Source organism: Notothenia rossii, assembly GCF_949606895.1.
Source record: "Notothenia rossii genome assembly, chromosome: 7".
Classification (NCBI taxonomy): Eukaryota; Metazoa; Chordata; class Actinopteri; order Perciformes; family Nototheniidae; genus Notothenia; species Notothenia rossii.
The window spans coordinates 33,410,549-33,548,016 of record NC_136905.1 but is presented as its reverse complement, the minus strand read 5'-3'; the positions used below and the strand labels follow the sequence as shown (position 1 = coordinate 33,548,016).

The window sequence follows — 137,468 nt, the reverse complement described above, 5'->3', positions numbered from 1 at the left end:
GGATGCTGGCTTGGTAGTCGCGTACTTCCAAGTCACTTCCTTCAGAAACAAAGCCAGTATACTTCCAAGCCACGGCTTCGGAAAACTAAGAAGAATGGAACAGACTAACAAGTGTGCCACTCTCTCTAACGGTTTCAACATAAACTTTACCGAAAATAAATACCTCACGATGTCTATCTAATTATGAACTTGCTTTAATTTCACGGAACACATTTTTGGTTATAACAAACAAATGTAACAAAGTAACATATTTACCAACACATGTTCTACGCCACTACATACTTACAACGGTTTCAACATGAACTGTACCGAAAATGAATGCCTCACGATGTCTATCTAATTATGAACTTGCTTTACTTTCACGGAACACATTTTTGGTGATAACAAACAAATGTAACAAAGTAACATATTTACCAACACATGTTCTGCGCCACTACATACTTACATTTAAATGTGTGTTGCGTCGGTTCAGCCATTCTCCGCAAGGGTTTTTGAAATTGATCCGTGCGCAAAGCATTGTGGGGATTTTAAGGACGCGAAGTCTACCCATGTGCAGCCTCGAAATTTTGCGGCCTCGGTGGAATTCCAAGTATGCTGGATATTGGAACCATAGATATATATAAACATGTTTAAGATGTGAATATAAACATATACAAATAAACATGTGTTTATATATATCTATGATCCGTCCCCTTGCCCGATCTGTACTGCGCATGTGCAAGATGGTCCGCCATATTGGAGAACTCCAGACGGCAACCCAGGAAGGACACTTGAGACAGTGGCTTTTAGCAAAGCTCAAAAATAAAACAAGAGAGAGATGAGTTATTGTTATTACAACGTGACTTCACAATTATTAAACAACTCTTTTTATTGGGTTCTTTTATTTGGGGTTAAGTACATTGTCAGAATAAGTGGGAAATTGATTTAACTTCTGTTAGACAGCTATCATACTGAATAAATATTTACTGTGAATGTATGCAAAAATGTATGGCATATGGCTGTCTAACATAAGTTAAATCCATTTCTCACTTATTCTGACAATGTACTTAACCCCAAATAAAAGAACGCCATAAAAAGAGTTATTAAATAGTGAAGTCACGTTGTAATCAGTGGCGGCCGGCCCAGCGCTAGGGGCGCCGCCCCACCTCTTCCCACATTAAAAATTAAAATTAAAACAATTAAAATTAAAAAATATATATATCTTTTTAAATATATTTTTTTAATTTTAATTTTTAATGAACAAGTTAAATATTATATAATTGGTATCAGTAAAATGTATAATCTACAATAAAATCTCGTTTAAAATGGTGTTACGATGTCTAAAGTTACTGATAAGTCACATGTTTCCTGCCTGGCCTTGGCCGGGTATCATTACCCTCTCTCGTCTGGGCCAAGCGGCAAACTCTGGGGAACAACCGGGACGCCAATACGGAAGTGCAACACACTGCAGTTCATACATGGGCCGATAGGGACTGACTGCAGAAAGGAGCAATTTCCATAGACCCCCATGTTAAAATGCCCAACTTTACAGCAGAAAAAAACATGTTTCTACCCATGGATGCAATAAATATTATTATCGATATAGTGAGATTCCACCTTCATGATTATGAATCTGTGAGTGAATTGTTTTCTAACACTACCCTTTTATTTATATTAGGTTTTAAAGTTTTTTTGCATAAATTAGGGCGTGGTCACTTTGATGGACATGTACATGCCTCACTGTCAGCTAACAGCAACTTGTCCACTCTGCTAGGCTACAACCATAGAGGCTACAACGTTAGTTAGTCATAGTACTGTACTTGACCCTTTAGCTTTAGCCGTGTTCGTGGTGATTGTGCCTTTTAGGGAATATTGTTACAAATACCAGACAATTAAAATGTTGTGCTGTGCGCTTGAATGTACTAACAGAACTTCCAAGAAGTCTAAAATGATAATATTATACATGTCCCGTTCACAGGTGTTTGTGTGCTTGGTAGCTTAGCTTGTTACTTATTAGCCAGCTAAGGACGTAACCCTTTATACATACATATACATTTTAGTTTATGATTCAGCCTTGGGTACGACTTTTATAGTCTATGGCAGGGGTGGGGAACCTTTTTCGTCTCAAGGGACATTTCAATTTTTACAATATCCTTCGAGTGCCGTACAAGTTATTGACTTCCGCTTAAAAATACTAAAATCAAAGCCCATTCATTTCACCTTTCTTTCATGCTGTGTAAAGAAAAAGCAACCTTTTAATCCAGATATCTTACCTTGACTCGCGTATGCATTCATATGCACAGTTGTACATGACCACCAAAACAAAAAAGATATGGACACAAGATGTGTGCAAATGTATTTAGTTTCCTATCCATGTGGACATGATTTGAGTTGTGGGGGACCTAACCTCCTCTAGGGGGGTCCGGGGGCATGCTCCCCCCGGGATTTTTTTTTTAAATGTTGAAGTCAAAAGCATCAATCTGGTGCACTTTGAGAGCAACATTAAGAGATCTATGGATACATCTCTCAATATCCATATGAAACAGAACTGTAAGCATATTTATTTTTCTTTATGGATATTTTACAAATCACTCGTTTCAAACTGTATTCTTGTTTATTAATAACAACCTTTTTTACTGTCATATAGTATTTTATACCGGTTTACTTTATTCTCTTATTTTTTTTATAACTATAATGATAATATAAAGATGTGCCTTTACCTCACTGGTTGTAGAAAAAGCTTCTTATATTTGTTAGCATAGCTAGCTAACCAGATGCTAATAACAACAAAGTTATTGACTGTATGATCAGTGTGACAGATGGACAGATCGCGACTGGGCTTACAACTAAAGACACAGCCACGCAAAAACTGCGGCATATGTATGGCTCCTTAATCCTTATGGGTACTGTTGGAGATTTGGAGGATGTAAAAAGGATGAAAAAACTGAAAAAACTGCTTCCATTTCATATAGAGTAATAAAACATGTTTAAGCTAATTTCTCCACAATGTTTGTAGCCATTTAGTACCCACACATGAAAGAATAAGAACAGAGGTATAGTTGAACAGTAATCATGTAGCACATATATTTACTGCAATGAAAACACACACACATTTGCCCTAAGCATGTGTAACGCACACTCTTCTTTTATGAGGGAAACATTCCAGAGTTTTGGAGCTATCCCCAAATTAGGATGTCCCCTGCTTGCATCCCTCTCTAAACACAAAGACTTCACCTCAATATATTGGGGAGGGAAAATATACTTTGTCCCTTCAAATTTAACACACATGAATATATATAAGGTGACATTAAAATGAATATACCAGATTTAACTTTCCTGCCATAACACGTTACTTTAATCCTTCAAATAATTCAAATAATCCTTCAATTCCCCCTTTTTGGTCTCACCTCACGAGACCAACACACATAAGACATTTGAAACAAAACTACTGTCATTCTTTGATACTGTGTCTGTCCCCCTTCATTAAACCTTTGGGAACAGAAAACAACCTCCAATGACAGTGAAGAAACTATCAGAGTGAGAGCCTGAGTGCCAGAAAGCAGCATCCTTGCGTGTTGTTGAATCATCAGGGCCCCCCCTCAGCGGAATACGCCAACAAGGGCAGCTGATAGGGAGGGGGAGATGCGGCCTTTCCTTCAAAGGTGGAACTGATGAATCTGATCAGAGAGAAGTAGACTCTTCTGCTGCCTCGAAAAGTCCCCCAGCCCGCTGACGCCTCCTTCCAAGTCGTCTGCTGTAGGGATGTCCGCGTTGACGATAGCCAGGTCCATCCTGATGTCTTCCAAGGTCCTAGCCGGAGTGTTCCTCGCCGCACACTGGCTCCAGTAGTACCAGATGTCCCCCTTTGCTCCTCGGCGGACGGCATGAGATGTCCTCTGGGTCACTCTGTAGAGGCCGGAGAACCTGGGGTTGAGCCACGTAGGCCTGACGACCTTCAGCCAGACGAACTCCGCTGTGTCGGCCTCCTGCTCCTCGGGTCCCCCTTTTGGCGCCAGCAACCTGTGTGGAGAAATCTGATACCCACCCCTCAAGTCTACGCTCAGTGCTTCTGGGCCCTCAGGTGTTTGACCCACCACTGGTAGGCCACTTCAGAATTCTAATACTTGGCCTGTGTCAACAAAATAAACCCCAACATCTTCAGGTGAACTAAATAACATATCTCAATAGCTCTGAATTCCTGACAAGCATCTGTGTTATTATAAATGAAATCCTTGAGATCCCATTTAAAATCTAAATATAATATGAACTGCTAATGTCTCTGGTAATGGAACACACTAATGTTATGGATTAAAAACAACTAAAATCATGATACTGACAAAGTGAATAATTTCCAGGCGAGACTGCTTCTACCTGTCACTGCTTGGATATTATCAAGCTGAAAAATGAATACAGAAATCCAACATACTGTCATCAAATGTCTTTCTATTATGACTTTAAATTAAATGTACATCCCCATAATGATCTAAACAGTCTATGGCTTTTACTTCTTTACCAGGCTATTTACAAGATGTTGTCTAAATTAAATTCTATCTCATTACATTACTATGTTTTAACTTAGCTGTAATATGTTCTTTCTACAGTTCAAACCTCAGTTACTTTAATACCTGTTGAAATATTACAAAATTGTTTTCATTATCACAGTTCACCTTCTCATTCTCATCCTGGAATTACCTCTCTCAGTAGCCCCTTGGCCACTGATTCTGCATCTGTGTTACCTGTTATAACTCAATCAACATTAGAAACATGTCAACATTAATCAAACAGTATCTTATCCCCAGATATGGAGCAGGTTAAATCTAAAACTGTCAATCAATGGTCAGATTGAACATCTGAGTTGGGGCGGCAGGTTTCTTCCAGTCCCTAAATGAAAATATCCCACACTCCCCCTTTTTACACATGTATACATGTGTAACAAAATCCTGTATGGGAAAAAAACCTTCAGGTAACCAGTGGTTTTAAGAAAATACCAAACATCATTCACAAAATTATATCCATCATCTTTCACAGTAAACACTCCAGGGAAAATAAGTGTTCATTTCCAGCTGGCAGTCCTAAAAGAAACAGAATCTTTAGATTTTAGTTTGAGTTTTACATTTGCAAACCGCCAACTCCTGTGGGAATTAGAAACGGGTCACATGTGCGTTTTTCCAAATGTGTGGAATTGTAGGAAACCTGTGTTTCCCATGGAGCTCCAAAATAATGTATTAGTCCAAAGACATGCTCGGTTAGTTATTGTTTTAGAATCATGCAGTTACACTGATCACATGCAGAAATTCCTTCACACTCACACTGTCAGGTTGTAAAGTCAAGTTTGGTCAGCCCCAGAGTCAGTCATTGATAGTGCTTTTCTCAAGTCACACTGTCAGTCAGGGTCAAAGGTCATTTGTTCTCAGTTTCATTGGCCATGTGTCGTGCTCTGCAGAGACTTTGATATTTCAGCATAGGCCAGTATCCTTTGTCTACAAAAATCAGTCATATATGGAGCGCCATCATTTATCAATTCACGATTACCACCTTAAGTCAGATATCTCTAACTTGTCATCGGGACGGCTGCTTCCCACATTTCCTGCAACTTGGTACAAAACTCACTTCATAATAGTACTACTACTACTGCAATTTATTTACAACTAAGTAGTATTAAAATGTCTAAGAAATCTAATTCAGAAACTTGTGTACATAACTATTATCTTAAGTCAACACATTACTAGGATCTGTGTAGCTCTGCATTTCATAGCTCATTATACTCATTTATCTTCAATTCTAGTCTACTTAAAAACAATGTTAAACTCTTTAGCAGTGTGTGGAACCTTGGGTGTCCGAACATGCAACCATCACCCTTTACTTTACCAAGGAATAAAAACAGTTTCCATCCTAAAGCCCTCCTATGGTGATAACTATGCCACAATGGTGAAATCAATATTGTAACAAATGAGATCACTACTTTATTCACACATGAATAAAAATCTCTTGAAGAATGATTTATTAATATGATGGAAAGATTGAAGAATATGGTTCTACACTGTGCTACTCCAAAACACCCCCTGCTTAAAGTGTAGTGCATATTTCCCTCATGTCTCCCCCTTTAACCCTCAGTGTGTTTTTAGGATGATTTTCTCATTTTACCTTAATAGTTTCCTCTTTACTGCTATTTTGAATTTATCAATCGATTAATTCATGGTTAATACCTCTTTTTATCTTTACTTATTTATCAAGTCAATTCAAGTTCTTTAAATGTGGTGTCTTCTATGTGCGTTTTGTGAATAAGTGTGTTTATGTGTAAACTCAGTCATTCCCGTTTTCCTTTTCTCCTCCCCTGGTTGTCTCAAGCCGTGACCCCGACCTCCTCACTTCAAATCGACTATGCCAACTCCTCTGATTCTGTCTTCTCTTCAGTCCATCAGCTCTTGAATCCATCCGCTGTAACTGTTTTAGGCAGCCTTTGGCCCTGTCACATCTGCAGCCCACATCATGCCACTGTTCTTTGCACTGCTTTGCATTTCATCTCCTCCTTTACAGTCTCTCTGCTGCTTTATGGAGGGTGGATTCTGCTCTCATGTCCCCCACTCTGCTCCTGTGCCAAATCTCGTGGCTCAGCTTCATGCCCTGTCTGAGGGACTGATGAGAGTATTTCTGTATGTCAGCAAGCGGTTTGGTTCTGGATGCCTCAGGTGGAGACGGTTCAGCTCCGGTTCTCTGTCTGTTTGATGGAGAAGGATGAGCCTCCTTTTGGGTTAGGTCTTTTGTCTGCTTGGAGGGACGGGGTCGTAGCCTTTCTAACTCAGAGGGGGAGTCCAGGTCCCGGGACGCATTATCCATAAGAAATCTAGCACACTGAGATTGAATCAATCCAATCCTTTCCACTCTGTCTCTTTCTAATCATACTATCTGTCTTAGTTGCTAAATGCCATCTAAACAACACCATTAATGTCTACTAATGATATTACAAGAACTCCCTCTAAAAATTGTTACATCCATTGTTACATATCTACCCAACCTGACTCTTTCAGGAAACCATTTTCTTCCATAAATTGAAATACCTGTTTCAAGCATCACATATTTCACACACTACGAAAGAACATCTCCATACTTTCTCCAATATTTTAAATCCCACTGTTACTTAGAACAATAGTAAACCTGCAGAGCACACTGATCAGATCACAGTAATATACTTTGACTCAAGTGTAGGCCTATGTCTACTTTCCATTTTACTTATTACTTTTGGTGAATATTTATTTATATTGTCTAAATTCCTTGTCTATGATGTGCAAAAAGTTAGAGTATAAAAGTGTGTTTTTCTCAATGTATTTACACTCCACGGATTCTTGAGTTTACTCATCTCCTGGTGTTGTCGTTCCTAAACATTTTAGCAAACACAAAACTCCCACTACAACATTTATAGATAAATTGATCTAGCAAAATGAACTCTTTTCTAATTCAAAATGTGACAAAAGAACAATGATTTGTCTTTCAGAAGATGGTGGTCTAACAGAATGACTCTTGACCTCATGGGGTCAAATAGATTTAGCCATGAGGCAACTGACTTTAAAATGAACTGGGACAAAGAAACCACATGCATGTGGGTACATTATAGTTAAGACAAATACCATGAAATTCACAACGCAATGCAACGGTATCAATCAGTTCTCAAAGACTATATTTAAATAACAGCAAATCATTGTTTATTAATTTCAATATATCTACCACTTCAAATCACACCTTGATCTGTTCATTTTCTATGTATTTCCTTCCAACTTCAGATCACTAGAGAAAAAAGCAAGCAGACACACTCCGGGCTGCTGCTGTTGCTCTCGAGAGGAAAAAGGGTGGGGGGAACTCTCACAGACAAATACTGACACCCCCTTCTCTTTCCCCTGCTGTAGCTCTCAGCCTCCTTTGGAAAAGGGGGGCTTCTTTCAACAATTAACACTTCTGCTATCCTTTTATTCAATTTTTCTGCTTGAACCCACTGTCCTCGTAAGCTCTTAACTCACGCTCCTCTCGTTAAAATTCTCCCTTCATTATGACTTCGTATCTATTCATCTGACTTAGGCTGTTTCTGTTACCAGTAAATATTCACAGACTTCATATCTATTGATCTGACTTACTGTCTTTGGTACCAGTAAATATTCACAGAATTTTTTTTCCCCGTACAGTCTATTCAGCTTTTATTGTCCGATGTTTATTCCAACAAGTTTAGCAAGCCTCTCAGCGCGCTTCAACACCGTCTTTCAACGATGTGACGCTGACGTAACCCAGGCTTACAGGACTCTTTATCGTGACGTTTGGCTTTATAGATTCAACCCCATAGAACAAAGGATTAATGAGGTCCGGTCACTTCAAAATTGGTTTTCGAAGGTTGCGTTACTCTCCTTTGGATTTTACTTATAACTCAACTTCGATTCCTATGAACCTAAGAATTGTTATTCAGATTCGTCTCCTGGATGCCGTCTGAAAACGGTCACTGGACGTCCCCCAACGAGTCTTCAGCCGTCTCCTTTCTGAAAAAAGTACGGGGCCTTTCACCTTCGTCTTACATACCTCATTGATTCACTTTTATGTTATATAACTTTCCTACCTATCTAAAATATGTATTTGTATATTCCACCGCAACAACTATGACACCGGAATATGTCTCTGACAACTCTAAAATTTAGTTTAGCCAATTACAGACCTTCGATAGAAAAAGGCTTGTCTGCTCACCTTTCAATTGTAGGATCCTCGTTTTAGTTGTCAGAGATTATTCTAGGCCTCTTCTCCGGACCATTCGTCCGCTTGCCGCTGGTGGTCTCTTCCCCGAAAACACCCCACTCAGACACGTCGGGGTCACCACTTATTGGAGATTTGGAGGATGTTTAAAACCAACCTCGTCTCCGCGTGTCGTTTGATAAGCTGGGTAAATTCGTAAAAAGGAAGGGATTAAGAAACACCAGAATGCAAGTGAAACAATAATCTTGTTTTAATGATACAAGGTAACGATACAAATACAAAGGAATCACGAAGCACTCTGCAGAGTACTCCGGGCTCAGGTTCTACCACGTGTGAGACAGGTCTCAGGCCGGCCGGTCAAAAACAAGAGCGCGAACCAAAGGAAAACACAGGCTTTCATACTAAAACACAGGAGGAGGTGTACGTGCTTTCCCCCAGAGGTCATCTTATTGGCAGAGACCAACACATGGCCTGTCGCACCCAATCAGTGCGACACAGCAGAAGAAACCCGGAAACAAAAAGTCTCTTTCAGTTTGACGAAGACCAGACACCTTTTGGTGTCTGGTACGAACCTGCTCTAAACAACAAGTTTCCTTATCTTATTTCACATCTTGTAGCCAGCACACACACATCCCCTTTATGGCCCTTTGTCCCCGAGTCCATCTTCCCGCCTCAGGTTACCACACACAAGTTAAAAGTATGTTTTAACATATAGTTGTTATAGTTGGCTAAATATACGTAATACATGTAAATCACTTTCATATAAATAATAACGAGGAACACATTACCTGTGCTCTTAAGTAGTATTAGAGATGCTTTTCAAATAGTCAAACTTCACACAGGCCTAATATAGAGAACACACTCATTTGTCCTACAGCCCTTCCATTTGTTTGAGCTATCGTTCACATCTTTACTTCAAATAAAAGGTTTCACATTGCATATTTCCAGCTTCCTTTACACATACTGTTATTATTAATACCAAGTAATTAACCACACACGTCTATTGAAAACAAGTAGATTTCCCTGATAATTGACATGCTGAAAATGCTCTCTCGTCCCTATCATAAAAAACTGCTTCCATTTCATATAGAGTAATAAAACATGTTTAAGCTAATTTCTCCACAATGTTTGTAGCCATTTAGTACCCACACATGAAAGAATAAGAACAGAGGTATAGTTGAACAGTAATCATGTAGCACATATATTTACTGCAATGAAAACACACACACATTTGCCCTAAGCATGTGTAACGCACACTCTTCTTTTATGAGGGAAACATTCCAGAGTTTTGGAGCTATCCCCAAATTAGGATGTCCCCTGCTTGCATCCCTCTCTAAACACAAAGACTTCACCTCAATATATTGGGGAGGGAAAATATACTTTGTCCCTTCAAATTTAACACACATGAATATATATAAGGTGACATTAAAATGAATATACCAGATTTAACTTTCCTGCCATAACACGTTACTTTAATCCTTCAAATAATTCAAATAATCCTTCAGTACTGCAATTTCTGGAAGTGCCGGAGTGGCGTTCTGGTGCTCTCTCTCAGAACTGCACCCCTATCAGACGAGACGGACGAGACATATACCACGTGATGACACGTTAGGCTCGTGATGTGTTCAAGGACCCTGACCTTGGCTAGGAAAAACAGGCACTCACTTGTTTCATTCTTTTGCGGTCTAGATTTTTCCATTTTTTTTCTTTTTTGCGTGTGTTTATAAATTACCTCGAGGGCCGTACAAAATTGTCTCGCGGGCCGTATACGGCCCGGGGGCCGGAGTTTCCCACCCCTGGTCTATGGCTATGACGCCCATAATGCTAAACGGGAGCAAATGTTAATAGGGGACCCAATTATCCATTGGTGGCCGCCGGAGCTAACGGAGCCGCAGGGGGCTAGCTCCAGCCGGCGTCCCGGAGCTAGCCCACTGCGGCTCCGTTAGGTCCGGGCGGTGGAGTCCGTCGTTATAACTGGATATCAAGGAATGCAGCGAAACGCAGACTTGGTTCGCCTGCTGTAGTATTAGCTAAATAAATGATGTTGAACAAGGCTTATTAAGCTGAACATCGCCACAATTGTTCTGCTATGTATCGGTACTTCTTTTCTTAACGTGTGAATGACAAGCATTAAGAATAACAAAATATAGCTAAATCTCTTGCAGATTGTCTCATTTGATTATGAATGTAACGTTTATATAGGGGAACTACACTGTTAGCAGTAACTTGGTATGCATGTATTTCATGTTAGCTTAGCTTCTTAGCCTGAGCTAGCTCTGTTTACTTCCAGTTCGGAGGCAGCAGGTCCCGCCTCGGCTCTGCCTCTTTGCCCTTATTTGGAGCAGGCGGGATTAGACTCTGACGTCGCTGTCAAGCCCTTAGTGGCCGACTCCGCCTACTAAGGGCTTCTCTGCAACTCTGCAGAATCCTATGGTTGACGTCAAGGACACTACGTCCATTTATATATACAGTCTATGGTCTGGGCGCTAAGAGAGGAGCCCTCAACCAGTGCAGCAGCAGCCACTATCAGCTGACTGTTGCTATCTGTACATTTCAGCCAATCAGCGTCGTCAAATCTGATGATCACCGGGCGCCAATGTCAGCGCCCGGTGCAGGGTTGTGGCTAGAAAGGATCCGTCTTGTGTAAAACTCTTGCGAGAGTTTGCGAGTCACGTGGCTGAATGTTTACGTTTGACAGGCAGCCTTTCATTTACGATCGTTAACATCAGTGGGCCACAGCAAACGATGATGAGAAGCTAAACTATCTATTAATTATGTCAATTACAGGGAGTGTGATTGTAACTGTGTGTGTGACTAGCTGGATGCAAAGAGGTAAACACTGTCTTTTTTTTCCCATGCTCGCTCTTCAAACAGCCGGGGATAGATACTGTGCCCGTGCTAAATAAACACACACACACACACACACACATATTATTGTAGTTGAGTTTTGACAGCATCCATCCAACTAGATGTTTTGCCTTAATGGTCTGTTTTCTAATATGTCTGTGTTTCTGAACCACGTCTGTGTCTGCATATAATGCTCGTATTTAGTCTCCTCAGGTCAATCAACATGGAACCAGTAATCACTAACTTTGTTTCCCCCGGCCCCTTATTGGAGAACACCCAGCTAGTAACCTAGCAAACAAGCTTCAGCTTGCGGCAGTCAGAAACTCATGTATCTTCGAATCTACTTACAAATTAATATGAGGAAGTGTCAGTTCAACCGTATTTGGTTAGAAAACATCTAATTTAGTGCTTGGTTGAAACCAGTGGAGGGAAACGTGTTTGAAGCCCACCGCACCATTTGCAAAACAAATAAGCGTTTGTTTAGCTAATGTAGCGTTAGCTAGTGGAGCGTTAGCTAGTGCAGCAGCTCCCGCAACAACACCGGGGGACCTCCGGGCGACATTTGGGTCTACGTCAACCCTAAAAGCGGAGGTGCTGTAGACGCTAAATACCGTAGTTAATCACCAATCATACAACAGCAACGATGAAATAGTGTAGCCAATTTAATTTAAGGGGTGATTTCTCAAAATGTTCCCTGTGTGGTTTATTCACCATTACAATAGCCCCACCTAAAATAAGTTCCACCAGCCGCCAATGGTTGTAATAACAATAACTCAAGTTTTCTCTTGAGTTTTATTTTTCAGCTTTGCCAAAAGCCACTGTGTCAAGTGTCCTTCCTGGGTTGCCGTCCGGAGTTCTCCAATATGGCGGACCATCTCGAACATGCGCAGTACAGATCGGGCAGGGGGACGGATCGGTTAGTGACCAAAATAACCATTTCTCTCAAATATTGTTCACAAATCTGAAAAAATCTGTGATAGTGAGCACTTCTCCTTTGCCGAGATAATCCATCCCAACTCACAGGTGTGGCATATCAAGATGCTGATTAGACAGCATGATTATTGCACAGGTGTGCCTTAGGCTGGCCACAATAAAAGGCCACTCTGAAACGTGCAGTTTTGCTTTATTGGGGGGGTCTGGGGGGTCCGAAAACCAGTCAGTATTTGGTGTGAGGGTTAGGGTTAGTGTTAGTGTAACGATGAGACGCCATTACTAGAGCTCACGTGGACATCTGGATATAATCATTGTACTGTGTGGGGTATATTGACGACAACTTCCCTGTTCCCCATGTATGTTGTTGCTGATTGTGTGCACCTGGTGCCCTGTGTTGTCTCCTCCCCCCTCACCGGTGTCTAATTGCTCCCCCCCCCACCTGTGTCGTGTTGTGCTAATTAGTGTATAGGTATTTAGGCTCTGTTTTCCCTGTCTGTGTAGAGGCTGGGAGTGTGTTTGAGATCTTTGTGGCTGCAGGATGTGTTCACGGAGAACAGCAGGATTGAGGCTGTGAAGTTTGTGCACATTATTTTAATAAATGCCCACGTCGGGTTATATTTTTGGACGTTCTGCCTCTGCATCCCTGCTTGGTCGGGCCGCTCAACGGTCAGTCTCACAAATGGTGTCAGAAGTGGGATTCGACCAAGTGAGGAGATAAAATTGACGAGAGGAAAGAAGAGGGGCCAAAGAGAGGAACCACGGCTGTTGGTGGGTATGCCTGGAACTGACCAGGGGGCCACGGCTGCTGAAGCAGCAGGAGACGAGAGACAAGCAGGAGGAGACGAGAGACAAGCAGGAGGAGACGAGAGACAAGTAGCAGGAGACGAGAGACAAGCAGGAGGAGACGAGAGACAAGCAGCAGGAGACGAGAGACAAGCAGGAGGAGACGAGACACAAGCAGCAGGAGACGCGAGACAAGCAGGAGGAGCAGCGTTTGCAGGCCGAGGAGGCGGACCTGGACCCACGAGGAGTCGACAGAATCTGGGTCATGCTAGAGGCAGACCAACGCCTTACAACAGGCCAAAACAGCTTCCGGATGAGTGGCAGCACGACATGTTTGACAACGTTTGAAAGTGTGTCCATAGCCTCAGGGGAGGGATATATTAGGTCGATAGCCTCAGGGGAGGGATCTATTATGTCCGTTGTAGTCCAACACACGTCTCACAGGGTGGTCCCTGCAACCCTATGACTTTACTGTCCAGTATCGGGCCGGGAAAGCCAACTTGGTGGCAGACTGTCTACCCCGGGTACATGAGAATTGAGATACTGTGCGCTTTAGGAGAAGAGGTGGGGAATGTAACGACGAGACGCCGTTACTATAGCTCACGTGGACATCTGGATATAATCATTGTACTGTGTGGGGTATATTGATGACAACTTCCCTGTTCCCCATGTATGTTGTTGCTGATTGTGTGCACCTGGTGCCCTGTGTTGTCTCCTCCCCCCTCACCGGTGTCTAATTGCTCCCCCCCCACCTGTGTCGTGTTGTGCTAATTAGTGTATAGGTATTTAGGCTCTGTTTTCCCTGTCTGTGTAGAGGCTGGGAGTGTGTGTGAGTTATTTGTGGCTGCAGGATGTGTTCACGGAGAACAGCAGGATTGAGGCTGTGAACTTTGTGCACATTATTTTAATAAATGCCCACGTCGGGTTATATTTTTGGACATTCTGCCTCTGCATTCTTGCTTGGTCGGGCCGCTCAACGGTCAGTCTCACAGTTAGGGTTAGGGTTAGGGTAATGTTGTGAACCGAGTGGCCTGTGTTCATCGTCCATAACATACACATGCCCATACCATAACCCCACCACCACCATGGGCCACTCGATTCACAACCAGATACTGACTGGTTTTCGGACCCCCCCAGACCCCCCCAATAAAGCAAAAATGCACGTTTCAAAGTGGCCTTTTATTGTGGCCAGCCTAAGGCACACCTGTGCAATAATCATGCTGTCTAATCAGCATCTTGATATGCCACACCTGTGAGGTGGGATGGATTATCTCGGCAAAGGAGAAGTGCTCACTATTACGATTTGTGAACAATATTTGAGAGAAATGGTTAATTTATGTATATAGAAAATGTTTTAGATCTTTGAGTTCATCTCATGAAAAATGGGAGCAAAAACAAAAGTGTTGCATTTATATTTTTGTTCAGTGTAGTTAACATTGCAGGAAAGCAATATATTAGACGTTAAGTACTTTGTCAGGCTTAATATTTATCTTTTGATACCCCCAAAGCTTTTTTCTTATTTAAAAGAAGACCTTAATCTAAAGTATTATTTAATGTTTAAATAAAGTTTAATTCGTTTTTCTGTTTTGCACCTCCTCCTATCTTTGTACATCCTGCACTAAACTGTTTTATTGTAGAGATCACTAGTATCTTCTTGATTTTTTATATTCTATATTTATATCATTGACCTTCTACTTTCCCCCTATGAAATTATGTACTCTTAATATTTTTTTCATCAAATATAACACATAAAAACAATAATTCAATAACGTGCTTTAACCACTAGGCGGTGCACACAAGGTACACACACACAGCCATAATGACTTTGTATTATTAGTAGGGCCGGGACTTTAACGCGTTAATTAAGATTAATTAATTACACAAAAATGAACGCGTTAAAAAAATTAACGCATTTTAATTGCACTTATTTTTGCACCGCGGAACGTTTCTCACTGGATGAGTTTCAGGGGTACCGATTATACTGGAGCACCAACTAACGTTCATGACTTCAGACAACAACAAACCACAGTGAACAACAGTCAAACATGAACGAAGAAGCTGATGAGACCGCTTTGGTTGGCCCCGTGGATTGGACATTTTGTTTAAAAAAACGGACGGATGGAAGCGTCAATCAGAGCACGGTTGTTTGCGAATTATGCAAAAAGGAATTTGCATATCACCGCAGCACATCAATCCTCAAGTATCACCTCAATGCAAAACATATAGCAGCTAGCGTGGAAGCTAGCGTGGACGTTAGCCCGACTCGGAGTACAAGGACCCACACCCAATTCGCGTTGATCAAACAGTGGCCTATGCAACAGAGAGATTTTATCAGGATATTGGAAGAATAGGAGGGATTGAGGTCAATCACTGGCACTTTTTTATTTTATTTTAAATGGTACACTTTATGTTGAACTATTTATTACGTTGTTGGTGCAACTGGCACTTTACGTTGAACTGTTTATTGTTTTGGCCAAGGTTATTGAGAGAGTTGGACTGAAATTGATTAGATTTTTTAAATCAACTGTTGGTAAATCAACAAAGTCTGTTATGGCCTCTGAAGCAACAGAGAGATGTTTTCTAATAGTCGGGGTTTCCAATGTTCTGAATGTACTTGAAAGTATTGTGTTTTACTTAAAAAACAAAGTGTTATAGTTTACAGAAGGTCTACCTACCTATAGGCTACCTGAATCTCTGAAATGTACTATATTCCTAAATATGCTATTGCTACACTTTATGGCAAAAATTTGACTTTTCTGTTGGTCTTGGTTAAGTACCACCTTGAAAAAAAATAAACAATGTTTTGTTGCTTAAGCTTATGTATTCAGTCATTATTCAATGGTATACTAAAATCCATGTGAAAAAAATTGCTTCTCACTGTTCTCAGGTCAAATATTTATATGTGATTAAAAATGCGATTAATTTCGATTAATTAATTACAAAGCCTCTAATTAATTAGATTAATTTTTTTAATCGAGTCCCGGCCCTAATTATTAGTGTAGGACATGTACAACATTTGAAGATGCGTAGTTTTATTCATGCTTTCACATAATTTTACAGCATATTGCTATATTATTTCAGACTCAGTATTTACATTCTTATATTGAAAGAAAATCAGTAATACCTTTAAAAACTACAAGTCCTTTTATATCAGCTGTGCACCGTCATGGTGTAAATATAACCTATCTACGAATTAGGTCAAATGTAAAAGTCAGCCGAATTAGTGTTGATATTGCGAGAAGACGTATTGTGTGAAGAGAAATTGAAGATGTTGTTTAATTGTTGATATATTTATGATTCACGTCAAGTATTCAGTTTCGGCGGCATTTCTTCCAGTTTTTCCAAAGGTCTTCTCATCAGGGCTCTATAAATAAAGAACTACGGCAGATCTGGAATATGTAATGCAGCCGAACCGTGTATTACAATGCCGTTATGTGATGACTTTCAAAGACAAAAAAAGCAAAAACACTCGGAATAAAGTATTGTTTTCTTTAAAAAAAAAAAGGTTTTTCGGATTTGATATGGCATGAACACCATATCCCTACATTGCGGCTAAAACTTCCAATCAACGAGCTTAAACAAAACCATAGCTGAGGATCTTGGGTAATCATTTCAGTGGCTATGTGTCGCAATGATGCTACGTCTGTTTCCGGTTATTTTTATTTTGAAATTCAGTTCCTGACGGACGCCAAAAAAGTCAGAGATTATGGAATCAAACAAATAAATAAAAACAAGGATAATTGTGTGTTATTGGTGAGTAAATAACAGTGTGTTATTTAGAAAAGAATAAAAAATTAGAAGGAAAAAAAGAATTTTAAAAATACAGATTTCAGTATTCTGAGCCCCATTTATTTTCCTCACAAACGACAAAAAAAGTCAGACATTATACGATTTAAAATAAAAACAATAATCGTGGCTTGATAGTGAGTAAGAACATGTTTTTATGAACCCCACAGCTTCCGGTCTTCCATGACCCGAACGGACAAAAAGACGTGCTGCAGGCACGAAACATACTACCAATAGAAATATATTGCTTATAAAATCGTTCTGTGTGACACGAAAAAAAGGGGAAAATCGTGTTGGTGAACACGAATAAATATATTAAATGTCGTGACTACACAACACGTTCTCACTCCCAACCCGTCACACGTTGACGGACGGTCAGGGCCCCTCCCCGTCACTCTATTACGGACAGGGTACCCCTTAAGAGTCAGTTTTCAACAGGCAGGGCGTCCCATAGACCTCCCATAGCGTTGATATAGACGCCATGAGAACGCTCCCCGACGTTCGGTTGTTATTGTCAATATTAATATAATAATAATTTTTTAATACTCACACTCGATTTCGCAGATTTTCTTGTTGCCCCAGCTGGCACTCTCAGATTAGCTCACAGTTCAAAATGGTCTCCTACTTTATGGTAGCAGGATAGTGATCCCGACATCGCTCAGAGCTGACATGCTCACCAAGCTGCATGAAGGTCACATGGGCATAACCAAATACAGAGAAAGAGCCAAACAGTCTGTGTGGTGGCCAGGACTCAGCAAGGAGTTCACAAAAGTGATAGAGAACTGTGACACATGTAGCCAGGAGAGAACAAACCTCAGAGAGGCATTGATGCCTCCTGAGTTCCCACAGAGACCATGGTCAGTGGGAGCAGATCTGTTTCAATTAGACAACAAACATTATTTGGTAATTGTTGACTATTTTTCATGATTTTTTGAAGTGGCAAAATTAACTTCCACAACATCAGAGGCAGTCATAACACACTTCAAGTCTATCTTTGCACGACATGGGGTGCCAGAGATAGTGCGCTCAGACAATGGACCATAGTTTGCATCCAGGCCGTTCAGGAAGTTTGCCCATGACTGGAACTTCAGTCATGTGACATCCAGTCCCCACTTCCCTCAGAGCAATGGAGAAGCGGAGCGAGCTGTGAAGACAATGAAAGGTCTCCTTAAGAAATCAAGTGATCCATATCTTGCCCTCATGGCTATACCGTGCTACTCCTCTGGCAAATGGATACAGCCCCACATAGCTTCTCATGGAGAGGAAGATAAGGACACTCGTTCCTGTCATTCCATCACAGCTCAACCCAGGATGTGCTGATATGATATGGTTGAAATTTACAGAACAAAGTTACAGACAAAAACAGAGACAAAACTATGATCACAGACAGAGAGCACATGATGTGCTGCACCTGCAACCCGGCGAACATGTGTGGATCAAAGAAACTCATGAGAAGGGCACAGTGGTGTCAACAGCAGGCACACAGGTCTGTATACATCGTTGAGACACCCAGGGGCACCGTCCGAAGAAACAGATACCTCTCTTCAACCCCTGAGGGTCCTCGATTATCTGATAACAGCACACCTGTAAACACCACTACTGAGGCACTCCTGCAACACCAGAAGTCCAGCATGACTCGAGTCAGCAAAGCACAGTGTGTGAGAGACGTTTTCCTGCCAGAGTCAGGGCGCCTCCTGCACATCTAAAAGACTTTGTGCGTTCATGGCCAGGAAACTGAGTGGTCAACGGGGCAGAATAATCCCCACACACAGCTGGAGTGTTTAGTCCACCCCATCCCTCCATAGTTAAAACTAAATAAATGAATAAAAAGAAGTACAGCAGTTGAATGTTTTTTGCACTAATGTTAAGACCTAGAAAAAGCCTTTAGTGTATTGTATATTGTATATTGTAATCATAGTAAAAAACTATGATTTATTTGAAGATTTTCAGTCTGGCTTTAGAACACAACATAGCACAGAGACAGCTCTGGTTAAAGTCACAAATGACATTCTAATAGCCTCTGACAAGGGACTTGTCTCTATTCTTGTCTTGCTCGATCTTAGTGCTGCATTTGATACTATCGACCATGATATCCTATTGCAAAGACTAGAGCACTTAGTTGGCATACAGGGAACTGCTTTAGGCTGGTTTAGGTCCTATCTATCTGAACGCTCTCAGTTTGTGCGTGTCAACGATGAATCTTCCATGCAAACCAAAGTTAGCCATGGAGTGCCACAGGGCTCAGTGCTTGGACCTATTTTGTTCACCCTATATATGCTTCCGTTAGGCAATATTATAAGGAATCATTCTGTAAACTTTCATTGTTATGCGGATGATACTCAACTATATTTATCAATCAAGCCTGATGAAATCAATCATCTAAATAAAATTCAAGACTGCCTCAAGGACTTAAAAACGTGGATGACCTTACATTTTTTGATGTTAAACACGACCAAAACTGAAGTTATTGTACTTGGCCCGAAGAATCTACGAAACAAATTATCTAAAGATATACTAACTATGGATGGCATTAATTTGGCCTCCAGTGAGACTGTAAGGAATCTTGGTGTTATATTTGATCAGGATTTATCCTTTAACACCCACATAAAATCAATTTCAAGGACCGCCTACTTCCATCTACGTAACATTGCAAAAATCAGGCATATCTTGCCTCAAAACGATGCAGAGAAACTAGTCCATGCATTTGTTACTTCAAGGCTGGATTATTGTAACTCCTTATTATCAGGGTGTACCAAGAAGTCAGTCAAGTCGCTTCAGCTGATTCAAAATGCTGCAGCTCGTGTACTAACCAGAGTTAGGAAAAGGGACCACATTACTCCTGTTCTGGCTGCCTTACACTGGCTCCCTATAGAACACAGGATAGAATTTAAAATTCTTCTTCTCACCTACAAAGCCCTTAATGGGCAGGCGCCATCTTACCTTAAAGAACTCATTATACCCTATTGTCCTACTAGGGCATTGCGTTCCAAGAATGCAGGGTTGTTGGTTGTTCCTAGAGTCTCTAAAAGTACAATGGGAGCCAGAGCCTTTTCTTATCAAGCTCCACTTTTGTGGAATCAGCTTCCAGTTTGTGTTCGGACGGCAGACACCCTATCCGTTTTTAAGAGTGCGCTTAAGACCTTCCTTTTTGATAAAGCTTATAGTTAGGGCTGATTAGATTCAGCCCCTAGTTTTGCTGATATAGGCTTAGTTTGTCGGGGGACATCTTACTTCTTCCTTCTCTCTGTCTATACCTGTGTACTCTCATGTTCCGATTAACCCAGCTTCCCCAAATGTCTTTCTTTTTGGTGTCTATATACGCCGGGATCCGGAGTGATGGATGATCCTGCGGTCCTGTGTCATGGATTGCGAGTCCTGGATCTTGAGTCGTGGCTGTGGTCCTGGATCATAAGTCCTGGATGGATATACTCGTGGCTTCATCTTCCTATTATACACACATGCATTTCCAAACATTTGGACTACCTATGTTGCAAATGTATTATCTTTTCAATTTATACACGGCATCTATTGCACGTCTGTCCGTCCTGGGAGAGGGATCCCTCCTCTGTTGCTCTCCCTGAGGTTTCTCCCATTTTCCCCTTTAAACTGTGGGTTTTCTCTGGAAGTTTTTCCTTGTACGATGTGAGGGTCTAAGGACAGAGGGTGTCATATTGTCATACTGATATTCTGTACAAACTGTGAAGTCCACTGAGACAAATGTAACATTTGTGATATTGGGCTATATAAATAAACATTGATTGATTGATTGATTGATTGATAGTGTCTTACTCTTTAATAATATCCATCTTGGTAAAATTGAGATGTAATACATGTATTGTTCATTAGAATGAATACAAATTAAGAAATGGTTAATATTTTCAGCTTCAGAGGCTTGTGTTGTCCATACACGTCCTCTCCACAGGTATTTAGAAAGGGGGATGTATATCAGGCATAATAGGGTAGGAACCTTTATGATGTAACGTGTGTTGTGCATCAGTGATTAATAAACGAGAGCAAGTCAACCTACACGGTTGTCCAATCCTTTCCTATACAAGAGCCTCTATAAGTTATAGTGAACACTTATAACAATAGAACATGTTCTAGAGCCGAACCTGCTGGGACATCACTGACACAGGAGGACATGTTTACAGGAGCCCAAGGAATGAGAAGGGCATTACACATTTGAGAATAGGACAATCAGGACTAAATCAAACACTCCACAGAATAGGCACTGGACTATGTACACACTGCATTAAACCAGAAACTGTCAAACGTGTTTTAATATTGCAACTGATGACAAGAGAAGAAGGTTAAGGTTAAACTGATGAGAAACTCAGCTTGACTTTGAGAAATTGGCTAGGGAGGTCATCAGAGCAAGCATTCAGTAAAACATTTGTTTAAGTGCAAGTGAGCAAATAAAAGTATAAAGATAATTTAGTATTGTTTTTAATTGTTTTTTCCCCGGGCAACGTACCACTCCACACCCCAGTCCACACGGTGGCAGTAATGCTCCTATCGTTGGTTGCCAACCGCCAATAAACTTCAGAGAAGGACGTTAAAAGATGGCGCCTTGAAACTGCTTTTGAAACAGAAGAGGAGATCAAAACAAACCTATTTCTTACTCTGAATATTGAGCTCATTGCAGCGACCGTGAGTAGATTTTCAGTTTAGCGAAAAGCACTGCAAGTTAAGGTGTTGAAATGTCAGTATTCACCGTGTGACACTTTCACATCAACTTACCTGAGACCCAGCGTCTGTGTAATATATAAATAGCTGTGACACCGTTATCACAAATTGTCCATATGTGTTTGAAAGCTCTGATAATGTTCCTCCAGACGTGGGAGAAGTACTCAGATCTTATACTTGTGTGTATTGAGTGTATGAATAGATACTCTGTTACAAGTACTGCATTCAAAATGTCACTCAAGTAAAAGTACAAAAGTAATATCGTCAAAATATACTAAAAGTACCCAAAGTAAAAGTAGTCATTGTGCAGATTGGTCCATTTCAGAATAGAAATCTTATAATAATAATAATTATATGTTTTGATTATAATTATAGATGCATTAAAGTGTTATCAAAGCTGTTAAAGGTGTAGCTAGTTTTAATGGCTTTGTATGGCAGATACTAATGTAGTGCTGGAGGACTGCAGACATGTCTCCTCTGACAAGTTTCAGACTGGTTTTCCCCTGACCAGCAGCAGCTTCGAAGACCAACCGATAATATTCACTCCCTACAATGACAGGAATCCTGACCAACTTCTCCTTTTTCTATATGGTTCCACAAGTTCACTGCTTTATGCTCTCCTAAAGTAAACAGCAGTGCAGCAGCTTTGACTTAATGATATACACACTCAAAACATTCATAATATTTGAAGGAGGTTTATGACATGGCTCAAAAAGTATTTGTTCCCAGTTTTCAGTTCCTGGCACTTTTCTATACTTCTGAAACAATTATGTAGAGGTGTAATTACAAGCCATTCCAAATTAAAATAAAAGTAACGTGTGTTTGTGTGTATAGTCCGCAGCCATGCTGACCTGTGCCTTCTGTGGGGAAGAGATGATGTTGCAGGAGGACATGAAGACACATCTCCTTCTCAGCCACATGGAGAATGCCTCTCGCTGCCCGCTCTGCTCCCTGTCAGGAGTGTCCTACGACGAGCTGAGCTTCCACATCAGCTCTGCACATCCAGAGACGCAGCTCGGAGCGCAGGACCCCCCCCACATCACACCCCCTGCAGGCCGCTCTGCTGCAGCTAACACTCAGAGCCACAAAAGCCCTCCCTCCTGCTGGGCTCAGGACAGCTGTGATACAGATGCTGAGGCAACACACTGTACTGACACTATAGACTGCCATAAACAAGACATTTCATCCAAGAGTCAGGCTTCATCAACTGGGGAGACCGCAACAATTCAGAGCCCTAGAAGAAGGCAAAAGGCTGTGGCGCTCTCTAATAAGAACAATAAGGGATTTAAATCTGAGCACAGCAAAGCCAAACAGAAGCGGCTGTCTTCAAAGAGAGAGGGTGATTCAACTTTTCGAAACTTTATTTGCTAAACTTTAAAGTCACAAATCAACTTGAATTGTCCTGTCTTTGTTTCAGAGGGGCTGTTCTCGTGCCCCATGTGTCCTCAGGTGTGCAACAGCTGTGAGATGCTGCAGGAGCATGTAGAGCTCCACCTGCAGGAGCAGCACTCAGCTGGAGGTAACTTTAGACTAGTGCCCTTTTCCACCAAACCGGTTCCAGGGCCGGCCCCACTCGACCAAGAACCAATACGTCACGCTTACGTCGGAGGGGGGCGAGATTAACCTGAGCAATAACAGTTCATTTTTATTTTAAAAAATACTTTATAAAGTCAGGCAACACTAACTGGACTTAGTGTGAGGCAGGCTCTGTGCTGCCATATAGATCACTCTGAAACTCTGAGAGCTCACTGGGAAGAGACCAGTTTTACATTCAGAAAGACATTTTTTCAATAAAAAATATAAAAAATTCAATTTACCGGACAAATGGGAAATACGTCAAATATTAGCTGTATTTATTATTGAGCTTAAAAACAATTGATAAAGGAAGACATTAGCTAGCATGTAGATTTATATTTGATCAAAATCCTTATTTTGAAATTCAAGCGTACATAACCGCGGAGCACTGTCAGGGGTGTAGTGCTATTTGTCTCGAAGTGCACCTCGTTTTGAAGGATATGTAACCGCTGTGGATTAACTCTCTCCAGCCAGAATCAGAACAACAGGACATTTGGTAGTAATAAAAGTAAAGCTAAGCGTAAGTAAGTAAACGTCCGATAAACCAGAGTGGATCAGAGCTGTAATCTAATTTATTTTTGTATTGCATTTGCTGTTGTATAACTAAACAATGTGACGGACGATAAACAGTTAATATTCATTAAATACCTTCAGTTCAAAGACATCCTATGATTGTACATGATGTATCTTTTACTCATGACTTCTTGTTTGTGCAGGGTCAGCACAGGAGGCGTGTTCGCCAGCCATAACATCACCATCAGCCCTCCGTCTCTCAGGTGTGTGTCCTCCCCTCTGTCTATTTTCAGCTCACATGGCACAGTATTTCTACCAGCTGCAACAGTGAGGCTGGTTTAGATTTCTCCTTGTGAGTGTGTGTGACTGTGGTGATTTTTTTTGCCTACCACTAAAACCTTATTAGATCCATTCACAAAATGTTAAGCAACTTCCAAGATTTGGCGTGACAAAACTTTGCTGGTGTGTAGCTGAGATCATGACGAAGGCTGAGTTGGAGTAAGGGCAGAGTTGGGATCGTTACTTACAAAATGTATGCCATTACTAGTTACCTGTAAAAAAAAAAAGAACTTAACCTGAGAATCAAAATATAAAAGTAATGTAACCTCATTCAATTCCGTTGCTTTTGAAGTACCACAATATTAAACGCAACACAAATACAGTGGGGCACAAAAGTATTTAGTCAGCCACCAATTGTGCAAGTTCTCCCACTTAAAAAGATGAAAGAGGCCTGTAATTTTCATCCCAGGTAAACCTCAACTATGAGAGACAAAATGAGAAAAAAAATGTGTTTTTTTGGGAGAGAAACACTACAGGAAAGGGAAAGAGGAGAAGAGAAAAGCAAAATTGGGCTTCTTTAATTTGATAATGGATGTCTCGGTTGTATAAATAAAGTTTTTGATATCTGGACTTACATGGTGTGCCATTCTTTTGGCAGGAGAGAAGAGATTTGAGTGCCCTCTGTGCTCTGTGGTCTGCATGGACAGCTCCTCACTGCAGGAACATGTGGAGCTACATTTAGAGCATGGAGCTGCTGTGAGCTCAGCAGGTGGGCGTTCATCTCTCCCTGCTACACCAGTCCCAGACTTCCCTCTATTGCACTTTTAAAAGTAATTGTCTTCCTCGGTCCCGTCTGATGTGGTTCCCCCTCCTCTTCTTCTTCTCTCAGCCGCTGCTCACAGCCCTGGCTCGGACCTGTGGCTGGCCCGGGAGCTGCAGCGGGAGGACGAGGCCCGGCAGGAGAGAGAGGGCTTCAAGAAGCTGCAGGTCTGGATACTGTGCTTCAGCAAATCACTGCTGCATTTGTGCCGTATTGTTTTTAGTACATTTTTGACTTTCAAATGTAAATTGGAGACTTCCAGCATCAATTTGATAGTCAACATTTATATTGGGTCTAAGTAAAGAGCTTTTTCAACATTAAAGCATGGAGACATGTCATAGTAGAGACACAACATTCAAATGTGAAGCTGAAAAGGAGCAGGATGTTTCTTCTTTAAACTATAGATGGACTAATGATCCCTGCTCAGTGTTTGTGTGTCAGTTTATCTTTAGAATTGTATAAACACCCACGGACATCTCTAATTCCAATTTAAGAATGTTTTAATATATATGTTCACAAGTTGAAACTGCAGCACTTCAATGTGCACAGGAGTGCTCATTCAGCAGGACAAGAACACAGTGGTCAAATGATCCAAACGGGGAGAATACTTTGTTACTGTTGGTGAGAAGTCTTTTGGAGTCGAAATATCATCTGTCTTTGGATGCTAGAATTATTTTAGTTTTTAAAAGCCATGAGTACACTTTAAGCACCTCGATGAGCTGGAGAAATAATCATTTGTTGTTAGACGGGAAGCACAAAACACTCGACCCACAGCACATTACCTCATCTATATTTTAAATTCCAAATTGCTCCTAGCTTTTGATTCAGTCATTACATTTCATTTTGACAGCATGTGATAGTCATTTCAGCTAAATCCTTCCATGTGAGTGTGGTGGGATTCAGATTAAATGAGAACAAAAACAAATCCTTTTTTTAATCGGAGTTGATTCTCTATGTATGTTAGGATAAGGGTTTAGGATTTACGATTTCTAAGAAATGATATACCAAATTGAGATGAAAACTCCAGGCAGCATATCTCATTGATACTAGGAGGTAATGCACACAAGTGTTTCAGCCCCTGTCCATAACACAGTTATGTCGAAGCTTTTACTTTCCACTCTGAGGTTTACGTTTTATTTTACGGCTGTGGTTTACTGCCTTGTCAAACACACTTGATGTGAAGTTTATAATTGTAATACTTTTGAACAACCTAAGGAGTGGTGCAGTAATGAGCTAGTTCTGTAGGCTGACCTGTACGTTAGCATCACAAGGGCTCCCTTGACAAAAGCAATTGGATTTTTCCATTGGATTTATGTATAATGTAAAAAAATAAGCTTTGCCAACACATGTTTATGATACTTAACACATTTGTCTTTATGACACATAGAAGCTTTGGATATTCACCAGTGAGGTACTGACTTTATTTTATGCAGTAGATCAAAAAGTGAAAATCTCTTATGTTTTTGTTAATCACAGACCTTATTTCAGGCTAAAATATGTTTTTAAAAATGCCAACTAGCGATGATTGATCCGAAGGTTGTAAAATACTAACTAATTTCCGGGTTTTAGGACTCATTCCTGACCCACTCTATATGGCATCGTTGACCATTTACTTTCAAACACAAAAACTAACGATTTAGTAAGAACTTACTGGAGCTGAGGTAAACCTTTCATAATGAAGGCACCTCCTGCTAGTCATTGAAGGATCAATAGCTCTGCTTCCACAGCCAGCTTCATATTTCCCCTCTCTTGATGTCCTTGTTTTGTGTGTATATCTGACGCTTGTGTTCTGGTGCTTGTGGTGCAGAAGCAGTTTGGTCTGGACGGAGGAGGGGGCTACAGCCGACAGATGGAGAGGAGCATGGAGAAGGCTGTGGCCAGGGGGCTTCTGGGCCCTGCAGAGTTCCACTGCAAGAGAGCTGAGATGATGGAGTCTCTGGCCTCAGGGCTGGATGATGGCAAGACCAGAACTCAGGGTACGTGTTAAGTTCTTCCGGGTTGTGGCCTGTATTCAGTGTTTTGCCCAAACTTGAGAGGCTGGAGGGCAACAGAGGACGCTTGAACAACTCAGATTCTTTCTTTTGTCTTTAAGACACTTTTCATCAGATTGAAAACCTTCTAACACAGAGGACACATACATTTTAGCACACATGCAAACAAAATCACAAACATTTTGTATGCCTCATTGCATTATTTCTAATAATAATAATAATTCACTCAAATTCCATGTATTATAATTCAAATGATAAATTGTGAGTTATTCTACAAAACATCATTAACTTAAATGAATTAATAAGAACGTCTCTTTCTCTACCCTTGAAACCAAGCAACCCAGAAAACCCTATTCTTGTGGTACTGCTGCCTTATTAGGCCCATATTGAGCGGAGCATATTAAGACCAAAACTCATGTACAACAACTTCCTTACTTGCAACAAATAAGCACTAATTAGAGGGTTATTGAGGAAAAACTCTCAACTAATGGCTTATTACTTGTAGAATACGGTCATGTAGAATAAGGCATTAATAAGTGTGTTATAATGACTAATAAAGAGCCAATATACTGCTAATATGCATGTTAACAACTAGTTGATGGTGAATGTGTGTACATTAATATAAAGTGTTACAAATAATTATTTATCCGTCCGTGTTTCTCAGATATTATTATCTTTCTTTCAATATTGACTTTCGTCTCGACAGTATGTGTGTGCATGTTTGACTCTGCCTGTTGGTTTTATGTAAACTCAAGATAATGTCTCTGTAAGTAGCATTCTCCCTTATTGGAAGTACTTATTTTGGGTTACGGTGAGGTTGTTGCATGGACGTGAGGGAGACCTGTAGGCTCTTCATTTGGATATAAACCACTGCTTCTCTTGTCATTCCTTGAATTTGTCTAAAGATTTCTTGCAGACAGAAAAGCCTTAATCTCGTCAGCTCTTCAGTTAAATAGTTTTCCTGGCTGTGAATGGAAGTAGGGTTTCCAGTCCAGTGAGTCTGAAATTATTCTTAAGATTTGCGAAAATTGTGTTAAGGGAAAAGCCTTTTCTAAAGAGGTACTAAACTGTTCTGCAACAACAGTGTCTTATTTACTTAATTCATGATACAAATGTGTTGCTTTCACGCAAAAACACTAAAACAGCATTGTATTTGCATTGAACTGTGTCTTTTTGATTAGTATTATCAACAATTAACATTGAAAAAACATGAAAAACACTGGTTTATCTGTTTTCAGCTGTATCAAGTGAGAATCAGGGCTTGTTTTTTACTCATTTTGTGTATTTTCAACTTTCTTCTTGTGCACTTCGCTCGGTCTGCCTAGGTGTGCTCAGAGCGTTATCTGAATATTACCAGACTGAAGCCAGAGACTGTGTCCATGTGTGGCTGAGTGCTGACACGGACCACTTCTGCTCCTCAGCGGGGGACACGGGCTGGGGCTGCGGCTACAGGAACATCCAGATGCTCCTCTCCTCTCTGCACACCATCGATGCATATGCTCCCCTCCTGCAAGGTGCACACTCACTCTGCTCAATATCTGACTAGACATCAAAACTTCTTTGTTTTACAAGTCATGATGTTGTGAATGTTCCCTGTAGACGAAAGTAGAGTTGAACATATAAAGGCCGCTTGCCTGTGAGTATGACAGGACAGAATTAGCTCTGTGGAAATTGACTTAATTTAAGACAAAAGGTAAACAGTGTTGGATTTGCACATCATATCTTATTCAAAGAGAAGCAGATCTCTAATATAGCCTGTTTCAAACAAATGGCTGATCAGTGCAGTTCAGCTATATATTGTGAAGGAGCAGTGTATTGAGTTTCAACCTGCTACATTTATATAATGATAACCCTAACATTTGTCAGGAATACAGGAGTCTCCATCATAATGTAACTAGACTCATATTGTGTTATTTCAGATGAATTTCTTTGATATCCTTTATTTCCTTCCTGTTTGGTGGATGTGATAAATACTATGTTGCATATGAGCTTTGGTCACTGTGGCGATGGAGAAGAAAGCAGACAGACATCAATCAGTCATCATGCTGCGGCCAGTTATTTTATCACATTTAATGCTGGACAAAAGACAGAAATAGTGTGCTCAACATTTTCGGTTCAGTATAAAGTCATAGCGCAAAAAAAATCATTTGTCTCAGTTACAAAATGTGTATCAGTAACTTAGTTAAAATGTTTTTAATTGATATTAAGTAATTGCAAAGTCCTTCCTGCAACACTATCACCAATAGTATTATAATTATAGACTGTACTGTTGGAGGGGGGCCTAAGGGCTGTACCTCAGAGATACAGGGACACGGGGCCCTGCCGGCCCCCTTCCTAGAACCGCCCATAAATCAAAAACATTTATCATTTTGGATATCTGATCACATTTTACACTCAGGGGAAGGTGAGCTTTGGTGATGTGTAAATCATGAGATTTTTTGGCTTGTGTAACCATTAACCAATCAGCAACCAAGGTAAGCCCCCTTATCGTTTTAACCAAATACCTCTCAGAGGGGCGTGGGGAGTGGCTCCTTATTTTCATCTAAAGTAACAGACAGAGAATCAGCACTTTTGACACAGAAGGGATTATGGGATGCTGCAATGATCTGTTTGGTATTTGGAGCCAAACATTTCAGAGACATGTTTGTATATATCTGAGACCCATAATATATTGATGAAAAACCATATAATAGGGGACCTTTAAAACACTTTCATCAGGGTTATTTGCTGCCTGTACATGTCAGTTAGTACTTTGTACTTGACACTAGGCCTGTCGCGATAATCGATAAATTGACTTATCGTGCGATAAATAAAAATGGACTCGATAACTTTTCTGAGCTCGATAAATTGCCGTTTACATAAAGATGTGACCAGCATTTTAGCCTGGAGCGCTGTGGCTGCCAGGCGCGCTGTGAGGGGCGGGGCTGACACACAGCCAGGTCAGGACACTCCGCGTGCACGTGCAGCAGCGTAGCAGCCAAATTCATAATATAGCGACAAGCGGGAGACAACGTGTGACTTACTCGCGGAGAATTTAAAGTGAAATGGAATTGGTTACAAAACCTTACTACACATCTCGATTCTCCGGTGTGGCAGTATTTTGGATTCAAACCAAATCAACGAGGCGAACCTACGGACTTGAATGAGCCGGGCGGTGTGTCGCATTGGTTTAAAAAAGGTAGCGACAAAAGCAGGCAATACCACGCATTTTAAACCACCTAAAACACAACCACCCCATTCCGTTTTCCCAGCTGGGAGCAAACACGGCAGCTGGAGATGGAGAGCCCCCGCCCGACAATGCAAACATGTTGGTGTTCCTTGCTCGAAAACTTAGAAAAACAGATTTGGATATGGCCTGTTGAGGCATCTGGGTCTTTGACAGTGGACTGTACACTTGACTGTTGTTTTAAGGAGTTTTTTTTTGCTTGTGAGATAATGTGTGCTCATATTTATTTATTTATTTATTTATAAAGCTCTCTCTCTCATATATATATATATATATGAGAGAGAGAGAGCTCTGTTTTCCAGCCTGACTATTTAATTTATTGTTTTGGTTGTGTGATTTAATTAATTTTTTATAATTTAATTAATTTGTTTTATTTATGAATTTATATATTTTAATATTATTTCACATTTCATTTGCAATGTTGAATGTTCAATAAAAAGTTATGTTTGAAAGGATGTACTAGAATTATTATTATATATTATCATTATGTCTAAAATGGTCTTAAAACGGTGCCGACAATATTATCGTTTATCGAAATAATTTCCAGAAAAATTTATCGTCCAACACAATTCATTATCGTGACAGGCCTACTTGACACTCCTTCTCCTCCAGAGAAGGCGGTGCCTAGTATCCCTCGAGTGCAGAGTATGATCGAGGAGGCTTGGAAAGAAGGGCTGGATCCGCACGGCGCGTCCCACTTCAACCAGCGGCTGCAGGGAACACGAGCCTGGATCGGAGCCACGGAGATCTATGCCCTTCTCACCTCTCTAGGAATCAGGTGAGCCCCACGCTGTCTAATCAGGGTGTAACATCACAAAACATCAGGCTGCAACATGTAACCAGGGCTCGACATTAAGGACTGCCCGATGGCCCGGGGCCATCTAGTATTTAGCTCGGGCAATGAAGCCTCACCTGCTGGTTGCCCGATCGGGAAATCTATTATGCCAGTATCATGCAGCTCGCGGATCCAGTAATGAGTGACCCGACAGTAAAACTAAACATATCTATAACTAGTTTAGGTAGTTTGAGAGGTAATTAAAATAGCTACGAGTGATATTCTAACCTGAAGTGTGTGTTTTGTCCGCTCACCGCTGCATGTGATCATGCAGAGCTGCGTGTCGACTCGTCAGCAGCAGCGGATCTCTCTCTCACGTCAGATTAGACTTCACTCTCGTTTATGTCCATATCGATCAGATCCAGCTAGTTCTAGCTAATGATATGACTACCTGCTTATTAAAAGAATCCTAAACAATAAGTGTCGCTATGCAACCGGGTGAGGCCACAAAGTATAGCGCAGCATTATGCATTTGTTTACATGCCCACCAGAACCCCGAGGCATTACCAACAGATCAACGCACAATCAACCCAGACAGGACATCTTTCTCCACATTACGTGTTAGACATTAGAATTGACTATTATTGTCTGTCACATACTCTTCTTGTCTGTCACATAAGTGGCGAAACTGAAACGGTATTGCGCTAAAGGGAAATTATTTTGACCGAAGAGATTTAGATTTGCCGGCTAGCGGGAACTCCGACGTCACCATGTTGTGTGCTTCGCGGATGCGCTCGGCTCCTCCCGACTGCTGCTCGGGTCTGCTCGGTCAGCTTCCGGATGAGGAAGCATTCATTCGACCAATTTACAGTAGATAACATTACAAACATCTTTAACAGGGGCCATAATAGTGTAAATAATGTTTGTTTTGGCAGTTATAACTGAATGTAATGTTTTCTACTTTTTTACATCTGGGAAGGCATTTGCCTTCATCAGATGGAAAGTGTCTTGACCAACAACTTAATATATTATTTCTTATAGCTATGCAGGGCATGCAAGCGAGCAAAGAAGAGCAAAAAAACAAGTGAAATTAAGAATAAAATTGAAATTGTACAATATAATATTGTGGTGGTTCATCTTATAATTCAGTCTAGAGAATGCACCGGACAGCATCTACAGTAAGACCTGGAAAAATCTAAATGTTCTAGGGGGAGGCCCCCCAAACCCTTCGTGCCATTTCGTCCGCGCGCATTTTTCAGGGCAATCTCTATTGGGCTCAGGGCCATCTGTAAATTAGCTTAGATGGCCCACAGGGCCATCTCCCAAAATCCTTAATGTCATGCACTGATGTAACACTAGAAAATTCAGAGAAATGTTGACTGTGTGACTGAAAAGCACGTCCCGATGCTAACATTACCCCCGCTGAATAAGTATTAATAGTACTAGTTGCATTCTAAAGGTAAAGAATATCCATTCATTTTAGCTCACTTTTAGCTGACTATTTGAACTGTTTATCTATGACATGTTTGGATTCTTGTACCACATACCTGCATCGTTTCTGAACATCTTTAGATTACCACTGGATTTAGTTAACGACCGACAGGTGTGCAATGACTTGGTTGAAAACTTGAAATGTTAAACTGGAAGAGTACAAAAAATAGTGAAGAAGCTTAATATAATATAAAAGAAAAGGTTTAAAAAAGGTATAAACTACAAAATGTATAGCCTCAATGTCCTGAAATAGCTGAATGATTTAATAGTTGAATGGTTTCTGTAGCAGAAAGTAGGCTGAAGGAGTTAGATATTAAATGTAAGTAGTAGTGAATTAATGTGTATTAAGAAGAGAAAAGAAAGTAAAAACACTCCAGTCTGTGTGTCAGTGTTTGTCTCTGTGCTGGAGCACCTAATCATAACACAGGGTTTCCCACACATAGGGCCTTTCTTATTCCTCTGATTTCCCCTCCTCGAATCCTCAAATCCTCGGTCCTCCGGTAGTGACCCGGAAATGGTTTTCGGCGCGCCAAGGACATCTCATTTCTCTAAATGCACATCGAGGATCGAGCATCGTGGAGGCTCTCTGGAGGAGCTATAATCGAGGATACACTGATGGTTCCTCCGCGGATGCATTTCCGGCAACAGTGATGTTTCAAAGAGTCGTGACGCATGGCCGGACTTATCTCAGCCAATGACAGCTCTGCATGCATCCCCTGGATATTATTTTATTAACTGCTATCATCGTGACGCGATGTTTACAGTGAGAACAGCTGTGAGGTCCGTGCAGAAAGCAGAGCAGTGTGTAAAATATATATCACTCAGTATAACAGGCCTACTCTCTTTATTTGCTTTACTTTAGTAGATATCTACAAACAAAGAGTCAATATTTGTCTAAAACCATTTAGTGCTTCACATAATAAAATAAACAATGGCTGTAGCCTGATATTATCAAAATTAAATGAATAAAATAAAATAAATATGATCAAGTTCAATCACATCACCAGGCCCACCTTTTTCCCCCTCAAAAACATTGCCCGTCTCCGCCCATCACTCTCCTCCTCTACTGCTGAAACCCTGATTCATGCATTCATCACATCACGACTCGACTACTGCAATAGCATCCTCTAGTGCAGGGGTATTCAACTAAAATTCAACGAGGTCCAGTTAGAGAAAATGTCCCCATGTAAAGGTCCAGAACATCAAAATGTCTAAGTTGCTTTATGAATTAGTGTGACATATATTGAAGTAGCCTGTAGCTTTATCAACGTCTGCATGTAATCAACAACTGACTGCTAATAAAATAAAGAAAGTACAATTTAAAAAAAAAAAACAATATTTATTGTCAATTAACATTGAACTATACAGATATACAGTAAATACTGTGGATATGTGTAATGTTCCTCTCGGGCTACATTTAAAAAGAAAATGGAGAAAATGAATAAAATAGCTTTTGAAAATATGTGCATCTTAAAGTGCTTAATTTTAGATAAATAAAATAAAGTGTAGCAACAGCTTGAGTTTCCCTTTTTCTTTGTTAACTGTTTCACATCATGACTTAACAGTTTCAGACGATTATAGAACAATATCAGTCTTTACACATCATAACAATTGAACAGTTTTAAAGTTTCCCTTTCTTTCCCTCTTATATTGCAGTCACTCAATTTTTTTTAATTCAGTGCGAGAATTGAGCTGGAGCTTGTCCTGCCAGGAGTTTAAATCTGGGCTGAAATGGTGTCAGGGCCATTCTCATACACATGCAGGTGCTCATTGGTTAGCCTTAGGTCCGGGTCCGCCTGATGCAGACCCCTGCTATACGGCATACCATCCAACCTCCTCAATAAACTCCAACATATCCAGAACTCTGCTGCCCGCCTCCTCACCCACACCCGCTCCCGAGACCATATCACTCCCGTCCTCCAGAACCTCCACTGGCTCCCCGTCCGTCAAAGAATCAACTTCAAAGTCCTCCTCATTACTTATAAAGCCCTCAACAATCAGCCCCCCCCCCCCCCCCCCCCCCCCCCCCCTACCTCACAGACCTGCTGCACCACCACACCCCTTCCCGCTGCCTCCGCTCATCAGAAGCCAAACTCCTATCCATCCCCACCGGCATCAAGCACCGGACCTGGGGGGACAGAGCCTTCTCCGTCGCTGCACCCTCCCTCTGGAACTCACAACCCATCAGAGACTGCACTGGCCTCGCCACCTTTAAAAAAATCACAAAAACTCACCTCTTCAATTAGGAGCTGTATGTGTGTGTGTGTGTGTGTATGTGTATATATATATATATATATATATATATATATATATATATATATATATATATATATTACGTATATATATATGTATTACGTATATATATATGTATTACGTATATATGTGTGTGTGTATGTCCGCATCTGTAGCCGGTTATTGTCTCATTATACCGCACTGTGAATGAATTAAAAGTAAATATATAAGTCATCATGACATGAACACAGTTCTCTCCATCAGACAGATTGCTGTGCCTCCTGTCATCATTGATGGACGTCTCTTTTTTTTTTTTATGTATTGTGAACGCAACGCTGCGCAAATGTGGGTCTGCCTCACACAGGGTGACTGGCTGTCTACATGATGTGGCCTGCCGACATGGCCACTGTCATACAGATCATAAATCAAAGCCCTTGATTGGTCTCTGTGGGTCATTCAAGCTCGGGATAACCTCATCTCAGGTGAGGTTAAGGACTCTGAATGTTTAGATAGTTAACTTAGTCTAAGTTCTCAGTAGGTCTCAAACGGTTTGGTCCCCATTTATGTAAACACATATTTCCATTTGAGGGGGTAGTGATTAGTAAAATATGCATGAATACAATTTTTTTTTAAAGTTAACTAGGTGAAAAAAGTAGGGCTGTCAAACGATTACAATTTCAGATTAATCAAAGATTAGAAATGAATTAATCATGATTAATGACCATTCGAACTATGTCCAAAATATGCCATTTCTTTATGTAGGCTATATTGTTGTGGGAATGGAAAGATAAATGAAAGAAGGCGGATATATCCATTTAACATACAGTATGTATGTATGTACAGTGGGGCAAAAAGGTATTTAGTCAGCCACCAATTGTGCAAGTTCTCCCACTTAAAAAGATGAGAGCGGCCTGTAATTGTCATCCTAGGTATACCTCAACTATGAGAGACAAAATGAGAAGAAAAAAAATCCAGAAAATCACATTGTCTGATTTTTAAAGAATTTATTTGCAAATTATGGTGGAAAATAAGCATTTGGTCAATAACAAAAGTTCATCTCAATACTTTGTTATATAACCTTTGTTGGCAATGACAGAGGTCAAACGTTTTCTGTAAGTCTTCACAAGGTTTTCACACACTGTTGCTGGTATTTTGGCCCATTCCTCCATGCAGATCTCCTCTAGAGCAGTGATGTTTTGGGGCTGTCGCTGGGCAACACGGACTTTCAACTCCCTCCAAAGATTTTCTATGGGGTTGAGATCTGGAGACTGGCTAGGCCACTCCAGGACCTTGAAATGCTTCTTAAGAAGCCACTCCTTCGTTGCCCGGGCGGTGTGTTTGGGATCATTGTCATGGTGAAAGACCCAGCCACGTTTCATCTTCAATGCCCTTGCTGATGGAAGGAGGTTGTCACTCAAAATCTCACGATACATGGCCCCATTCATTCTTTCCTTTACACGGATCAGTCGTCCTGGTCCCTTTGCAGAAAAACAGTCCCAAAGCATGATGTTTCCACCCCCATGTTTCACAGTAGGTATGGTGTTCTTTGGATGCAACTCAGCCTTCTTTCTCCTCCAAACACGTCTAGTTGAGTTTTTACCAAAAAGTTATATTTTGGTTTCATCTGACCATATGACATTCTCCCAATCCTCTTCTGGATCATCTAAATGCTCTCTAGCAAACTTCAGACGGGCCTGGACATGTACTGGCTTAAGCAGGGGGACACGTCTGGCACTGCAGGATTTGAGTCCCTGGCGACGTAGTGTTTTACTGATGGTAGCCTTTGTTACTTTGGTCCCAGCTCTCTGCAGGTCATTGATTAGGTCCCCCCGTGTAGTTCTGGGATTTTTGCTCACCGTTCTTGTGATCATTTTGACCCCACGGGGTGAGATCTTGCGTGGAGCCCCAGATCGAGGGAGATTATCAGTGGTCTTGTATGTCTTCCATTTTCTAATAATTGCTCCCACAGTTGATTTCTTCACACCAAGCTGCTTACCTATTGCAGATTCAGTCTTCCCAGTCTGGTGCAGGTCTACAATTTTGTTTCTGGTGTCCTTTGACAGCTCTTTGGTCTTGGCCGTAGTGGAGTTTGGAGTGTGACTGTTTGAGGTTGTGGACAGGTGTCTTTTATACTGATAACGAGTTCAAACAGGTGCCATTAATACAGTTAACAAGTGGAGGACAGAGGAGGCTCTTAAAGAAGAAGTTACAGGTCTGTGAGAGCCAGAGATCTTGTTTGTTTGTAGGTGTCCAAATACTTATTTAACAGAGGAATTTACCAATTAATTCATTAAAAATCCTACAATGTGATTTCCTGGATTCTTTCACCCCATTCTGTCTCTCATAGTTGAAGTGTACCTAGGATGAAAATGACAGGCCTCTCATCTTTTTAAGTGGGAGAACTTGCACAATTGGTGGCTGACTAAATACTTTTTTGCCCCAATGTATGTATGTATGTATGTTTATTATAACATTGTTCTGTGTGTCAAAATGAAAGACAGCCCACACACCTATCAATCATCAAACCGTGGGGTCTTATTTCATTACGTGTTGATTTCTATCAACACGTAATGTTGTATCGATGTATTGTGTATCACAACTGGACCTTCTGTAGACACACACACCCCCCCTCCGTTTGTTGTATCTGAGTGTTCCAGGGTATTCTCTGAATACCTTGAAGGCCCTGACGGTTCGCCACTGATAGAGATGTACTACAGCAAAAGTATTCTCCGTCAGGACTTCCTGAAACAACACCACGCCGTTATCTTGATTCTGATTGACCAGAAGACATTACCAAAGATGTTCTATTGAGAAGACGATCACTACGTGACAAAAGTTTTCAAAACTGTTTCTAGTCTTCGGTATTTCCAAGTGGCTACTGAAATCAATCTTACTAACTGCTGTCTGTTCAATTTACTTGGCGCGAGTTGGCGGAATTTATTTTGCTTACTTTAACATCATCTTTAATGGTGGGGCTAAGGTGGGGCTAAGCCATTTCTTGGTATGGCTGTAGCCTACCCCAGCGCTGCCACTGGTGGGATGTATGGGGCGGGCCATTCTGCACATGCGTTAAATGCGTTAAATATTTTAACGCAATTAATTAAAAAAACGAATTACCGCCGTTAACGCGATAATTTTGACAGCATTAGAAAAAAAATAAAGTTTTTAAAAAGATACTTTTAAAACTTGTTGAGAGCTAAAACTAGTCTTTGCTGCTGCCTCAAAGAGGAGCAGGGGGGAGAGGAGGGAGACAGGAGAGGCTGATTCAGGAGCACAGACATACTTACAGACATTTACCAAAAATAAATAAATTAACAAGTTTCAGTGTTTTTTCATATTGGATATGTTATTGGTTATGGCCATGATTTTATGATTATTGAAATTTATACAGTTCTGTTTCATATAGGTGTTTCCATAGATCTAGTCTCTTTATTTCCCCCTCAAAATGCACCAGATTGATGCATTTAACTCTGAGATTTAAAAAAAAAATCTTACCGGGGGAGCATGCCCCCCGACCCCCCTAGAGGATTTGAGGTCCACCCCAACTTAAAATTACATGGATAGGTTCCTAAATACATTCACCATTTTTTAAAAATAGTAACCCATGTCCATATGTTTATGTGTGGGTAGTAGATGTATACTATAGGGCTATCACTATGGGCCCTGCCTGTACCTTTTCACTCTGCCATCGCGTGAAGGGTCTGCTAACAAGCGACCAACAGAAAGGTTAAAGTTAATCCAACTCCAGAAACTTCCGGCCGGGGACTTCGGGTGGCAGTATACACCGTGAAGTGGTTTGCGGCCAAAGCAGAAGAAGTGAAGTCATCGGCTTCATTTGCGTAATCTTCCCTCAGGGAACTTATTCCGGTGTGAACGTGATCGGCCCTTAGTTCCATGGGGGTACTAAGTGCTGGGAACTAAGTGCTGGGAACTAAGTACGGCAAAGTACTTGGTGTGAAAGCGGCTATCGTCCCCACTGCCTGGAAATGGCCCTGTCACCTCTCCCACCTCTACTCAGACCCCATTTACACGCATACGAAACGCAAACGAACGGAATACGATATCAAAAAAGTCTCAGGAGCGCTGGAGACTAGGGGTTTCACAACTACCAATATTTACTAGTCGACACGTTTTTCAAAATAGCAGTCGACTAGTCGTAACGTCATAATAAAGACACGCAAAGAGAGGTGTACAACTGTATTTTATATTGGAACTCATACAGTAACATTAAACACTGCATTTTAATTTGTGTTACATGGCTGAGTAAATAACAAACAGTAACTGGACTCACCAAAATCGACAGCAAAAAACTCTTGTTTACATAAATGCCACGTAAATCCAGTGCGCAACAGCGCAACACTTTATTCGCTGTCCTCCACGATAACGTCCACCTTTCCATATTTTTGGTTTGGTTTGAACACCAACGCATCGACATGTGAGGGAAGGAGGCTTAACCGCTTTCGGGTGACACTGTTGCCTGCCAGGGAAAAAACCCTCTCACTCTGGGTGCTTGGCTGGAATAGCCAGGTAGCTCCTCGAAAGCGGGGGAAGCGGTGCACGTTTTCTGCCCACCACTCCAGTGGATTATCCATTGCGGGGATATGCGGTGTCCGCTGGCAGTAATCCCGTAGGTCATCATCCGCATCACTGTTGACCCGTGTTTTTTTTGCTGTTCGTTTGCCTCTGTTCAGTGCTGACGCCGGTCCGTTGCTCACTGGTGCTAGCATTACTGCTAGTGCTAGCTGTCGGCAGCGGGTGTTTCATCTTCAGATGGTTGCGCATAGCAGATGCATTTGTATTGTACTTCAGTACAGCTGTACAAAACTGACACTTCACTGTGGAGTTGGTTACATCTTCGTTGAAGTACTGCCATACATAAGAATGTCGGACGTGTTTTGCAGCATTTTGCAGCACCTCGTTTACCTCCATTTTTTTCACGACTAGTTGACTCGGGCCTACAGCGCCGACTAGTGGTAAAGGTAGTCGACTAGTCGATTAGTTGGTGAAACCCCTACTGGAGACGCTGTAGTACATATGCCGGGCCTGTAAGTGGCGCTGTACTTTCGCCGCAAAATACACCAAAAGCAGCGAAGAAGACCCCCGAGCATGGTTGCCCTTCTGTTTATGCCCCGCGGTGGATTTAGCAACATGTAGTTCATGTACCTCAAGTGAAGGAGTTCAAGTATCTCGGGGTCTTGTTCTTGAGTGAGGGAACAATGGAGCGTGAGATGGGCCAGAGAATCGGAGCAGCGGGAGCGGTACTGCAGTCGCTTCACCGCGCCGTTGTGACGAAAAAAGAGCTGAGCCAGATGGCAAAGCTCTCTGTCTACCAGGCCATTTTCGTTCCTACCGTCACCTATGGTCATGAAGGATGGGTCATGACCGAAAGAACGAGATCGCGGATACAAGCGGCCGAGATGGGTTTTCTCCGCAGGGTGGCTGGCGTCTCCCTTAGGGATAAGGTGAGAAGTTCAGTCATCGGGGAGGAACTCGGAGTTGAACCGCTCCTCCTCCGCATCAAAAGGAGCCAGTTGAGGTGGTTCGAGTCATCATTACCTATGTCCGAGTCCGAGTCACCTAAGAAGAGTCCAAGTCAAGTCCGAGTTACAAGTCTTCATGTATTAACCTTCGTGGATATATGTGTTGAAATGTAGCTGCTCCTCTACATGGCTTTTATCCTGTCATGTTATACTAATCTGTCTATTGAACTGCTGTGAAGCGAGTTTGGCTACAATTCTTGTAATAGGTGCTATACGAATATAAAGCTTATTATTATTGTAAATATTAATATATTATTATATATATATATATATATATATATATTGTAAATATGTCTAACTATATTTAAAATGAGTTACATTTTAGACAAGTGATTATATTTGTATACCAATATTTTTCTATGGTAAAGTTTTCGTTTTGCACTTTTATTTTGAAAGTAATAAGATCGGGACTCTTATTTTGAAGGAACTTTTACCGAATGGTTTACTAATAAAGATTTAGCCCCAGAAAGCACATGGCTACTGAGCATGTCATTCTGCATGTTAAGTAGCCATGTGCTTTCGTGTTATCGGCTGAATCTTTATTTATTGATTAGATCACGTTACTCTGGTGTTCAAGACAGCCTATATGTCTGAACTCGATCCTTAGAGTAATGTGTTACGGAGCCTTCTCTTCAATATTGTTTCCACATAACGAGCATTTTGCCCTGCTCTTTTCCAATGTGGAAGCAGAATGTGTGAAAGCATACAGCACAATGCGGGGTGTGTCTCTAGACATCTCTAGACTGGAATAGCGGGGCCCAGTCCGTGAACTCGCCTCACAGGTGCACATGCCAGGATGGGAGGACATCAGACTCCAGAGAAAACTTGCTCGAGTCCAAGTCAGAGCGTCAATGTATAACTCGAGTCCGAGTCTTCATGGGGGGAAAAATTCAAGAGTCAGAGTCCAAGTCAGAGCGTCAATTTACAAGTCGAGTCCGAGTCATCGTGGGGGGGAACATTCCCGGGTCCAAGTCAGAGCGTCAATGTACAAGTCGAGTCCGAGTCATCGTGGGGAGTTGGGGAGTTGCATGTTCTCTCCATAAACGATACATGCCCGAGGTGGGACTCTCAGGCGTTGCCCTTTGGGAAAATGTGGCATTCCTGCCCGGGGTCCTTCCACAGACCCACTTCAATCAGTCTGCCCAGCTGGCACGCTTTGACATTCAGGAGTACGGCACGTCAAAGTTGCTGTGCCCTGGGGGTGCCCAAAGGGCGTATTTCAAGGCTACTGCCTGTATACGGCAGTAGGAGCAACTCTTGATTTTGCCCTGGCAGCACTAAAGGAGGTTATGCCCTCTAACCAGTGGCTGCCCCACTGGGTTGTCGATACCATCTCACAGGCTTACGGGGCCAGTGGCCGCCCCCTGCCATCGGGCTGAGATGCCACTCTACAAGGAGAATCTCAACATCTTGGGCTGCCCTGAGGGTGGTGCCCCTGGAGACCATCTGCGCCGCGACGTTGTGGGCGTCTTCTGGCACTGTTAGAGCCATTGTCTGTGTTGACAATGAGTGTATTATTTTCTTATTAATTTAGATCTTAATATATTCTTTCCATTTATGTATTTTCTCGAATGAAATATTCTGAGAAAAACTTTGATTTACTGCGAGCCACACCTGTGATATAAGGAAGGGGTGGGACTGAGCGTGAGGAGGAAATTGTCTCCAGCAATGAACGGGGAATCGGAACAGTCTTTGACCTCACGTTATACTGATAATTTTGTTTATTTTGTTTGTTTAAATATATGGAAGCAAATAAATCGGCCAAGGAAGGCAAACAAATTAGCGCGTACAGAGCTTTATTGGATGGTTTTAACGTGTGAGTCAAGAAGCGGATCCCTGTTGACGTGGCACAGTTTTTAGATATCACACAAGAATGGGCCACGACATAGTCAAAGACTCCGGACCGCTGGAATAACTGATGTTAAAGACGCATCGCTGACTGGAATCCCGGCTTGGATATTTGTTAATGGAAGAAGGATACTCCGCGGACAGAGCGGAAGGATTGCGCAACGATCAGCTGTTGAGCCATGCGGAGGGCTGCGAGTAAATAAAAGACGGATAAAGAACAGTGAGTAGAGGACTAATATTAGGAATGAGATGAAGTCTTAAGCCAGAAAAAAGATATTAAAGATGATCGGGATGTGGATATATGCTGGATGCCTGCCAAGATAAAGAAACGGAGCAGAGAGAAATGTTTGTGACGACGCAATATTTGGATTAAAGTGCGGATTGAACGATCAAAAATAATTGATAAAGTGTGATCCTAAGGACAAGGAAATGATGTCATGATGGCTGAAGAACCTGATAAAATAGACAATGAGTTAAAAACTTTCAGTGCGAAGCGCAGAGGGAAACTGGGCGCGAGCACACGCAAACTGAATGAACTCAGACCACTGCTTGCTGATAGTGGAAATAGTGAAAGGGTGTTACGAGGTGTGGAACAATTAAAAGTGACTCTGGATGAATTTAAAGATGCTCATGCTGCTGTCCAAATGCTTTTACCTTCTGAAATAAAGGAAAATTAGAAGTTGGACTGGTATGAGCCCAAAATGGAAACATTTGAGAATTTCCTAAAGGAAGTGGTTTCATGGAGCACTTTTCCACCAGACCCTCAGATGCTTATTAATCCTCATGATAGTATCTCCAATGTATCCGATGAGTCTAGGATATCAAAATGTTCAAAACAAACAAGACAATCTGCAACTTCGATAGCCTCAGCTCATCTTAAAGTAACCACGGAGAAAGCTGCATTACAAGCACGGATGTCCACATTAAAACAGAAACAGGCATTGGAAATTAAGAAGAACAGATTACAAGCTGAATTGGAGAGAATGGAACTGGAGGAGCATATAGCTGAATCTGTAGCCAAATTAAAGGTGTTTGACAGTTTCTATGTGGGCCCTGAAAGACATTCTACAGTACAGAAAAGAGATGGAATGAATGAATATTTGACAAGCCACATTGCTAAAACATCACTTCACGGCTAACCCAGAGCTCAAATACTTGCACTTGCATTAGAAACCTCTGAACCAGCTCCATTGTTGAGCCCGAGAACATCAGAGCCACCAGCTCCATTGTTGGGCCCGAGAACATCAGAGCCACCAGCTCCATTGTTGGACCCGAGAACATCAGAGCCACCAAGGAGTGAAAGTTCTGAGGAATCAGACTCTAGTAGTCATAGTAAAGATTTGATAACTGTGATCCAGAGGCAAAATGATATTGCAGATTTACTAATATTACATCAGAAACAATCCTCACTTCCCTCCAGACAAATACCTGTATTTGATGGTGACCCTTTAAGTTTCCAAACATCCATGTGAGCATTTAAACATGGCATTGAGAATAAGACTAGTTGTGATGATGATAGACTTTATTACCTTGGACAATACACTAGTGGCCAACCTAGGGAACTGGTGAGGAGCTGCTTTCACATGGAACCAGAGAGAGGTTATGCTGAGGCAAGAAGACTTCTGAAAGTTCACTTTGGAGATGGATTGAAAATTGCAAATGCCTACATGGGGAAAGCCCTCAACTGGAGCATGATTAAACCTGATGATGGAAAAGCATTACATGCCTATGCCCTTTACCTGAGAGGATGCTGCAATGCTATGAAGGAACTAAAAAGCATGGAAGAACTGGATCTTGTATCTACTTTAAAGCTCATTGTGTCAAAACTGCCATACAAGCTGAAGGAAAAGTGGAGAAATACAGCATTCGAGCTTCTGGAACGAAACCAAAGAAGGGCCACATTCTCTGATCTTGTTGGGTTTATGGAAAAGCAAGCCAGCATTCTGAAAGATCCCCTCTTTGGTGATATTCATGATGTTATGCCATCCCAGAGAGCCATCCCAAAGGCTACTACATTCTACTCCAAACAGCAAATCAACCAACGAGGTAAAAGTGGTAGCTTTGCCATGGCAATAGAAACTAGGAACTGTAACACTGCAAGTCCAAAAAGCTATCAACGACCTGAAAGCCTGGTTACAGATAGGTGGGATGGTAATTGTTGCATTTGCAAGAAAGGCAAGCACTCGCTGAATGAATGTGAAATGTTAAAGCTGCAACCACGTGATGTAAAGGTGCAACTATTGAAGGAAAAAGGCATATGCTTTGGATGTCTAACCAGGGGACACATGAGCAAAGCGTGTACGAAAAGGAGTACATGCCTACACTGCCAAGGAAGGCACCCTAGCATTCTTCACATCGATAAACCAACAGAGAATGAAAACGACCACATGACCAATTGGACTAAACGATCAGTCAGTGGAACTCCTGTCGTTCTGGATAAAGAAGAGGACATCGGGGCTGGAAAAGATGGCAAACTGTCAATAGTACGAGTACAAATAAAAGTTTCCAAAGGCAGCAAAACTATACAAACATATGCCTTTCTTGATCCTGGCAGCACATCAACCTTTTGCACAGAAAATCTGATGCGATGGCTGAATACAACAGGACGGAAGACTACAGTTCTCCTGCAAACAATGGATCAAAAGAAACCTGTGGATAGCTATGAAATAACTGGACTACAAGTGGGTGATTTGGATGGGAATAACTTTATTGATCTACAGAAGACATACACACAAACAAAGATACCAGTGACAAAGAGGAACCTTTTCTCTCAAAAGGATCTCAGCAGGAAATACAACTACAAGAAATTGATGCGGACGTGGAACTCTTAATCGGAGTAGATGTCCCAAAGGCAATGGAGCCCTGGCAAATCATAAATAGCCAAGGTAATGCTCCTTATGCTGTAAGAACTCTCTTAGGATGGGTCGTCAATGGACCGCTTACTTCAACTACAGCTGCGGACACATTTGGAAGACCAGTGGCATCAGTAAACCGCATCTCAATTGAACAACTGGAAAAGCTTCTTGTAAATCAGTATCATCATGATTTCCCAGAGAGAGAATATGAGGGAAAACTTAAAATGTCAGCTGAAGAAAGTAATTTCATGCAGCTGGTATCAAGTGCAGCTACTCTGAAAGATAATCACTATTATCTACCTTTGCCACTTCGTAATAGTGATGTCATCATGCCCAATAATCACCATATAGCTGAGCAAACAGCACATTACCTTGCTAGGAAATTCAAGAAGAATGCTGCTTATGCTGAAGATTACAAGGTTTTCATGGAAGATGTAATCACCAAAGGCTATGCGGAGAAGGTGCCTACATGGAACCCCACCATGTGGTGTACCACAAGCGAAAAAAGACACTAAGAGTAGTATTTGATTGTACATCTTCATACAAAGGAACATCACTCAACAATGAACTCTTACAAGGACCTGACCTAACCAACTCACTTCTTGGCGCTCTGCTGAGGTTTCGCCAGGAACAGTTTGCCATCATGGCAGATATTGAAGGGACGTTCCACCAAGTTCGAGTTCACGAAAAGGACACAAACTTGTTGAGATTTCTATGGTGGCCAAATGGTGACACAAGCCAAAGTTTAGAGCAATACCGAATGAAAGTTCATTTGTTTGGTGCCATCTCTTCACCAAGCTGTGCCAATTTTGCCCTGCAAAAGACAGCAGAAGACAATAAGAACAAGAATGATGCAATTGCAGTTGACACCATTAAATCAAACTTTTATGTTGATGACTGCCTGAAATCTGTTGCAAAAGAAGAGCAAGCTATTATCCTCACTAAGAATCTGAGTGAACTATGTGCTAAAGGAGGTTTCAAACTAACAAAATGGATTAGCAATAGCCGTGCTGTCCTGGCTGCTATACCAGATTAACACAAAGCCAAACAGATCAAGGAACTGGACCTGGATAGAGAGAAGCTACCTGTGGAAAGGGCTCTTGGAATGTACTGGAATATTGAAGACGACACATTTGGATTCCAAATTGCAATAAAAAACAGGACCCTTACCCGACGAGCTGTGCTCTCTACTGTCAGTTCAGTATATGACCCGTTAGGTCTTGCTAACCCCTTTGTACTAAAGGCAAAACAAGTTCTCCAAGGTCTTTGTCAGGCTAAGTGTGGATGGGATATAACAATCCCTGATCAATTCTCCAAACCATATGAAAAATGGCTGACTGAGTTGGAACAATTAAAACATTTGCAGGTTAGCAGATCCTTCAAACCTGAGGATTTTGGCCAAGTGGAAACCATACAGTTGCATCACTGTAGTGATGCCAGTGAGCAAGGATACGGCACTGCAAGTTATCTCAAATGTGTCAACAGCTTGGGGGAAGTTCATGTTGCTTTAGTGATGGGAAAGGCTAGAGTAACCCCTCTCAAAAAGATGACTATACCCAGACTGGAGCTTACAGCAGCCACCCTAGCTGCAAGGATGGATCGGATGTTATGCTCAGCGCTACAGCTAAACCTCCAAGAATCCATCTTTTGGAAAGACAGCCAGTCTGTACTTAAATATATCTGCAATCAAACCAAGCGATTCCACACTTTTGTAGCTAATCGGATTGCAGTTATTCACGACATGTCAAATGAGACTCAGTGGAGATATGTGGACTCCAAACGAAATCCGGTCGATGATGCTTCCCGGGGGCTAAACATTGAAGCCTTCCTAAAGTCTAAAAGATGGCTACATGGACCCGAATTCCTGCAAGAGGAGGAGTCTCAGTGGCCAGGGAACCCAGCAAAATGTCACAAAGCTCTCTTTCTCCAGATGATCCTGAAGTGAAAAGGAATGTAACTGTAAATGTGATGAGTATTGAGGGGAAAAGTCCCACAAGTGAACTAATTGAGCACTACTCAGATTGGAACAGCCTGAAAAAAGCTGTAGCTTGGATCCTGAAATGGAAAAGATTGCTCTTGGAGATCACTCAAAGAAGGAAGGTGACAAACCCTGGATTGCTGCTCGAAGCTGGAGATTAAGTGGACTACTGGCTGAAGCTAGAAAAATCAATTTAACATTTTTTTTATGAACTCAAGATGAATCTCATCTATGAACTCTGACAAGAAGAAAATTAATATTTGTTTTGAATATTGGCTCTATTTATTATTTGTTGTAATTGCTATATTCTATGCAATTAGGGGCTGGAATATTAGAGCCATTTTCTGTGTTGACAATGAGTGTATTATTTTCTTATTAATTTAGATCTTAATATATTCTTTCCATTTATGTATTTTTCTCGAATGAAATATTCGGAGAAAAACTTGTCTCCAGCAATGAAAGGGGAATCGGAACAGTCTTTGACCTCACGTTATACTGATAATTTTGTTTATTTTGTTTGTTTAAATATATGGAAGCAAATAAATCGGCCAAGTAAGGCAAAGAAATCAGCGCCTACAGAGCTTTATTTGGATGGTTTTTAACGTGTGAGTCAAGAAGCGGATCCCTGTTGACGTGGCACAGTTTTTAGATATCCCACAAGAATGGGCCACGACAGGCACATTCTCCAGTTGTCATCAGGTCAATGTCGCCACTCCCCATTCTTTGGGCGTGTTCCTTTTGCCGAGCTCCGCTGCTTCCAGTGGTGAGCAAGGGCTTGGATTCTTCATGACATTGTTGGTATAAGTCATCCAGTGCTTAAAGCACCGCCTCTGGCGGTCAGTATGGACGAAATAGAACGATAGTTACGGCTGTAACTACGGTTCTATGAGTCCCGGATGACCGCCAGAGTTTTCTGTCACTCAGAATTCTTGTGTGCTCGCGAGAAGATTCTGGGAACAAATCCTCTGACGACACCGGCTGATATAGCCGGTGTCACGTGGGTCACAGGTGACTTTGTTGTTATTGGTACTCAAGCTGCGCATGCGCGCGATGGACATATCCAGTGCTTAAAGCGCCGCCTCTGGTGGTCATCCGGGACTCATAGAACCGTAGTTACAGCCGTAACTATCGATTTGAAGTTTCCTCCCATTGAGTTTCATCTTAAAAAAAAGAGTTTAAAAAAACTGAATATTTCAAAAAGTATAAAATATTTTGAAAAAGTTGAAAGTTTCCCATCATGTGCTGAAAAGGCTGAATATTTTTGATATTTAAATGGTTTCTGTAGCTGAAAGTAGGCTGAAGTTATTCGACGGCAAAATATTGGTTGAAATAATAAGAAGATGATTAAAGATTTGAAGAACTCTAATGCGAATGCTAATAAGTATGTTGAATACTAGACTATGTGTGGCTCCGCCGGTCACACAGAATTATGAGTCAAAATTAGGGAAACAAACCCTATTTGGAGTGCAGCTCTTTTGTCAATGCTTTTAGCTTGTAAGCCTAACAATGATGTAGCCACACCTATCACCTATGTACCAGCTTTATTACCATGTAGGTTAACACATACAAGGAATTTGTATTGGTGCGTACGATGCATACATCTAGGGGTACAAGTGACTGGAATATCGGTGAAATTCAAGAAAAGCAGACACAAAGCCTTTTTCTTAGAATCTTCATTAAGCTGGACAGTCATACTAAATGTCACACTCAGTAAGACTTTGTGCTGTTTGTGTTTTCAGTGCCCGCATCATCGACTTCCACCAGCCCACAGGCCCTGATAACAGTCACCCCCAGCTGTTTGACTGGGTGAAGCAGTATTTCCAGTCCAGCAGGAGCGGCAGACTGCCCCCCCGACTCATCCAAACCTCCATGCCCCCGCTCTACCTGCAGCACCAAGGTACACAGAAACACCTGCCATCACCACCATATATTCAGGGAAAGAGATCACTGAATGTGTCAAAAAGAAGCCTAATAAATAAGGTTTGTCGATGTGGAGAAAATAAAATCACAATATTTCTCATCAAATACTTCTTTCAATATTACGACAATATAGAGTGGTGCAGGAATGAGTTGATATTAGTTATATTATACAGTGCATCCGGAAAGTATTCATACTCCTTAACCTTTTTCACAATTTGTTATGTTACAGCCTTATTTCTAAATGGATTAAATTCATTTTTGTTCTCAATGTCCCTCACACAATACCCCATAATGATAAAGCGAAAACGTTTTTAAAGAATTTTTTGCAAATGTGTTAAAAATAATAAAATGAAATATCAGTATTCACACCCTTTGCTTTGACACTGAGAATTGAGCTCAGGCGCATCCCGTTTCCACTGATCATCCTTGAGATGTTTCTATAACTTGACTGGAGTCCATCTGTGGTCAATTAAATAGATTGGACATGACTTGGAAATGAACACAGCTGTCTATATGAGGTCCCACAGTTGACAGTGCACATCAGAGCACAAACCATGTCATGAGGTCCAAGGAATTGCCTGTGGACCTCAGAGACAGGGTTGTATCAAGGCACAGATCTGGGGAAGGGTACAGAAAAATGTCTGCAGCATTGAACGTCCCAACGAGCACAGTAGTCTCCATTATTTGCAAATGGAAGATGTTTGAAACCACCAGGGCTCTTCCTAGAGCTTGCTGCCCAAACCAAACAATGGGGGAGAAGTGCCTTAGTCAGAGAGTTGACCAAGAACCCGATGGTCACTCTGACAGAGCTCCAGTGTTCCTCTGTGGAGATGGGAGAACCTTCCAGAAGGACAACCATCTGTGCAGCACTCCACCAATCAGGCCTTTATGTTAGAGTAGCCAGAAGGAAGCCAAAGGCACATGAAAGCCCCCATGGAGCACCTAGAGGACTCTCAGACCATGTGTCTGGTCTGAAGAAACCAAAATGGATCTCTTTGGCCTGAATGCCAAGCATGATGTCTGGAGGAACCCAGGCACCGCTCATCACCTGGCCAACACCATCCCTACAGTGAAGCATCATGCTGTGGGGATGTTTTTCAGCAACAGGAACTGGGAGTCAGGATCAAGGGAAAGATGAATGCAGCAATGTACAGGGAGATCCTTGATGGAAACCTGCTCCAGAGCGCTCTGGACCTCAGACTGGGGTGAAGGTTCACCTTTCAACAGGACAACTTTCAATAGCATTTTTACAAAAAAAAGCCCAGGCGAGCCTAACATATGAAAATATGGCTTAGACCTCAGAGAGTTAAACTTGGGCCTGCGACCATAGTTTTACTGTATTTGTTGTTTTGAAAATCCACAGCGGAGGTTTATGTCGTACTACATGCGGTGTATTTTGCATATCTCTCAGTAGCCAACAATCTGTGAGTCTGTTGGCTCGGACATAAACTCTGTAATAAATGTAGTCTACATTTCATAAGAGGTGTAAAACCTGTGAGCATATTAAATCACATTTGAACTAAATGCTTATATAATCTGTAGTTGTATTTGTATTGTTGATTTATTGTGTGAACGAGGCGATGTAGAGAAGGTTAAGCTGTCATTATTAGGCTGTTATGTACTGTTGGAGTGGTAAGCAGGCCTATTGTTTTGAATATTTGTCGAGTTAGGTGGTCCGTGAGTGTTTTTTTTATTGGTTAAGTGGTCCTCAAAAAAATTGATTAAAAAAATTGATTTTTTTTTTTTTTTTTTTTTTTTATCATCTCGCGACCCCCACTTTGGGAACCCCTGGAGCAAAGGGTGTGAATACTTATGTGATATTTGAGTGTTTTAATTTTTTATTCATTAGCAAAAATAATTTTAAAACTTTTTTCACTTTGTCATTATGGGGTATTGTGTCCCAAATGTTGAGAAAACTAATGAATTTAATCCATTTTGAAATATGGCTGTAACATAACAAAATGTGGAAAAAGTGAAGGGGTATGAATACTTTCCGGATGCACTGTATATGTTAATAATATTTCATCACTTCTGGTTCCCTCGTCTCTAAGTCGATTTTTCTTTTAATTTGTGTGTGGTCAGAAGCATGTTTTTCACGTTTATTGTACAACATAAAATATGTCTGATAATACCCCACTCGTGAATTTCCGAAGCTTATATGTGTCTTTAAAAACAGCCGTTGCGACCATTTGACCCTTCCAAACGTCACCATGTTGAACATTATCCGCCTTTAGCTTAACCGTGGTGATGTGCATTGTGCACCCATGTGACCGTGATGTAGTTTTTGTTTATGGCATTGGCTTTTTACTTCTGCAATAGCATTTAAGATTTAAAAAACACAGAATGGTGGACTCTAAATATTTGGAGATTTTCCTTCTGAACCAAACGTGTTGAGTATCATAAACATGTTGTCAACTTTTGTGGAGGGAGCCCTTGCAATGCTAACAGGTCGGCCTACAGAAATACATCATCACTGCACCGCTCTACTGTACGGTTGACTAAACATATATATAATACAGTGAACATTTTATCAAAAGTTCCTAAAATGAAATATTTTGGATGCTGAATTCTCAGGAAATAATCTGCTCAAAATGCTTCCGAATCACTTGCTTCACACAAACATCCTTGGGGTAAACCTGTGTGATGCTACCTGATGCCTAAGCTGCAGAGCCAGAAGAGGCTTTATATCAAATGTAAACAATACTGTGCGCCTCCCCCCTCTCTTTGACACTGGTCTGAGGTCGTCCCTCACAGCTGTGACCTGTCTACCCCTGCAGGCCACAGCCGCTCCATCGTGGGTCTGGAGCAGAGGAGGAACGGCAGCCTGAGCCTGCTGCTCCTGGACCCCGCCTCCCCAGCATCAGACACCAGGAGGCTACTGAGCAGAGACACCGTGCCCACAGCCCTGAAACAACTCCGGAAGCCCCCCCGCAGCCTGAAGCACACACAGTACCAGCTGGTCGCGGTGCAGGGGGGGCTGTCTGCAGAGGAGAAACAGGTGTGTGTGTGTGTGTGTGTGTGTGTGTGTGTGTGTGTGTGTGTGTGTGTGTGTGTGTGTGTGTGTGTGTGTGTGTGTGTGTGTGTGTGTGTGTGTGTGTGTGTGTGTGTGTGTGTGTGTGTGTGTGTGTGTGTGTGTGTGTGTGTGTGTGTGTGTGTGTGTGTGTGTGTGTGTGTTCTAAATGTTTCCACTTCTCGTTCCTCCGCTTGTGAAATCGATCTCAGTGCATCATCTTTAAGTAAAACCCCAACTCTAAATGCTCATAGAGGAGGAGTTATGAGTGTATATTCTCTATTTCACCATATGTGTAGCAAATCATAATGTGCTATTTTGTATTTTATACAAACACGTGTGGTGCCTTACATAATGCAATGTTAGACGATATAATATATTCTATATTATAGCTATAATTTCTCGGTCTGATATTATATTATCTGTTTTTAAGGACAGTGTTTCCTGTTGTGTGTAGGGGCGTTGATGGGGGGGGGGGGGGGGGTGTGTGTACGTGTACAGGTACAGTTTTCCCTGCTTGCTTTTTATGATTCTAAATACAACTTTTGCCCCATAATTCAATTACCCATGGTAGCAATCCCTAGAGAGAGGTGAGGGACATTCGATATGATAGTGATGATATGTGACAGCTCTTATTAATTGTTTGATAATGAAATAGTTTGGGATTATTTACAAAATATACCAAAGTCACATTATGGTACCTGCCTGCTCCTGTAGCCTGATATTGTCAGATAAAGCCACGTTGTGAATTAAATTAAAAGTAAATGTGTTGGAAATAAATCGGTATTAAAACAATGGAAATCTGATGCAGCTGTGCCTCCCGTCATATTTATTTGATGTTGCTTTTTAAATGACCACTCAAAGGAAAGGAATTCCCATATCTTACACCCGTGGCCTCGACTCTTCGAGTCACTTCCCCTCCCTGTAATTCTCATGGCCGTCTGAGATGTGAGGGGAGGAGTCGAGGAAGTTCAAACTGGGACATGAGAAAGGGCCTCTCTCTCTCTCTGCCCCAGTCCCCCAGGCCATTGTCTTTTGGTAATCCAACAATCATGATTGCTGCTATGAACAATAATTGGCATTTGAATCTAAACGTGTGTGTATCTCAGTGTGTTGATCTCTGTCTGTTGATCTCTTCGCAGAGGCGCATCGTGAGCTCCAGAACATTATGTGCAGAAAGGATCCCATGAGAGGAAGACACTTTATCTCTTGTTTTTACTGTGAATAAACATGTGATTTCTCACTTCAGGAACTATTTATTTAGTTGTTTTTCTAATAAACATTGTTTTGAAAAAACTCTGTTCTCCATGCTGTTCAGTTATTCACAGTGAACGTGTGTTTATGGAGTAGCAGCTAACACATCCCAAATCTAAAGCACTTCTAGGAAATGATCACAGTTTAATAAGGTCAAAGGTTAACCTCGAGGGGAAGCTGATACGTTTAATGAGTCCTTGTCACTCCATTCTTAGATGACACTTACACACTCTATCAAGGATACAGTCTGAGGGAATCGAATGAAAGTAAAAAGTGTAACGACCAATCCACTCCACGAAGACAGGATACAAAAAAGGTAACTGTATTCCCTTACAGTTATATAAAAAATACGTAATCAGATTAATTACATTTCCGAACGTTGGGGATTACTAGCAGGATTACATTGGTACTAAGGACACAGGCTTGGGGAGTAACAGATTAGATGTAATGAAACCAGGATATAAAAGCAAGGGAACCAAATTCTCTTATGGCACATTTCCACTGCAGCGGGGTAGCCCCGTTTAAGCGTCCTCGCTCAGGCCTCGGGCTGGCCGTCCGAGGCCGTGGCGCATTTCCATTACAGTTTAGGACCTGGGGTAGCAACGCAGTGTAGGCGGGGCGATCGGCTTTTTTTTGGCCAATGAGATGTAGGAACGTCGTCACCTCCTCGTGTGCTTTTCTTTCATGTTGCCATTTTTGTAGCTCCTCCGTTTACAAAAATGCTGTGTATAAAAATGCTGTTAGCTCGCGACGCTAGGATGATGTCGCGCGCGATCTTGTGACGATTCTCTCTGACCAATCAGCAGTCGAGAGTGTTGACGTCACTAGTTCAGCCTGATAGAACCACGATTTTATGGGGCTGGAAAAAGAGGGGAAAAGTTCCCACTTGCTACGCTATAAGGCCAAAAAAAGGCCACCAAAAACTGGCCTGGCCGCTTGAGGACTATTTAAGGATGCTTAAACGGGGCTACCCGCTGCAGTGGAAATGCGCCATTACAGTTGCTTTAAATTAAATGTGTTCCCAGATTACTGTTATATTTCTAAAAATGAAAAGCAAGATTACAATGTTAGTCAAATATTTTTTAAAAAGCATATAGTGTTTGTTGTAAAAGGATCAGATGTTATCTCTTCTCTGTAAGCTGTACTGTTCTAGGCTAATACTTTCAGTGTGAATCTATACGCCTACTGCCTGAATCTGCTTTATGGTTTTCATAACCTAGTTGTTCTTGTTTTAATTCAGTGGGTGAACCTATATGTTCATAATATAGTGTGTGTGAGCTTTTTCTGTGGTCAGCTCAGATTGTATTTCTGCTTTTTTTAAACTGTAGTATGTGCTCATGTGTTTCATTGTTGGTGTATAGTCTGCTGACTGAATATGCAGAATGAATGGCAGGTTTCCCTATGAATAAAATCTCTGAGCAGAGGACACATTTGACATACTAAATATATTTTCTAAGGTGATATTGTTCTGTTGTCTTACATAATACACTTACGTAAACACATCTTATTGATATTTATTTTCTATTGTTTGCATTGCATTTGATACTGAGGGAATGAAAAGTAATCTGGTAACAATACCTTTTTATTTTGACCCTCTGATTAGGTTACTAATTACATTTTGCACAGGTAACTAGGATACAGGACACCTCAGCTTCTGTGATCTTACAGTAGTGGACTAAGACAACAGAACAGTTGATAGTGGATTTATTTTATGGTTAGGTATCACTTCCCGCCCCTCCCCCTTACTGCACAGCCTCCACACTGTTTGATTGAGTGTCACTTGGATCACTACCAGTGCTCCTTATGTAACAACAGAACCTTGTTTTGACGTTGCGCAAGCTGCTTGAGGATTGTTTGCTGTTGGGCGGCTCTAGAATGTGCTGTTCCCCACACCGGGGGGGAGAAGGGGAAGCTCTCTGTTCCTCCCGGTGTGAAGTAGGGGGTTGCGTCGGGTCAGGTTTCAGGACAGTTTGTTGATGAGACGCATTTCCTGGTGTTGGCAGACACCGGAGCATCGGCAGCAGAGCAGGTATGCTATGTGGATCACTTTATGTGCATTTCTTCTTTTAGCCTTTCTCTGATTCTATGGGGCCCTTGGGAGCCACTTTAAAATAGATAGATTTTCTCAACAGTATTTTTTTATTGGTAGAGCATCTTCTTCTGCAGATGTAATAAAAGTCAGGAATTATCAAATCAAAGCTAAATAGGAGAGTATAAATGAAAGAGTTAATATGTATCCATGGAGCATCAAATCAAAAAGAACTGCTGTTTTTAGACATTTCAAATAAGAAAGGGGTCTGAACACGTGTTTTTTGTCTTGCTTTATAGCTATGATGGCAGTAGAGACTTGTGAGTATGAGCTTGTGCCACACAGAGGCTTCACTCTGATCAGCGGCACTCATGATCCAGACGATGTGGACCAGATCCAAGACCTGGAGATCAGAGACTCCGATGTGTTTGTGGTCACATACCCAAAGTCAGGTGAGAGGGGTGTGTGTCCTGAAGAGAGGGGGTCACCTCAAGTCAGTGTGCTTAGTCAAATCAGAGAAGTATTAGCATTAAAATATACTTAAAGTACCAAAAGTAAAATCACTCATGATGCAGATTTCAGAATAATATATATGATATGTTTTATAATGATTGATCATTAAAGTGTTATCAAAGCTGGTAAAGGGGCAGCTATAGTTGTAATGACTTTGTATACTGCAGGGTAGCTTGTGAATTTACTCCAGGTGGAACTAAAGTCTGATTTCATTATTATTCAATGTAAATACTGCTATATTTTAAAATATTTTTGTTGTTATTATAGTTTTCTTAAAATAGTTTTCTATCAGTGCTTTTCATTTTTGTTTTACTTTAATTTGATTTAAGAGTTGATTATATTTCACATCATTAATCCAAATCAGCAAAGTAACTATATTGCATAAATGTAGTGGAGTAAAATTACACAATTTTCCTCTGAATTGTATTCGAGTAGAATTACACAGTAGCATAAAATCAAAAAAGTCAAGTTAAGTACAAGTCCCTCAAAATTGCACTAATGTGCAGTCCTTGAGTACATCTACTTAGTTACTTTACACCACTGGTATGTACACATGAATCTCCGTCTTTTTGTGTGCTGCGAATAGATTGGGGCGTCAAACGATCAGTTAGAGCAGAGTGTACTCTGAAAACAGTCCCTGGACAGAGCTCACTCTCTCTCTGTGCGATGTGTGTGTCAGGGACCATCTGGATGCAGCAGATCTTGCTGCTCCTCGAAGCTAAGGGAGACCTGGCAGCCATCAGCGGGCTCAGCAGCTCCTCCAACGCTGATCTCATCCCCTGGATTGAGGTGAATGGCAGCAGGCAGACGTTCATCACGGCGCCCTCCCCCAGGATGAGGGTCACCCACCTGCAGTACCAGTTCATGCCTTCCGCTCTGAGCCAGAAGAAGGGCAAGGTCAGCTCTCTCACATGTGTTACACAAATCTTTATGTCCCCATATTTAGTATTTATAAGCAGGGGGTAAACTGGGCCTGGGCTGTCCGGGGTTCACATAGGCCAAATCGTACCCCATCAGCCTCTAATACCTTAAACAATGTAAATGTTTACAAACAAATGCAATTCAAATACGTGCTCGTCTCCTTAAAAACACAGCTGAATATCAAATGCTCCCTTCACTAACAGTCAGACAGCAGCCAGTGTTAGAGATTGTTTCATTCATCTCTACACTGAAAAAACTGAAATGTTGACTTAAATTGAATGTATTATGTCGACGGATTTTACATAACTGTATAAGGTTAGTTAGAAGCAATAATATTAAGTTTAAATTACAAATCTTAGATGAAACATAATATTATTGCTTTCAACTAACCTAGCACTTACACCGGTTAATAATCATGATATGATCATGATCTCAATATGAATTAAGGTCAAACATTAATATCATTTTAGCCATCATCGTGCAGGATAATGTGTTCTCACACATGTTGTTTCTTCTCACTTTTCTTTGGAATGATTGCAAGGAAAGGGTCATTTAACATTTATTTTTAAAGTAACGGAAATATTTAGATATTTGAATAGGTGTGTGTATGTTGCAAAATAAGATGTAAATGTACAGTTTGATGTAACTATTAGAAAACTGTCTTTTGTATGTTCCCCGACATAACAAGACGCAATTGAGACAGTTTCATTCCACCGGCCATAAGACCATTAAACATGAGCTCTGTAAAGTGCCTCCAGAAACATTCATCTGTTTGCATCTTGCTATTTATTTATATATATATCATGTTCCATTTAGGTGTATATAGACTCTTCTTGCATAATTTATATTTTAGTTTATTTACTTGCACATCTTGCAACGTTCTCCTGCACTACTTTATTTATATTCTGTTATTTATTTCATTATTTTTATTGGTTTAATTTATTTTATGTCCTATATATATTCATTTTTGCAATGTTAGAGGAGCCTGTGACTTAAGTTGTTCATTGCCAAATATACACTGTAGCTACTTTGCACATGAAAATAAGGTCTTTCTTGCATTTCGGAAATTTAACCCCAGTTTATACAAACATGTACTAACACACTACAATGTGGTATGGGACACTCATTTGTATTACAGTTATTTGTATTATTTAAGTAATTTTTCCTGTTGAAGGTGATCTACGTGGCAAGAAATCCCAAAGACGTCCTTGTATCTTACTTCTACTTCCATAAACTCGCAAACATGTTGGAAACCCCGAAGGATTTCGATGACTTCTTCGAGAAATTCATGAGAGGAGATGGTGAGTTGTCTTCAGTTGCCAAATAATGTCAGAGAATGTTGCCTGTGGTATTTTGTGAGCAGCTCATGATGCATGTCTGCATTGTGGTGGTAACTTTGTGCATTATTCATTGCAGTGTTTGGGAGCAGCTGGTTTGAGCACGTTAAGACTTGGTACTCGCATAAGGATGATATGAACATGTTGTTCATCACTTATGAAGAAATGATTCAAGTAGGACCTGAAATCATTGAATCATGTCCATAAGCATCAATCGTTATAAGCAACAATCATTACACATGTTGTAGGCTTTTGTTTAGAAGGATCAGATACAAAAAAGTGCATTTCCTTTCATGTTGGTCCAGGACCTGCATTCAGCAGTGCAGAGGATCTCTGTGTTCCTGGAGAAAGAGCTGAATCCTGAGCAGCTGGCCAACGTGGTGAAACACAGTACCTTCAACAACATGAAGAAGATCCCTAAGGCCAACTACGAGCAGGTTCCAGATGACCTGTTCAGCCACCACAAGGGAAGATTCATGAGGAAAGGTAAGAGTGTGTACGGCGGAAGGTGCAGGTAGCAGATGACCTGAGCAGCAAAGAATATAGGGCACACTGGACAGGTGACTTGAGCTTTAAGATTTTGGAAGATGTAGATAAGTAGATCACTGATTCCTTTTGTTAGGTGTCAATCTCTGATACTAACCTTTGTATCCCGCAGGATATAGCTTGTGGATTTACTTATTTAAGTGTTGATTATATTTCACATCATTAATCAAAATCTGTAAAGTAACTAAAGGTAGGCTACTAACTTAACTTAGTGGAGTAGAAGTATAAAGTAGCATAAAATGGAAATACTGAAGTAAAATATTAGAATCTTAAAAGTGTAGCTAAGAACAGTAGCCTACTTGAGTAAATGTACTTAGTTTCTTCCCACCACTGCGCATCAGCACTTTTCTATCTACCATTATCCTTCAGTTGTGTTTGTGTCCATGAGATAAAAGTGAGTCCAATATTTATCTCTGTTCTGTTCTCTGCCCACTCTGTGTTCACTACAAAGAACACCTCTTAATAAAGTAATAATCGGATCCTTTGGGATGCTTGGTACACATGGGTCAGCAGGGGGTCCATGAGAATTCCTGGTGTCTACAGACATCTATCATCCCCATCCTCTGTGGCACATGCTAAGTTAATTGCCAGTGTGGGAGGTTCAACATACAGTTCACTGAATTCACCCACTGCACCACCCAGACCCAGTCTCAGGCATTTCGTGTTATAGTCACGAAATTAATTGAATCTATTGATTCGTGTTCACCAACACGATTTTCGTATCACACAGAACGATTTTAAAAGCAATGTATTTCTATTGGTAGTATGTTTCGTGCTTGCACACGTCTTTTTGTCCGGTCGTGTCTTGGAATACCAGAAGCTGTGGGGTTCATAAAAACATTTTCTTACTCAATATCTTACGTCCTAAGCCTACCCTATCCCTTTTATTTTAAATTGTATAATGTCTGAGTTTTTTCGCCGTCCGCGAGGAAAATAAATGGGGCTCAATAGAACTACCAATAGAAATACATTGCTTCTAAAATCGTTCTGTGTCAGAATACTGAAATCTGTATTTTTTGTAATCAGTTTTTCCTTCTAATTTGTTATTATTTACGTTGCTTTTAAAATCGTTCTGTGCGACACGAATCAAGAGATTAATTTCGTGACTATAACACAGAGGTGTCAAAGTCAAGGCCCGCGGGCGAATTATCTTGGCCCCCGGGATGATATTTGATTAGTATTAGAACCGGCCCGCAGGCCACAGCCGCCTGCTTGTGTTTTGCACGCACCAAGACTACATTTCCCACAATGCAACGGTAGCCCGCGAACTCACTGCAGCGCCGCAAGTGGGCCTCGGCTTCGTTAGTCATCAGCATTCAGGGCAGATGTCAACTTTCAGCAACCCCGCTCCCCAATAATGGCTAAACGGAAGGTGGACGGTGAGAACAGGGGGTTTAAAGCCAGGTGGGAGGCAGAGTACATGTTCACGGAGGTAAAAGGCAAAGCTGTGTGTCTTCTGTGTGGAGAAAGTGTGGCCGTAATGAAAGAATATAATCTAAGAAGGCACCATGAAACGTCTAAGAAACACAAAGACAAAGACAAGAATATGGACATGGAACAAAGGCTACAGAAGGTGGAAGAATTAAAACGAGGTCTTAAGTCCCGGCAGGCTCTGTTCACAAAAGCCAAATCACAAAGCGAGGCTGCTGTCAAGGCTAGTTTTATTGTGGCAGAAGAAGTTGCAAAATCAGCCCGGCCCTTTACAGAGGGAGAGTTTATCAAAAACTGTATGCTTAAAGTTTGTGACACGGTGTGCCCAGACAAAAGGCAGCTATTTTCAAACGTGAGCCTGAGCAGAAACACCGTTGCTGAACGTGTAGACCAGCTTTCCACCAATCTAAAAGAACAGCTTGTGGAAAAGGGAAAAGATTTCATCGCATATTCACTTGCTGCGGATGAGAGCACCGACACAAGTGACATTGCTCAGCTGTCAATTTTCATTCGTGGAGTTGACTCCAGCCTGGGCATAACAGAAGAGTTTTTGGCATTACGTCCTATGCATGGCACAACTACAGGACAAGATCTGTATGAAGAGGTATCCAGATGTGTAAATGAGATGGGGCTGCCTTGGGGAAAACTCGTGGGATTGACAACAGACGGAGCACCCGCGATGTGTGGACATAGGAGTGGATTGGTGGCAAGAATACGTGAGAGGATGCGGGACGAAAACGTCACAGGTGAGCTGACAGCTTATCACTGCGTAATACACCAGGAGTCGTTATGTGGCAAAGCCTTGAAAATGGATCATGTAATGAGCATCATAACGCGTGCAGTTAACTTCATTAGGGCCAAAGGTTTAAATCACCGCCAGTTCAAGGCATTTCTGGGCGAGTTAGATACAGAGTATGGTGACTTGCTCTATCACACGGCTGTGCGATGGCTAAGCCAAGGAAAAGTGCTGCAAAGATGTTTCGAGCTGCATGAGGAGATCTGTCTGTTCATGGAAAGCAAAGGGAAAGACACAACAGAGCTCCGAGATGAAACATTTATGTGTGAAATGGCGTTTCTGTGCGACATCACAAGCCATCTGAATGCGATGAACCTGCAGCTGCAGGGACGGGGGCGTGTCATCTCTGATATGTACAGTACAGTGAAGGCGTTTAAAACCAAGCTGATCCTGTGGGAGACACAGATGCGGAAAGAAAACTTGAGCCACTTTCCCAGCTGCCAGACAATGAAAGAGAAGCTCTCTACCGCTGTGTTCCCGAGTGCACAGTTTGCTGATAAACTCAACATACTTGCCGCCGACTTCCGACGCCGATTTGCTGACTTTGAAGCTCAAAAAAGCAGGTTTGAACTGCTCGCCAATCCTTTTGGAGTTGACGTGGAAAGCGCACCAACAAACCTGCAAATGGAGTTGATTGAGCTCCAGTGCAATGACACACTGAGGGAAAAATATGAGAGAGTGGGTGCTGCTGAGTTTGCACGTTTCATCCCCGACACATTGCCTCAGCTGCGCATCCAAGCTGCTCAGACGCTCTCTATGTTTGGCAGCACATACCTGTGTGAACAAATGTTCTCTTTGATGAAGCTAAACAAAACGTCACACAGGAGCCGTCTTACTGATACACACCTTGAGTCAATCCTGAGGATTTCCTCAGCTCAGAGCCTGACCCCGAACATTGATGAACTTGTACAAAAGATGGGACACCACCAAGTATCAGGCTCAGCCTCAGACAAGTGAGCATCACAGAGCATTAACTTATTTTTAGTTTTTAATTCAGTTAAATTTTTATTTATTTTTATTTTTTGTTTCTACAAGACATGATTTTTCTTTGAAAGAAGTATTGTTTTGTCTGTGTGCCATAGATTTTTGTATTTTATTTATTTATATTTATTTTTCAGTTAATGGATTGCAGATAAGAGCCATGAGAAAGAATACAACTGATTTTATTTTTATTTTTTTATTTTCTCATTTTACTATTTGAAAGCATGGGAGCAGCACAATATTGCATTTTCAGTTTATAATGCATGCAATTTCATTTATGCATTTATCTCGATATTAAGGAGCATATTTTATTTTTGAAGGACATTAACTTTTTTGCTGTTTGCCTGTTGAAAATGTTTTCCCTTTAAATAAATGACAGAGCCATAAGAAAATATTGCTTCATTCATTTAATCATTAAATAATATACGATGCACTGTGTTAGGTCTTGGTTCAATAGGTTATGTGCAATCATTTTAATATGTTTTAATAAAAATTGAACCAGTCCGGCCCTCGGCTTGTAGCAAATTTGTTTTTTTGGCCCTCTGATGCATTTGACTTTGACACCCCTGCTATAACATGATATGCCGTGAGACTGTGCAACCACACACCGTGCAAATATTCTGAAGCTGACCTTTTTCCCTTGCTGTTGGCTTATTATGTTAGGGGAAATGTGACTTGTCTACCTTGAAATGCAGGAAACAACTAAATTGTTAAGTAAACTAAAGCTAACTGAAGCAGCTGTAGCACTAACTAAAGCAGCTGAGGCACTATGGCAGATGTAGCATTAGCTAAAGCAGATGTAGTACTACCTACTAACTATAGCAGTTGTAGCATTAGCTAAAGCAGATGTAGTACTACCTACTAACTATAGCAGTTGTAGCATTAGCTAAAGAAGATGTAGCGCTAACAATAGCAGTTGTAGCATTAGCTAAAGCAGATGTAGCCCTAACTATAGCAGCTATAGTGGCATTTTCTTTGCAGGGTTGGCAACCCGCAGCTCTTGAGCCTCTTGTGGCTTCCTAAAGCTTTGACAAAAATAACATGGAAATAAATAAGGGCCATTTTATTTAACTTTTTTGTGCAGTGGACAATATTTTGAAAGGAACATATTTTATCTTGGAGTATGAGGAGATACTGTGACACTGAAATACATTTTTCTAAATGTTTGGTCAACTTATATTTATATATTTGCATCCTTCTATGTCCTGGTGCTTTTCCCTCAGGGTGGCTAATCCTGTTACTGACCCCTGGCTAAACATAGATAAATCCCCCCACAAAAGTCCCCTAAGAAAAAGAGTTTAAATATGTGTGTTTAGAATCCTTTTCCCTAACTGCCAGCAATAAGAATTTAAAGAGAATGTGAGAGATAGCAAACCACAAAAAATGAAATATATTGAAAACATTCCAGAACAAGGACACAGCATTTGCTGCTTCTTAACCCTCCTGTTATCCTCAGATTTACTTTACATCCTTTATCCTCTGGGGTCAATTTGACCCCAGTAGTTTAAAACTCAACGATCATATTCCACATTTTAACCAAAATGTATGTCTCTGGTGCTTTAGGTATCTTAGTTGACTACCTAAATAACCATTTAAATAAAAAACATTACCCCAACCTTCCCCCCTACAGACCCCTTTATATGTTTGTGTGATGTGTTATGTTTAACATTGCTGCCTTCTTGGCCAGGTCAGCATTGAAAATGAGATTTTATCTCAATGCTTTTTTATCTGGTTAAATAAAGGTTAAATAAAATAAAATTATACATCCAGAATTCCTATTATGTGACTATAGAAAAATATATAAATCACCATAAAATCTCACTGATTGAAATAAAATGTTAAAGTCAGATCTTTTTGATGTTGTTAAAGGACCAATAACTAAAGCAGAGGGTAGTTTTGTTTTACAATGATACATTTGATTGTAATAGTCACCTCAATATCATCCTACACAATCAAGACAAATATGTTTAAACTACTAAAACAGCCTGTGGTCAATTTGACCCCAAGGAACACCGATACGTACAAAGTGCGTACAGGACATTTAAAAAATATCTTCATGTTCATTTTATGTTTACCCATTAGTCCGCACTAAATTAGGAAAAGTCATGAAATATTAAGCAAAAAAATATGTGAACCATTTTTTTAGATATGTTAAACATAGAAAGGGGTCAAATTGACCCCAATGATAACAGGAGGGTTAATTTATAACTTTTTCCTGTTCCTTTTTCGATTATCTATAAATCCATAAATGCAACAAACTATAGTTGTATACATTATATACATCATAACTGTACAACAAAACTTGTTATTAAATATGTTTTGTGTCTCCAGACAAATGTTATTTTGTGGCAAAATGGCTTTTCTAATAGAAAGGGTTGTCGACCACTGTAGACAAGATGGGTTGAAGTAGAGACAACACAAAACAAAAAAATTAAGTACTTCAGGAAAAGCCTAATTATCGAGACTAAATATCCATGGCAGTGAGTGTGTATGACTACAACCTTCTACTTCATGTTGTAAACATTAGGCACCATCGGTGACTGGAAGCATCACTTCACTGTGGCCCAGAGCGAGAGGTTCGACCAGGTCTTCCAAAGAGAGATGAAGGACACCCCTCTACGTTTTATCTGGGACATTTAGTGATCAAGTTGCAGCTTGATGAACACTATGTTAGCTATCTCATTCCTTCAGTCTCTGTACATGTTAGCCTGGGATAACACTACAGTTTCCGAAGCATACTCATCCCGGCAGCTTTTAGTTTACATGCATTTCAGAACGATTTTTAAATCTATGAAAAGCTTCATTTCAATACAGTGGTCCACTATATAAAAAGATATACTACTGTATAATATATTAGTGGATTTAATTTTCTTCTGATCATCCAGTAGATGTTGTGAAGTCTTTCGTCACATAAATCATTGTTTGACGGTTGTCATATTTGTGCAATGTATGAACATGGAAGAACTACCAGGTGGATTACATAAAGTATACGTCTATTTCCTTTCTAATGATTCACATTGATTTAGGCATACTTGCAATAATATTTTATATATACATACGCATGTAGATATATATGCAAATAAACAGTTCCAGCACTAGATTATATTTTTTTAATTATTGTACTTTAAGGAAACTTGTATCACTGTTTGTCAACACAATAAACACAGATGCTTTTGAAAAGTGTCTTATTTTCCTTCTTTGGTGTATGGACTCTAATAACCCTCCACTGTAAATCCTCATCATGCTGCTCCATCACTGAGTGCTTACGCGTCGTATAACAGTGTGTCTGAAGTGAAGCATTGTGTGAGTTTCAGCTAAACAGTGTCTATGTGACGGACAGCACGAGTAAGTTCCACTGTGAGATGCCCACATGTTATATGGGGGGGATTATGTGTTACTCTCTTTATATATACAGTCTATGGTTACTCTACAGGTTATTGATACTTTGTGTATTTGTTACATGTAACTTAAGCAATACTATTATCCTTGACTCAAGTAATTAGAGTTAAAACAATGATCAGTAGTAGTTGTATAATGTTGAGTACATATATTAACTAAAGTATTTTATGGAAAAACATAGTGTACTGTTTTGAAGTATTTTAATGGTTTGCTGCTCCCCCATTAAAGAGGGAAACATTGTATCTGTATTTATCCACCTCTTTTTAATTATCATGCTAATAAAGTATACTGATATATTCTTGCCTCCCCAGGGCAGACGGAATGCTTTAGTGCCATCGGCAGGGTCGAACAGAGCCAGGACACAGGTTTATTTTGTCAATTTTATTGTTGGGGCATAGAAATTAAAAATGTATGTGTTTCTGTTTCTGAGGAATTCCTCTGCAGCTACTGTTAGAGTCTTTGAAAGGTAATTGTGATGTTAGACACATCAGATCATATTCCCGAGGAGCAGTCTGTTCTGACCGTCAGTCTGTCCTCTCCTGCTTTAGTCCTCATCACTCCCCATGGCTAAAGGGTCAAAGTCTGGGTCGTCCTCATCCAGGTCCAAGTCCTCGATGTCCTGGAATAGGGACTCATCCACCTCCACGTTGTTTCCGGCTGCAGAGGGAGGGAGCAGGTTTGAGTTTGAATAGAACATTAAAGATTAGAGTTATTAAAGGGGCCCTATAATGCTAATTTTAATGTTCATATTTGTATTTTGTGCCTCTACTGTGACATGTGTACTAGGCTTGGGCGGTATGACGGTATTACGGGATACCAGGGTATTTCGAAATACCGTCGGTATGATTTTCAATACCGTGACGTCACAGACTGTGCGCCAAATCACAGATGCGTTTCATTCTATTACACTGACACGGAGTTTTGATAGGGACGACATTGGTTGTAATGCACAGCACGCGCCAGCAGAGGGCAGGGGAGGGCAGTCCGTCTTTCCCGCTCTCCGAGCTCAGCACAGAGCTGAGCTGAGCAAGATGGCGGCAGCATTTGCCGGCCCCGAACTCGGACAACTAGTAAAAAAGAAAAATGCCTCTGCGCCTGTTTGGGACTATTTTGGGTTTACTCGTCGCCAGTGACTTCATCCAGCACAACGAGAGACAGAGGCACTTCTTTGGGAATGTTTAAGACGGGGTGAGTGAGTGTTGACATTTTTTAATCCTATGCAACTGGTTGATGGTTTTGTAGTGGAGGTCGGACAGTTTTAAAAACGAAAGCATTAACGTGCTAAACATTCACGCGAGTAATCCAATTAATCAAATGGAAATAAGGTTTTTAACACATGCACAGAATAATATTGCCAAACTAGTTAGTGAATATAGCTAACTTTATTCAATAAGTCAAGTATTTACTCCCGGAAAATGTTTATGTATAATGATATATTGTTAACTTAGCTAACAATGGAAACAACGTCGGACATCTACAAACACGTCCTGTATCCGATCTCAAAATGTGCCATTTGCACAATGTGTCATGTATGCAGCCCTTGTTTTGCACTTGCGCGCATGTCGCGGCACTTTGCAAGCGTCTACCGGCTCGGGCTGCATTTTACACCGAACATATAATATACCGTTCGAAACATCTATTTGCCGCCAAACGCCACCTCGCTCAAGTCGACCCAAGTCATACCGTCATATACCGTATACCACGGTATGATGTCAGCAAGGTATGACGGTATGAAAAAAATGATACCGCCCAAGCCTAATGTGTACATGCTTAAATGTTCAGGTCACAGTGTGTGGGAGAGAAAGTCCTTCTGAAGATAACTTTGGGATTTGAGCCTTTGCAGACCAATTACATGCACAAAAACCTATAGAACACAATACAGGAAAGGGAAAGCTCCAAAAAGTATGCTAGGGCCCTTTATCATATTCAGGGCTCTATAGCCCCACAAGTCTCCAACATGTTTTGACCATATAATTACACCTGATTCAATTGAATAACAATATCAGTTTAAACACTCACTGTCTTCAAGGAACTGAATGTCCGATGTGTCCAGGTTGTGGTCTGTCTCAAACAGCTGTTTACCTGGGGAGGGACACATTTTCTTTAGTATTTCATAGAGCCTTGATGGAGAAATGTTGAGTAAAAGACTCATTGTTTACCAGAGAGTTTGATCTTTCCCGCCTGCTCCTCTTCTTTCTGTCTTTTACTCCTCAGCTCGGCCATCTCCAGCTCAAACTTGCCTCTCCACGCCAGGAAGTTCTCGATTGTTACTACGGTGCCCTGGAAGGCCACCTGATAAACACACATTTATCATTATATTCAACTTCAAATGCGAGACTGAACTTCTTAATACTGCTGCGGGCTCAAAGAGGGGAAAATAGCCACAGTGTGGATTCAGAGCTCAGCAAAGTCTCTGGCTTTAGACCAGATCTGTACATCTAACTGAACGACTTGACTCACGATATTTAAGAATGATCGTATTGCATCCTTCTATAATGTATATAGTATCCTATGTGATTATATTTTGGTAGTGATTTGGAATATTACAGGGTTTTCAAACTTATTCTATTTATTTTGTGCATTCCTCGGATACTTATATTACTGCTGCTGATTTGTATATATTTACAGTTTATATTTATTTCTTCCTATTCTTACACATGTGAAATGCTTCGTAAACATGCTGCCATAACTAAACAATTTCCCAATTTGGGATCAATAAAGTATATCTAATGTAAAACTTATCACGTGTATGTGAAATGTTCCCACCTTCTCTGCCTCCTCTTCCTCTTCATCTATCCGTCGCTTCTCCTCCTCACGTCTGTTTTTCATCAAATCCACTATTTCGTTGAGTTTGTCCTGAACGGCTGTGACCAGCGTGAAGATCATCACCATGCCCAGGTTTTCATCTGCCTGTAGAGCAACCACACACACTTAGTCCTCGTGTCCATGGTAACAGACAGAGCCAAAAAACAAATGTAGGGAAACCTTGTAAACTGTTTATGATTTTTATCATCAGAGCGCTGCTAGTTTGTGACATTAAAGTTTATTTATTGTCCAAAGGATCCAAAATAACTACTCATTTTAAACAGATATCTTGGCTTTATTCAAAAAATAATTTAATAAATATAAAATAATAAATCAAAACTGCAAGCAGAAATGAACAGGTCCTGGCACTCCAAACACAATGGGGTTAGGGCAAAATGCTGCTTGATGCAGCCGTGCTTTGCCCTGACCGTTGGAGACCTGGGCTGCGGTCGAATAATAATAATAATAAATTATATTTCTATAGCGCTTTTCTTGAACCCAAACATGCTTTACATTTGGGAGGGAGGGTAGACAAACAAAACAAAAACAAAAAAAATAGTCAGTTTAGGCTTAGGAACCTTCCTAACGGAGTGAAATTACCCGGAAGTCCCTCAGTGGCAGCCATGATAAGAGCCGTTCAAATTCTCTAGATGATAGGAAAGGAGGTTTCAAACTTCCTTTATAACCTCCTTTAGCTTAGGAACCACTGGACCTCCCTTTACGAAAGGAGAGGAGAAAATGCTGCCCCACAATGCCTTGCGGCCACAACATTTACCGTGACACAACATTGGGCCGTTCACGGAAACAACCGATTATGACCAAGAAATGATATCATGAAAGTTACGGTACTTATGTGGTAAGTTGCCAAAGTGCTTTGTTTTGAACGTTCAACACTTTTCATACAATCGTACGTATTGGGATTCATGTGGATAAATACTGTGAAGCCTAAGTTTCACTTTCCTTTTTTATTTAAATTCCAACTTTGGTCATGAAGAATATGTTTCTCTGTTGTCCACATTCATAAAGCATAAAGAAACAGCATCAGAGCACGGTACAGAGTCTCTAGATTAGTTTACAGTAGTCCCTCCTTCTTATTATACATCCATGTTGTAGTCCGCTATAGAAAACTGTAGTTTCCATAGTTTCCCCACAGCAGCAGACGCACATTTATGACGTCCGCTGGCGCATCATAAACACGTTGGATAGTGAAAGTGCAGTCGGATTCTCAAAGCACTGTAGTCTCTTCTCCTAAATCCTTTTGAATTCTCCTATCCACTATCCCTTAAACCCGTGACGTTTCACTCAGAGGTCAAGGAATAGTGGATAGGAATAGACGATAGGAGCTGATTTTTGGAAAACTCGACTGCAACCCTGGACATTATTTTTGCATGGAGTGTTCTACGCATAATTTGACAAATTACACATCTTGAACCCTCTCTCGCGTCCACCATGTGGCGCAAGAGAACACACGCTCAACAAACATGTGCAGACCACACTTGTAATTTGCATGTAAATTGAATGGTGTTGACTAGGGTTGCGGTGGAATTGTCCAAAAATTAGCTCCTATCGTCTTTTCCTAACCACGATTCCTGGACCTCTGTGTGAAGTTCAAGGGGTTAAGGAATAGTGGATAGGAGAATTCAAAAGGACTTAGGAAAAGGCGACCGGGTTTCAGGAGAATCCCACTGCACTTACACTATCCAACGTATTTACGACTAGCCAGCGGTTGTTATTAATGTGTGTCTGCTGTGGGGAACTACAGTTTTCTGTACAGAGGACTACTGTAAGAGCATCTATATACTTTGCACCGTGCTCTTATGGTGTTGGTTAATGCAGGCTTTATGAATGTGCAGTCCAGCCCGAGATGGTTAAAATTAGTTTTAGCCATGCTATCTGAGTGTAGCATCTGTTGTTATTATTTTGCACGTCTGAGGCTATTCCACATTTAAATAAATTAAATTTATTTTCTGAAATAGATTTAACAGCCCCCACAGTGAAATCCTCCTGGCGCCCGGCTGCATCCATCTCCGGAACGTAACATAAATGTAAAAAATGCACCTGGATTTAAAATCTATGAGGTTATGTCATGGATCTAATCGATAAAGTCAATATGTCGTTGCAGCCCTTGAAATATGACAAATTCTAATTTTCTTTTTCAGCTGGTGGGCGTGTTAGTGTTTGATTGACAGCAGCAGAGTGTTTCTTTTAGTTTTTGTTTACCATGGTAATGAATTTGTTTTACTGGTATTGTCATCAACTACTATATTTGAGGTATGGATCCTTTAAATATATGGAACAAACTGATATAAATGAAGTAGATATGGACCGACCTGCTGCTGCAGTAAGGTGAAGATCTCTCCCATGTCGCTGTCCTCCAGGTTCTCCTGGTCGTGGATCTCCCACAACGGGGGCTCATCTGGATATTTCTCTACATATGTGAACTTTAATGTTGCTTCCACGGCTGCAAGAACAAAACAGACGGCTCATTTTATTAAAGTTTGCTTCATTTCAACTTTCAAACTCACTTTTAATAGGGTGTTTGTTTACGATATAGCTTTGATATGCTATTTCATTCAATATTGCTTAATTTCATTGTGCACAAGGTGAGATTTCCTAACAGTGTTAAACACATGTGTGGAATGGATAATAATTTGCAACCATAGATGAAGACATTTACTCACTTTCACCGTTTTCCGCTGCATCTGACGTTACATTGATGGTGAAGCTGATAGGCTTCTCTGAAAGAACTACAAACACACATGTATTAGTATCAGATGCTATTCAATAAAGAGGTTTAATTTAACACACCATGTGATAATTCCTAATCTGACAGCAGAGAGCAATCTGTCTTAAAACATAATGCTTGAAGGAGTGTCATTACAACATCAACATGTTTTGATGCCTTATTACATACTGCTGCATCAGTTTTACAGAGTGGCATTATGTTTGTGCAGCTGGTGGAGTGAGTCGTTTTCAATGTATTCAGTCTTTTCATTGTTCCAAACCTTGGAGCCACTTAAAAGGAGTCCGAAGATAAAGAGAATCATAGTGGTAGTAAGATGGTCACTGGGAAAAAGTACAACAACATTTGAAATTCTGAATGTATTTTAATTGTTTTGACTTTTCTAATGTTATCTTTTACGGGTAAATATTGGATAATTATACATCTTTGAGCATTAAGAAATAATGAAATTGAACAATCTGAGAAGTAAATTAATCAGAAACAGGTTTCTTGCCAAGTAGATGTTCACATACGAGGAATTTGTCTTGGTGTATATGGTGCACTGCATACATAAACACTTAAAGATAGATTGTAAGACAACGACCACAAAATAAAACTATTAATAAAAACCCAAACTATTATAACATTAAAATATAGATTTACATGAAAAAATAGATACCAAAAAGTATAATATGACAAAATATGTTAGTATTATCATTGTATCACTTGAATAGGAAATGTAATGTTTTAACAAAGAGGTAGGGATCTACTGGTTTAATATTTAACAATCATTTTTATTTTATAATCGTATCATATTTATATATTTGATGTGAAGTGTTGATCCCGTTTAATCAATTGCACTATTAGTAACCATTTCAGGCAATTAGAAAATAGCAAAAACTAAATAAGGAATGTATAGGGTTATATAGGTCGTTATCTAAAATGTTGAAGCAGTGACCAACATATATATACATATATGCATTAAACAGGTTAGAGTTACTACAACTGAATGTAGTTCGGAGAAACGCCACCTCACTGTCCATAGTCATGTTCTCAGCTTGTCCTTCACTGCTGCATTTCTGGCATATAGCTGCAGTACCGTTACAACAACAATACATATAAAGTTGTACCACTTTGTGCCCCAGAAATAGTTACATTTGTTGGATGTATGTTTCAGTCAATTATGTCGTGAGTCATTGCTAGACTAGGAGCTAACTCTGTCAATCGCTTCTCTGTTTAATGATGTTTCATGAATTAAAGTCAAACCTGTGTAAGAGTCTGGGTATATAGACTCTATAGCTTCCAGTTCATTCCTTTGCTCTTCTGCGTAGTCCGTCATTTTCACGTTATCTAGAGGTTAGACAGAACATCCCACTTTGCTCATCTGAGGCTAACCATGGAGGCTAACAGGCTAACTGCTGCTGCGTGTTGCTCATCGATCATATCGGGATTCAGACTCTTTGGTCTGACAATATAACTAACACTTCTTTAGCTGTTTCAAACCCATCAAACATCGTTTAACTTTTAAAAACGTGCCCAAAATACACGTTGGCGCTATAACTGTACGCATTTCTGCTTTATTTAGGAATTATTCACCAGTTTCATATCACACACTGATCGTATCCATTGTTCTGGTCTGCAGCCCACAGGCGGAATCCATGGATTTTTTTCAACAAACTTTATTGAGTTCAACAAGTGCAATTCACCAAAAGAGAAGAAAGATAATGATGACACTTCTCCGTACAACTTTAAGATTGAGGCTTTGATGTATGTTTGAACTTTATGAGTGAATCTATTTATTAATTATAACTTAGGAGCTCATCAGTTGAGATTCCAGCCAAACATAGGTCTGACACAAGAGACAGACAATCACAACTGGAGCCAACCATTAAGCTAAACATCAATTAAATACTATTAGACCCTACATGGTGCAACAATGTTACCTTCAGCAGAAGATGAGCTCCAGGGATTATTCAAGTTTCAACTCGTCTGTCCCAACAGTTGACAACAGACCATTGGGTTGTAGCAGGGTTTGGCTCTACTAATAGTCTAGATCGGTTCATTTGGAAATACAGATGGAGTCCTAGATCTGACATGAGACTAGAATGGGAGCGTATAGTTTACAAATGAACAGAGTAAACAGTCAGCACCAGTCATAAGAGGAAACGTGTTCATACCGCAGGTTGGAATGTTTAAACAAATGCAGAGACATATAGTAAACTGCTACAGAGACAACACTAAGCTCACATACATGCCATGATTTTAGTAGGCAAGAAAAGAGGAAATTGCAAAGTAATGTAAACAATACAGGATATAATAAGACACTTTACAAATGTTTCATGGTTGGAAATACGTGTTTGTATTAATGCTACAAAAGGTTAGGATATAATAAAGCGAGGTTAGTACCATCCTTGTTATAAAGAGTTTTACAGTTGTATAATAATTATATAAATATGTTTGTAAACAACTGGCTGCAAAACGACCCCATCGACCTCAACTGAACCAAACTAACAGAGTGTGTTCAGTAGGGTGTGTGCAGCGTGTATAACACAGTCTTGCCCTGCTGTCAGTATTTATTACTGTAAGTGCTGCTAGTCCCATCCACTGCATGGGGCACTTCCCATATAAAGTCTGAGGGGGGATGGCTGAGTAAGCGCTAGTTTTTAGCCCTGAAATGAAACTGTAGTATGTGCTGCTCATGTGTTTCAATCAATCAATCAATGTGTATTTATATAGCCCAATATCACAAATGTTACATTTGTCTGAGTGGACTTCACAGTTTGTACAGAATATCAGTATGGCAATACGACACCCTCTGTCCTTAGACCCTCACATCGTACAAGGAAAAACTTCCAGAGAAAACCCACAGTTTAAAGGGAAAAATTACAGAAACCTCAGGGAGAGCAACAGAGGAGGGATCCCTCTCCCAGGACGGACAGCCCTGCAATAGATGCCATGTGTAAATCGAAAAGATAATGCATTTTACAGCGTAGGTAGACCAAATGTTTGGAAATGCATGTGTCTATAGTAAGAAGATGAGTCCACGAGGATATCCATCCAGGACTCATGATCCAGGACCACAGCAACAGGATCAGCCATGACTCCGGATCCCAGCGTAGATAGACACCAAAAAGAAATTTGGGGAAGCTGGGTTATTCGGAACATGATAGTACACGTACAAACAGAGAGAAGGAAGAAGTAAGGTGTCCCCCGACAAACTAAGCCTATAGCAGCAAAACTAGGGGCTGAATCTAATCAGCCCTAACTATAAGCTTTATCAAAAAGGAAGGTCTTAAGCGCACTCTTAAAAACGGATAGGGTGTCTGCCGCCCGAACACAAACTGGAAGCTGATTCCACAAATGTGGAGCTTGATAAGAAAAGGGTCTGGCTCCCATTGTACTTTTAGAGACTCTAAGAACAACCAACAACCCTGCATTCTTGGAACGCAATGCCCTAGTAGGACAGTAGGGTATAATGAGTTCTTTAAGGTAAGATGGCGCCTGCCCATTAAGGGCTTTGTAGGCGAGAAGAAGAATTTTAAATGATATCCTGTGTTCTATAGGGAGCCAGTGTAAGGCAGCCAAAACAGGAGTAATGTGGTCCCTTTTCCTAACTCTGGTTAGTACACGAGCTGCAGCATTTTGAATCAGCTGAATTGACTTAACTGACTTCTTGGTACACCCTGATAATAAAGAGTTACAATAATCCAGCCTTGAAATAACAAATGCATGGACTAGTTTCTCTGCATCGTTTTGAGGCAAGATATGCCTGATTTTTGCAATGTTACATAGATGAAAGAAGGCGGTCTTTGAGATTGATTTAATGTGGGAGTTAAAGGATAAATCCTGATCAAATATAACACCAAGATTCCTTACAGTCTCACTGGAGGCCAAATGAATGCCATCCATAGTTAGTATATCTTTAGATAATTTGTTTCGTAGATTCTTTGGGCCGAGTAAAATAACTTCAGTTTTGGCCGTGTTTAACATCAAAAAGTTTAAAGTCATCCACGCTTTTAAGTCATTGACGCAGTCTTGAATTTTGTTTTATTGTTGATGTATAGGCTACTGACTGAATATGCTGAATGAAAGGCAGGTTTTTCTGTAAATAGTATACAATCATTTTTTATACTAAATATCTTGGTTAATTATTTTCTAAGGTTACATTATTCTGTTGTCTTACATACACAAAACATATTTTCTCACGTATTTATTTGCATTGCATTTGATATTGAGGTATTAAAAAAGTGACAGAAAGTTGCATTACTTTTATATTGCGATGCTCCGATTAGGTTACTGATTGTATATTTTTACAGGTAACTAGTAGTTGTAACAGAAGACATAAATAAATTTAAAAAACTCCCAACCCTGCCAGGACATGACCTCAGTGTTTTCCGATGTTCCTGTAAGTGTGTTTATTAGATTGAAATAGAACACCTCACATGCATGCAGTGTGAAATAGCCAGGGACTATACGATAGTGGTTATGCCCTTCATGTGTTTAGAGAAGATATAGTACCATTGCAATTTGGTCACATTGTTTTGTGCAACAGAGTAAGTGGCAGCATTGTCAGTGAGGAGGAAGCTTTTCCTGAGTCAGACCACACATACAACATACTGAGAGTTAAATACAAACAGTGGTTATTAGCTAACAGTGTCCCCACAGTCAGTGCATTTCTATTCCATGCTCAACGTCCAACACAGGTCTCTTCTCTGGCGTGAAGTCCCTGTCTGTCCTCTCCACGTAGCGCTGCAGGGTGCTGTAATACTGCTCGCTCCTGGAGAAAGTATGCAGTGCAGAGATCTCCTCCCAGGCCCTGTGATTGGGGAAAGGGAACGGAGCAGGGTCGTTGTTCCCGAAGAAGCTATGCAGGTTTCTCTCGGCCAGTTTGTTTGCGTAATCCGCAGCAAAGGTATCGAAGCACTCCTTCTCTTTCTCCACATAGCGTTTCCAGAATGTGAGCTGCAGGTAGCTGACTTTGGAGCGACAGTTTGTGTAGCAGGTACCCAGAAGGCCCACGAATGCAGCAATTATGATGATGCACCAACCGAGGATCTGTAGACAGAGATAAAAAATGCACACTTAACACTATGAAATCAATACAAAATACATGACAAATAGTTCCACTTCTAACATCACCTTAGATTGTGTCTCTTCTGTGACAATTTTCCATGCTTTAATTTTCAAAAAGGTCTTTATTTTTCTCATACTGCCTGTGCTGCAGCCCCTCTTTTCACCCTCTGTCTGAAACCAGAGCCCGGTCTGCTATGATTGGTGATTGGTCTGTTGTGATTGGTCTGTTGTGATTGGTCAACCGCTTAAAGGTGTCCCGTCCCTTAGCCTTTCACATACAATGTGTTGGAGTGCTAGCTAATGGAATCACGAATGTAACATAGTGAAATCACTATGTTACGGAAGTAAAAAAAGGAGTCCAATGGAGGCGTTTCAGTGAGGGGGGGGCTGGTATGTGGGAGAGAAACCCCCTACAATAATGAATACATTTGAAACATTCCCTATGTATATAACCAACATGTCAATACGTTTTTGTAGTGTATTGGTCTTTTGTAGAGATTGTTCATTTGTTCTTTATATAATCTATTGTGTATTGCTTGGAGGGGGGGGGGGGCACCAAATCATAATCTCAGCTAGGGCACCGAAATGTCTAGATAACAAATTGTCCTTCACTGCAAACATCGCTGCTACAACCCGCTGCTGCAGATACACGCTTTACAACATCAGGAGGATACGTCCCCAGCTGACCCAGACATCAGCGCAGATTCTGGTCCAGGCTCTCGTCATCTCACGCCTAGACTACTGCAACTCCCTCCTGGCTGGTCTACCTGCATGTGCCATCCGACCTCTGCAGCTCATCCAGAATGCAGCGGCTCGTCTGGTCTTCAACCTTCCCAAATTCTCCCACACCACACCGCTCCTCCGCTCCCTTCACTGGCTTCCAGTAACTGCTAGAATCCACTTCAAGACACTGGTACTTGCGTACCATGCTGTGAATGGATCTGGCCCTTCCTACATCCAGGACATGGTTAAACCGTACACCCCAGCACGTGCACTCCGCTCTGCATCAGCCAAACAGCTCGCTGCACCCGCACTGCGAGGGGGACCCAAGTTCCCGTCAGCAAAAACACGTGGGTTTGCTATCCTGGCTCCAAAATGGTGGAATGAGCTCCCCATTGAAATCAGGACAGCAGATAGCTTACACATCTTCCGACGCAAACTGAAAACTCATCTCTTTAGACTCCACTTCGAGCGATAGAATTACTAACAAAGCACTTATATACTAATAAAGGGCTGGCTTTCTAAATGCCAGTTGAGTAGCACTTGAAATGTTTGGCTCTATGAAACCTGATGTACTTATATGATTCTGTTTTCTTAAAGGTTGTATCTTCCTGGTCGAATGCACTTATTGTAAGTCGCTTTGGATAAAAGCGTCAGCTAAATGCAATGTAATGTAATGTAATGTAATGTCTCAACATCTGCTTCCAGTTTGAGCCTCACGCATCAGCTTCCCCTATCGGCCTCCCCTATGATGTCATAGCAATATCATCATCAGGGTGATCTCTGTAGGGGCTACAGCCAGTGTATTGAGCTTGATTCAGGCAGCTACTGGCAGCCAGTGAAGGGAGCGGAGTTGGTGTAGTTTGGGAGAAACTGTGGGAAAACGAGTTGCTGCAGAGGTCCGATGGTCCTTGCAGGTAGACCAGCCAGGCGGGAGTTGCAGTAGTCAAGTTATGTGTGTGTGTGTGTGTGTGTGTGTGTTTCTCACCTGTGACTGGGCTCGGAACATGAGCAGCAGCTCCATCCGCTCATCAGCAGTAAGTTTGGAGCGGTCGCAGGGCACCCGGGCCAGCTCCTCCCGACACTTCAGAGTCTTGTTTTTACAGAACAGATCCACCACCAGGTTATCGTCCAGACCGCTGACAGCACACTCATAAAAGGTCCCATTTAGCAGGGCCACACAGAGCCACATAATAGGAGCCACACAGGCTCCACTGAAGATATTCATAAAAACCCTGAGTGAGCCAAAGCAGTTCCCCCGGGGGCACAACTTCATGGGGTTCAGGCAGCAGCCGGTATACAGCCTCCACAGCCTGCTGCTGAAGAAGAGACCTAAAATCAGCAGCACGCCAGCCGGGCCCAACAGGAAAGTCAGCCCATAGGCAAAGTTCTGATCATGGTTGCACGGACACTGAAAGGAAACCATGGAGAAAACACGCTCCCCGCCTATAGTCAACAGAGCCATGAAGCTGTAGCCAATGGTGGCCTTCTGGTTCATGAAGAACCGCAGGACGGTCTGGAAGTTATCCATGGTGTCAGCGGGAATGGAACACTCCACGAGATGTGGACAGTGTGAAAGAGTTGTTATTTCCTTTCTCAGCTGAAGACAAGCCTGTCCCTGCCCCTCCCTTTGGCTGCCTCTCTCCAGACTCCTCCTTCAGCCCTACAGTATTTCACTTTACTCACCACATACCTCTTCTCCAAAGGGAAGTCCCTGCTTTACTGTCACTAAAAACAAAGGCACAGCCCCAGTTGTACAGTTACAGCTTCACTCTACTTCTCCTTCTCTGTTCATGTATACATTCCTCTTTAAACGCTTCCCTCAACAGCTCTAAGTCCTGCTGTTCTCGTTTTATAACCACCTGTCTGTGTCGCGTGACAGTGACGGGAATGCAGCCTGAAGCAAAACAGAAATTAACACACACCAGAGGAACTGTTTCCACTCACTTTAATACAAAGCAGTCAATCATTCGTATACAAAGGAAATGAAGGGCAACTTGATTTGTTTCTCTTCAAGCACACACAAACAAACCTCAGTTCCACTGAGAGCAGAGCGCATTCAACAAGCATGAAATCAACCAATTGTATGAGGGATGACAAAATGTGCACAGGGGGAAAGTATAGCCTACACGCAGAAAGTCATACTGAATAAGAGCATATCCATGCTTTTGAATGTTTCCATCTAGAACATACCATACGTTGCAGAGGCAGAGCAGCAGTCAGCATCAGTGCACAGAGGAAGGGATCACATCCTCTTGGTGGTTTCCATTAGAGAGACTAAATCCCTGTGAGTGCTTCACAGGAAAACCCTTCCACATCATTATCTGCTGCCATTACAGCAACACTAGTCTGTACAATGCCTGATGCTTATATGCTGATTGGGTGCATGTGGAGGCGTGTGGTGCAGTGAATAGTGCCTTGATGTTGGGATCAGTGTTCAACAGGTTCAATTCCCACTGCAGTCAGCATGTCGTTGTGTCCCTTCAGACACTTCACCCCAAATTGCTCCTGTGGGGATTGTCCACAGTATTGAGTATGTAAGTCGCTTTGGATAAAAGCGTCTAACAAGTGACATGATGTAATGTATGTAACATGCATTTTTGTTAAAGGGGCTCTATTACGCTCACTTTCAGGTTCATATGTATTTTGTTCCTCTACTGTGACATGTCTCCATGCTTTCATGTTCAAAGAGCTCTTTATTGTTCTCATACTTCCTGTGCTGCAGCACCTTTTTACCCTCTGTCTGAAACCAGAGCCCAGTCTGCTCTGATTGGTTAGCTGGCCAGCTCTGTTGGGATTGGTCAATGTGTTGGAGCACTTGCCAATATAAGCACAAATGTTACATAGTGATGTCACTATGTAACGTAAGTAAACAAGTAGTCCAATGAAGGCATTTCAGGCAGGGGGGAGGGGGCGAGGGGGCGAGGAGGGACTGTTTGGGAGAAAAACTCCATCTAGATCACAGGGATTTTACCATTAACATGCACAGAAACCTATGTAACTACAGGAAAGGTAAAACCCCACATGGGTCTCTTTAAATTGACTGCATTTAAATAGACTTTCCACTCTTTGTGACCCATTTCAGCACTTTTACATAATGTAGCTTTAACCCATTCAGATTCATACAGAGGCAGAGGCTGCCACACACACACACACACACACACACACACACACACACACACACACACACACACACACACACACACACACACACACACACACACACACACACACACACACACACACACACACACACACACACACACACACACACACACACACACACACACACACACACACACACACACCGCTGGCCTTAAGTGGACTTCAGGGGCTAGGGATTGAGCCATCGACATAATGATTGGTAGATGCCCACTTCCCAGCCACGTGCTTATTCTGCAAGCGAAGAACAGGAAGTGGTCCAGTGGTGAGGTTGACACATTTCCTGTTCTATAAAGCTCACACAAATCTATTGCTTTACACTCTGCCTGACTGTGCTGCTGTTCATGTTTCATTGGTGTCATGTATCTATATTTCTACATCTATAGCATATTCCTTTATTGAGTTTGACTTAAAACCAGGTGTCCTTATTGTTCTCAACAATTTGGGTTTTTTATAAATGTGGATGAAACATTCACATTCCCTGATGATGATGATGATGATGATGATGATGATGATGATGATGATGATGATGGAGATGTTGATGATGACTATTAGAGCATATTCTTTGGCACTATAAACTATAAGCAGTTCACTGACATCATGTTCAGCAGGATCCCTCAGCTGGTGTAACCCTGCAGATGGGCTTTGGTGCTGAAAATGTTTGTTACTACGCCATCCTGACATCGTCTACAAAACTAAGAGCAGCTGGGATGTTGTCAGCAGTCCCGCTGGACTTGACCGAAGCGATCTTCATCAAGTCATTGTCACAACTTTCCTCCACATAGCGGTGAATGGTGCTGTAGTAATGGTCTTTGGTGCTGAACTTGTAGAGCGATGAGATCTTCTTCCAGGCCCTGTTGGAAGGTGTGCTGATGTTTTCAGGCGGTTGTTGGTTGAAGAAGCTCTTCAGGTTCCTCTCAGCGAGCTCTTTGGCATGTTTAGAGCTGTATGAATCCATCAGGTTGCTCTCCTCTTGAACATACGTTCTCCAAAACTTGAGCTGCAGGTAGCTGATGGGGGATGTGCACCGAGCCATGCAGATCATTAGCAGGTTGGACAACATGATGGAGGCGATCAGCAGCCATCCCAGAATCTATGACCACAGGATGGAATAATAGATAGCTATAAAATCACTTTGTACCCATTAAAAGCTGAAAGAAAATAAAGTAATAACAAAAACGTTGTTTTATGCAACTTTGTAAGCCCTACGTACCTGTATCCGGGGCCGAAATCGCGTCATTTGAAGGAAAAAACTTCTAAGGAACCTTCATATTGAATAAACTTTGAATGTTTTATATCCATATAACGGGAAAAAACTAATTTAAGTGATTTTTCCCAAAAAAACTCTAAATGCTAACACTGACCCTCTGAATTAGCCCCGAGCGAAAAATGCTAACCTATTACTTCACCGGAAATTAATCCTAGCACCCTTATTACTTATCCTAGCTGCACATCGAACACATCGCTTATGATCGTAAGGAGACACAGAATTTATTGGTACCCACCCCAACACTCAAAGATTACAAATTCGCGGAGAAAATAACAAAAACCTACATCAAAACATGTCGCGCTAGGTAGCCAAAAAAGCTAACATGGCTTACCTTGGTCTTTGTCTGGTCAAAACTGGTCTTCAATGGCATTAAAACGATAAAAACGATGGTGTGGTTAATCCATAGGTTAATCCAATGTGTCTGTGTCCCCTTTGAAATGTTCTGATAATCCATATGCAATAAAACTGCTTTTCCGTTTCAAGATATCAGAGCAGGGATATTCCTACGCTCTGCAGAAGATTGCATGCACAAAGACGCTACTTTTTTTTTTTAACATGAGAGTCTATGGGACGATTTCCCTTCAATTATATTGGCCCTAATGGTCAGGAAGAGATGTCACATGTCAACATCGAGCAAGGGGGGCCAGAGATACGGAAAATCCACCCAAATGGCCCAAGAAGAGTGTTTTTTTTGCTAAATCTGTCTAAAAAAGGTCAAATATCATTTTTTTTGTATCAATCTTGATACAAGGTACTTATTATCTGTTGTACTTCGGATTCCTAAAGCTTTTAGTCTACTAACCCATCATCCAAGGTTAGTTTTCACCATAAGTACAAAATATTCTTTGGACGGACACTATAATTTACAGTTTTTTACCATGTTCAATCTGAATTTTCTTTAAAATAAAAAACATCTATATTGATTCTGACTATTCTACATCCAACTCACAGGTTTATCATTACTTTGAGAAAAAAGATTATTAATTTAACCCTTTTAGAAGGGAAGATTTGGTCATTTGTTCTGGGAATGTCATGTTCGAGCCTGAAACCTGAAAAACAGGCTTGGGGGCTAACAGGTTAATGGCCCAGCAAGATTGGTCTTCATGTTATACTAATATAAGGGACTGTTTAGGGTGACCAGACTTCCTCGTTTTCCGGGGACAGTCCCCGTTTGTATTGGCCTGTCCCCGGTTGAAACTGTCCCCGGAAATGTCCCCGTTTTTTTAATATACGTTAAAAACACATAGTAAGGTTAAATAAAACGTTTCATGTCAGGAAACACTGGGTAAACAGACTGTGGTCAAGCCAGCCCCCACTTCGGAAAACACAGTCAAGCCAGCCCGCACGTTGTTTTTGGGTGAGCGAATATCCTATGCATTACGGTAGAGGCCTGTAAAAACTGCCTTCAAAATAAAAGCGTTTACTCGGTCAATAATAAATATACCTAAAAAACACACCAAACATATTCATATATACTGGAGCTTAAATTAAGAAATACGTACTATATAATGTGATCAATAATAATTTAAAACAAACTACGTATAACTGCCACATTATAACTGAGTGAATGTAACATGTAAGTAGGCCTATACAGTTATGAAGACATATCTGACATTTCCACTGGGTGACTATTTAAAATGTATGCGGTTTAAAATCTCAAATTAGATCTATTGTCCATCTATATTTTGATTATTATTTTATGGAAACCGTCCATAATGAAAGAGTCATTCGAAGTCAATCCAATACTTATTTCACTTCAGGGTGATAGCAGGAGACCCCATCTAGTCAATCAGAGAAAATCAGGACAATCTGATGTAGAATTTCAAAATAAAATACTTTTGAAATCTCATATATGGGCTATCGTGTTTCTGTTTTTATACAAGAATAAATAAAAAAAACTATCCAGTATCAAAGACTTATTTCACTTCACGGTGATAGCAGGACACCCAATCTAATCACTCACAGAATCTGGACAATCTGTACAGTTTCAAAATAAAAGACTTTGAAGTATCATGAGCTATCGTCGTTCAAATGTTCGAATTAGCCTACATTGAACCAGAATTGTCCCCCTTTTTTCTTTAACAGTGAAGAAAATTGGATATGTTAATGATATTTTGACCGCAAAACTCAAAATGTCCCCGGTTTTAATTTTGAAAATCTGGTCACCTTAGCATCGGTCAGCCATATGATTTCACTTGCATACCTACGCTTGTGATTTGAAAACATTACTTTTGCACACAATAGGAAGGGCACCGTTTTTGAGGGTAAACCTATTGTAAAGTTGAAAAATAAAAAAATTAACGTCAGTGCATTTTGAATCATTAAAAATGACGTTACATTTTTAAACAGAAAGCCTTGAAAAGAGCTATTTCTGCGTCAAATCTCGAAAGGTCAGATACCCATCTGCCAGCACAGCATCAGAATATTGTTTTTCAGGTGGCATTTCATCCATTCTTCTTTTTGTAACTTTATTTACTTTATATTGCAGTTGTCCTTGGTACGCATATGGCACGCACTTTAAATCAAGTGATGCTGTCTACTCTTCAGGCAACTTGATTTAGACTTGATTTCACTTCATCACAGTGTAGGCTACTTGCTATACGATGTGTGGAGGTGTGCACTGACCTGGGAATCGGCTCTGAGAGTGACCAGGACCCGCTGCCGGTCCTCCTTCGGCCCCAGGCAGGGCAAGCTGCTCAGCTCCAGCTGACACTGGTCCAAACTCTTGTCTCCACACAGGTGCTTGATGTAAGCGGTCACATTGGTCCCGGTCATCGCACACTCATAGTACTTCCCGTTGAGCAGAGCCATGGCTATCCAGCTGCAGGGGGCCACCAGTGCGATACAGCTGACCCGGCACAGGACCGAGCCGGCGGTGAACAGCCTCCTCCAGCAGCGCGGCTCCTGACACATGCCCGTCAGTACCTTCCACGTCCTCTCACTGAGGATGAACCCCAGCAGCAGCAGAGCCAGAGCGGGCACAAGCAGGAACACTAAGCCGTAGAAGAAGTTTAGTTGGTTGCAGGGACAGCTAAAGACCACTGCGGAGAAGATCTGCTCCCCCCCAGCTGTCAGGGCCACCAGCCCTAACCCCATGCTTGTCTGTTTGTGGGCAATGGCCACAGCAGTCTTAAACTTGTCCATCTCTGATATTTGTGGGGCTCACACTGACACTGAAAATATTATCAAACTGACTGTTTACTTTAACTTCCCTCTCGTTACCACATCCCCTACCCCCCTCCCTGCAGCAGCAGTATAGCAACCCTACACTTTATGCAGGCTATTACAGTTTTTTTCAATTGCTTGCATGTTTTTGAATACATGGCTTATTTTCCCAAAACACTTAGGTCCTCCTAACACAATTCACAAAACCACACACTCAAAGTGCAAATCACCCCTTATATCCTGCATGATGAAAAACTGCAGCCAAAACTACATAAACATTTATAAAAAACAAACTTTTGTACCAAATTGAACACTTCTTTCATACTACCAGATGTTCTGTCCACCCAACTGATGTGCTCAACCAAAAGCATATTTGATGAGCTTTGTTCTGTATATGTACAGAATTCTGCACTACATAAATATGTGCAGAAACACAATATACTGTTGAAACAAAACATTTGTATTTTTCTACCCAATTTATTATCAGCGCAACCAGGGCCGTTCTATTTCGTATATGGCTTCCCCCCGGCCCGTCTACACTACAGGCATGAAAAAATCTTGGAGCTGGGCGTGTCTGAAGCTTGGCGATTTTTTGCGAGCAACCAATCATATGAATCTCCCGCCCCCGACATACAAAGCAATAGCAATGTTAAAACGAAGTAAACTGGATATAAACTCTCCAAACAGGCGAAAAAACGATCAGTTTCACCCACTGTCTCTGCCACCTCCCTCCATGCCTGGTTCCTAAGGTTTGTATCCCGGTAAATAGTTCCGGTCGTAAAGAACCGGGTGATTTGCTATCGTAATATCTCGTTTGGAATATGAGGAAATGAACTGCGGTCTGGCTCTCCCAGCTTGCACGCGGTTTGATTGGCTGCGCTTGCACTGGCGGGATTTGCATAAACGGGATTTCATTGGCTGATGCCAAGCATCGAGCCTCAAAAGTTGAACATTGTTCAACTTTTGATGCCGATAGATGCTCGTGATGCTTGCAAAGCCATGCCATGCTCCCCACAATGCAGTTCGGCGAAGATTAAAAATCTTCTACGTCACCCCATTCAAGTGAATGGGCGAAGCGTTGAAAGCATTTTTTGATGCCTGTAGTGTAGACGTACCGTGGCTATCGCTATTGGGTAATCCCCCTGCGCCCCCGCGCAGCACTGAAACACTTGTAGTCCACGCCCACCCGCAAGGTGGGCCCCACCCTCGGGCCTCCTTCCGGTATAAATAGGAAGGTGGCCCGGCAATCTGCTCCCTCTTTTTTTCAGCAAACCAGCACAGTTACTGAAGCACAGCAATTGAGAATCATCATGAGCAACAACTGCGTCCGTGGTTGTCCCTCATGTGGCTCTGGGTTCATAATGAGTTATGACCTGCAGAGATAAAAGCAGTATGCGAATCCTGCCGGGGGTCAGAGCACGCGTACACGGCTCTAAACCAGCAGGTAGCATGCACTGCGCTCGTCTCCCCTCGGGCGACAGGAAGCGGAGAGCGGACACTCTTGCTGCTGTGGCCGAGGAGGACGATTGGCCCGTCCAGGCTTACGAGCCCGCGGACGGGGCCTCGTGTCCCTGGGGCAGAGTGCCGGGCAGGAGTCCGAAGCAACTCCTGCCCCGCCTCCCTCCACGGTTCACCGTTCGGTTCTCCCCTCCCTCCTCTCCCCCGGACGGGGGAGAAAGAGTCGGAGCAGGGTGCCAGCTTGGCGGCCGAACATGCTTTCCCCCTCTCCGTCACCACAGCACGGCGGCGTCTGTTACGGAGACGGCCAGAAAAGTGCTACTGGACGCTCCAATCAGCCCGGATGGGCTGTTCGGACCCCAGTTCATGAAGACGGCCGCTTAACAGGTGGACGGCATTCGCCAGCATGTACAGCTGGCTCCAGTCGGCTGAGCTGCCACAGCGGCACCAACGCCCGCAGCAGCCGCGGCGTCCACGCCGGCCACAGGAGGCCGCAAGCGGAGAGACGCCCACAGCAACCGCCCCGGCGGCTGCAGGGGCTCCGTCCCACGTCTCCGCTCCCCCGCCACCCCGGAGACAGGGTCTCCCGGCGGCGAGTCAAATGGGAGTGAGGCTCCCCCGCTCCTGGTCGGCTCCGCGTGAGCCTCCAAGGAAGCGGAGCCGGTAATTAAGCCGGCTGCCACTAATCCGTTGATTAAGTAGGCAGCAGGGCTCCCTGCAGAAGCCTGCTGGTTTTAACCTATCGGTTAATAAACCTGCAGAGCTCGCGGCATTCCTCTGTCCGAGATACGCCTCCTACACACGGTCATAACCCATGAGCGCCGGTATAACGCCTCATGTGGACAGCACTGCACACACCTCCACTCATCGCCTGAGCGTGTACACGCCTCATGAAGACAGCCGGAGTGAAACGCAGCGTGTGGAGGTTTCCTCGCAGCCCTTTCACCTCACGGGCAGCGGCGGCGAGGGCAATGGCGTGGCTCGTCACCATGACGACCATTACAGCACATCACAGAGAAGCCAGAACGGGGGAATGAGCAGTATTCCAGGCTGAGTGCCCCCAGCGGAAGCGCCCGCAGCGCCACGGCGCCAGGGCTCGCTACAGAAGCCTGCTGGTTTTAACCTATCGGTTAATTAACTGCAGAGCTCACTAATTAAGCCGGCTGCCACTAATCTGTTGATTACCAGCAGGGCTCGCTGCAGAAGCCTGCCCGTTTTAACCTCGGTTAATAACCTGCAGAGCTCGCGGCATTCCTCTGTCCGAAATACGCCTCGTACACACAGCCTTAATAAACCCATGAGCGCCGTTATAACGCCTCATGTGGGCAGCACTGCACACACCTCCATCCATCCCCTGAGCGTGTACGCGCCTCATGATGAGAGTCGGAGTGAAACGCAGCGTGTGGAGGCTTCCTCACAGCCCTTTCGCCTCACAGTGGCGGCGAGGGCAATGGCATCACAGAGAAGCCAGAACGGGGGAATGAGCAGTATTCCAGGCTGAGTGCCCCCAGCGGTAGCGCCCGCAGCGCCACGGCGCCAGGTCTCGCTACAAGAAGCCTGCTGGTTTTAACCTATCGGTTAATAACCTGCAGAGCTCGCAAATTAAGCCGGCTGCCACTAATCTGTTGATTAAGTAGACAGCAGGGCTCGCTGCAGAAGCCTGCCGGTTTTAACCTCGGTTAATAACCTGCAGAGCTCGCGGCATTCCTCTGTCCGAGATACGCCTCCTACACACGGTCATAATAAACCCATGAGCGCTGTTATAACGCCTCGTGTGGACAGCACTGCACACACCTCCATTCATCCCCTGAGCGTGTACACGCCTCATGATGAGAGCCGGAGTGAAACGCAGCGTGTGGAGACTCCCTGGCGTGGCTCGTTGCCATGACGACCACAGAACATCTCGAGCATGTGCGTCCGCTCTTAGAGTGTTTCTCAGAGTGGCAGCGCGTGTGTCTGATGGACAGATGGATGAGCAGGCTGATCAGCAGAGGATACGTCCTGTAGTTCGCCTCTCCCCCACCCCCACAGTTCAATGGGATACAGGAAACACTCCTGTCCTCCCAGAAGCTATGTCTTGCGCTCCAATCCGAGCTGCTGGAACTCCTGTTGAAAGAGGATATTTCCAGGGTTCCTCAAAGGGAGGAAAATCAGGGGTTTTCACTACCGTTATTTTTCTAATCCCGAAAAAGACTGGGGGAATGAGACATCCTGGATCTGTCAGTATTCCACATGATGACGATCAAACAGGTGCTGGAATGTTTTCACCAGGACGACTGGTTTACTTCCACCTGAAGGATGCATACTTCCATGTACCCATCATCCCGAAACACAGGAAATTCCTGCGTTTTCCATTCAGGGAATATCAGACCAGACAATCGTCTGCCGTTTGGATATTTCCTGGCTCCTCGCATTTGTGTAGAGAAGGCTGGAGCCACTACACAGAGGAGGGATGAGAGTGTGGTTTTCCTCTGGACGACCTGCTATTTGCTGGCTCGCCCCAGGGAGGAAGTCGCTTTACAGACGGTACATCTCGTATCGCATCTGTCAAAGCCTGGGTTTCATAATAAATTGGAAGAAGAGCTTTCCTCTTCCCTCTCAGACAATCGTTTATCTGGGAGTGGAGTTAAACTCAGCCAGCATGAGAGCGCGACTCTCGCGGCAGCGAGGGGAAGAACTGACAGCTCTCCTCCGGCGTGTCACAACCCACACAGCCCTCTCCGTCACGCAGCTGCTCGGCGTTGGCGTCAGCTGGTCACGTGATGATCCCCCTGAGTCTCTTCCAACAGGGAGACACTCCAGAGGTGGTTCATCCGCTGCAGAAGCCTGCTGTTTTAACCTATTGGTTTATAAACTGCAGAACTCGCGGCATTCCTCTGTCCCAGATATGCCTCCTACACACGGTCATAATAACCACGAGCACCGTTATAACGCCTCGTGTGGACAGCGTGCACACACCTCTCATCCCCTGGGCGTGTACACGCCTCATGAGGAGAGACGGAGTGAAAGGCAGCGTGTGGAAACTCCCTCGCAGCCCTTTTGCCTCACGGGCAGCGGCGGCGATGGCGTGGCTCGTCACCATGAAGACCATTACGGCACTTCACAGAGAAGCCTCTCCCCCCAGCAGTTCCATGGGATACAAGAAACACTCCTGTCATCCCAGGAACAGTGTCTTGCGCGGTTTTTACCCCCGCTATTTTTCTAAATCTCCTCTGTCCGGTGCGCGCGCTGTCCTGCTATGTGGCGCGCACGGCGGCCTGGCGCCGTTCTCAGCGCCTGTTCGTGCACTATAGAGAGAGCTCGATCGGGCAACCTCTGTCTGCACAACGGCTGTCACACTGGCTGTGTGAGGCTGTGTCACAGGCATATGTCTTCTCTGGGGTGGAGCCCCCGGAGAACATCAAGGCGCACTCCACCAGAGGAATTTCCTCCTCCACGGCTTTGCACGGAGGAATGTCAGTGGAAGATATTTGCACGGCTGCATCTTGGTCTTCCCCCTGTTCATTTATTCATTTTTATTTGAGGGATGTCTCCCATTCCTCTCTGACACACCCTGTCCTGTCGGGGTGAGTGACGTCAGGGAGCCAGCTGTGCAACTCTCTCCTGCCTTTTGGCACGCGGAGAGCGGCCCATTTCCCCTCTTAGGGATGTTCCTTTTTCCTCTAACACACTTTGTACGGAGTGCCTGGTCAGAGTGAGTGACGTCAGGGATCCAGCTGTGCGCTCTCCTGCCTGTCTGCACGCAGAGAGCTGCTGTTCCCCCACTACGATCGCAGGACGAGGTGGGACTTTCGTCTCTACTTTCTCACAGCGGCCGGTATGTATTGTTCCCAGCCTTCACCCCGTCGGGAAGATAGGCATGTTTTGCTATGTTCCAGGTACGGTGATGAGCCATTACGCATGGCACATCAGGCAGGGGGGTGTTATTGAGCAGGTATGTCTGTGCTTCTAGTGCCGGGCGGACCCAGTGGGGCGCAGACAACATCATGCTTCGCCCTTAACCCAATAGCGATAGCCTTAGAGGGCGAAGCCATATACGAAATAGAACTGAGGTTACCTACTGTAACCCCAGCTTCTATGAGTAAATGGCGCAGCCCTCTAAGTGCGGGGCCCCACTGGCTCTACGAATAGCTGAAGAAAAGTTATGTTGTATGGGAGCAGATTGCCGGGCCACCTTCCTATTTATACCGGAAGGAGGCCCGAGGGTGGGGCCCACCTTGCGGGTGGGCGTGGACTACAAGTGTTTCAGTGCTGCGCGGGGGCGCAGGGGGATTACCCAATAGCGATAGCCTTAGAGGGCTGCGCCATTTACTCATAGAAGCTGGGGTTACAGTAGGTAACCTCAGTTTTTTTGCATATAGTTTCCCTCCCATATAGGCGATCTCCAAGGGCGCCAGATTTGGGCGGGCGCTGCGCTTGTAGCTCTGGGAGGGAAACATTTTTTTTTTACCGTTGGCGCTCATCCTAATTTTCAGCCTTGATGCTTTATACAGCCTATGCCTTGATGTAACAACATTCATAATTAAGTAAAGGTAACACCCTTTTCACCCCGGTTACACTTTTCATTTGCCCTGTATGGGCACTGTAAGTGATGAAAGTGGGGGATGTTGGCTTATCAGGCTCCCGTGTTGCAGTATAACCAGGGCCGCCCCTCCCTACAGGCCAATCACGCAGGCTGCATGGGGCCCCGCCCTGCGCAGGGGGCCCCGCCCAGAGGGCCTCAGCTGCTGTGCGCAGTTCTCCGCGCAGTTCTCCGCGCAGTTCTGGGCGCACCCTCCGCTGACAGGCAAGAGTGAGAGGTGACAAGGGGAGCCTCATCTCACAATGTCGCTTGGAGCCCCAAGTTGGCCAGGGGCGGCCCTGGCTATATCTGCCTTCCTAAGATCACTTTGATGCACATTCAGTACTCGTATGTGAACCTCACGAGTACTGAATGTGCATCAAAGTGATCTTAAGGCAGATAGAGCAAAAGATGAACGTAAACGACAAACGAGGCGATCGACATGTTTATTTCCTGGTAAGTCAACAATGGGTCCTCACGCCCCGGATTCCTATGACGAAAATAATAGAATTTCGCCAGTTGTCATGACTCAAGTTATACTGCAACACCCACAGCTCACAGCCGAAGTGCGAGCGAGAGAAAGAGGGCGCACCTAAACGGGGGATTGTTGTTGTTAGCATCTGAATGGTGATAGCTGCGCTAACGGATATAAGAAGGTGGAGGAGAGTTCTGTCCTGTCAGACTGAGAGGCTCAGTGAGGTAAAGGACTCTGTCAGCGTTTAAATAGTTAACTTTATAGTCTAAGTTATCTCAGTGGGTCTCAATGGTTTTGATCACAATGTATGTAAACAAATATTTCCAAGGGACACCTTTATAATTAGGATAAATAAAAACACGTTTGAAATCATTCCAATACATACTATGGGCCAGTAAACCAAAAATATCGTTTAAAACTAGAGAAATAAAAAAATATGCATAAATAAATAAATGAACAACAAAAATACTGACTCACTGACCTTAAAGGTGGGGTAGGATAATTTTGGAGAAACCAGCTCGAGTGCGCTAGAATTTGAAAATACACAACCGGAAAAAATCTGCCACTTCCAATCCTTACAGAGCCCCTCCTCCAACACACACGAACGCGCACATGACATGACCAAGGAGGGCACGAGATAAGTTTTGTGCACATATGGAAGGCTGACAGGCAGATAGGTCGTGGTAGGTCGTGCTTTTAACAGTACTACGGCTCCCACAGATGACATTTTTTTATGGATTTGTTGTCAAGGCACTTAAGATATTCATTGCTATCGGGATGTTAAGAGCATTCCATGGAATATAACAAAAAGTGTATCTCGAGCCGGCGGTTTCTCAAAGTTATCTACCCCACCTTTAACTTCCCTCTCAGTCTGTCGTTACGGCAGCCCCCTCCCCACAGCAGCAGCAGCAACAGGTATCTTCTGCTCTCTCTGCTTTTTATAGATTTACGTCTACACCCACTTCTGACACAGTACAAAGACCACAGTGTTGTTTCATAGGTTATTTAATTAATCTCCTACCTAAGTGGTATCTGTGTACACATGTGTTAATGTGTGACGGTTTGTCATTTGGTCATGTAAAGTGCATATAAGTTTTACATTCTTACTTCAAATCTAATTGTTTGATCTCGTTGTAAATCATATCAAATACATTATGTGTAAACCCTGATAATTTTAAAGATTGATGTATTATATATAAAATATATTTATCTATCACACACAAATCGACATCTAAGGCGTGATAACACTGGTTACAGGTGCCCATGTGTTCACTGAATATATGCAATTCTCATTAATTTAAATAGGCCTACAGAAAGTAAGCTGGAAACTCTTTGTCGAATAAAAAGGCTTTTTTCGGAGAAAATCATGAAAAGATTAGTGGAGAGGTACCTGGTTGTTACAGAACAGCAAACACGATACATTGTAATCTTATTGAATATGATACATTGTGATTTGTATCTTGGCTGTGTGCTAGACTAGAGAACTGTCTTTTTGCCAGAAACACACCTCTCTCTATTATTTATCGGATATTAAATATTATATTGACAAATAGGAATGATATGAAGAATGCTCTTTCAAACTGTGCTGACATGTGCATAACAGCAGGGGCGCTGTTGCGATATAACCCGTTTGTTGCAAACTGTCAGCAACGCCGAAGAAGAATCTGTTTAGAGCGGACACTAGCCATCTTCTGTGTTAAACACTGATGATAAGGTATTCACTGATAATTCCAACGTTACATGTGCCAATCAACGGAATTAAATCCAATCTCAACGGACCCGACATATACAGGTTTTCTAACTAACCTCGAAAAGGCCACAGATATGGCAGAAAATACAGGTGAGTGTGTTAGCTAATGCTAGCTGCGTAGCTGGATATGGTCAATTTAAGCTAATACACTTTTAACGCACATTTTGAAATTAATTACTGGTAATATACTTTGAGGATAATATTCACCCTAATGCTCAGCTTTTCCTTAGTTTGAGACGTGCTGTGTAGCCTAATAAGGCTCGGTTTATCTACAGCGCCCGTGAACGTAAACGTTAGCCTAGCCGAATGCATGTTGCCCAAAGACACGTTCAGGCAGAACTTCATTCACAAATGTCGCATTGAAGTTTTTTTTCTCAGTGGAAAACATTAAGGACATGAACATGTCTTCAGACGTCCAGCGTTAACGTCTCCAGGCCGGTAAATACGGCTGTCGTATAATCGGCCGAGTACCGATAATAAGAATATGTAGTTTAATCCCACATCAGTGATCAGGCTAACAGATATGCTAACAGTTAGCGTTGTCAGGGTGAACCAAGGCAACGGCTGAGACGTTCATTTTATTCAAATCAATTAATGCATTCTGAATAAAAAAGAGGATTTAAAGATGTGATAAACTGTTAATGTTCTTTTTCTTAAAATGTCACTTTTAATTCTCAATTAATCCGCCAACTGTCACATACCGTCATGTGGAGTTGCACTCAGTGCTACTGTATAAATGACTACACAAGTACATGTTTCTCTTTAGTGTGTAATATCTACTCAGCCAATCATGCGTAAAGCATGTGTGGTTGTTCAGACCAAACATTATAATTGAGAGGATATGAGCAGACTGAAAACTGGTAATATACTTTGAAGATAATATAGACTGAAATATATGTGCAGACTGAAAACTCATCTCTTTCGACTCCACTTCGAGCGATAGAATTACTAACAAAGAATTACTAACAAAGCACTTATATGCTAATAAAGGACTGGCTTATCTAAAGCCAGTTGAGTAGCACTTGAAATGTTTTGGCTCTATGAAACCTGATGTACTTATATGATTCTGTTTTCTTCAAGTTTGTATGTTCTTGGTCGAATGCACTTATTGTAAGTCGCTTTGGAAAAAAGCGTCAGCTAAATGTTATGTAATGTGATCTAAGAGACTTTGAGCATGGTCTAGTTGTTGGTAGTTTAGTATGTGCTGATTTAACCACAATAGTCTTCACAGTTTACAGAGAATGGTGTGAACAACATCAGACTGTTGTTGATCGGAAGTTCTGTGAGCAAAAATGAGAGGGATCAGATGAGACTGGCCAGACTGGTTCAAGCTGGCAGGAAGGCAACAGTAACTCTTTTAACAAGATAGGACAACAGTGTTATGCAGAAGAGCATCTCTGAAAGCACAACATCATCCTTGAAGTGGACCGCAGACAGCAGGCTCCAGCGTCAGATCAGAACAGGAAGCTGGGGTTACAGGGGCTGTAGTGCAGGTTCACCTCAACTGGACCAAGCTCGATTTCTGCTGCCACATGCGGACGGTAGGGCCAGCATTTAGAGAGAGCTACCAGTATAAGCAGTGTGGCCAAATTCAATCCCAACCCTTGTCAGTGAGATGTAATTGCTCTGTTTGAATGCCAAACAGTGCCCATTCCTTATGGCTACAGTCCACAAATGCTCCATTCACAAATCACACATCATATTAAAGCGGTTCCACCAACATGACGATGTGTTTAGATCTCCATTTTAATGTCAAGCCTCTATTTAAGTGTGATGTTATGTAACCTTGACATTTGTTTCTCTTTTTCATTTTGATCAGAACAAAACGAAGCAAAGCATGACAGCTCATCGTCCCCTGGCGTGACAGACCAGGAGAAAGAAATAGCAGCCAGTGCATATGAAGCATATTTGGTAAGTCTTCCTTTCCTAACATATTTTGAAATCCACTACATATATTTTGGCTATTCTCTGCAGTAACACTGTCACCTTTCATCATTCTGTATAATTCCTCCATCAAGAGTAGAGATCCGAGCTGAATGTAGCTGATGGATTGGATAACAGTTTCACACACAAACACCCTAATGCTGTCTTTCTCCATGGCACAGAAACTGAATTTCACCCTAGGGGGATAAATAAAGGTTCATTTTCTTCAAAGAGTAGCAGTGTACAACAAAAACCCATTGTGGCTTCCTGCTGGGTAATGGTAATTGGTTAAAGTGACAATTGTTTCTAGCAGCAGGTCATATCAGCTGTCACTAATAATGTGAGAAAATTGAAGACCAGTGGCGAGCCGTCAGGGCCCTCTCTAAGATATAATATAATAATATTTGAAAACATTTTTTTTAAATATATATTTTTTTAAATATTGTTTTAGTTGATTTAGTTTCTGTTGTAATGTGAAGGGTTAAATGAAAGAAGCTCGTCCCTGCGAGTTACTGTGAAGACAGGAGCTGAATGGTGGTCCAGCTGTAAATTCACAGAGGACCCGCTACAGTAACTCAATGAGAGAGTAAAGTCAAATGACAGTACAATTGACCAATCATATCTTCCCTCTAAAGGGTGGGCTTTATTTTCGCAGACTTTATGACAGGGCTATTCAACTACACATTCAGTTGGGCCAGATTTTATAACTACAAAATTCAGCTGGGCCAGACATTCAGCGGCCTGTAAAAAGCGGGTAGTGACACATTTTAAACCAACACATATTACTGCGAAGAAAAACATGCAATTTTTATTCATTGTTCATCTAACAAAGGTAGGTCAAAAAGTGCATAAAAACACAATAAATTAGCATTAATTTAACAGAATCTGAAAAAAAAGTGCACAGTTGTAGCATTACATTTGTTTGCTTTAGAAGTGAAATATTCAGGTTATCTTTTTTGAACCAAGCACATCACAAAGTGCATTTACTGAATACAATAATAGCAGTCTTAATACATTTCCTGACATACAAAAAAAACAGCTAAAGAGCAATGCAACACAAAGAGGTAGTACTGTAGCAATACTATTTTTTCACTTTTCAAGTAATAACAAAAAAATTATATGTTTTGGTCACATTACAAAGTGCATTTAAATGAATACAGAAAGAACTGTCAAGTTACCCTTCAGTGCACAAACCCATAACAAGGGATACGGGTAACTATATGAATTAATACTACACTACACGTCTACTATAGTAAACTAGGTGCTTACTGTCACCTCATTTGTGATTTGTCATCGCTGACTTTCTCAATGGGAGAAGGGACATTTTTTGTTTTGAACAAGAGCAGTGATTTTTGGCTCATAGGATATCAATGCAATCCTAAGACATTGGTGAAAAGTGCTGTCAGTCAGGGAGCAGCGAGTGCTACTTTTGATTGAGTTCATGTGTGAAAAGCTTGATTCACATGTGTATGTTGATCCAAACATACTGAGCACACAGATCGCTACTTTCTGAACGTTAGGGAACTGCCGTTTTTTGACATCACTCCAAAACTTCGCTGGCCCGTTAGTGCGCTGCATGTCAATAAGTTCCAGTGTATATTTCCCCTTGTCGATGCAGGGGACCACCTCCTTTGCTCTGGTTGATACTTCCCCCTCTATTGCAACAGTGAAGGGGTCTCTGGCAAAGCCCATCACCTCTGTGGGCAGAGCAAGTCCATCCAATCGACCGGCAAAGTTCTCTTTCAACCTCGCAATGAAATCTGTAATCACATCCGTGATTTGTGCCGGAGATGTGATGTGTTTGGGGAGCGTCGGAAAATGCAGCATCCGACCCTTGCTCAAGTCGGTCGCGAAAAGGTCCAGCTTGACTTGGATCTGCTCCACAAGATCAATGACCGTTTTGTCTCTGTTTACGCTTCAGAGTTGAGAGAGACATGTTTTAGAGTTGCTATCATAGGACCACCGTTACTAGCACCACTAGATGCACTTTCAAAAAACGTGCTGCGTTGTGGTTTGGTGGTTTCTATGCAACGCGGAGTGTTGCGTTCAAGGTCTGTACTAGTGTAGGAATTTGGCTACGGGAGGCTGGGCCACTCGGGAGTTGGTTCTGGGCCGCATCTGGCCCGCGGGCCGCCAGTTGAATAGGCCTGCTTTATGACATGTTCCTCCCGCTGTGAAGTGTATGCAAGTGGTGCAGTGACGCATCCTAAAACCCGGAAGTAAGCTGCGCATGGCTTCCCTCGACAAAAAAGCAATGGGATTTCTCCATAGGGTTTTGGAAAATAGCTGGAAATAAGGTCTGTGGAAAACAAACCTGTTAGATAAATGCACATTTTGTTCAGCCGGATAATATCCACATGTCTGCCCTACTTTTATAATTCATAAATCTAATCGATAGATTTATGTTCAGGCCTAAGTCATTTTCAATGTGGGCCGCCGTGCCGACAGATTCATTTGTAATTGTTACTTCGCTGTGGGTGCCCTGTCATGATAGGTGTTTATATAAATGGTGTTGTTCTGTGTGGTAGAGGGTCGCTGTCATTGATGCGTTTTGCATCCCGGGCCGTTGTTTTGATATTCCGCTGAAGTATACGCTGTGACGTAATAACTCTTATTTGTATTCATTTTTTCGAGGGAAGTGGGGGGGTCAGAGGGCCTAGGTATAAAAGTCACGGCTCGCCACTGTTGATGACAGAACAGACATAAACTAATCTGTGGTCTGGTTTAGGTGTTGTAACAATTTGTGTTTCTGTTTACCTTAACCCTAATCTTATCTCTAACCCCAACCTTAACCTAACCCTAATATACCTACCTTACCATAACATCATTTAAGCCCTTATCCTGTTGGAAGGATGGGGTGCCACTGGAAGCGCTCTTTAAATCGGGAAAGGATCATTAACTGAAGGGAGACAGTGAAAACTCTGTAGACAGTCAAATATCTTGTTTACATGTTCACACTTCACACGTTTATAAGAGACTGATCCCATTCACGTAGTGCAGGTGGCAGAACACTAAAGCACTTCATGTGAATTATTTGCAAAAAAGTCTCCAACAAATGCACTATTTTCTCCTTTTTAATGTAAAACAAAGTCTTTGTTTGCTAATCATTTAATTTCAATCAGAAACAAATGGTTTGTAAATATATACTGTTGCATTGGCTGAAATATTCCTTTACTCTGGTCAACATGTAGTTTGTTTGAGACTCATCTTGTTACACAGACACGTTATTATTGTGTTGGACAGACATGGAGCTACTCAGAGATAACTGTCAGAAAAACACTTCGCAAGAAGAAATGATGTCATGTTGTTCTTCACAGAGCGGGAAGTACGACGAGTCACTCAAACACCTGGAAACCCTGCAGGAGCTCAACAAGGAGGACTATAAGATCGCTATGAACAAAGCCGTCGTAGAGTTTTACAAAAGCAGTCAGACTACAACAGGGACTCTGAAGCAGACACTAATGGCAATGAAGAACCAGGTAACTGCTGAAACTTGGGTCATAACCCTGTCATGTTTACAGGGCGCGTTGGGTCAGTTTTCAGTATAAGTTGTAGACTAACAGTGCTTCTTCCTGATGTCTCGCATTTCTTCTCACATCACTCATTATATCTCAGGTTCACACATCGGCAGAGGACATTGATGGGTTGGATGATGTAGAAAATAGTTGGTTGTACTATAATCAAGCCATCATCCACTATCACATGCGACAGTACTCAGACGCCATCGCAATAGGAGAGAGGCTCTACCAGTTCCTGGAACCGTTTGGTATGTTCTGCTGTTACTAATGACAATATTCCATAAAACAACTGGTTGATCACCCAACTGCCGATCCATTGTTCTCCCGATTCAATCTCAAGGACAGAATCATTCAATATTTGATAAAACTCTATATAAACATGTCAGTGTTTCCCCTAGGTTTACTGCTTTGGGGGGTTGCTGCCTGAGCGGGGTGGGGGGTGGCATTGGGATATATTATTATTGTTATTGATTAATGCATCAGTGTTTCTTAGGGTCAAAAACACTAAACTCACAACTTAAAATGAAAGCATTTAGTTTATTTAATAAAAGAGCACATGTTCAATGGGAAAAGTGACAGTAGATATAGATTATTTGCAATTTGGTGCTATATATATATATATATATATATATATATATATATATATATATATATATTTTTTTTTTTTTAAAGAAAGAAAGAAATTAATTATTTTTTTAAAACACCTTGAATTTTAGGGGGGGCGCAGCGCCCCTCCAAGACAATGGTAGGGGAAACACTGCATATATTATCATGCAAGTGAATAACTTTTAGGTGTTTGTAGCTTTTTGAGGACATTGTTCCTTGATAGCATGTGACAAGCATTTTTCATGACTTTTGACAAAAGGATTTAAGGACATGACATTTAAACTGGATAGTTTTATGAGTTTAGACAAAAAGCTGCATAGTCTTGACTTATTGTGTCTTTAATATTAGAAAATGCTGAAATGCTGATCATATCGTGACATGGATGTGTAAGCCACCTTTAACCTAGGCCCAATTCCAAACCACCCACTACACTACCACACCATGATGGAGTGAACTTTGTCTTGAGTCACACTCACAGCTGAATAAGGCACTCTTTAATGTGTAAGGTGTGAATACAGCAACAAGCTTTGGGACAAACCCTTTGAATAAAAAACATTATGATCAAATGAACAAGTCTACCATTTGATAGACTAGACACAGGTATATGAAGGGTTAATCCTTTCAACACAGTTTTAAAGTCTTTGAGTCTGAAACCTGTCCCACTAACAGGGTTTATATACGGAGGGGGCATCCCATCAGTAGTTCATCTGAAAGTATTTTACATATATTTTCTAAGGAACCAGGTTTTGACACAGTCCTTTTATTGATTTGTCCTTGCAGAGAAGTTTGCTCAGGCGGTGTGCTTCCTGCTGGTGGACCTGTACCTGCTCACCTTCCAGCCAGAGAAGGCCCTCCACCTGCTGGCTGTGCTGGACAAACTGTCCACAACAGGAAGCAGCAAGAACGGCAAAGGAGAGGTATGGCTACAGCTGTAAACACTTGTATCTAGTTATGCAGATGCGCCTGAAGCCACTAACTAAATAAAGATATACTTAAATGTTTGAATGCTGTGCTTGATTCCAGAGTTCAAACAAAGATGGAGCCAACCAGAAGGCAGAGTTCACGGCCATGATGGAGGCGGCCAAGTCAAAGATGCACCAGGTAAGAGCTCAGAGATCCCCCCCCCCCCCCCCCCCCCTCCCTGTTCCAGCCTCTGTGACCGACTGTTGTTTCCTTTACAGTACAAAGTGAGAGCCTACATTCAGATGAAATCCTCCAAGGCCTGTAAGAGAGAGATCAAGTCAGTGATGAACACAGCAGGGAACGTGAGTCTACACCATGATGTTGTTCAAACCGTGTCGGGGGGGGGGTGTGATGTCATTAGGGCTGGCAGGGTTACTTTAAAGAGCCCCTATTATGCTTTTGGGGTTAACTCTTTCCTGCAGTGTTTTACATAGGGTTTTGTAAATGGTCAGCAAAGGCTAAAATCCCAAAGTTTCTCTCCCACACACTTTAAATCCTAATGACCTATTCCCTTTACATGTAATAAGTTACACCCCCAAGCCAGGATGTCATTGTTTTTGAAAGGTGGATATAATTTTTTTAAGACTTTCATGGTATTGACATAGCACAGATTTAAAAAGAACATAAGAAGATGTTTTTATAGCTTTTTGTTCACAGTACAGCACCATTCATTCCAGCTTCTCCGCCACAGTGACAGACATCATGCTGATGGCTCTCCCAATGTATGTCGGTCTGTGTGTTTCTCTCTTACCTTTTTCCTGTTCCTCCCTCAGTCTGCACCCTCACTTTTCCTCAAGAGTAACTTTGAGTACCTGAGAGGAAACTACCGGAAAGCAGTGAAGCTGTTGAACAGTTCCAACATCGCAGAGCATCCTGGACCCATCAAGACGGGTAAACACTCCTCTACCTCTTTATCTGAAAAGCCACACAGCTACTTACGGTTCAGATTGCTAATGTATCTTTATTGGCTAAAACATTGTCTTTACTTTTGATGCAGCTTGCCTTAGTAGTTTGATTTATTTTGTATGTGTTTGTTAATGGTTGTGCATCTTGTCTCATACAGGGGAATGTGTTCGATGTATGTTCTGGAACAATCTGGGCTGCATACACTTCGCAATGGGGAAACACAACCTAGGCATTTTCTACTTCAAGAAGGCGCTGCAAGAGAACGACCACACGTGCGCACAGCTAGGAGACGGCAGCAACGCGCACGGTGAGGCTGGGGCTAGACTTTGATTTGTCCAGGTTTTTATAGTTTGTGATGTTTAGATGCACTGTTACTCTCCGTCAGCACTTTCACCGGAACTGCTTTCTACTAAATAAATAGTCCCTAATGAAAACTGCCGACAGTGAGATTTATGGATTATCCAGAGCAATAAGGACATTGCTTCTGCTGAGGATTTTGTTTAAACCTTATTGTCAAATGTTTTTTCAGTAGGCTTTTAAAATATTCCCCTAAAAACAAAATGGGTGAAGCAGCTTTTATTCACTGCACTACGAGACTTTGGAATACCCTACCAGGAAATGTGACCTGCTCTATTGAAATCAGTCTCATTGACCCGAAGACACATTTTGAGTTGTATACACTGCTGGAAAGAGGAGATTCCTAGCTTTCTAATGATATCAGGATTGTTTTTGTACCAAATATTAAGCGAAATATGTCACATTATATAATGACTGTCACCGAGTCATCATTTTGAGAAAAAGGCCTTCAAAGTTTCCTCTTCTCTGGAATCCATCGATCTGATTGATTATTAGCGGGTGTGTGTATGTCGTCAAGTGAGTCGTCAAGTGAGTAACTTCACGTCACAGCAGGCGTAACTCGTTCTCCGCTTATAATTATGCCGTTACAAGCTTCAAACCTGTATTTATCATCTGAATTTGCCGAAACAAGTTTAATATTCTGAAAGCCAAGACTTTGTTTAATTGAAATCAGATGAAAACCAACTGTAATGGACCCTGCCGTGTTATCTATGATTACTATACGCTTACATTCATAATTTCAGCCGGAGGGAGGGGGGTCAGCGCTGTGGAACAGCAGATTGGCGAGGGAGAGCTGTCATCTTCCCTTTACAAGCTTCAAAAATGTATTTATCGTGTGATTTTGGAAATAAAAGTTTCATATTCTGAAAGCCAAGACTTTTTTTTTTTTTTTTTTAATCAAACAAAACACAGTTTAGTTTTTTACGCAAATCCACGTTTATTTTGAAATGAGCCGTTGAGACTTCCGACTGATTTCGATAGAGCGGGTAGCATATTAGAGGGAAACGACTGGAAACACATTCTTCTTTAGTGTCCCTCTATAATTGGTCATAGAGTTTATTATTATTGATTTTATATTGCCTTTTTAAATTGTTTTATTATGTATTTTTATTTTGTCTTGTGTTTTGTATTACTTACTGAGTAGGTTATCTGTTGTGAACTTTTGGATAATTTAGTTATTTAATTTATTCTCTTCCCTTGTTTTACATCCATTGTTAAAGCACTTTGAGCTGCATCCTATGTATAAAAGTGCTATACAAATGAAGTTTTCTAAATTATTACTATTATTATTATCACCACGGTAAGAAGATGTCTTTCTCTTCTCCAGCTAAGAAGTTCACAGGTATCCCGATGTGCGCTCTGCTAGCGAACAAGCGCTACGAGCTGCTGTATAACTGCGGGATCCAGCTGCTGCACATCGGAAGGCCTCTGGCCGCCTTCGAGTGTCTGATGGAGGCCGTGCAGGTGTACCACTCCAACCCCAGACTGTGGCTGCGCCTGGCAGAGTGCTGCATCTCCGCTAACAAGGTGCTCACACTTTACTGAGAAACCTCCTCATTTCACTTCAGCTCTGTGGCATGTTGATTTTCCTTTTTACCTTTTATGCTTTTGGTGGCTTTCTCTTTCCTGTAGAGTGTTATAGGTTTTTGTGCATGTAAATGGTCTGCAAAGGCTACAATCACAAAGCTGCCCCCAAAGGGCCTTTCTCTCCCAAACACTCCCCCACCCTGCCTGTAACGAGTAGACTCCTTGGTTTACTGACAGACTACGTCACATTCACGCTTCTATTTGCTAGCACTCCAACACATTGTATGTGGGGAGGGGGAAATCTCTAAGCAGAGGGTGAAAAGGGGTGCTGCAGCAGTATGAGAAAAATAATAACCTTTTTGAACATCAATACATGGAAACATGTCACAGTAGAGGCATAAAATACACTTATGAACCTGAAAATGAGCAGAATAGATCTTCTATTTCATTTTTCAGCGTTGGTGTCTGTGTCTCCACCAACTATTAGTTTGTTTGAACATGTATTTCGAAAGTAACGTTTACTCATTGTACAGCTTTATAAAGGCGAACAATGTCTGTTTGTTTTCCAGGGATCGGAGCAAGAAAGCAAAGGTTTACCTTGTAAAAAAGGTATAGTTCAGTCTATTGTCGGGCAAGGCTACCATCGCAAGATCATCCTGGCATCGCAGTCTACCCAGAACACTATATACAGGTCAGTGTCCATCCTCCAGCACACACACACACACACACACACACACACACACACACACACACACACACACACACACACACACACCTGCTGAAACTAACTGCGTGTATATGAAAAACTGGGCGTGGATTAGTTTAGCATGAAGATTAGGAACTGGGGAACAGCTAATCTGTCTCTGTCAAGTAAAAACAATACCATTGAATATGACAAGATCTCTTGCAGAATATTATATGACAGCATGTTTGACTCCAATAATATGTTTCAATGGAGTGAAATATTGTATAATTGTGTGTATGTACAGTGAGGGCCAGTCGGCAGCTATCCCAGTAGCCAGTATGGAGTTTGCAGCCATCGGCCTGAGAAACGCACTGCTTCTGCTGCCTGAACACCAGCAGGACGCCAAGACAGAGAACGGCTCCAAGATCTGCAGCCAGGCAGGGAGCACCGAGAGCGGCAACGAGAACAGCGACGCCTGCAGGTCACACGAGCACAAACACACTAAAAAGTTGTATCAAGATTAATTTAGTCTTACCTCAGTATAGATGTCAAATTCAGGTTCCCCTAGAAAAAAGGAAATGCATTTGACTATGATTGTGAGGGTGAAATATGATCAGTGCCCGGAACATTAACACAACTCAGTAATGTGATGTTGGAGCTTACAGGAGCGTCATCTCTGCTGGGCATGTTGTACTCTATACCAGCGGTTTTCAAAGTGTGAGGCGTGCCTCCCCTGGGGGGTGCCAGAGAGAATCAGGGGAGGCGCAGAGTGAGACACAAAAAAACGAGAAAAAGACGAGTAAAGTGACACTTGCCCACTTGTGGCTGTCTGTGGAGACCGAGTTCCCCCACCTCGCCAAAAAGGCTGTAAAAGTGCTCATTCCCTTCACCTCCACCTACCTGTGTGAGTGCATGTTTTCCGCATTGACTTTGATCAAAAGCAAGTACCGGTAAAGGCTGCAGCCAGAGGATGATCTGCGTTTATTCCTCTGTGCATCAAAGACGCAGACTCATTGTTCCCACTAAAGTAGGGGTGAGTGTAATAAGGAGGCAAAGTTAACGTTCAGTGTGTTACCGGGAGCATATAAGGATTTATCCACCATGTTGAAAATGTTAAAAAAAATATGTCTTGAGAACACGGCGTGCGGAAATATATGGGTCGTGCTGCAGCTAGATGTGCCTGTCCTCTGTAAGAAGGTGTCGGCGACTGACATGCAAGGAAGAACGGCTGTCCACAGGCTGTTCCAACTTTAACAACTGTATTAACTTCCAGGGTAGTGAATTGAATTTGCAATTGTAATTGGGTGTGTGGTATATTTTCATGCACGGACACGCATGTTCCACAACACACAAACTGAACAACACTCAATTTTCCGATCGCTATCTGCGTCCTTGCGATCTTGTTATAATAATAAGTGCACGTTACTGATGCAATATGGTTGAGACCATTCGGGCTTATTCTAGAGGGGTGCAAGGAATAGTCCAAGTAGTGGGGGAGTTTTATACGATATGTTTAAAACATAAAAATAAAAAGGTTTAAAAAAGTTATTGTCTAATGTTTTAAGGAGGTGACGCTACTCAGCCAATCAAATCGGTGCAGTCAGCACGATAGATTCAAACACACACACAGAGACGAGACAAGAGGAGAGAAACAGTCGGAGTAATTTCAAATGGTGGAAGGTAGACAGCGAAAACAGAGCATTTAATTACATTTTCTCTTACTGGACCTCTTTGAAATGCAATTGAATACCCCTGCATTATAGCAACAACAACAATAATAATAATAATAATGATAATAATAACAGCAATAATAATTGGGAGGGGGGCCGCGGCTGTTCTCATGTTCTCTGAGGGGAGGCTCACCTACCCACACTTTGAAAACCCCTGCTCTATATAGTTGCTGTTTGAACTAGGAATGTTTGAGCCTCTGTTGTACTATTTGCTCAGGACAGGTTTTCTTTAGTTCACAAGAATATTCATATTGTGCCATCTGATCCACCGTCAATAATGGCTTCCTCTTGACTGAAGAGCTGCTGTTTGACAGTTGTGTGATGATGTGTTGCAGTGGGAAGGGTCCGGAGGCCGATAAGTTCCTGTCCGCTGCACCATCGTCCCCTCTCAGGAAACAGGAAGTGGAGAACCTCAGGTAAACACTGCTCTCCTCACTACAGCCGACACATCAGCTGTGACCCGGCTGCACACTCACCTCTGTCTTGATGTGCAGGTGCTCCATCCTGGCCTGCAGTGCCTATGTGGCGTTGGCACTGGGAGACAACCTGATGGCACTGAACCACGCTGAGAAACTGCTCCATCAAACCAAGGTGTCCGGATCGCTCAAGTGAGTCACAGCATCAGTGAAGGGATCAGCTGGTCGTCAGCCATGTTTGCTCCTGTCACTCGGCCCTCTGCTCTCTGTGCAGGTTCCTGGGTCACCTCTATGCTGCTGAAGCCCTCATCTCATTGGACAGGATCTCAGACGCCATCGGACACCTCAACCCAGAGAACGTGAGCGACGTGTCGATGGGGGTGCTGAGCAGCGAGCAGGACCAAGGTCAGGGGCCGCTCCACTGTCCTCTACAGAACACACTGCTTTGATTCAGGGATTAATGCTCGGCTTTGTTTTCGTCAACAGGTTCAGACAAAGGAGAAGAGCCTGTGGAGTCCTGTGAGCAAACATTCAGAAATTCAATTATGATTGAACAAAAATTATATGTACAACACTAAGAATGATTCCTTTTCAAATGACATCAGAATACTAAGCGTGTGGTGTGTGTGCAGCAGGGAAGCAGACCCCCCTGTGTTACCCCAGCAGTGTGACGTCAGCCCGGGCCATGATGCTCTTCAACCTGGGCAGCGCCTACTGTTTGAGGAGCGAGTACGAGAAGGCCCGCAAGTGCCTGCATCAGGTAACCATGACGACAGCTACATGACTTGCATATACTCATTAGGTGCAGCAATGTAAGCTTGTTGTGTAAGGCAGCAGTCGGGGTTTCTTTCACAGTGCAAACCATTAACAGTAAAACAAATACAAACCATGAACAGTAATTAGGTTAGCACAAAGCAACACAATCCCAGAACAGGGCAGCACACGTAGATACACATGCCTAACATAGCAGTGCCTCTGAGGCTAGTCCTGGAGCTTTGTGTGAGGGCATGTTGTTACTGCTGCAGCAGAGACCGCTCACCCAGATGGATATGGTTTTCAAAACCAGTCAAATGTCAACACAGACATGATGCAGAAAGTTTAGAGTGTGTAGCAATCTGCCTTAGCTGCCTTCACTGAATCAGTGGTAAAATGGCTCTGTGCTGATTTGGGTTGGGAACCGAAACTCGGTTCCAGATGAGAACCGATAAGAAAATGCCGGGTACCCATACAAAATACACAATTTCGGTTCTGCTTAACGGTTCCTAAACACGGTAGACCCTTTATTCCACCAGGTCCGTTTGTGCCGCGGTGACCCGGTGGAATACAGGGTAAGGGCGGGCTGGCCATCTGTGTGTTCTGGAGAATCACAGAATGGCCGCCCTTAATTTTTTTTAAACGGCATCATGTAAGTTGCGCTGACAGGCGACAGAGGTCCACAGTTGCCCCGCAGCGAGGCTCCCCCCGCCCTCCCATAGACAGTTCACGAGCTCAGTCACTTCATAACACCAAAGATGGATCGAGGTAAACGCTCTAAAGTGAGGCTCCACTACACTAAAAAAGAAAAAGACAAGGCACAGTGTAATGACTGTTAATAGCTTGCCATAGGCATAGCTCTGCAGTTAAAATAAAGAACAGCTATTGTGCAATACATTTGTATTGCATGTTAATTTTTTATTTGTAAAAATGTCAGTCAAAGCTTAAAAGAATAAAGATATTTTTGTTATCTAAACGTTTCACCTCTTTCTTTTACAATTTTGGAATCGAAACGGGGAATCGATAAGAACCGGAATCGATAAGCAGAATCAGAATCGATACATTTCAAACGATACCCATCCCTAGTGCTGATTTTGCTGTCCTTCTCCTCTATGAAGCTGTGGATGTATCAAGAGAAGTGGATACAGTGTCAAAAATAGCCTGACAGTAGATACAAAAATACTCAGATCATCTGGAAATCTGGGCTTAAAGAGCATGCCTACATTTTCCTTAAACCCAGATTCCCAGTCTTAACCCCGCCTCCCCATCATTAAGCCCCCCGCCTCCCACCCAAGTGAGTTTTACAACTTTTGAGGACCTAATGATTAAGGGCTATTCAAGTGTTCCTACTGGGAAGTTGCTTCTCCTCTTTTTTTCCTGCCCAAAGGCATTATATGACACCGAAGTTGTTATACCACCTTTTGCTTGGTCCCTTCCTGGGAGCTCTGTGGTGCGTGACTCCTACAGATTGCCCCAATATGCTGCTCTCAACGTTCAAATTATTTGAAAATGGAATGCCACTCCCCTTTTTTAAAGCGCAACCAATGAGATGACCGCTGTATGAAGCAGCACTAACAATAATTTCAGGTAACCATAGAAACCAAAGTAACTAGCTGAGCAAAGAGCTGATCACTGTAAGGCACCTTTATTCTGCCTCGTTCCTCACAAGCTTCTATTCACAGCCGATATGATGGCTTCAAGTATCGTCTCTTAAGTATAGTACATTAAGTTAAAGTTAAAACCTTACAATCTCTTTTTTTCTTCTTCATCAGGCTGCATCTATGGTGAACACTAAGGAAATTCCTCCTGAAGCCATCCTGCTGGCAGTGTACTTAGAGCTGCAGAACGGTATGCCACACACTGAAATCAACTAAACATTTAGTTTCTTCATTTGGAATAACATATGTTCAGAAAGATGTTTACTTATCCTTTAAATCTGATAACTTTGTAAAGTTTGACAAAGATCTTGGACAGTGAGGACAAGTATCATGATGACAAACCCTTTCTCTGGTCACCCTGTCTTTTTTTTTTAACGTAATTATGTCAATCCAACTGCGAAACGGCACTGTGCTCTGGTGCGGCACATCTCAGGGGCTGCAGGTACTCATGTTACCTCCGCTGGTTTTCACATGTGTTCGGCATTACTTGCATAAAATGTGGGTTTATAAAACGTAATTTTTCTTGAATCCAATATGCTTCCAAAAAACAGGTGTGATTTAGATGCCAGTTCTTCCTCTTCTACTTCATCCCACATCATTTCATCACTGGTCTCTTTCCCTTCAGTTCAAATCCATGTGCTCTCGACTGTAAATGTACCGCCTCAGCCACTAGCGTAACTTCTTCTTCATCTGATAGCCAAGTATACTACCATGCAGAGGGTGAATGAATGGCACATGGAATAGGCTATCATTGATATCAGGTCAAGTGTCTTTGCAATACGTCTACCCTAAATGTTGATATAACAATAGACTTTTTGATATATTATGCAGCCCTATCCATTAGTGGTATTTCCTTAGGTTATTATGTGTGTTAAAAGTGTGTGTGCTGCGCCCTCAGGAAACACCCAGCTGGCCCTGCAGATCATCAAACGGAACCAGCTGCTGCCCTCGCCGGTCCAGAGGGTCTCCCCAGACTCCCGCAAGAAACCCGTCCAGCCCATCCAGCTGCCCTCATCCTTTACACAAGTTCAGCGCAAATGAGCCTCTACAGCCAACCCAGACCCCGCCCCCCCCCCTCAAACTTCACCACACACACAGTACCCCCCTGAGGAGCCTTGATATTTATAAAGCTACTTCCCCTCAGCACCAGGAGCCGTTTGAAATGCAGGAGACGCTGCAGGCTGATGAGACGAGTAGAGCGTCAGCTGCAGCGCTCACTGTGGACTGTTTATTTCCATTTAAATGAGGAATCAGTGTATTGTCTGAACATTGAAAATAAATTTTATTTACTGTACAACATGTGACTCTTATACTACAGTCTTTTCTGTCCACAGTAGATTAACAGTGGATATAATCAAAGGTTTAATGAGCGTTCAGAAAATAACAATATATAGTTAAAGTCTAATAATTAATAAAATACAATATGTAGTTATTTATTTTAAAGTACCATCATTTCTCAGTGCACTCAACGCAACAATTAAAAATACTCACTGTCTAACTGCACAAGTTAATGCCTCCGAAACCTTAAAGTTTAGGCAAACACTATGGTTTAGAATTTTCATATCATTCCTGAAGAGTTACAATTCTCCAGTATTCAAGAAGAAAAGCAAACATTTAAGAACATCTGAAAAACAGAAGACATGCCTGAAACCAGATGGAGGACACAAGCAGCTGAGGTGGGTTTCTTCTGGAGGGTGGATGACGTCTCTCTGAGGGATAGGTTGAGGAGTTCGGTCATGCTGAGGGACTCCACAGTAGAGCCTCTGCTCCTTCGCATAGAAAGGAGGTGGTTCGGGCACCTGGTAAAGAAGCCACCTGTTCCAGGCCGTCCAGCTGGGAGGAGACCGAGGGGCGAACCCAGGACCGGGTGGAGGGATTTTGTCTCGACGCCAGCCTGGGTGCGCCTAGGAAACTCCTAGTCAGAGCTGGTTGATGTGGCCAGGGAAAATGAAGTTTGGGACCCTCTGCTGCCCCAATAAGCGGTAGAAGATGGACAGATGGATGAAGCACTGACATTTTATCCAGCATAAATGTATCTTTCTTCTTCGTGTCATTGAGAGGTCCTTACCCTCAGGTGGGGAACCACTGAAATCTACTTGGATTCACCTGCACCACTAACCATATAAAGGTTTCCCTTGAGACTGAACAGCACCTCACATCCAACCAAAGATCCTGTTGAATTGTTCTACAGCTGTAACAAACACATGGACCGAGTCTCAGCTCTTCCAGTCCCAGGGGACACAAAGGTCCCCGTCCTGCATGACAGAGTAGAACTGAGAGACACAGATATGGAGGCCCTGCATGAGGGGAGAGCGCTGCTCCACTAGCCTGTTGCAGCACATGATCATCTGGCTGGAGCTCACACTGGGCTCTTTGGACAGACTACTCAGAGACAGGTTGTGGAGACAGAGCTTCACCACAGCCGCCTCCTCCGCCTGCAGCCTGCACACAGAGAGGAGTGGGTCAGTAACACAGCAATGTGGAATGAGCTGCAGTGATTAGCAGAGGATATGGAGCAGCAGCGATAAGTGGTGCAGGAATGAGTCCTGAAATCCTGAAATGACTTTTCAGGATTTGACAAAAAATGGCAATTTTGTGTTCCCTCGTCTCAAAGTCAACTTTTTTTGTTAATGTGTTTCTGGTTAAAAGCTTGAAACACAAGCTGGAGAGATTTTCACATTATGCTCTAAGACATAAAATACGTCAGTAAATACTCCTCTTTATGAAGCGTCTGTCCTGTTGCTAACAAGTGTGTTTGCCAAAGAGCTTATTTTTTGTTGAGGGAGCACTTGCGATGCTAACTCCACGGTCGGCCGACAAAAAGACATTACTGCACCACTGTATAGCCCCCCATAGACCGCACATTAAGGTTTCATGCTGTGACGCTGCTCAGAGTGCAGTGATTCAAACACAATGCCAGATGATTCGACTCAACGAGTGACTGGAATCCATTCAAATGAAGCGTGTTGACTCACTGGTTTCTGCGTTGGGTGCGCTGCCTGGCCTCAGGGGCGTGGCTCTGCAGGAACACCTGCAGCTTGGGGGGGTCGCAGGTGGTAGGGATGATGAAGTACCCCATCTCATGAAGACTGGGATTAGTGCGGTCACTGTGATTGACACAAAGAACACATGATGTGTTACCTAGTCAAAGTACAAAACCGCGTTCTATGGTCATGTGACAGCTTACTTCTCTAACAACATGCTGAGGCCCTGCATGCTGCGGGGGTGCAGCCGGAGGCGGCGGGAAATCAGGCTCTTGTGAAAAGTGTTCAGTGTGCTGTAGTGCTCGGGGATGGGCTGGATGGGGCCCAGCCTCTCCTTGTGGACCACCTGAGTCCCCCCCAGCAGGAGGCTGATCCTCTCCTTCAGCCAGTCGCTCTGCTGCAGCAGGCTGTGGTAGCTGGGCAGCTGCTGGAACATCTGGAGACACAGAGCAGCGTCAGCACACAGAGGAGCACACAGCACCGGCAGCAGAAGCACTGCGCTGCATTACTTTGGTCCACTGGTGATGGACGTCCATCGTTCCCAGCATGATGTGTCCAGAGGCGTTCAACCCCGACTGGTCAGCAAACATAACCGTGTGTCCTGGAGGGGGTGGGGGAGCAGCCCATTAAAGGGAGGTTCACCAATTCTACATGTTTTGCTGGTAAGAGCTAACCAAGTGAAAACAGTTCAGCATAACACTGCAGTCAAACACCTTCTGTTCTAGTTTGCCGTGAGGGTTTGGGTGTCAATAAAAAGCATGTGGTGGATTTTATTTTACGTAAACCTTCCATAGCTTTATTGGAAGCTAACACAAAACTGGAGATGTGCGCTCAGCATAGCAGCTCTTACCACATATTTCCGTCTTCTCCTTTAACCTGTTTGATGACAGATTAAAGTGAAGTGCAGCACTCCTAAGTTGTAATAATGTATCATAGGTGATATATGTAATAAGACATCTGGACAACAAAACGGAGCATTTACTTTCTTAATAAAATAAATAATATAAATGCATAAATGTCTGCCGGCGAAAAAGGTCAGAAATAAATGTACACAGAATAAATGCAGATAATTGTTCATGTGCAGTTTTTTTGGACTTTTTATGAGTAATAGAACAGCAGGAAAGTCTGCCGTCAAAAACTCTAAGACACTAGAAAAAGGACAGGTTAAGAAACAGGGAGACCCCACTGACAGAAATGCAGCCATGAATGAGTGGGTGGTTTAATGGAGAGATCAGAGCAGGGCCTGTGTTTACCTCGCAGGTTCCTAAGGGCCCCGGGGTCCTGCTGGGACAGCCGGCTTAGACTCCGAAGCTGAGAGCACCTGTGGGCCACCCCCCAGCTGCGCTGCCACCTGCACCACACAACTCATGTCATTGTCATGGTAACGTACAGTTTCATGCCCAGTCCCCATAAAAACCTTCACTAATCATTTTGATTAGGGATGCACAATATGGATTGTGTGGAGCCGTTACTGATAAGATGACGAATGATTTCACATTTTGTGGGTTTAAAAAATATTTGTAATCTGTAGTTTATTATTCTCAGCTGAGGAGGACATGTAATGCTTATTTTCAGGTTCATAATAGTGTTTGTTTAGTGTCTCTACTGTGACCTGTTTCCATGCTTTAATGTTCACAAAGCTCTTTGTTTTTCTCATACTGCCTGTGCTGCAGCACCTCTTTTCACCCTCATATGCCCCGCCCCTTAGCCTATCACCAACAATGTGTTGGAGCGATAGCCAATATAAGCTCAAATATAACATAGTGAGGTCACTTTGAAACAGAAGTAAACAAAGGAGTCGAATGGAAGCGTTTTAGGAGGGGACTTTGCAGACCATTGACATGCACAGAAACCTATATAACACTACAGGAAAATGAAAACCCCTAATAGGGCCTCTTTAACTCAATGGATGCAATTTGGCTTCTTGTTATTGACCGATAAATACTATCAATATTTTTTTTTGTGGTAATGACACAAACACATGATAATATACATTTTCTATTATCTGCTTCTAATTGACCATATGTGGTGCGTGCTTCACTTAAATCATACTCTGCAGAGGAGCAGGGTTCACTGCTGACTGCTCAATCTCTAACCAAATTAGAATGACATCATCAGTTACTCTCTTGGTAAGCGGTTAATCATTTTGCAAGAACAAGGCTCCTCAGATCGTTCAGGACTACAGTTTCCTATCATACTGAGTAGAGTTGAGTGTACCTGATGTCGGACAGATCCAACTTGCGACTAAGTTCATTCTTCAGTCTGTTCAGCTCTTCTCTCCGAGGAAGACTAGCAGTATTCTTCTTCGTGGCCTCAGGTTCATTGTTTCTCAGCCACAAGCTGACAAAGAAAAGGCAATAAGAAACCACTCCAACAACTCTATAAAGCTACAGTCCATGCACTCAGTTACTTGTTGAAATTATGACTTGGCCTTTAGAAACTAGCGGGTGAACATAGTAGAGCAGTTAGCAGCTACTGAGCTGGAAAAACCAAAACAGAGCTAAAAGAGTGTAAATAATGGACTTAGATTCATCAGGTGGACACAAGCAAAAAGACCTATACCTAATGATTGTTTTCTCCTTAAATGCTGGACATGTAAATAGTTTGCTACAAGAATGGTAAATGCCTGTCCATCAGATCGTTTAGAATATTCAAGAATGGTCCCCCAGGTCTTTGGGTTACTTTACTTTCATTATTCTACTTCATGAGAAACATTTATTATCTTTCCAAGAGTGAGATGAGAACATGTCCCATGTCTGTAATGAGAGTGGAGTCAGGACGTGGTTAGCCTAGCTTAGCATAAAGCTTGAAAGCAGGGGGAAACGGCTAGCCTGCCTCTTTACGGAGTTCAAAAACACATACTTATGCTTATTGACATGTACCATGTTTGTTTGAACTATAGGTAAAAAAAATGCGTAAGACAACAGTTTGGACTGAACTCTATCATATGTTGGTTTTTATCAAAAAAGTAGTGAATTCTTTGTTATGTACTGTGCGTTCAATGTTACTAACATGAGAGTGGGCTCCACCCTCCTGGCCTGCTGCAGCTCCTGCTCAGGGTCTTTGAATCCAGTGAAGCTGTAGTAGCTCTTATGCCATCGAATAGGTCTGTAGAAAGCCCCCCCCCCCTCAGGTGGTCTCTTAGATGTCTCTACACTTTTTTTGAGATCCTTCATGTGCTCAGTGGGCAGGCTGCAGGACTTCAACACGTTCCACACCGTGCTCAGGACATCGTATGTGTGCAGGGTGAAGCTCACTGAGCGGAACCCTGAGGACAGGCGGAAGGTGAAACATCTGTAAAGATAGATTAAATACTATGAGTGGTATTCATGAAAGTGTACCTGAGGCCAGGAGGTCCGGCTGCACATCGCTGCTGTTCTTCGTGTCCCTGACATAAAAACTGAGCTTCATTGGCCGGACTGAGTGTGAGCCGGGCTTCTGCAGGTGGTCCAGATAGCTATTCAGCCTCTTCAATGAAGTCTCATTGACTTCCTGTAAAACACACCACTCAGTGTTACACAGTGTGGGGAATCCCCTCTTTACATGATGATGATTGGTCTTGTGTTCCGTCCAACATCACCAAAAAACATCCACTATGTGATAAATACACACCAAACCCCTCAGAACCAGTCGTTTATAGGCTCAGTTCAACGATTTTAGCGTTGTTATCTTTTCAACAAAACATTTAAACACGTGATAATATACTAGACACCTACCCGTTCCATGGGGTGTTGACCAAAGAAGTCAGGATGGACTGCAAAGTAAAAGGGTCTGAGAGCAGTGACAGCTTCTGCCCCAGACAGCGCTCTCTGCTGGGCTAAATGTGTGGCTACACGCTTCCTCTGCAGCCTGCTCAAAAACACAGGAAGGTGACTCGTTTTATAATAATATGGAAGTATATTGTCACACAGTTTTACATATAGATTATTTTTTATTGTTGATCAAATTATCGGTTGTTCTTCAACCAATTGTTTACCCCATAAAAACAAAAAATACTTATTGCAAACGAAGAGGCCAATGTGCAATCACTCAATTGTATTTTTGTCTCAACAACAGTTTTCAAGCCTGCGTGTTTTCAGTTGAAATAGTTAGAGATGAAAGCTGGATCATTGGCTAAAGAGGATGTACACAACTGTTTGGCATTTGTATTTGATAAATGACTTACAATAAATAAACTATAATCATTAGTGTTTAATACAGTTTGTAGTAATGTTTTGTGTACACAATATATGGTTGCATTATGTCATTGAAAAGGGGAACATTCAGTCTTTCAAACATTTTAATGCACTTGTTAAAATTGTATACAGACATTCCTTGATCCTGGCTTGACTATTATCTAGAATCATCACCTTGAGATCACCAAATGTGTTGTGACATGTGAGGCTTACATGTCACACAACACATGTGACGCTGAAGCTGACACAGCTCTAGCATACACCATGCATTGCACACGTCACAGCAGCGTGGGTTACCTGACGGAGCATCTCAGCAGGGAGTTGACAGCCATCACTGACTGACCGCGTGTCAACAGATGTGCATTAAATCCTCACGAGCTCTTCTCTGCAGACAGTCCATGGCAGATCTCACATCACAGTAGCTTTCACGTGATGTACATTCATCCCAATCAGAGAGCAACTTTGAAGAGGAATATCAGACTGTTAGCAACTTATAAAGACATTACCAAAGCGTATAAAAATGAAATGAAAATGTAACGTATACAACTTAAGGCCAATAAAAGTTAGCTTACTTATCAAACTAAAAATATTAGGGTCAGAGGAGAGGTTAAGGTTAAAGCTTTAGCCTTGTTTGCTAAAGTTACTCAATGACAGCAACAAAACATGGCTGCAGTTAGCTGCTTCAGCTAGCATACAAAGCATAACGAACATCAGTTGTTGTTTGGCTATGAATGACTTGCAATAATTAACAGGTAAGGGTAGTTGTTAAATTGGCCACAGTAAAACAGTAATATTGTCCTCACCGGAGAACCGCTAGCTTAGCTCATGTGTTTGTGTTCTTCTTCTTCTACGACTATTTTTTGTGAGACAAGCAGCCGCTTCTTCTTCTTCTTCTTTTAGTTTAATGACGTATGGCAATTCTTGTGTTCGTTAATCGGTACAGTACCGCCGCCTACTTAACTGGAGTGTGAACCAAAGCTCTCTGTTTGCATTAAGACTAAAAGAGAACAACTAAAATCTAGGTTTTAAAAACGTAAACAAGGCTTTATTGTCAAGCAGGGGTGCACATAAGTGGTACGCATGCGCGGCAAACATCTGAAAGGCGTAACGTCACTTGTGTACCGATGGATTTGTGAAGCTTTTCCAGAAGGCGCTTAGATTACTGGACGACAGAGTTGGTGCCGTATGTACGGTGGCTGGGAAGTGCAATGGACAATTACAAAGTGTGAAACACTTTAACAAAGCTTGAGACAAATTTACATTTTATAAAACAAAATTACATTAGCAAAAACACTTTTACCAAGGATAAAACAATTTAACATTAACAAAAACAAATTAACAAAATGCAAAACACTTTAACATTTCCCGAAACACTTTAAAATTTCCCGAAACACATTAACATTTCCCGAAACACATTTACAAACCAGAATCAAACCGGAAAGGGAATGTACATCATACCGGAAGTGACGTGACGTGACGTGACCATAGGACGTGACTTGATTGGCTCAAATTTAAATTTGTTTTGGCGGAAAGACCGAAGGTGCGAGTGTGTTTCATATACAGTCTATGGTGTGTTTACGTTCAGTAAACATGTTTTGTCCGTTTTGTGGAAACAACCTGGGACAAGTGACACGGTTTTGCCTTTCGTGTGGAGGATCTCTGGAGTGTTTAAAGGACACGGACCAGACGGGTGTACCAAGCGCACAGGGGACATCGAAACAACCGGAAAATGCGAAACAAAGTAAGTGTAGTATTGCGCTAGCTTTGTGATGCTAATGTAAGACATGCAGTAAATAAAAGTTCAATCACAGTTTCATATCAGTCAAATACCAATCCATGTCTTAACAGAATAGCAACGCATTGAGCTAATATGCTAGTTTTTATTTTTAGGTTTTCCGTAAACCTTAATGCACACTTGCTTTTGCTGATTGTTGGAGCTGCTAATTTTTATATTTTTATTGGAACTATTCATACCAGCAGAACAACCAGGCCGATCCTATAAACTTTTCATGGAGTAAAGAAACTCAAAGTCAAAAGGGAAACAGTCTTTTAACTGTGGGAAAGGAAGACTTAAACAAGAAAAGAGACGAGTCCAGGTAAGCTGCATTTATCGTTTCATAGAAATCTCAGTGTCTCTGTGTGTGTCATTACTTATATCTCTGCTATTTTACTAGATAAACATAGGAATCATGTCGCCACAAGGAGTTGATTTAAAGCCTCGGAGAGGGAAAACACTCCCGTTGTTTACAGACCCGGAGGTAGCAGCACCTGCTATACTGGAACGAGCTGTCCAGAAAATGAAAGCCTTTAACAAGGACATGGATGAAGGACCGTACGTCCTTTTGTATCCAGACTGCTCAGAGGTTGTCAATGTGCCTGGTTCAGAAAAGCCATTCACATTGGCAGAATATAAAAAGGACCTAGGAAAGGCATATGCCAGGATCACCCTTTTCATTTGCCTTGAAAAACATTTTAGAGGAGGTTTGTGGATGTTATTATTCAATATTTTAATTGTTTACATGTTAACATCCTTTACTGCAGCATACATAATAATGTGTTGAACGTTTTGCTTTTACTACAGGGGATGATACCTCAGACTCTGATTCGGATATTGTCATCACATCTGTGATGACAATATCTGTGGTGACTGTGGTGCGTAAATGATTTTATTTTAATGTTCATTTATTTATTTTTCATATACATTTGATTTTAAGCAGGAAATCTATATTCTGGTAAATATTTTAGAAGAACCAACTTCGCAGTTACAATTACTATCAGAAACACTCACAACGTTTCACTGTTGATAGACATATGTGGTAAGGGAACAATAATGGAAGCTGTTGATAATTGTACACTTTTACTCTCAGGTATTTGAATTTGAACCACGAAACAAAAGTACTCCAAAACACAAACCGGAAAATTAAGGGTAAGTTTGTACTTATTTTTACACAGCATTTTCTCTGGTGAACATGGATACAAAAATACCATACATGTCATGTTTAATCTAATTTCAAACAAAAATAATCTGTTATTTATAAATCTTATGGTTCCTCCTACCTCTAAATGTTACTTAAAACTCAACTATACCCTGTATCATGAAGTTAATCATTTTATCAATTTTATCATGTTTCAGGAAGGCACTTGGACATTCATCCACAACTCAGCCTGGACAGGTATTGAGGCAGATTGTGGAAGCCTGATGTTTCTAATGTTCAGTGTTGTTTTGTTACAGACATTTGTATTTGTATTTTAGATAGTAATATCTGATACTGAGGATATGGGTACACCCAAAACAAATACAGACAAGACTACTTGCTACAGGTAAGTACAAATGTTAGTAACTCACTTACACGAGAAAGACATTTTTGTTTGTAAGATGTTTTAACATGGGAATGATCACTTCCTAACAGTACATACACAGACCTGTATGCACCATGTGTTGAAGAAGAGGACGAAGAGCTGGTTGCAGTCAACATGACGAGTTTATTGGACACTGAAATGTAAACGGACAGCTATTACAGTGGCATTACATTTTTTTTCTCTGTACAATATTTCTGGTACAACATTTTTTTTTTTAACTGTTTGTGCACTCTCTGGAATATCCACTAATAAGGTCACTTTTTTTCCTTTACAGGGAGGAGATGAACATTACATTACTGTTGGAGATTTGGAGGATGTTTAAAACCAACCTCGTCTCCGCGTGTCGTTTGATAAGCTGGGTAAATTTGTAAAAAGGAAGGGATTAAGAAACACCAGAATGCAAGTGAAACAATAATCTTGTTTTAATGATACAAGGTAACAATACAAATACAAAGGAATCACGAAGCACTCTGCAGAGTACTCCGGGCTCAGGTTCTACCACGTGTGAGACAGGTCTCAGGAACGGCCGGTCAAAAACAAGAGCGCGAACCAAAGGAAAACACAGGCTTTCATACTAAAACACAGGAGGAGGTGTGTGCGTGCTTTCCCCCAGAGGTCATCTTATTGGGAGAGACCAACACATGGCCTGTCGCACCCAATCAGTGCGACACAGCAGAAGAAACCCGGAAACAAAAAGTCTCTTTCAGTTTGACGAAGACCAGACACCTTTTGGTGTCTGGTACGAACCTGCTCTAAACAACAAGTTTCCTTATCTTATTTCACATCTTGCAGCCAGCACACACACATCCCCTTTATGGCCCTTTGTCCCTGAGTCCATCCTCCCCCCTTCAGGTTACCACACACAAGTTAAAAGTATGTTTTAAGATATAGTTGTTATAGTTGGCTAAATATACGTAATACATGTAAATCACTTTCATATCAATAATAATGAAGAACACATTACCTATGCTCTTAAGCAGTATTAGAGATGTTTTTCAAATAGTCAAACTTCACACAGGCCTAATATAGAGAACACACTCATTTGTCCTACCGCCTTTCCATTTGTTTGAGCTATCGTTCACATCTTTACTTCAAATAAAAGGTTTCACATTGTATATTTCCAGCTTCCTTTACACATACTGTTATTATTAATACAAAGTAATTAACCACACACATCTATTGAAAACAAGTAGATTTCCCTGATAATTGACATGCTGAAAATGCTCTCTCGTCCCTATCATAAAAGCTGCTTCCATTTCATATAGAGTAATAAAACATGTTTAAGCTAATTTCTCCACAATGTTTGTAGCCATTTAGTACCCACACATGAAAGAATAAGAACAGAGGTATAGTTGAACGGTAATCATGTAGCACATATATTTACTGCAATGAAAACACACATATTTGCCCCAAGCATGTGTAACGCACACTCTTCTTTTATGAGGGAAACATTCCAGAGTCTTGGAGCTATCCCCAAATTAGGATGTCCCTTGCTCCCATCCTTCTCTAAACACAAAGACTTCACCTCAATATATTGGGGAGGGAAAATATACTTTGTCCCTTCAAATTTAACACACATGAATATATATACCAGATTTAACTTTCCTGCCATAACACGTTACTTTAATACTTCAAATAATTCAAATAATCCTTCATTACCTGCCATTATTGCTAACCTCTCACAGCCTATTGATCATGGAAGAGTCAGCCGGTTCAACATTTCAAGGGCTAATGTTTGGGATGGAGCAATAAGAGGTTTCAAGCGTACATCGTATTCAGAAAACTGTGACATGCTGGTAAAATTCACTGATGATGCTGGTGTTTTCGAAGAAGGAATTGACTCAGGTGGTCCCAGGAGAGAGTTGTTATCTCTACTGATGAAGCATCTGAAAGACCGGCCCATTTTTGATGGGCCAGACGGACGCCGCTTCTTGGTACAATGCAAATGGTATGCATACGGTTAGAAGTGTACAAATACAATTGTTAATGATCATTAACCATATATATCACATGACATATGATTTGTTGCTTGAACAATTTTTCCAAAACGTTGAGTTTCATTACAGTACATTAAAGTATATAATAAATAATGTTTTAATTTTGCAATATGAATACATTTATTCACAGCTGTTAGGGAGGATGAATACTACTTGGCAGGAAAGATGATTGCAGTGTCAGTTGTGCATGGAGGTCCAGGGCCACATTTCCTGTCAGAAGATCTTGTACATTAACTTGCAGGCCAGCCTTCATTCAAAGCAACAGTTGATTTAATAACTGATGAAGACGTAGGGAAAGCTTTACAAGAGGTGAGAATTGCATACAGCAACAGTGTGGTAGGGTGGATTATTATGTAGTTCCTGCAGTGTTTTGAGACATCTTTACTTTACCTTTATCACATACACCGAATTGGCTTCATTTTTTGTTTTGTGATCAGAATCAGAACACCCTTATTAGTCCCACAGAGGGGACGTTTACATTGTTGGAGCAGAATAGAGCCAAAGACAGCTTAATGTTACCTAAGAAGAATGATAAAAAACTAGTAAAGATACACAAACACAATTTACAAAAAACACATCCTGTAATAGAGGATTTAGCAGCCAGGTATATATTGCACAAGGATAGTAGTAATAGTAATATATAAATCTTGCAATGGAACAAAAATGGCAAGAATATACAGTACATGCAGTTATTGACTGGATTGTTTATGTCCATTTTATAATCTTCAGATTGAGAATGCTGTCTCAGTGGATGCCTTGCGAGAAATGACCATGAGACACAGCACAATGTTACAGACAGCAGGTTGTCTGAGACATGTGGCTTCTGTTGAAGGAAAGAATGATATTGTGTCAGACTACCTCCAGTGGTACATTATTGGCCGAAACTCCTCTGTAATTGACAGGTAAGATCATATTTGTATTCATGTGATTTTTTTTAAATGTATGTAAGAATGTTTTGTTTAAAATGCCTCATGGTCCCCCTCTTTGGTTTATTCTATGTTTATCTGTTAGCAATTAGTCAGTGTCAAAATGTGTGCCTGTGTAGTATAACTGATATGGGACGTCCGTCTCTCCTTTCCCTGTCTGTCTTGTGCCAATCTTTAAGTGCTCATGCCACCCCCCCCTTGTTTTAGGTATTAGGTTATTTAAATGTGACTTTGTGATGAAACATTTTTTTTGTTCACTCTTCAGATTCAAGGAGGGTCTTTCAGCCCTTCAGTTTTTAAACGCACTACAGCAGCACCCTACTCTGCTGGCCCCGGTCCTGTGCCACTCTGAAAAGCGACTTACTGCTCTGGAACTTGAGTGACTCTTCAAGCCTGACCTCAGTCCACCAGGGAGTAACAGGAGGCTTAGGGAAAGTCAAACTTTGGGCTACTGGGCAGACTATCTCCTCGATTGTGAAGGTTTGTAAATCGCTGTTTTTATAACTATTTCAGGAAACACATTGCCAAAATGTATCTGAACATGTTTTCTTTGCAGAAAGCCAGACTGCTGTGTCTTTGGAGGATGTTTTGATGTTTGCGACTGAGCTGACTTCACTTCCCCCATCTGGATTTGAACCATCGCCAGGAATAGAGTTCCTTGATGACTCTCCATTCCCAATGTCAAACACATGTTCCAACACATTGAAACTACCACTCCTTGACGCATACAATGTGTTTAAGTCCCAAATGGACTTTGGAATGCAAAATTCTCCAGGATTTGGCTCTTTTTAAGTCATGTGACTGGATGACCCATAGAGTACAGACTCTATGAAGGTTGTTCCTAGAGTAAACACTCTATGAAGGTTGTTCATATAGTCGTTGTTAGATGTGAACGTGTTTTTTTTTTCTCACAGCTCATGTTGTCCATTTAGTTTGGGACAAAATCAAAGTATTGTTCTATACCTATACCATTTTTATAAATACTCTGAACTTTGCTATACATATTTCACATTGCCACCCATAGCTTCTTTGTTGTAAATCAGTCATTCATTCTCAGGTTTCCAGTGAGTCCACATGGTTGAAATAATACTTATACAGAAGTGTTCTTTCTGTACACAATTACGCACACAACATAACCTTGTTTGTGCTTGCTAATTGGAGCGTTGTTTGTTGTTATTCCAGTTATATTTTATAATGATTAAGATATTTATGTTATGACTATGCTGTGATTTGGTGCTGTATAAATGACATTGAAACAAATATGGTGATTGGCTGGAAACAATGTTCATTTCAAAATGCTGTTTTTCTTCAAAAATCTATGGGAATATCTTTTTTCTAAATAGGACCAGTCTTCAGATGAACAGGTACCATAATCATTTGGATACATCACAGGGGAAAGAGTAAATGCAGTCTGACAAACCATGAAACCAAGCATTGTTGAGCCCTGAAATCTGATTTGGAGTGGTGAAACAGTGCTACTGTACTTCTGAATACCTTTTCGATTACTTTATAACTGAGCATATTCTTTCAGCTTCATTTACAGTTCTGATGCAGTCTCCCAGTTCTCTGGCTTCTGTAGGTCATTGCGCTCCATAGCAAAGTCCAAGTACTCCTGCATGTTTTGGTCCCCACATGGAGCTATTGACAGGCTTGTCTCAGGAACAGCATCCAATTCTGCCTGTTCAATCTCAAATCCACAGTCCCTGGAATCAAATCTATGTTAAATAGAAGACATAGTATTCATTTACATTTAAGATAAAAACACAAAGAAGTATCAATCCATCACCAATGTATTACCTGTGTGGCAAGTAGTACAGTTCATTGGGCACTCCTCCTGGACATGATGCTGTTCTGGAAGGGCGAATCCTGTGACTGTTCCACAGTCTCACACACTCATCCGAGTCCTTCTGAATAACATCAACGAAGCAGAATCTCAGAAGGCACTGATGCTCGTGACTCCCGTTGAAGTATCCAGCATCTCGGAGGTCTGCAAATAGCTCCATCCAGAACTGAGACCTATAGAAATTGATATATTTTCATGTGAATTATTAAGCAATATACAACAATTCTACAAATTACATTAAAAGGTTACCAGTAAAATCAACAACAAATCATTGAGTGTCTATTTCATAATTTATTTGCTTCACAACCTATAGAGCCTAGGTCCCCTCAGGGGCTGCTGTTCAATCCAAAACCCACGCTTAGATGTTCACAGTTTCTAACTTTATTTCTGCCAAAAAGAAGTTCTAAAGAAAGGCCTTGTATAGTCTGGGTCATAGACTACAGGCTATATATTATATCTATTCAGTGGCGGCCGGCCCATAGGGGCGCTAGGGACGCCGCCCCACCTCTTCCCACATACAACATTTTTTTTTTATAAATATATTAAATAAAAAAAAATATATATATATATTTCAAAAATATATATATTTTATATTTTTATTTTTAATGAACAAGGTAAATATCATACAATTGGTATCAGTAAAATGTATAATCTACAATAAAATCTTGTTTAAAATTGTGTTACGATGTCTAAAGTTACTGATAAGTCACATGTTTCCTGCCTGGCCTTGCCCTTGGCATTAGTTTATCATTACGGGGCGCTGCCCCCGAGCCACACAGCAGCAACCAGCACGTTGCAAAACTCTCAATAGTAAACTGTGCCGCCGAAACATAATTTCAGCCAATCAGCGCCGTCAAATATTTTGGTCACGAGAGCGCTCACGTAGGCGCCCACGTTGCTTACGTGCGTTGACGTGAGTTGTTTTTTAGACTCGTGAGGAACTGGGGTAGTATCTATAGCAGGGGTGGGGAACCTTTTTCCTCTCAAGGACCATTTCAATTTTTTCAACATCCTCCGAGGGCCGTACAAATTGTTGACCTCTGCTTTAAAAAAACAAAAAAAACACAGCCCATTAATTGGGCCTTTCTTTCATGCTGTGCAAAGAAAAAGCAACCTCTTAATCCAGATATCTCACCATGACTCGCGCATGCATGCACGTGCACGGTGTGGCATGACCACCACAACAGAAAGATATGGACACAAGATGTGTGCAAATGTATTTAGTTTCATATCCATGTGGACACGATTTAAGTGGGGGGGTACCTCACACCCTCTAGGGGGGTACGGGGGGCATGCTCCCCCGGGAAGATTTGTTTTTAAATGTTTAAGTTAAAAGCATCAATCTGGTGCACTTTGAGAGCAACATGAAGAGATCTATGGATACATCTCTCAACATCCATATGAAACAGAACTGTAAGCAGATTTTATTTTTCTTTATGGATATTTTACAAATCACTCCCCTTTCAAACTGTATTCTTCTTTATTAATAAGAACTTTGTTTTACTGTCATACAGAATTTTATACCTGTTTACTTTATTCTCTTATTTTTTTATAACTATAATGATCATATCAATGATAATAATAATAATACATTACATTTATAAAGCGCTTTTCCTGGTGCTCAAAGCGCTTACAAGCAAGTAAAACAAAATAACAACAGATAAATAAAGATAAAATAAATAAAGATGATGATAAAGATGTGCCTTTACCTCACTGGTTGGAGAAAAAGCCTAACCAGATGCTAATAACAACAAAGTTATTGACTGTATGGTCAGTATGACAGATGAACAGATCGCCCACTGGGCTTTCAACTAAAGACACAGCCACGCAAAAACTGCGGCATGTATTGTGTACGGCTCCTTATGGGTACTGCAATTTCTCAAGTGCCGGAGCGGCGTTCTGGCGTTCCGGTGCTCTCTGTCAAAACTGCACCCCTGTCAGACACGTCAGGCTCGTGTTGTGTTCAAGGACCCTAATCTTGGACAGGAAAAACAGGCACTCGCTTTTTTTTTTTTTTTGCGGTCTATATTTCTTCAATTTTTTTATTTTTTGCGTGTGTTTATAAATTACCTCGAGGGCCGTACCAAATGGTCTCGCGGGCCGTATACGGCCCGGAGGCCGGAGGTTCCCCACCCCTGATCTATAGTAACGCAGTGTAGGCGGAGCCGTGGAGTCATCTTCAATGAGCTCCCCGGAAAAACAACACAGCCGTTAGCTCTTAGCTCTCAGAGCTCACAGCTCTTCATATCTGTTCAGAAACTAGACAAAAGTTAAACAAGTACAAACCACATACTGTCTGTGTCATGGCGAATACAATCGCTGGTTTATTTATGTCTGTATAGGCCGTTGTTGTGAGTGTGGACGGCCGGAGCATTTACAACGTTAGCTTAGCCAAATCTCCATTAGAAAACACGCATTTTAAAAGGTTTTTCGCCTGCCGTCTGTCTGCAGATTTGTCAAAGCCTTAATTCATGGTTTTTACTATCCGGTATCAGTATGTTGTTACTTCGGCATCATTTTGAAACGTGTATTACAATTAAATCACGGTCAAATATGTTCATCTTGTTGTAGTTGTAGCCCCCTTGACAGCGATTCTCTCTCTAGTTTAGACTGCGGTCAAGCCAGCCTCCACTCGGAAAAACCTACTCAAGCCAGCCCTCACGTGATATTGCGGTGCGCGAATATCCTATGCATTACGGTAGAGTCAAAAAATCCTCTCTCTGTGTTTAAATGAGAATAAAACAAAAACTTTCCAGTATCAAAGACTCATTTCACTTCAGGGTGATAGCAGGACATCCCATCTAGTCACTCAGAAAAAATCAGGAAATTCTGATATACAGTTTCAAAATAAAAGACCTTTGGGGACAGGGATGATAGCTCATATATGAGACTTCAAAGGTATTTTATTTTGAAACTGTACATCAGAATGTCCTGATTTTTTCTGAGTGACGACATGGGTTGTCCTGCTATCACCCTGGAGTGAGATGGATCTATGATACTGGACAGTCTTTGTTTTATTCTCATCCAAAAACAGGGATGATAGCTCATATATGAGACTTCAAAGGTCTTTTATTTTGAAACTCTACATCAGAATGTCCTGATTTTTTCTGAGTGGCTAGATGGGGTGTCCTGCTATCACCCTGAAGTGAAATGAGTCTTTGATACTGGACAGTTTTTGTTTTATTCTCATCTAAACACAGAGGGATGATTTATTTTTTACTCTACCGTAATGCATAGGACAGGGCTATTCAACTAAACATTCAGTTGGGCCAGATTTTATAACTACAAAATTCGGCTGGGCCAGACATTCAGCGGCCTGTAAAAAGCGGGTAGTGACACATTTTAAACCAACACATATTACTGCGATGAAAAACATGCAATTTTTATTCATTGTTCATCTAACAAAAGGTAGGTCAAAAAGTGCATAAAAACACAACAAATTAGCATTAATTTAACAGAATCTGAAAAAAAAGTGAACTGTTGTAGCATTACATTTGTTTGCTTTAGAAGTCAAATATTCAGGTTATGTTTTTTGAACCAGGCACATCCCAAAGTGCATTTACTGAATACAATAATAGCAGTCTTAATGAATGTCCTCACATACAAAAAACACAGCTAAAGAGCTCCAATGCAACACAAAGAGGTAGTACTGTAGCAATACTTTTTTTTTACTTTTCAAGTAATAGCAAAAAAATCATCCGTTTTGGTCACATTTGACCCAGACACATTACAAAGTGCATTTAAATGAATACAGAAAGAACTGTCAAACCCTTCAGTGCACAAACCCATAACAAGAGATACGGCTAACTATATGAATGAATACTACACTACACGCCTACTATAGTAAACTAGGTGCTTACTATCACCTCATTTGTGATTTGTCATCGCTGACTTACTCAATGGGAGAAGGGACATTTTTTGTTTTGAACAAGAGCAGTGATTTTTGGCTCATAGGATGTCAATGCAATCCTAAGCATTGTTGGGCAAGTTACTTCCAAAATGTAATATATTACATATTACTTATTACTCTCTTTAGAAAGTAATAAGTTACATTACAATATTACTGTCTCTGAAATGTAATGAGTTACACTACTTTAGTTACTTTTTAGTTACTTTCACCAAAATAACCGCAAAAGAATAGCTAGGTACTTTAAATGCTAAAATGTAGTTTAGTGAAGCTCATTATGCATCCAGTGAAGGGCAATGTGGTATAGCATAACAACTGTGTAGGCCCTTAAGGCTACTAACAACTTGTATTACACGGCTTAGTGGAATACTCCATTCTGATTGTAAATTCTTAACATGTGACACGTTGTTAATACAGCAGTACAAACCGCTGTCAAGGACTATAATGAAGGTTAACATATTGTAAATCAAGGCAAATATTATTTAAACCATGCTCATGGTTTGAAATGGCAAACATTGAAAGGCAAAAGTATTATTAAAACCATGTAGCCTACTACATCATCCCCTTGGTCCCATCATATACGCTGGGAAGAGAATATTTACTGTGCTTGAAAACTGGTATCACATCATCATGTGAGGTTGACTTTGTGACCTGGAGAACATTTCAGCTGCAACATCAGCTCGTTGATAATAAGCTTAGGATATGAGATATTTTTGTAGCGATTCGTGGTGAAGGCATCTGTGCTACTGTATGCATTATTTTTGACCCAACATTTCTACAGGCATGTCAGAATATGGTACTATTTTCACATGAATATTCTAGCCATTGTCTATTTTTATACCACAAGCTGCAAAATGACCGCCTTACCCCACTGTACAGGCGGGTAGTTGTTTAAATATACCTGGCACCTGCGGGCCGCAGAGGGGCGGCGTAGTTTCGGGCGACGAAGACTGCTGCTCCGGGGCTGGCGAGTCAGGCGGGAGTAAGCTAGTTTCCACAACGGAGGGTAACGTGATGTCCGCATCTGACCTGTTGCTACTGTCTGCAGTAGATGCAGTGTTGCTGGCGTTTAGTGATGGTTGCTTTGACCATTTTCGTATAAATGATTATCCACAGATCAGATGTGTGTCACTGCTGTGGAAGCACTTTGGAAATGATGCACGCGCAGCGGAGCAGGTCACGTGCACCTGACACAATTTGTTGTTTGTATTTTTCGCTACGTTCTCTTTTTTGAATGGTTGCATAACGTTCAACTTCCCCGAAGATCTCGACGCGAAGCCTGAAGGGTAAACACCAGGTTTACTGATCTACCCGCACAATTTGTCCGGTGTCGGAATGTCTCGCTATGTTAGTACATTCTTAAAAAACAAAACACCATTTAATTTCGGGTTAAAATCAGTTGTAACTGCGTTACTGAGCATTGTAACGGGTAATATATTACCCAAATTTCATTAGTAATGCGTTACATTACTTCGTTACAGCAAAAAGTAATATATTACTGTAACTCCGTTACTTTTGTAACGCGTTACACCCAACACTGATCCTAAGACATTGGTGAAGAGTGCTGTCAGTCAGGGAGCAGCGAGTGCTACTTTTGATTGAGTTCATGTGTGAAAAGCTTGATTCACATGTGTATTTTGATCCAAACATACTGAGCACACAGATCGCTACTTTCTGAACGTTAGGGAACTGCTGTTTTTTGACATCACTCCAAAACTTCGCTGGCCCGTTAGTGCGCTGCATGTCAATAAGTTCCAGTGTATATTTCCCCTTGTCGATGCAGGGGACCACTTCCTTTGCCCTGGTTGATACGTCCCCCTCTATTGCAACAGTGAAGGGGTCTCTGGCAAAGCCCATCATCACCTCTGTGGGCAGAGCAAGTCCATCCAATCGACCGGCAAAGTTCTCTTTCAACCTCGCAATGAAATCTTTCATAACATCCGTGATTTGTGCCGGAGATGTGATGTGTTTGGGGAGCGTCGGAAAATGCAGCATCCGACCCGTGCTCAAGTCGGTCGCGAAAAGGTCCAGCTTGACTTGGATCTGCTCCACAAGATCAATGACCGTTTTGTCTCTGTTTACGCTTCAGAGTTGAGACAGACATGTTTTTGAGTTGCTATCATAGTACCACCGTTACTAGCACCACTAGATGCACTTTCAAAAAACGTGCTACGTTGTGGTTTGGTGGTTTCTATGAAAAGCGGAGTGTTGCGTTCAAGGTCTGTACTAGTGTAGGAATTTGGCTACGGGAGGCTGGGCCACTCGGGAGTTGGTTCTGGGCCGCATCTGGCCCGCGGGCCGCCAGTTGAATAGGCCTGGCATAGGATATTCGCGCACCACAATATCACGTGAGGGCTGGCTTGACTAGGTTTTCCCGAGTGGAGGCTGGCTTGACCGCAGTTAGTTTAGCATACTCAGCCCGACTCAGCCTGGTTGTTCCTGGCACGAGAACCACGATTTTATGGGGCCATTAAATCACCAGAAGTCCCAATTTAAGGGGTCCTTTCTCCCAAAAAAAAATGTTTTACTCACTATATCAACAGCCCCACCAAAAATATTTGCCACCAGCCGCCACTGTATCTATTATAATAAAAACTGATACACTTTAGCTAAGCAAATGTTGTTTGTCTGACAGGGTTTGCAAGTAATAGATAATAATGATAAACACTTATCTTCCCTTTCTTAATATGGACCACCAGGACTCAATGCGCTGATTAGTCATGGATGTGCCATACATGTGGCTGGACGCTCCATAGTAGTAGTCATGGTGATGGTGACGTAGGGTACACTGAATTGCAGCCATAATTCCGTTCTCCGTGCCACAATCAGTCCGCAGCCTCATGGGGATGACACCGAGGTTTTCGCACACATTTGAGGAAATATTGAGCGATAACTCTTGGGTTATTGTTTGTTGGACCACATTCAAGCCATAGTACTTTACGTGAAAATCCATCTATGCATCCTGAAAGGGCCACACCGAATGGCTTAAGTTTGTCATAACCGTCAGCATGCCACATATAGTTCGGTCCGAGTGGTAGGTTATCCTTATAAACCTTCTGCGAGATCTCCTCTCGCAGCCTCGAGGGTTAAGCTCCCGGAGCAAATTCATAACATCATCTCTCTTCACTCGAAGACTGTACTTTTGTTTTAGTACCTGCCACATTGTTCGGTATCCAAACAATTGTCCAGGTCCACGAAGTTCCAACCTGATGGCGTTAATTACAGCGATTTGAGAGGAATAACCCTTTCTGCGGTAAAACCCGGCTTGATTCAGTTTGCTTTTAAGAGTCCGCAAACTGATTTTTACACCGTGAAAGGTAGACATGTCCACGATTACAGCATACGAGTGACCTTCATTAAAATATTGCACGCAATGATGCAAGATATCTGGTCCTTCTGTCTGGTCCGTGTCCTTTAAACACTCCAGAGATTGTCCACAAGATGAGCAAAACGGTGTCACTTGTCCCAGGTTGTTTCTACAAAACGGACAAAACATGTTTACTGAACGTAAACCAGAGTCCTGCATCGGGTCGGGTATCCGCGGGTACCCGACGGGTGACCCGCAAAAAAGGTGATTTGCGGGTGGTATTTTTTCAAACGCTTTTTTCCGGGTTCGGTTCTGGGTAAAACAAAGATGATGCGGGTCGGGTTGCGGGTGTTGCATAATAAATATATTTAAATAATAATAATTTAGTTTAATGTTTAAATCCTCAGACCTCTCCCCCGCGGGACCGAGCATATTCATAACCTCTGCAGCGCATCTATCTGCTGCTGAGCGCGCCACATTCTGAATGGCTGAGGTGAAGCTCTCTGAGAATACAGCATTTTCAATAACTCTTCCTCAAGAGCGAAATCCAAAGTCTGGGAGGCTTTTGGTGTCATCCTAGATGCAGAAAATAACCAACATCCCAGGCTTTTTGAGCCAAATATGCAACTGCGTGTGTTAATAATTGCACGTTTTCACTGCTCATATAGGCCTATATGCGGGTTCGGGTTGGGTTGCGGGTCTTGTGCCGGCGGGTCGGGTCGGGGTGCGGAACTATTGGCAATATGTGCGGGTAGCGGGGCGGGTTCGGTATTGCACGTCGCGGGTGCGGGGCGGGAGCGGGTCTTGAAAATCAGACCCGTGCAGGACTCTGACGTAAACACACTCGTACCTATGGTCTTTCCGCCAAAACAAACTTAAATTTGAGCCAATCACGTCACGTCACTTCCGGTATGATGTACATTCCCTTTCCGCTTTGATTCTGGTTTGTAAATGTGTTTCGGGAAATGTTAAAGTGTTTCAGTTATGGTAAAAGTGTTTTGCATCTTGTTAATTTGTTTTCGTTAATGTTAAAGTTTTTTTCCCTTGGTAAAAGTGTTTTTGCTAATGTAATTTTGTTTTATAAAATTTAAATTTGTCTCAAGCTTTGTTAAAGTGTTTCACACTTTGTAATTGTCCATTGCACTTCCCAGTCACCGTACATATGCTCAGATGTATGGCGTTATATTTGTGCCTCTATCCTGAGCACGCAATGAAACATGTTGAGCCTAGAAAATGCGATTGGGCGCACACTTGAACATTTTTGAGCACAGAGAAATATATTTTCTCTCATAAAACTCCTGCTCCGTGCGCAAGCAGACCGCTGCACGCGCTCTCTCTCCCTCGCTCGCTCGACCTCTCCACCCTGTGCGCGCTCAGCTTTGCCTGCCTGCTCGCTCAAGTTGTCACAGGGTTACAAATGTGCCACGAAACCAACCAATCGGAGAACTCGAGAAGGTCAATTCTGATTGGCTGGTCCAGCACCATGTAGAGAGAAGAGTTGCGACAGCAGAAGTCCAAAATGCTTGATTGTCACGTGGTTCACAGAGACTCAGAAAGTTCCCGGAAGTTTGTGGCGGGCCATTTGAATCACGATTTGAATGCATTGATAACAGGATAGAAATGCAATTTTTGGTAGTTATTGGTCAATAAAGGTTTTGATTTGCAATGTGTATACAACATATCGATATGTGTATGTAGTTACATCAATGTGTTGTTGTTTTTTAAGTAAAATGTGCTCATATTTGAGGAATAAGACAAAATAAGAAGTACTTTATTGATACCAATTGGGGAAATGTTTATGCTGCAGCAGCAAAAGAAAAGGCATTGTATATTAGACAGTTAAAAGACTAGAATTAAACAATCGAAAATGTAAACATCTTAAATAGAAATAACATAGCATTACAAAAAGTAGAAAATATAGATGGATAGTGTGAACAGCTATCTTACCTGTTAACATACATGTTAGGCTAACGTTGCCTTGGTTACAGAGCCTGTTGCTGTTGTTTATTGCTTTTAATTCTTTAAAACAAATATTATCTTCTTAAACTTGTATGAGTCAAGAACATCACATCCTTATTGATATATTTAGAGGGAGGGAAGGAAGGAAGGTTGAAAAATTCTGATTAGAATCATTTCTACCATTTCTTTAATTCATGGTGTTTTCACTAATCTCCTGGTAATTGAGGACATAAGTCATCTAAATGACTAATGTAATCTTTATGACTTTCAGAAAGGACAGGAGACCGACAGGTGCCTATCAATGATTGTCAACTGACAGCACAATGAGTCAAAGCACAAGCAGCAACAGCATGATGTTAAATGTGTTGTTTTAGGAACATCCAAGTAAATAAATGGAATTCAATAAACATTGAATAGCATGCGTGCAGTTTGTCTGTGCCTTTTCTTCTGTGTTGTCCTGGCATATAGTCTCCCCCATGGTTTGCTGTGCTGCTGGGGGATGCTCCAATCACTCATAGAAAGGAGTACACATGTACGGCTTCCCCACTGACACAGAGAGGAGGAAAGAATGGCTGGCTCAAGTCAGCAGGAGCCTTTTAACTATCACAAAAGACAACAACAGCAACAAAATATGTGAGGTAATCATATTTTTCACAAAACAAAGACCACACCATTGGGAAGCTTAATGTCTTTTTAATCAAAAATAAGGAACAGGGAGAGGCTTGCAAAACTCTGGGAGTTGAGACTCAGGCTCAGGGTGAGGGTCTCATTGCAGGTCTTCAGGCTCCATTGAATCCCCCTGGGGTTCTTGTGCTGAGAGAGGGAGACAAAGACAGGACAAAGGGTTAGATACATCTAGCAACCTATAGGATGGGAAATGGCTGACCTATTTTAAACTTACCTTGTATTTTCACTCTCACTTAAGTCCCTCTCCCTTTGCCATCAATCCAAAATCAGCTGAGCTGCAACATTATACAGACAGGTAATAATCAACAGAATCACAAGGACATAATATGACTGCTAAAAACACTCACCCATAAATTACGTTTTTGTTTACTCGTGTCAAATATCCACTCTAAATCCATATCAATAGCAATGTATCACAAAAATAGCTCTCTTCCTTATTAGTGTAACGTTAACTATATTATGCTAGCTTGAACTCCAAAATGGATATCCTCATTTCACCACCTCCACCCACTACAATAACACGCCCCAATGTTATATTTAACTCCCTCCACCCCGGATAAAAGCACGTTAAGAAGCCCTTTCTCTCTAATTCCACAACGTTGGACGGAATAAACATTAAGAGAACGAATTAATAGGCTGTTCATGGTTAACGTGTATTGCTAACTTTATCCGGTCCTAGCCTAATCTGTTTAGTTGTCCGGTTGAAAATTAACGCAAGCTCTATGCCCATTGTAGAACAGGAAACAGGAGTTGGTCCAGGTTCTGGTCAACCCAAAATTGTGATAGAGAGAGAAACATGTTTGTCATTATGCCACCTCTGATGCTTACACAGGGTTCCTGAAGGTTTTGCCAACTCAAATGTAAGACTTTTTAAGACCTTTTTAAGACCACTTTGAATAGAATTTAAGACCTATTTCACGGCTATGAAGGAAAATTTCTATGAAAGAAGAAATACGTCCCATAATTGACCTTTCGCAAAGCCACGCCCCTAAATGCCCGTTGTCCAATCATATTCGATCACGTGCGCGGCTGACTGTGGAAGTCCGACAAGCTTAGCGTTCAAATTCATTGCGAAAATGGTGAAGCGTTGTGCTTATGGTCTTTGCAAATCAGATAGCAGATATCCCATAAGCTTAGAGGGGGGGGGGGGGGGTGATATTTTACCCGTTTCCTAAACCCAAAACCCGAGAGGAGAGATGCCGCCAGTGGATAAAGAAATGCGGCAGGCCCCATGCCCAGCTGAATATGGCGAATATCAACAAACACAAATACGTTTGCTCCAAGGTAAATACGTGCTAACGTAGCTAGCTAGCTAGCAAAGATTACATTCACAAATTCACCAACTAATTTAATTAACTAATTTCACTAACTAACGTTAGCTAAAGTCACACGACTACAGCTGTAAACTGTGTGCTTATAGGTCGTTTTGACCATGTATATCACTTGATGCATAATAATGTCTGAACAGCTGAGCTCCGTTATTAGTCTACCTGTGGTCAAAGTACAAACAAGAAAGCCAACAGGCAATCATTCATTTATATTTTGCTTTAATCTTTGTAGCATTTTGTTAATGGAAAGCCTACTGCCGACTTCCCTAATCCTGCTGCACAAGTGGGCACCCCGACCCCCACAAAGGAACAACAAGGTGGATGCAGAAAGCCACCAAGGAAACGGTAGTTAACTTTAGACAAACTACAACATTTAATGCCTCTTGTGATTGTATTATTCCAAAATAATAATAATAATTCCGTCGAATTTGACATACAGCTCATGTGGTTTTTCACTCTTGCACTGCGACCTGTATGCAAGTGCCTCTATTGATGTTGTGCCTCCCTCTTTTCTAATGTTTATACTGTGGATATAACCCTCCATAGCGTATTGTAGCCCCTTTTGTCGGGACCTGGAGGATATTGCTGCGTTATTGCTCCAAAATGAGTCTGTTAAGGCGACTCCGACGTTACGGAGACCCTCCATTATGGCTTTGTTTAACGCATCTGGCTCTCAGCTTGTCGGACTAGCAACAGTAACCAAGGGGGGGCGTGGCTTTGCGAAAGGTCAATTACTTACAAAGTAAATGTATTCATGTTCAACATAAGAACAATGACTGAACATAACAGCATAACAGTACACAAAACTGTGTCCTCACACACACATCTAGAGTATGTGTGTATGTGTGTGTCAGGGCTGTGCAATTAATCGTATTTTAATCGCAATTACGATTTTGGCCTGCCACAATTACGAAAACAACATAATTGAAAAAAACGATTATTTTGCTTTGCGAGGTTGTGACAGTGCACTACAACATATTTGATCTAATTTATTTTAGTCTAATTTATTTATCATATTTATATATGTTTAGTAGCTTGTGGAAGTGCGCTCCAAAATATTTGTTGATCTTGTTTATTGGTATTTATTATTTTGATATTATTTATTTAAATGTATCATTTATTTTTGTATTGGTTTTTCCGTTTAATTATACGTTCAGGGTAGGCTTGGGCGGTATCATTTTTTTCATACTGATATCATACCGTGGTATACGGTATATGACGGTATGACTTGGGTCGACTTGAGCGAGGTGGCGTTCGGCGGCAAATAGATGTTTCGAACGGTATATTATATGTTCGGTGTAAAATGCAGCCCGAGCTGGTAGACGCTCGCAAAGTGCCGCGACATGCGCGCAAGTGCAAAACAAGGGCTGCATACATGACACATTGTGCAAATGGCACATTTTGAGATCGGATACAGGACGTGTTTGTAGATGTCCAACGTTGTTTCCATTGTGAGCTAAGTTAACAATATATCATCATACATAAACATTTTCAGGGAGTAAATACTTGACTTATTGAATAAAATTTGCTATATTCACTAACTAGTTTGGCAATATTATTCCGTGCATGTGTTAAAAACCTTATTTCCATTTGATTCATTGGATTACTCGCGTGAATGTTTAGCACGTTAATGCTTTTGTTTTTAAAACCGTCCGACCTCCACTACAAAACCATCAACCAGTTGCATAGGATTAAAAAATGTCAACACTCACTCACCCCGTCTTAAACATTCCCAAAGAAGTGCCTCTGTCTCTCGTTGTGCTGGATGAAGTCACTGGCGACGAGTAAACCCAAAATAGTCCCAAACAGGCGCAGAGGCATTTTTCTTTTTTACTAGTTGTCCGAGTTCTGGGCCGGCAAATGCTGCCGCCATCTTGCTCAGCTCAGCTCTGTGCTGAGCTCGGAGAGCGGGAAAGACGGACTGCCCTCCCCTGCCCTCTGCTGGCGCGTGCTGTGCATTACAACCAATGTCGTCCCTATCAAAACTCCGTGTCAGTGTAATAGAATGAAACGCATCTGTGATTTGGCGCAGTCTGTGACGTCACGGTATTGAAAATCATACCGACGGTATTTCAAAATACCCTGGTATACCGTAATACCGCCCGAGCCTAGTTCAGGGTAATCAACAGTTAAAAAGATACTGTTCAAATTATTATTTGTTTTAAAGTTCAATAAATGGATTCTTTCAAAGTCAATGAATAATCGTATTTAATAATCATGATATTAATTATTGACCAACATAATCGTGATTATTGCCATAATCGAGAGAGAGAGAGCGAGAGATAGAGAGAGAGAAACTATATTCAGAGCTCTGCTGCCTTTGCTACACTATTTCATCGTTGCTGTTGTATGATTAGTGTTTAGCTACGGTATCGTCTACAGCACCTTCGCTTTTAGAGTTGACGTTGTAGACCCAAACGTCGCCCGGAGGTTCCCCCGGTGTTGTTGCGGGAGCTGCTGCACTGGCTCACGCTCCACTAGCTAATGCTACATTAGCAAAACAAACGCAAATTTTATTTGCAAAAGGTGCAGCGGGCTTCAAACACGTTCCCCTCCACTGGTTTCAACCAAGCACTAAAATAGATGTTTTCCAACCAAATACGGTTGAACTGACACTTCCCCATATTAATTTGTAAGTAGATTCGAAGATACATGAGTTTCTGACTGCCGCTGGCTGAAGCTTGGTTGCTAGGTTATTAGCTGGGTGTTCTCCAATAAGGGGCCGGGGGAAACAGAGTTAGTGATTACTGGTTCCATGTTGATTTAATTCAATACAAATTGTTGGGGGGAACTGAAAGGCTATTACCGTACTGGTTACTTTGCAGCCGGACATTTCCCCCAAAACACATTTAGACGCGATCTCAACACAGAAGTACCTTTCAAATCCGATCATTTTTAAGACCTTCTAAATAATATTTAAGACCTTTCTTATTTTTTTGGTCATATTTAAGACCTTTTTAAGGCCTTAAATTCATATTATCAAATTTAAGACTTTTTAAGACCCCGCGGGAACCCTGTTACAGCAAGTAGAATATACCTCAGAAGGGTTCATGACGTACATGTAGGCTACGGTTTGTTAGCTGTTTGCTTAAACTACCCCTATAGCTATGTTGCCGGCTAGCAAACTCAGGCATTGCAAACAATAACGTGATATCAGAAAACTAGAAATGTATAACTCACCTGACACTGTGGCGTGCTATTCTCTTCATTCGAGTCTGTCATGTCCTGTAATTTCAACGACGGATGTGTAATAAGAACGTCAACAGCCTGATGGCAACCGAAAATCCCTCTCTCATCTCAGATAGAAGATATGATTGGAGACGACCAGCCAATCAGAATTGACCTTCTCGAGTTTCTCCGATTGGTTGGTTTTGAGGCACATTTGTAACGCTGTGACAATTTGAGCGAGCACAGGCGAAGCTGAGCGCGCACAGGGTGGAGAGGTCGAGCGAGCGGGGGAGAGAGAGCGCGTGCAGCGGTCTGCTTGCGCACGGAGCAGGAGTTTTATGAAAGAACATATATTTCTCTGTGCTCAAAAATGTTCAAGTGTGCGCTCAATCGCATTTTCTAGGCTCAACATGTTTCATTGCGTGCTCAGGATAGAGGCACAAATATAACGCCATACAGACGGGGCTGCTGTTAACGTCGGTGTGTGTACAACGGAATTGTGCCAAAACTACGCCAACTGGCTACGGAGGGAGACTCCGCTTTGCACATGCTGTGCCCCGCGCACACACTGGAGAACTGCGCAAAATCAGCTGATCACAACGTTCACGCTCTGTGGTCAAGCT

At 41.9% G+C, this 137,468-nt stretch overlaps 7 protein-coding genes and 3 long non-coding RNA genes across 20 annotated transcripts; 4 read left to right on the top strand and 6 right to left on the bottom strand.

The window, feature by feature from the left end:
* The first annotated feature begins 20,811 nt into the window (after window positions 1–20,811).
* zufsp (zinc finger containing ubiquitin peptidase 1) lies at window positions 20,812–53,104 on the top strand. Of its 2 annotated transcripts, none has more exons than XM_079691685.1 (12): window positions 20,812–21,705; window positions 22,576–23,080; window positions 23,159–23,260; window positions 24,033–24,092; window positions 24,767–24,877; window positions 24,998–25,095; window positions 26,736–26,904; window positions 28,245–28,433; window positions 30,731–30,923; window positions 48,604–48,761; window positions 51,562–51,782; window positions 52,937–53,104. In XM_079691685.1, exons 2-12 carry the CDS (start codon window positions 22,585–22,587, stop codon window positions 52,982–52,984), a joined length of 1,845 nt encoding a protein of 614 aa, XP_079547811.1. In that variant the 5' UTR covers window positions 20,812–21,705; window positions 22,576–22,584; the 3' UTR covers window positions 52,985–53,104. The 2 variants fall into 2 exon arrangements, with proteins under 2 accessions (XP_079547811.1, XP_079547812.1); XM_079691686.1 differs by having other exon boundaries at window positions 20,814–21,705; window positions 30,758–30,923; window positions 52,937–53,102.
* A 1,483-nt stretch (window positions 53,105–54,587) lies between these two features.
* LOC307045754 (amine sulfotransferase-like) lies at window positions 54,588–65,455 on the top strand (the record flags this gene model as incomplete). 3 transcript variants are annotated; one of them, XM_079691688.1, is made up of 7 exons in its annotated part: window positions 54,588–55,077; window positions 55,377–55,529; window positions 56,270–56,487; window positions 57,686–57,812; window positions 57,928–58,022; window positions 58,154–58,334; window positions 64,130–64,796. In XM_079691688.1, exons 2-7 carry the CDS (start codon window positions 55,379–55,381, stop codon window positions 64,240–64,242), a joined length of 885 nt encoding a protein of 294 aa, XP_079547814.1. In that variant the 5' UTR covers window positions 54,588–55,077; window positions 55,377–55,378. The 3 variants fall into 3 exon arrangements, with proteins under 3 accessions (XP_079547814.1, XP_079547813.1, XP_079547815.1); XM_079691687.1 differs by lacking the exon at window positions 64,130–64,796 and adding an exon at window positions 65,313–65,455 and having other exon boundaries at window positions 54,686–55,077; XM_079691689.1 differs by lacking the exon at window positions 64,130–64,796 and adding an exon at window positions 65,313–65,455 and having other exon boundaries at window positions 54,692–55,077; window positions 55,377–55,397.
* On the bottom strand, window positions 65,368–71,975 carry rwdd1 (RWD domain containing 1). Its single transcript, XM_079691690.1, has 7 exons — window positions 71,795–71,975; window positions 70,488–70,553; window positions 70,137–70,267; window positions 67,768–67,911; window positions 67,161–67,293; window positions 67,021–67,083; window positions 65,368–65,658 (listed from the first exon to the last, which is right to left on the bottom strand). Exons 1-7 carry the CDS (start codon window positions 71,865–71,867, stop codon window positions 65,546–65,548), a joined length of 723 nt encoding a protein of 240 aa, XP_079547816.1. The 5' UTR covers window positions 71,868–71,975; the 3' UTR covers window positions 65,368–65,545.
* A 2,581-nt stretch (window positions 71,976–74,556) lies between these two features.
* Window positions 74,557–78,116, bottom strand: LOC307013637 (calcium homeostasis modulator protein 5-like). The gene is made up of 2 exons (XM_079641097.1): window positions 77,310–78,116; window positions 74,557–75,583 (listed from the first exon to the last, which is right to left on the bottom strand). Exons 1-2 carry the CDS (start codon window positions 77,850–77,852, stop codon window positions 75,194–75,196), a joined length of 933 nt encoding a protein of 310 aa, XP_079497223.1. The 5' UTR covers window positions 77,853–78,116; the 3' UTR covers window positions 74,557–75,193.
* A 136-nt stretch (window positions 78,117–78,252) lies between these two features.
* On the bottom strand, window positions 78,253–83,921 carry calhm6 (calcium homeostasis modulator family member 6). Its single transcript, XM_079641096.1, has 2 exons — window positions 83,379–83,921; window positions 78,253–80,576 (listed from the first exon to the last, which is right to left on the bottom strand). The coding sequence occupies exons 1-2, from the start codon at window positions 83,895–83,897 to the stop codon at window positions 80,151–80,153; spliced, it is 945 nt and encodes a 314-aa protein (XP_079497222.1). The 5' UTR covers window positions 83,898–83,921; the 3' UTR covers window positions 78,253–80,150.
* Window positions 83,922–92,033: 8,112 nt separating this feature from the next.
* Window positions 92,034–108,501, top strand: cnot10 (CCR4-NOT transcription complex, subunit 10). Of its 3 annotated transcripts, none has more exons than XM_079692492.1 (19): window positions 92,034–92,252; window positions 93,982–94,073; window positions 97,403–97,564; window positions 97,701–97,851; window positions 98,990–99,126; window positions 99,233–99,310; window positions 99,391–99,474; window positions 99,946–100,063; window positions 100,236–100,385; window positions 101,763–101,962; window positions 102,532–102,653; window positions 102,952–103,128; window positions 104,713–104,793; window positions 104,872–104,985; window positions 105,068–105,198; window positions 105,280–105,312; window positions 105,426–105,553; window positions 107,319–107,394; window positions 108,103–108,501. In XM_079692492.1, exons 1-19 carry the CDS (start codon window positions 92,153–92,155, stop codon window positions 108,243–108,245), a joined length of 2,277 nt encoding a protein of 758 aa, XP_079548618.1. In that variant the 5' UTR covers window positions 92,034–92,152; the 3' UTR covers window positions 108,246–108,501. The 3 variants fall into 3 exon arrangements, with proteins under 3 accessions (XP_079548618.1, XP_079548617.1, XP_079548616.1); XM_079692491.1 differs by lacking the exon at window positions 92,034–92,252 and adding an exon at window positions 93,450–93,703 and having other exon boundaries at window positions 105,429–105,553; XM_079692490.1 differs by lacking the exon at window positions 92,034–92,252 and adding an exon at window positions 93,455–93,703.
* Window positions 108,463–115,404, bottom strand: tcaim (T cell activation inhibitor, mitochondrial). The gene is made up of 11 exons (XM_079692494.1): window positions 115,167–115,404; window positions 114,661–114,823; window positions 113,905–114,037; window positions 113,530–113,680; window positions 113,201–113,456; window positions 112,406–112,528; window positions 111,442–111,539; window positions 110,698–110,789; window positions 110,392–110,624; window positions 110,180–110,311; window positions 108,463–109,646 (listed from the first exon to the last, which is right to left on the bottom strand). Exons 2-11 carry the CDS (start codon window positions 114,693–114,695, stop codon window positions 109,421–109,423), a joined length of 1,479 nt encoding a protein of 492 aa, XP_079548620.1. The 5' UTR covers window positions 114,696–114,823; window positions 115,167–115,404; the 3' UTR covers window positions 108,463–109,420.
* Window positions 115,405–115,824: 420 nt separating this feature from the next.
* On the top strand, window positions 115,825–121,906 carry LOC307046221. Of its 6 annotated transcripts, XR_013810089.1 has the most exons (10): window positions 115,825–116,104; window positions 116,341–116,459; window positions 116,538–116,844; window positions 116,945–117,015; window positions 117,231–117,289; window positions 117,497–117,536; window positions 117,617–117,684; window positions 117,774–117,863; window positions 117,998–120,622; window positions 120,912–121,906. It is a non-coding gene; the product is annotated as an uncharacterized lncRNA (long non-coding RNA). The 6 variants fall into 6 exon arrangements; XR_013810090.1 differs by having other exon boundaries at window positions 117,774–120,622; XR_013810091.1 differs by having other exon boundaries at window positions 117,617–117,863.
* LOC307046222 lies at window positions 118,130–125,251 on the bottom strand. Its single transcript, XR_013810095.1, has 2 exons — window positions 122,444–125,251; window positions 118,130–122,361 (listed from the first exon to the last, which is right to left on the bottom strand). It is a non-coding gene; the product is annotated as an uncharacterized lncRNA (long non-coding RNA).
* A 7,088-nt stretch (window positions 125,252–132,339) lies between these two features.
* Window positions 132,340–133,914, bottom strand: LOC307013883. The gene is made up of 2 exons (XR_013801099.1): window positions 132,564–133,914; window positions 132,340–132,475 (listed from the first exon to the last, which is right to left on the bottom strand). It is a non-coding gene; the product is annotated as an uncharacterized lncRNA (long non-coding RNA).
* Window positions 133,915–137,468: the final 3,554 nt, after the last annotated feature.

Excerpts from the sequence above, each read along its gene's own strand:
- zufsp (XM_079691685.1), top strand. The coding sequence starts at position 22,585 with ATGCTGACCTGTGCCTTCTGTGGGGAAGAGATGATGTTGCAGGAGGAC. Across the intron at positions 24,093-24,766 it reads ATCAGCCCTCCGTCTCTCAG|GAGAGAAGAGATTTGAGTGC; the intron begins GTGTGTGTCCTC and ends TTCTTTTGGCAG. Across the intron at positions 51,783-52,936 it reads TGTCTGCAGAGGAGAAACAG|AGGCGCATCGTGAGCTCCAG; the intron begins GTGTGTGTGTGT and ends ATCTCTTCGCAG.
- rwdd1 (XM_079691690.1), bottom strand. The coding sequence starts at position 71,867 with ATGACGGACTACGCAGAAGAGCAAAGGAATGAACTGGAAGCTATAGAG. Across the intron at positions 67,294-67,767 it reads AGGAAGAGGAGGCAGAGAAG|GTGGCCTTCCAGGGCACCGT; the intron begins GTGGGAACATTT and ends TGTGTTTATCAG. Across the intron at positions 67,084-67,160 it reads GGGAAAGATCAAACTCTCTG|GTAAACAGCTGTTTGAGACA; the intron begins GTAAACAATGAG and ends GTCCCTCCCCAG.
- LOC307013637 (XM_079641097.1), bottom strand. The coding sequence starts at position 77,852 with ATGGATAACTTCCAGACCGTCCTGCGGTTCTTCATGAACCAGAAGGCC. Across the intron at positions 75,584-77,309 it reads TGTTCCGAGCCCAGTCACAG|ATCCTCGGTTGGTGCATCAT; the intron begins GTGAGAAACACA and ends CTCTGTCTACAG.
- calhm6 (XM_079641096.1), bottom strand. The coding sequence starts at position 83,897 with ATGGACAAGTTTAAGACTGCTGTGGCCATTGCCCACAAACAGACAAGC. Across the intron at positions 80,577-83,378 it reads CTCTCAGAGCCGATTCCCAG|ATTCTGGGATGGCTGCTGAT; the intron begins GTCAGTGCACAC and ends CTGTGGTCATAG.
- cnot10 (XM_079692490.1), top strand. The coding sequence starts at position 93,544 with ATGCAGAAGAGCATCTCTGAAAGCACAACATCATCCTTGAAGTGGACC. Across the intron at positions 97,565-97,700 it reads TAATGGCAATGAAGAACCAG|GTTCACACATCGGCAGAGGA; the intron begins GTAACTGCTGAA and ends ATTATATCTCAG. Across the intron at positions 99,127-99,232 it reads GCAAGAACGGCAAAGGAGAG|AGTTCAAACAAAGATGGAGC; the intron begins GTATGGCTACAG and ends GCTTGATTCCAG.
- tcaim (XM_079692494.1), bottom strand. The coding sequence starts at position 114,695 with ATGGCTGTCAACTCCCTGCTGAGATGCTCCGTCAG. Across the intron at positions 114,038-114,660 it reads CTGCTGAGATGCTCCGTCAG|GCTGCAGAGGAAGCGTGTAG; the intron begins GTAACCCACGCT and ends GTTTTTGAGCAG. Across the intron at positions 110,312-110,391 it reads CTCAGCATGTTGTTAGAGAA|TGACCGCACTAATCCCAGTC; the intron begins GTAAGCTGTCAC and ends TGTCAATCACAG.